The sequence below is a fragment of the Schistocerca americana genome, chromosome 9 (assembly GCF_021461395.2).
Source record: "Schistocerca americana isolate TAMUIC-IGC-003095 chromosome 9, iqSchAmer2.1, whole genome shotgun sequence".
Classification (NCBI taxonomy): domain Eukaryota; kingdom Metazoa; phylum Arthropoda; class Insecta; order Orthoptera; family Acrididae; genus Schistocerca; species Schistocerca americana.
The window spans coordinates 93303146-93447324 of record NC_060127.1 but is presented as its reverse complement, the minus strand read 5'-3'; the positions used below and the strand labels follow the sequence as shown (position 1 = coordinate 93447324).

The following is a 144179-nucleotide window of genomic DNA, read 5'->3' as shown; positions in this document are numbered from 1 at the left end:
CAGTCTGCACGAGAGCAGAATGTGGATCTGACGAATTACTGCTTCGGCATGCTCTTTGGTTCCCCTTTCAAAAACTCAGTAAGTGCCAAGACAATTGCAATGAGATTGTCGGGAACCTGGAACAAACACATTGCAAGTCAAGTTTACTACATGGTCCTTCAGTTGCCTTCTTATACAAGCTTAGATTAAGAGGAAGCTCCAGTAGACTGATGATACAACAATGGCAGCACCGTATAAAACAGTTGGGAGAGCTGAAACTTCCTGGCAAATTAAAACTGTGTGCCCGACCGAAACTCGAACTCGGGATCTTTGCCTTTCGCGGGCAAGTGCTCTACCATCTGAGCTACCGAAGCACGAATCACGCCCGGTACTGACAGCCTTACTTCTGCCAGTATCTCGTTTCCTACCTTCCAAACTTTACAGCAGCTCTCCTGCGAACCTTGCAGAACTAGCACTCCTGAAAGGTTCGCACGAGAGCTTCTGTAAAGTTTGGAAGGTAGGAGACGAGATACTGGCAGAAGCAAGGCTGTGAGTACCGGGCGTTATTCGTGCTTCGGTAGCTCAGATGGTAGAGCACTTGCCCGCGAAAGGCAAAGGTCCCGAGTTCGAGTCTCGGTCGGGCACACAGTTTTAATCTGCCAGGAAGTTTCATATCAGCGCACACTCCGCTGCAGAGTGAAAATCTCATTCTGGAAACATCCCCCAGGCTGTGGCTAAGCCATGTCTCCGCTATATCCTTTCTTTCAGGAGTGCTAGTTCTGCAAGGTTCGCAGGAGAGCTTCTGTAAAGTCTGGAAGGTAGGAGACGAGATACTGGCAGAAGTAAGGCTGTCAGTACTGGGCGTGATTCGTGCATCGATAACTCAGATGGTAGAGCACTTGCCCGCGAAAGGCAAAGGTCCCGAGTTCGAGTCTCGGTCGGGCACACAGTTTTAATCTGCCAGGAAGTTTCATATCAGTGCACATTCCGCTGCAGAGTGAAAATCTCATTTTAGTTGGGAGAGCTGTTCATGTTGCTGCCTTTGAAATTCTTGGAGTAGTTGATAAAGCGTCTGGCACATTTGAAATTGATTGGTGGGTTGGTAATATTGCCGAAAAAGTGAAAGAGGGAAAGGAGGCCTGTAACAGATAGCTTATGAGCAATAAGGCTGGTGAGAGCTGTGGTAAGACTGAGGAAAGAGGCAAATAATGCAGAAATTAGAGCAAAAAGTGCTATGTGGAGCATTACATGTGAAAAATTGGTAACTGCACAGGGAGTTCAGTCTCCAAAGAAGCATGGAAGGCGATGAAACAGCTAAGAGAAAATAACAGGAGTAGTATAAATTTACAGTTGATAAGTCTAGATAGATGAAAGACATAGTATGTATAACTATTTGAAGATCGTTCCGAAATTCAGGACATATGCTCCTTAGTACGCAACGATAATGAGACACAAATCCTGGAGATAACAACAGTGGAAGTACCAATTATAGTTAAGCAATGCAAAAGCGGCAAACATCAGGACCTGGAGCTGTAGATATGCAGTTGTTGAAGGCCAGACCAAACGTGTTATTTGGACGTCTCTCGAAGCTATATACTGTCTTAGCGCAGAGGAAATGCCTGACGAGTTTAAAGAAGGGTTCATCATAAAAATATTTAAAATCAAGAACGACTGCGCAAATAATCTAGGCATTACGGTTCTCATTCCTGTATCACGATTGTATGATATGCTTAAAACTATAATTGAGAGAAAAATCGAGGAAATAGAAGAGCAGAGTGACTTTCGGGCAGGAAGGCCTTTTATCAATAATATCTGCTGCATTAGACAGGTTACTGATAAGAGAATGCACTTAATTTGGAGACACACATGAGAAAAACCAGAATATTCCTACACATCATGCACACACCATTAGAAATTCGTATTGAGATAGTATTTGTCGTGGTAAAGTTGGGAAGTTATTGTCACAGAAACTTAGTTTCCAGAGGACTGAGACAATGATGCCATTTACAGCCTACCTGCTTTAAAATATTTTTAAACGAAGCACTGAAAAATTGGGAAAGAAAGTGCAAAACATCGGAATTACAAAGATTGAATACTTGTTTGTCGGAGGCATGGGAAGGTATCTTGTTCTGGATGGTGGATATGTAGTAAGGTGTAGCCCTTGATGTACATATTTACGGACAATCATTTCCTTTAAAGGTGGAAGCAACGAGGAACTCAAGCACAGAACCGTAAATGGAGAGATGGCAATTAAGCAGTTACACTCTATTATCTGCGTTAAAACGACCTCAAAATATTTGAAAAGAAAGATATAAGAGACTATAGTTGAGAGCATTTCTGTGCATGGTGCTAAACCGTGGGCAGGTCCAGGGTGAATTAGAAGAAATTAAAGGCAATGAAAACGGAGTTTTGGTAACGAAGTTGTGAACTAACAAGGAAAGACAGAATAAAAAATGAAATACTACGAGAACACATGAGAGAAACGTTATTGTAGACACAACTGAAAATAGACGTCTAACATGGCATGGACGTCTTAGAAGAATGCCAGAGGAAAGATAGCCCTCTGAAACAAGGGACTGGAGTTCTCCACGACGCTTCTACGTTGGGACGATGGAGTGAGGCGTGGGATACAGGATATGGCAACGCATAAAGAGGACTGGAAAGACGGAAGACGATGGAGACTTGCAGAAATGAGAAGAAGAGAAAAGGCATGTAAGAACGGAAATGCCCAGCCTTACAATCACTCATTTTCCTTGTAGTGAAAAACATTTCGGACACACTACTGGTCAGAATCGACACGAAATAGATTTAGTTGGTGGCAAAAAGGGTGTCAATAAAACAACCCCTTCCCTTTGGGCAAGCATTTACACTCATTTCGCCTTCGAAAACGGCAGTTTTCAGTGCGGTGTGCAACACATTTGACGCTGTTGACACTCACTGGATGATTCAACCGTACTGTAAGGATATTGTGGCCATAACGTAATTTAATGTGGTCTGACCCATTTACCGTGTAACGCGATTGCAATTGTTGGTCTGGTATACACACTGAAAGCGCTAGGAAATGTTCAATACTATTCGAAGAAATCTGAACGTGCTACAAAGCCCCAAATGCTTTTATGCTTTATCCACCCTCCCGTTTCATTCCCTCCTATGGGGTGATCACGCCAATTAAATAGTAAAGGGCACCTCTAAGAGCTACCTCAGTTCGGTAACACACTCGCTGCCACCCGCTCACCTTTATAGGGAACTTCAAAAATAGGAATAGCCATTGACAAACTCCTCGGCGTCTGTGTGACAGGCAACCATTTCTGTAGGCCTGATCAGCGTGGCGCAATGTTGCTCAGCTAGCGCGTGCTGGCTGCATGAAGAGTAATGGGTGTAGAAAGGGATGCCTGTGATATCGGCGCCTCCGTGCAGGAACATTCTTTAAGTGCCCAGAAAAAAAGTACGTGTGCCACAGTGTGTGTTGCCATACTGGGGTGTCATAGACTTACCCTCTACAGATTCATTTACATACATATCGATGTTCCACTCCACTGTGATCTCACCACAACAGGGCACGAAATAGGAGCTCTCGAAATGCAGCAAGACCCTTTGCTGCGTCTGGTCAGAACGAAGCTTCCATCGCACTTCACTAATTCCCACGACATCTCACTTATACCCACCCAGTCCCCTCTCCAAGTACTCTAACCTCCTTACACAGACGAAGGATCTCATACTCCACACTTCTTCTTGTAGTGTGCCAGTTTTTTTTTCTTGATGTCGATATTTTTCTCCCCACTCGTAGACCCAAATAGGAAACCATTTTACTGCCAGAATATTTCACCCAAGAGGGCAGCATCATCACTGATCCATGCAGGAGAGCTCCATGCCCCCAATCGAAAATAACATTTGCATTTTCCTACTGGTTTCAGATGCTCCCAGTACCAGAGAAGCAAGGCCGTTTTGGTTGATGTTAAGTGGCCAGGCCAGTCATTCATCTAGCCTGTTGTCTCTGCAGCTACTGAAAAGGCTGCTACCCCTCTTCAAGCACCGCAGTTGTGCCCTTTTTCTCCATAACTACTCTTCCGTTATGGTGGCACCCAAGGTACGGCAATCTGTATTGGTAAAGCACACAGGCCACCTCTCCTTTATGAGGTGCATGGCTCAGGGCCAGGGAGGGAGGTGGCAGTGCAGTACATAGTACCTTAGTAACTTCCACATCTTCGAAAGGGAAACAGGAAATATGGAAACATACTTACGTAACAGAATGGTATCCTAATTTACAACAGCACACTGAAGTACCAAAGTCCCCATCAGAATACACAAGTATTATGTTCCTTGCCTGTCAGAGGCATGGCAAACTACTCATGAACCTGAGACAGTTAGGTTACAACGACCAAACGCTTGAAGAGACACAGCGTTTATACCGCAGAAATCTACTTTCTAGAGCTGTTCAGTAAGTATCCGACTGTTATTTACAGACTCAGTATTAATTGAAATACAATTGTTTCACATCCGTCATCTTCAAAGTCTTTCCCTTCAGCTTATACATACCTCTCCCGAAGCTGTGCCGCTGCTGGAAGCATCGCCGGAAATCCTCTTTCGATATTGTGCCGAGTTGCTCCGTTGAACCCTATATAACTTACTCCCTGTTTTGAGGTTTGCTTTCATTCAGAAGTCTTTTCCAATTCAGGGAATAGCCAAAAGTCACTCTGTGCTAGACAAGGGAAACAGGGAGATTGACAAACCATAGCCGTGTTCCGTTTGGCCAAAAACCACTATAATAATTGAGAACGCTGAACGGGTGCTTCGTCGTGGTGAAGGAGCTAACTGCCCGCTGTCCACAAGTCAGGCCGTTTGTTTCTTGTGCTTCACGAAGGCGATGAAGACTATCTTGGTAGTACTTCCTATTGACATTAGTATCTTTTGGGGCGCCACTGGAATCAAAAAAGTCGGTCAGCATGACCTTGACATTGCTGCAGACATTCCTCAGTTTTTATGGGTCTCAGGGATGACAGCTGTTTCCATACTGGTGCCTCGCTCTCATCACCAGTGATCACTGGGCTAAAAAAGCTGGGATTACGATTCGCAGTAAACAGCATGGTCGATCTCCGAACTAAGTTTCTTAATGCTCAGTTGTTAGCAACTTCGCCGGCCGAAGTGGCCGTGCGGCTAAAGGCGCTGCAGTCTGGAACCGCAAGACCGCTACGGTCGCAGGTTCGAATCCTGCCTCGGCCATGGATGTTTCTGCTGTCCTTAGGTTAGTTCGGTTTAACTAGTTCTAAGTTCTAGGGGACTAATGACCTCAGCAGTTGAGTCCCATAGTGCTCAGAGCCATTTTTGTTAGCAACTTCGGCGCAAATATTGATGAGATCTTCCGGGGGTTCAAACGTTCTGTTAAAATGGAATAAGTGGATTCAATACATTTTAACGTCCCTTGCAAGTTCTCTGGTCGTGATTCAACTATGCTGTATCACCAGGGCTCTAGTGTGATCAAATACAACCATTGGCGGATGTTGAGGGTCTACTTGAACATGCTTCACTCTTCACTGGCCGGCCCGAGTGGCCGAGCGGCTCTAGGCGCTACAGTCTGGAGCCGCGCGACCGCTACGGTCGCAGGTTCGAATCCTGCCTCGGGCATGGATGAGTGTAATGTCCTTAGGTTAGTTAGGTTTAAGTAGTTCTAAGTTCTAGGGGACTGATGACCTCAGATGTTAAGTCCCATAGTGCTCACAGCCATTTTGAACTCTTCACTGACGGGAGGTCACCTTTGAAACGATTGTACCACACCTTTATCTTTGTAGTACCAATTTCCTACTCCCCAACCAACTGTCAAATTTTTCGGTTCTTTCAACTTCAGAATATCCAACCCGAAAACAACATTTGATGAAATAATGTTGTTCCACTTTTTCTGTCATTTTGCCCACAACACAAAATCCGACGACTAATACTTAGAAGACCTCACTTGTCAACAGCTAGCCGGCGACTGATTGTTTCTGCAGTCGAGAAAAAAGTCAGGCATGCTTCCTGCGTATGCCTACAAACATATAGAGCGCGTTCGCCCTGATACTATTGTTGTTTTCAATAATAAATAATGAGGTCGAATATATTTTGAACAGCCCTCGTACTAAGCCCAACAAACTGAACCAAGTAAGGTGTGTAGGTATATATTACAGCCCAACCTGTTGCGACCGGAAAGACAATAACGTCCTTATTACAGCATGCATTAAGGCCTTTAAGCATTCCTCCCGAGCTTTACAAGGGAATAGAATGGTAAGAAAAACTTGCAGGTACGTCAGTGGAAGTTACACTCTTCCATGTATTTGAATGTAATTAATCTTTATTTGACGTTGAGGTGTAACTCCAATATAGAACGAAATTTTCACTCTGCAGAACGGGCACTCCTGGAAGAAAGGATGTTTCGCAGGAGAGCTTCTGTGGCGTTTGGAAGGTAGGAGACGGGGTACTGGGGGAAGTAAATCTGTGAGGACAGGTCATCATTGTGAGGTAATGGGCGAGTTGCGGCGCCCTGATAATATTCTATGTTCAGAGTTGGGGCGGGCGCGTAGGACGCTCGTCAAAGCCGCGGCTCATTAGCAACTTCCTGGTGCTGCACGATAGCTGGTCCACGTGGTTTGCTAGCCAACTGCGTGGCTGGGAATTCCTTGGTGACGCTGTGTTCATGACATAAATCTGTACGCCGGGAGTGCGGACTTTGTGAAACCTTAATGGCAGACATTTCACAGTTCATGTAGAAATTAATAGTAGACACAGGAATCATGATACCTCAAAAAGTAATGTACACTACTGGCCATTAAAATTGCTGCACCTCGAAGATGACGTGCTACAGACGAGAAATTTAACCGTCAGGAAGAAGGTGCTGTGATATGCAAATGACTAGCTTTTCAGAGCATTCACACAAGGTTGGTGCCGGTGGCGACACCTACAACGTGGTGACATGTGGAAAGTTTCCAACCGATTTCTCATACAGAAACAGCACTTGACCGGCGTTGCCTGGTGAAACGTTGTTGTGATGCCTCGTGTAAGGAGGAGAAATGCGTACCATCACGTTTCCGACTTTGATAAAGGTCGGATTGTAGCCTATCGCCATTGCGGTTTATCGTATCGCGACATTGCTGCTCGCGTTGGTATAGATCCAATGACTGTTTGCAGAATATGGAATCGGTGGGTTCAGGGGGGAATACGGAACGTCGTGCTGGGTCCCAACGGCCTCGTATCACTAGCAGTCGACATGACAGGCATCTTATCCGCATGGCTGTAACGGATCGTGCAGCCACGTCTCGATCCCCGACTCAACAAATGGGGACGTTTGCAAGACAACAACCATCTGCACGGACAGTTCGACGACGTTTGCAGCAGCATGGACTACCATCTCGGAGACCACGGCTGCGGTTACCCGTGACGCTGCATCACAGACAGGAGCGCCTGCGATGGTGTACTGAACGACGTACCTGGGTGCACGAATGGCAAAACACCTTTTTTTCGGATGAATCCACGTTCTGTTTACAGCATCATGATGTACGCATACGTGTTTGGCGACATCGCGGTGAATTTACATTGGAAGCGTGTATTCGTCATCGCCATACTGGCGTATCACCTGGCGTGATGGTATGGGGTGCCATTGGTTACACGACTCGGTAACCTCTTGTTTGCATTGGCGGCACTTTGAACAGTGGACGTTATATTTCAGATGTGTTACGATACGTGGCTCTACCCTTCATTCGATCCCTTCGAAACCCTACATTTCAGCAGGATAATGCACGACAGCATGTTGCAGGTCCTGTGCGGACCTTTCTGGATACAGAAAATGTTCGACTGCTACTCTGGCCGGCACATTCTCCAGATCTCTCACCAATTGAAAACGTCTGGTCAATGGTGGCCGAGGAACTGGCTCTTCACAATATGCCAATCACTACTCTTCATGAACTGTGGTATCGTGTTGAAGCTGCATGGGCAGCAGTACCTATACACGCTATCCAAGCTCTGTTTGACTCACTGCCCAGGCGTATCAAGGCCGTTATTACGGCCAGAGGTGGTAGTTCTGGGTACTGATTTCTCAGGATCTGTGCACCCAAACTGCTTGAAAATGTAATCGCATGTCAGTTCTAGTGTAATATATTTGTCCAATGAATACCCGCCTATCATCTGCATTTATTCTTGGTGTACCAAAGTTAATGGCCAGTAGTGGATAATATCATTATTTGCACGTCGATTCAGATGGTGTAATCGGATTTTCCATACCTTTATTAGCTTAAAGTTTAATATCGGACTTAAATTGTACGAGTAAAACCCAGTAACGAATTTCCAAAATCTAAACGGTTCATCCGATTTTGTCGATCGACGTGTCTTTAGAAAGCTAATAGTATTAACCTAAATTGGTATGAATTATAGGCATGTAACTTGAATAGTCGAAGTGGCCGAATACTATCGACCGCGACAGTACTCCACGAAATAAACGGTAGCCGCATGCTTTGTTTATATTTTGTTTATATCCAACTTTTTTGTTTACGTCCGATGTTTATATCTTTGTTTATATCCAATATGTCCTAGTCATCAATAAATTGGTTAAATGTTAACTGTGTTTTAGAAGGCACTGAGACATTAGCCTACTGGCCTACCTTTTGTAGCTATTCCTTTGATATGCGTTTATTTATTTTGTTTATGTATTTAATACGAGGTGCATTCAAGTTCTAAGGCCTCCGATTTTTTTCTAATTAACTACTCACCCGAAATCGATGAAACTGGCGTTACGCCTCGACGTAATCGCCCTGCAGACGTACACATTTTTCACAACGCTGACGCCATGTTTCCATGGCAGCGGCGAAGGCTTCTCTGAAGCAACAGCAGCACGGCTGGTGAATGTGCGGCCACGGAGAGTGTCTTTCATTGTTGGAAAAAGCCAAAAGTCACTAGGAGCCAGGTCAGGTGAGTAGGGAGCATGAGGAATCACTTAAAAGTTGTTATCACGAAGAAACTGTTGCGTAACGTTAGCTCGATGTGCGGGTGCGTTGTCTTGGCGAAACAGCACACGTGCAGCCCTTCCCGGGCGTTTTTGTTGCAGTGCAGGAAGGAATTTGTTCTTCAAAACATTTTCGTAGGATGCACCTGTTACCGTACTGCCCTTTGGAACGCAATGGGTAAGGATTACGCCCTCGCTGTCCCAGAACATGGACACCATCATTCTTTCAGCACTGGCGGTTACCCGAAATTTTTTTGGTGGCGGCGAATCTGTGTGCTTCCATTGAGCTGACTGGCGCTTTCTTTCTGCATTGAAAAATGGCATCCACGTCTCATTCGTTGTCACAACCGACGAAAAGAAAGTCCCATTCATGCTGTCGTTGCTCGTCAACATTGCTTGGCAACATGCCACACGGGCAGCCTTGTGGTCGTCCATCAGCATTCGTGGCACCCACCTGGATGACACTTTTCGCAATTTCAGGTCGTCATGCAGGACTGTGTGCACAGAACCCACAGAAATGCCAACTCTGGAGGCGATCTGTTCAACAGTCATTCGGTGATCCCCCAAAACAATTCTCTCCAGTTTCTTTAACATGTCGTCAGACCGGCGTGTGCGAGCCCGAGGTTGTTTCGGTTTGTTGTCACACGATGTTCTGCCTTCATTAAACTGTCACACCGACGAACGCACTTTCGACACATCCATAAGACCATCACCACATGTCTCCTTCAACTGTCGATGAATTTCAATTGGTTTAACACCACACAAATTCAGAAAACGAATAATTGCACGCTGTTCAAGTAAGGAAAACGTCGCCATTTTATTTAAAACAGTTCTCATTCTCGCCGCTGGCGGTAAAATTCCATCTGCCGTACGGTGCTGCCATCTCTGGGTCGTATTGACAATGAACGCGGCCTCATTTTAAAACAATGCGCATGTTTCTATCACTTTCCAGTCCGGAGAAAAAAAATCGGAGGCCTTAGAACTTGAATGTACCTCGTAATGCGTGTTCGTGTTTATGGTCCAGCCACAGGAATATTTATTTAATTTCAAGTTATTTAATCGTATATCCAGTATTTCGAATGTGTTTCATTATGTTTTTGAGTGTGCGTGGCTTGGAGACAGACTAGGAGGGCTCTAGCCAATCACAGCGATCGTTTCTAAAAGGACACGTGCTGGAATACGGGAGGTGCTGGACGAGAGAGTGCTGGACAGGATGGCGCGACAGATGGACAGTCGCGGGAAAGACTTGGGCAGTGGAACAGTTTGCGTGTGGGCACAGGAGGCAGAAATATTTCGTAGTGCTGACTTGGGCACTTGTGAGATATCCGTGGCTTCTGCAGTGAAGACATAGTATGCGTTTAGAAGAGAATATCTTGTTAGCTATGTTGTTGCTAATAACTAACTACGTGAAGTAGATATCTATTGTTTCCCGGTTATGCAACTTGTATTAATTTAATTGCTGGTCCATCGACACCAGTCAGTGTTTTCCAGTAATAAAGGGCATTCTTAAAGGTACTTCCCCTATCGTACTCATCATTTAAAGTAGTTAAAATAGTATAGTCGTTAAAATAGTACCTGAAGAATTTATTTAACTGCAATCTTTGATTTATGAATTTCTATATAACATTCAAAATGAACCTTCGACCATTAGATTCAAGTCTATATTCATATTTTATACTGTAGAGTCAGCAGTGTTTGGCTTGTAATGCGGCAACTACGTATCCCACTCCGTAGACAACGAAACCTGCCAAAACTTTTAATATTTCAGCTCTGAGTCTGAGGGTACGTAGTTGAGGGCCAACACCTCATTTTTCTATTTGAAAGCTTGGGTAGCTTCTAAAAACCCTGCCACAACAATGGTCAAAATTTAATAATGATTGTGGTGTTGCTCACGCTGCTAAATTCTGCATTTTCGGGCAACAACAAAGTTATTATGTGGCAGGTGTCATTAGAGCACAGTTAATAAAGTCATTTCATGTAATAATGAATAAACTAGGCACTCATCTTTTCGTGTTTCCCACGCTGGTCTCGTTGTAAAATCATGGTTCAATCGTCGAAAATGTAGGTGGTGATGATTCCAAGCTCGGATGCAAAGAGTCCTAGGTTTTATTCTGCTATATTCAAAAGTTTTGTAGATGCGCTTCACAAACCATTCTTGAAGATTAAACCTTCCAAAGTTAGCACAATAGTGATGTAAAAAAGATAATCAGCACTCCGAATTTAAGTTACACTTACTTTTAATTGCTTTTGTTGCAATATCACGTGACACACAAACATCACTTCACAATACAAAACATACTTGAAAACATCTTCCTCACAGTCACTGTTAAAGTTCACATTTTATAAGCTTACTACAATATGTGTATTTCCAACATGACATCCAAGACTTGACTTTTCCAAGGTTCGACTATCTAACAACTAATAATCGCTTACGCGCCCAAAAATCAGAGTTACAAGTACGTCAAAGATCATAGTGACAAGAGAAAGAATACACATAAGAATAATATCATTGCAATATAAACATATCGAATTATCACAAATGAAATCAAATCTGAATGTTGTCTCAGAAATATGTTAAGTAGTTAACAGAAACACAGTAGAATATCGCTGGTATCGAGAGGTTGAGTTGAGGTGCCGTAACGGTTACGTAATTCAAGTACCATTAGAAGCCCAGTCGGTACAGCACTTTCCCACGAAAGCAAAGGTCCCGAGTTCGAGACTTGGTCCGACACAGTTTTAATCTACCAGGAAATTTCTTATTCCAGCACCTTTGGAGAGCCTCTGCAATGCTGTTAGACTTTAGGGGAAATACCAAGTGAGCTGATGCGTGAATGGGAATTTGGACTGAGGAGGGAGGCGTGCAAGGGTAGTCCATGCATTTAAGCAAAACCACTGTGCAAGAGCTACGTAGTGGCTAATAATCTGTGTGGTGAGGAAGAGACCTGGGTTCGAATCCCAGGCTCGGAAAATATTTTCAAACGTTTCTTCAGTCTGCATGTGTACATCCCACTCCGTTTGAGATTTAAGAAAGTCTCTGGAATCATATAATTTCATTTGATTAAAGTTTTTGTTTGTTAGCTGGTTCACTCCAGCTACACACTGAAATATTCACGCCACAATACTATAGTCCGCCACTAGATCAGTTAAAAAAATGTCGCAGCCCATCTTAAACTTGTTAATGGACTTGCGCCAGTTTCTATTGGTTCATCCAGCAGCACGCTACGGTACTGTGGCTTTTCTGTAGGCAAACAAAAGATCAATTACTTTGATTAACTGTTTTGAGGTGATAATTCAGAATTTATTGCTCCGGCTTCTCTATGTTGACTACTGTTGAGGGGACCATCAACCAGTACGAGACCCAAAAAAAGAATGTGTCACTCTACCATCACACCTCCCCCCCTCCTCCAGTCTGTTATATTCGTGGAATGTACTTGCGGCGTTACGTCTCTTTATGCGGTGCTACAATGAAATCGGAATGGCATAAAATGCCTCACAGGCGCAGCGGATTCAAACGCTGCTCGCCCCTGTGTCCTCAAAGAACCATAGACGCTTTCGAGCCGTCTGCGCAGTAAGGCGCGTGGAGCCCTTCCGAAATCAAATTAGACGCTCTCATAGCTGTTCCCCGTGGTGGGGGGATTTATTTCCGTCACAGCTCGCGTTTTGGCGTTCCGCTCCCAGCTGTGGCGACTGAAGCACCCTCCCCCACGCTCCGCCGCTTTCCTCTGGCAAGTGAGGCGGAACAGCGGCAGCTCTCAAGCCGATTATTAAAACCCGGCACACACCTCCCCACGCCATCCGCTCCCTCCCACCGTGCTCTAAATACCTTATTAGAATTTCATACGCGTTTCTTCTCCTTCTGCCGCAGTTCCCCGCCCGCTGCGAAAGGAACTGCCGTCGACAGCCAAAGATCGCCCACCACAGACACCTCTGCATCTGCATTCCCATTGCTACCTACTTATTTTCGAGTTCCGTGAATCATAATTCGACCTCTCGCTATACGAGGTTTGTCCGGAAAAGGCCGGCCGGTGTAGCCGTGCGGTTAAAGGCGCTTCAGTCTGGAACCGCGTGACCGCTACGGTCGCATGTTCGAATCCTGCCTCGGGCATGGATGTGTGTGATGTTCTTAGGTTAGTTAGGTTTAAGTAGTTCTAAGTTCTTGGGGACTTATGACCACAGATGTTGAGTCCCATAGTGCTCAGAGCCATTTTTTTGTCCGGAAAATACGTATAAAAGTTGAATAATGTCTTCATGTTACAGGTTGCAGTCACCGCCAGGTGGGACTACTGCTGTAATCAATCCCGTCAACGCTCAGTTCGAGTCAGAGCACTTTGCGTGAAGGTGGGAGTGTGCGGCAGCTTGTTGACAGTGCCCTATTTCACCTGCTCAAAAATGGTTCAAATGGCTCTGAGCACTATTGGACTCAACTGCTGAGGTCATTAGTCCCCTAGAACTTAGAACTAGTTAAACCTAACTAACCTAAGGACATCACAAACATCCATGCCTGAGGCAGGATTCGAACCTGCGACCGTAGCGGTCTTGCGGTTCCAGACTGCAGCGCCTTTAACCGCACGGCCACTTCGGCCGGCTATTTCACCTGCCGTCGGCATGGAGCTCTCTCTGATTGAGGAACAGCGCGTCAACATCAAGTTTCTTGCAAAGCTAGGCAAGAACGGCCGTGAGTTTTTTGAGTGTTTGAAACAGGTTTACGGAGACAATTCTCTGAAGGAACCAACCGTGAACAAGTGATTAAAAAGGTTCCGGGATGGCCGAGAAGAAGTGAACGATGACCCTCGCCCAGGACGCCCGTCGACATCGAGTTCCGATGCAAATTTTGGACGAATTAGGGATTGTGTTCTTAAAGACCGTAGATTGACAGTCAGAATGATTGCTGACGAGGTGTCAATCCCCAAAGTAATCGTTCACGAAATCCTAACACAAAAACTTGAAATGAAGAAATTGTGTGCGAAAATCGTACCGAAACTCTTGACGCCAGAACAGAAAGCAAAGAGCGTTGAATGCTGTGAGGATTGGTTGGAAGCAGAGGAAGGAGGGGACTTTCTCAACCGAGTCTTCACTGGAGACGAGTCCTGGTTTTACGAATTCGATGTGGGGCTCAAATCTCAAAGCAAGGAATGGAAACTGGCAGGAGAACTGAGAACAAAAAAGTCGCGAAAATCAAGGCCCAATGTGAAGACAATGTTGATTGTTTTCTTTGATTCTAGGGGCATTGTTCACAAGGAATTTGTCCCTCCCGGACAGAGAGTGAACGGAAATTTTTACGTTGAAGTTCTGACACGTCTCAGAGCTCGTGTGGCCCGAGTTCGACCGGAGTTGGCAAAAGGGGGCAGGTGGATCCTTCATCACGACAATGCGCCCGCTAACACGTCGCTCGTTGTGCGCGAGTTTTTGGCCCGAAGCTCAATCACCGTGACAGACCACCCACCTTATTCACCCGATTTAGCCCCGTGTGACTTCTTCATGTTCCCGAAATGCAAAGTCGTGCTTCGGGGGCGGCACTTGGGAGATGTGGAAGCCATCAAGGCGGAAACGACACGGCAGCTGAACAACATAACTGAAGACTATCAGCAATGTTATCAACAGTGGAAACAGTGTCGGCAGAAGTGTATCGCGTCTCAGGGCGAGTACTTTGAAGGAGACCATATTGTAATACCTGAATAATTGTAAAATAAAGTTATTATTCAACTTTTATACGTATTTTCCGGACAAACCTCGTATGTTTCGAGCCAGTTCCGAAATTACACATGGTACACAATATAAATTTGGCCCAGGAAATGTTTCACCTACGTTCAGACAGGCAAACCGTCTTAAATTAACGACAAGGATGATGAAGCGATCTGGGTTTCCCGTCTCAAGGTGCGTGACATATTTTGTTCCCTCCCTGGAGGCACCACCTTATCGTAGCACTGCCCGTGCGGGTGGGAGAGTTTGCGTGTTCCTGTGATGCTGAGAGCTATACCGGTGGTAGCGTAGCTACTGGCAGGTTCAACCTAGCCGGTCAGGTCTCAGCAGAGGAGTCAGACGAAGTGTGCCTCACAACGACCTACCGTCCTTTCCTCCCTTTCCCTTCCAGTCCCTTCCCTTTCCTTCTTCCCTTCGGTCAGTATCTTCATCGGTGTAGGAGGCGGGTAATATCGATAGGTAAACACTCACGACTTCTGTACCGACGAAGCAAGGCACCTGTGATGTGCCTTAAGGGCGTATGTCAGGATACATCCAGTGGCATATGGCCATTCACTGCATCCCCTGCCTCTTGCCAGTCGTATCGGCCCTACGATCCACTGCCAACCAGAGGCGGAGGACGAGAGAGTGGATCTGCATCTGCGCAACTGCTTGTCCACTTTAAACACCTTCACGCGCAGATGACTCCGGCAAAGTTTCAATGGAATATGAGCATTGAAAGTCCTGCGGCGATGGAGTACTGATGGTGAGGCAAGGGTTTGGTGTACCTGAACCTTAGTTGGTGCTCTGCACGTTAGGCGGTCAGACGGTGATGGTCGTTCTGATACTCGTGAGAGACGGGAGGACTGGTTCGGCAGATCGTCAGACGACAAAGCAGCCCTATTTAGGATCGCTCTGCTTTCCCTAATCCAGGGAGGGGTCTAGAAAAGGTGGCCTAAACATAGCCCGTCTCAACCCTGCACAAGTGGCAAACTGCGGTCACATGTTCACTAACATATGCGGTCAAAAAAATAATAAAATAAACAGTTACCTTAAATATCTAATGATTGGAGTCTGGAACGTCCGTACTTTACAGGATAACGACCATAATCAGTGCCCAGAGAGAAAGACAGGACTTATCGCAAGGGAATTGGCTAGATATAACATCGACATTACCGCCATAAGTGAAACACATCTTAGTGACTCTGGACAGTTATGTGAACCTCTCGGAGGTTATACCTACTACTGGAGTGGAAAGTCATTCACTGAAAGGGCGGAAAGTGGGGTAGGCTTTGCCATACGCAAGAAATTGGTATCAGTGACAGAATAATAACACTCAGACTTCACCTGGCATCCAAGAAATATCTTCACTTGATCAATGTATACGCACCTACATTGCCATCTCCGGATGAAGAGAAGAACAAGTTGTACCAAGACCTCCGACATGTCCTTAGGGATATTCCTTCCACAGATAAACTTCTGTTACTTGGTGATTTTAATGCTCGTGTTGGGAATGATTTCACTGCTTGGAATGGAGTCCTCGGTCGCCATGGGATTGTAAAATGCAACTCGAATGGTTTGGATCTTCTAACTCTATGTGCCGAGTTTGAACTCTGTCTGACAAATACATATTTTCGTCTGCCTGAAAAATATAAAACGACATGGATGCATCCGCGATCTAAACACTGTCACCTTCTGGATTATGTGACAGTACGGAAAAGAGATCTTGGTGACGTACTGGTCACACGTGCAATGAGAGGCGCTCAGGGATGGACAGACCATCGACTCGTGAGGTCCAAATTAAAGATAACTTTGAAGGCACCACGCCGAGCTTCACACAAAATACCAACAAAATTGTCCTGCAAAATCTTGGCCAATGGTCAGACTATGAGAGCAAAACTGGATGAAAAATTTGGTGTCGATGGCCTTTTGATATCTGAATCTGCCCCTGTAGATGAACAGTGGAGTGCATACGCTAGCAGGCTGCGTGTCTGTGCTTCAGAAGTCTTGGGAAAGCCTCAGAAGAAGCACCAGGACTGGTTTGACGACTCAGATCCAGAGATCAGAAAGCTAATTAATGATTTCAGAACCTCTCTTCGCACCCCTGATGATAACAAGCGTAGAGCAGCGCATTACAATCTGAAAGTGAAGATACGTGTTCTCAAAGACAGTTGGTGGGCAAATAAAGCAAATGAAATACAGTTATATGCCGACACACACCAAACGGGCAGATTCTTTGAGTCCCTGAAAATTATCTTTGGTCCAAGAGTTGGGAAGATAGCACCAGTCTATAACAAAGATAAAAGTTCTCGGCTGACGCAACAGAGTGACATCCTGTCTCGGTGGGCGGAACATTTTAACGACGTTCTTAATCCCGACCATCAGACAACCGATATTCCATACATAGAAGCACTTGAAGACCTGCCAGTTGAGGAACAACTTGCGGATGCCCCTTCCTACGATGAATTCATTTCAGCACTGGCTAAGCTGAAAAATGACAAAACAGCAAGATAACTTGCCATCAGAGCTATATAAATATGGGGGGCCAAACATGAAGAAACCATTGTTTGCTCTGAAGGATTTGGGAGTATGAAATGATTCCTCAAGACTGGAAAGATGCTTGTATTTCCAAGATCTATAAAGGCAAGGGTCACATATCAGACTGCAGCTCCCACAGGGGCATTTCTCTTCTCTCAGCAGCGGGAAAAGTTCTTGCCCACATAATTAACACTTTGCAGAAAAACTACTACCAGAGACCCAGTGTGGCTTTCGCCCAATCAGAGGCACAGTGGATGCCATATTTGTTGTCAAACAAATTCAAGAGAAAAGCTTAGAGCAACATCGGCCTTTGTTCATGTGCTTTGTAGACCAGGAAAAAGCTTTTGATCGTGTCCCACGGGAAGCTCTCTGGATCATACTAAAGAAAACTGCGTGCCCTGACAAAATTGTCAGTTTGATTCGGCAGTTTCATGAAAACATGATGGCAAAAATCCGCCATGAGGACAAGCCCTCAGAACAGTTTCCCGTGACATGTGGTGTAAAACAAGGCTGTGTTCTGGCTCCCACACTCTTCTCACTTTACTTCGCAGCTGTTATGAGAGACGCGACCAAAGCCGTAGTAATCAAATTAGTCTCGACACAAGGACAGACAAAAGTGTCTACAACATCTCTCGCCTCAGAAAAAAAAGTCGCGTAACCAAACTATCCATCTTAGAGATTCTCTACGCGAATGATGTATGCATGATGGCTAATTCTTGCGAAACTCTTCAGACTTACATAAATCTGCTAAATGCCTCCTGCAGAAGATTTGGCTTAGCCATTAGCATCATTAAGACGCAAGTTCTCAAACAGCCACTTAGAGGTCTTAATGCAGATGACTCCAGTATTGAGATAAATAACAAACCCTTGCAAAATGTGTCAAATTTCAAATACCTGGGAAGCCAAATTAGAAGTGACAACAGCCTGACAACGGAAATCGCAGCGCGTATTGCCAGCGCAGCCTCAGGCTTCGGTAAGCTTAATGACCGAGTATGGAAATCACATGATCTCAAACTACAAACAAAAATTGCAGTCTACAAAGCAGTAGTATTATCCACCTTACTCTATGCCTCGGAAACCTGGTGCTGTTACAAAGCTGACATTAAGAAGCTAGATAAATTTCATCTTCGATGTCCGAGATCAATTCTGCGCAGCAAATGGGAAGACCGTGTCCCAAACACGGAGATTTTGCGCCGCGTGAAACTGGCTGGTATTGAAGCTTTAATAATGAAACATCAACTGAGATGGAGTGGTCACATAGTACGCATGGATGACAGTAGGCTACCTAAAGCGGTGTTCTACTCGCAGCTCTCGTGCGGGAAGAGGAGGAAAGGTGGTCAACACCTGCGATATAAAGACACCATTAAACCCCACGTCGCAGCCTGTGGCATTCCAAGCAACCTTTGGGAGGAGCTAGCATTGCGCCGATCGGAGTGGCGATCAACTGTACATAAGAGCATCGAACAATTCGAGCAAAAGCGTCTAAGGAATCTGGATGCTAAAAGAGAGCTCCGAAAATCTCAGCTCAAGCCTGTCTACACGTATACTTACAACTCTGCTGGTCATCTTCACTGTGCTTCATGCAACAGGATATTTAAAGCGAAATTCGGATTCGCGAGCCACATCCGAGCCTACCACAACAAGGACAGAGAAGACTTACGGAGTCGCTGTCGCCGGACACGGCGAGGAGGACATCATCATCAGTACGACACACACACACACACACACACACACACACACACACACACACACACACACACTTACTGGTCATACCGGACTCGAGAGTCCATTACCGCAGCAACGTACGAGGGCTATCCACAAAGTACATTACGTTTTGGAATTAAAAATAAATAAAGTATTGGAAATTTTTTTATTATATACAGATGAAAGCCACACTTAAATACTACTTTTCTACATAGTTGCCATTTAAATTAAGGTACTTATCGTAGCGATGGACGAGCTTGGAAATTCCTTCGTCGTAAAATTCGGCTGCCTGCGCCTTCAACCACGTGGTTACCTCTTCTTTTGGGACAGAAAAGGTGTGATTTTTGTGGATTTCCTGGAAAGAGCACTACAATAAACTCTCAAAGGTATTGCCAAACTCTGCACAACCTCAGAAGAGCAATACAAAACAAGCGCAGGGGAAAGTTGGGCTCAAAGATCTTGCTGATTCACGACAACGCCCGGGCCCACACGGCAAATGCCACTCGTGAAGTTCTCGAATTTTTAAAGTGGGAGTTGTTTCCTCATCCGCCGTACAGTCCCGATCTGGCACGGAGCGACTTCCACTTATTCCCAGCAATGAAGAAGTGGTTGGCTATGCAGCGTTTTGATGACGACGCACAGCTTCAAGAAGAGGTAACCACGTTGTTGAAGGCGCAGGCGGCCGAATTTTACGACGAAGGAATGTCCAAGCTCGTCCATCGCTACGATAAGTGCCTTAATGTGAATGGCAACTATGTAGAAAAATAGTGTTGAAGTGTGGCTTTCATCTGTATATAATAAAAAAATTTCCAATACTTTATTTATATTTAATTCCAAAACGTAATGTACTTTGTGGATAGCCCTCGTATTTTCGCCATTTGTTCCTGTCTTGGGCTATTTCCTTCCATTCACCTTCAATAGCTAGGCTCCTCAAATCAGCCTTCACATTGTCCTCCCATCTACGCCTCGGACTCCCCACAGGAATTTTTCCCTATAAGTGCCCTACCAGTACTCTGCGCGCTGCCCTGCCCTCATCCATTCGAGCTACGTGACCCGCCCAAGTCAGCCTACGTGATTTAATAATACTGATTATGTCAAGGCTTGAATAGAGTTCGTGAACCTCTTCGTTATGCAGTATTTCGCCAGTCTCCGCTAATGTCATCCCGTTTTGCTCCGAAAATTTTCCTTAAAATTTTGTTTTCAAATACTCGGAAGGGCTTTTCATTTTGCGCAGTGGGAGACCAAGTCCCACACCCATACACCATAACTGGTACAATAACAGTTTTGTATATTCTAATCTTTAAATTCCTAGGCAATATACGTGATGAAAGTAATCTATTCAGTGAGAAGTAGCACGCATTTCCCGCCCGTAATCCCTTCTTCAGTTCTGATTCAATCTCATTCCTCGAAGTGATGTCCACGCCTGGTACGACAGGCAATCAAAAAGTAACATAACACATTTCTATCTGAAAATAGGTTGGTTTTACTCAGTATTCAAGACACTGTAGTATTCACCACTCTTTTGGCTAGAAAACTAAATTTTCCAACCCAATCTCCGTTCAGTGCAACCGCCTTACGCCAAATTATGGGGAGTTCCTGTATGCCCGCATGGTACCACTCTATCGGACGACGTCGGAGCGAATGTCTGGCTGTATCAAAAACCTCCCCGTCATATACGACTTCCCTCGGAGTGCATCCTACACTGGGTGATACAAATGGAAGTCTGAAGGATCAAGATCTGGGTTGTAGGGTGGCTGAAGTAAAACAGTCCAATGTAGATCTGTGACCTACTCTCAGGTGCGCAAACCTATATGAGACCCTGCGTTGCTACAGAGGAGGAGAAATTCGTTTGCATTTTTGTGACTACGAACACGCTGGAGCGGTTTCTTCACTTTCCTGAGGGATTTCTTTTGTTTTTTGTCATCAGTCTACTGACTGGTTTGATGCGGCCCGCCACGAATTCCTTTCCTGTGCTAACCTCTTCATTTCAGAGTAGCACTTGCAACCTACGTCCTCAATTATTTGCTTGACGTATTCCAATCTCTGTCTTCCTCTACAGTTTTTGCCCTCTACAGCTCCCTCTAGCACCATGGAAGTCATTCACTCACGTTTTAGCAGATGTCCTATCATCCTGTCCCTTCTCCTTATCAGTGTTTTCCACATATTCCTTTCCTCTCCGATTCTGCGTAGAGCCTCCTCATTCCTTACCTTATCAGACCACCTAATTTTCAACATTCGTCTATAGCACCACATCTCAAATGCTTCGATTCTTTTCTGTTCCGGTTTTCCCACAGTCCATGTTTCACTACCATACAATGCTGCACTCCAGACGTACATCCTCAGAAATTTCTTCCTCAAATTAAGGCCGGTATTTGATATTAGTAGACTTCTCTTGTCCAGAAATGCCTTTTTTGCCATAGCGAGTCTGCTTTTGATGTCCTCTTTGCTCCGTCCGTCATTGGTTATTTTACTGCCTAGGTAGCAGAATTCCTTAACTTCATTGACTTCGTGACCATCAATCCTGATGTTAAGTTTCTCGCTGTTCTCATTTCTACTATTTCTCATTACCTTCGTCTTTCTCCGATTTACTCTCAAACCATACTGTGCACTCATTAGACTGTTCATTCCGTTCAGAAGATCATTTAATTCTTCTTCACTTTCACTCAGGATAGCAATGTCATCAGCGAATCGTATCATCGATATCCTTTCACCTTGTATTTTAATTCCACTCCTGAACCTTTCTTTTATTTCCATCATTGCTTCCTCGATGTACAGATTGAAGAGTAGGGGTGAAAGGCTACAGCCTAGTCTTACACCCTTCTTAATACGAGCACTTCGTTCTTGATCGTCCACTCTTATTATTCCCTCTTGGTTGTTGTACATATTGTATATGACCCGTCTCTCCCTATAGCTTACCCCTACTTGTCTCAGAATCTCGAACAGCTTGCACCATTTTATATTGTCGAACGCTTTTTCCAGGTCGACGAATCCTATGAAAGTGTCTTGATTTTTCTTTAGCCTTGCTTCCATTATTAGCCGTAACGTCAGAATTGCCTCTCTCGTCCCTTTACTTTTCCTAAAGTCAAACTGATCGTCACCTAGCGCATTCTCAATTTTCTTTTCCATTCTTCTGTATATTATTCTTGTAAGCAGCTTCGATGCATGAGCTGTTAAGCTGATTGTGCGATAATTCTCGCACTTGTCAGCTCTTGCCGTCTTCGGAATTGTGTGGATGATGCTTTTCCGAAAGTCAGATGGTATATCGCCAGACTCATATATTCTACACACCAACGTGAATAGTCGTTTTGTTGGCACTTCCCCCAATGATTGTAGAAATTCTGATGGAATGTTATCTATCCCTTATGCCTTATTTGACCGTAAGTCCTCAAAAGCTCTTTTAAATTCCGATTCTAATACTGGATCCCCTATCTCTTCTAAATCGACTCCTGTTTCTTCTTCTATCACATCAGACAAATCTTCACCCTCATAGAGGCTTTCAATGTATTCTTTTCACCTATCTGCTCTCTCCTCTGCATTTAACAGTGGAATTCCTGTTGCACTCTTAATGTTACCACCGTTGCTTTTAATGTCACCAAAGGTTGTTTTGACTTTCCTGTATGCTGAGTCTGTCCTTCCGACAATCATATCTTTTTCGATGTCTTCACATTTTTCCTGCAGCCATTTCGTCTTAGCTTCCCTGCACTTCCTATTTATTTCATTCCTCAGCGACTTGTATTTCTGTATTCCTGATTTACCCGGAACATGTTTGTACTTCCTCCTTTCATCAATCAACTGAAGTATTTCTTCTGTTACCCATGGTTTCTTCGCAGCTACCATCTTTGTACCTATGTTTTCCTTCCCAACTTCTGTGATGGCCCTTTTTAGAGATGTCCACTCCTCTTCGACTGTAGTGCCTACTGCGCAATTCCTTGTTGCTGTATCTATAGCGTTAGAGAACTTCAAACGTATCTCGTCATTCCTTAGTACTTCCGTATCCCACTTTTTTGCGTATTGATTCTTCCTGACTAATGTCTTGAACTTCAGCCTACTCTTCATCACTACTATATTGTGATCTGAGTCTATATCTGCTCCTGGCTACGCCTTACAATCCAGTATCTGAATTCGGAATCTCTGTCTGACCATGATGTAGTCTAATTGAAATCTTCCCGTATCTCCCGTCCTTTTCCTAGTATACCTCCTCCTCTTGTGATTCTCGAACAGGGTATTCGCTATTACTAGCTGAAACTTGTTACAGAACTCAATTAGTCTTTCTCCTCTTTCATTCCTTGTCCCAAGCCCATATTCTCCTGTAACCTTTTCTTCTACTCCTTCCCCTACAACCGTATTCCAGTCGCCCATGACTACTAGATTTTCGTCCCCCTTTACATACTGCATTACCCTTTCAATATCCTCATACACTTTCTCTATCTGTTCATCTTCAGCTTGCGACGTCGGCATGTATACCTGGACTATCGTTGTCGGTGTTGGTCTGCTGTCGATTCTGATTAGAACAACCCGGTCACTGAACTGTTCACAGTAACACACCCTCTGCCCTACCTTCCTATTCATAACGAATCCTACACCTGTTATACCATTTTCTGCTGCTGTTGATATTACCAGATACTCATCTGACCAGAAATCCTTGTCTTCCTTCCACTTCACTTCACTGACCCCTACTATATCTAGATTGAGCCTTTGCATTTCCCTTTTCAGATTCTCTAGTTTCCCTACCACGTTCAAGCTTCTGACATTCCACTCCCCGACTCGTAGAACGTTATCCTTTCGTTGATTATTCAATCTTTTTCTCATGGTAACCTCCCCCTTGGCAGTCCCCTCCCGGAGATCCGAATGGGGGACTCTTCCGGAATGTTTTACCAATGGAGAGATCATCATGACACTTCTTCAATTACAGGCCACGTGTCCTGTGTATACACGTTACGTGTCTTTAATGCAGTGGTTTCCATTGCCTTCTGCATCCTCATGTCGTTGATCATTGCTGATTCTTCCCCCTTTAGGGGCAATTTCCCACCCCTAGGACAAGAGAGTGCCCTGAACCTCTATCCGCTCCTCCGCCCTCTTTGACAAGGCCGTTGGCAGAATGAGGCTGACTTCTTATGCCGGAAGTCTTCGGCCGCCAATGCTGATTATTTATCAAAAATTAGGCAGTGGCGGGGATCGAACCCGGGACTGAAGACGTTTTGATTATAAATCAAAGACGCTACCCGTAGACCACGGGTACTGCGACTTGGGGTATTACATTACAATTCCGAGTTGTGCCATGAGGGAGTGCTTGGTGGGCTCCAGAAGGCCGTTGCCATGACTTTGGCAGCTGAGGCTGCGGCTTAGGGGCGGTGTAGTGCCACTCCATGGATCACCGTTTCGTTTACGATTCGACCTCCTGTGACGATTTTAGACAAGAGATTATGACGATCAGACTGCTAACACGCAAGCAATTCCGCACAGATGCCCCTTCGTTGCTCTTTATAGTTTCTGTTAGGTGGTGAGGAATCCAGCGGGCACACGTCTTAGAGTACCCTAGTGGCGGCCGAGTGTGTCAGCAATGGCAAGAGAGACATCCAATTGTGTAGCGAGGTGCTCGCTCGTGATCCGTGATCACCTCGCAGGAGAGTGTCCGCACATTCCAACCTTGCAGGAGTCGCAGATGTTTGCGCCCCCAGCACGCGGGAGATCGGACGAGTCTGCACCACCTCGTTGCGATGATGATAGATGCCTCGCCCGACGACTCACCGTGCTTTTGTTCACTTCTGAGTCACCATAGCCATTGCACAAGCGGCTGTGGATATGTGTGATGCTCTAGTCTTTCGCCAAATGAAACTCACTGTCAGTTCTCTGCTTGGAATGCACCTCCGCTGGAGATGCCACTTTGAGGCTACATATAGTGCGATAATGATAGATGCCTCACTCAACGATTCACTGTGCTTTTGTTCACTGCTGAGTCTCCGTAGAAAGTTTCGTAAAACTATAAGGGGTACAGTGGGAATATTCCACGACGTCCCACAACAAATACAGCATTTTTTAAATCGAAACCGGTACAGAAAAGGAAATGTATTGGATTACTTACTGAACGCCCTTCGTACACCTTTTATGCTTGAAGACGCAAAACCCTAATTATGTTGTTTATTTTAGTTTCGGGTTATTCACACAGAGATTAATGATAAACTTAATATCCGAAACTGTTAAGCCAAAAAAGTAGTTTCGCTCTCATTATCAAGCAATGGATGGGCAATTTGCGCTCCGTTTTTCACGCATCTCAGTATTAATGACGTCATATTTCCTAATTTTGTGCCCAATAGTAATATACGCTGCACAACACTATTAAAGTATCACGTTTTTTAAGAGGTGTACTTGTATCCCATTGTGAGACTCATGCTTGAAATTAGGCCCGACGGTGCCTGCAGCGTCCGTCTATAATGGCGAAAAAGCGTGGCACCTTCGGAATCGGTCTCAAGAAGGGAAGGTCGTCACACACCCTTTTACCCACATTTCACTCCATCTCCTGACGCCACTGCGACGGAGGTCGGAACCGCCACGCAGTTTTACTTTCGATGTCTGAGGAAAACATCGCCGCTGATACTCAAGAGGAAAAGTCCTGAGGACAGTGAGGACGTAGATGAAATCACCCCTCCCCTTGGGAAGTTGATTCCCACACATTTCACTGCCTAAAACGACACTCCCCAGTGTGGTGAGTAACAGGTCGAAGTTTTTGGCAATGTTCGACACTGCTGACACTCCCTGAACGATTCAAGTGTTCTCTAACATTACTGTGGGGCTGCAAGCCCATAGAAAGTGGCTTTTGCAGATTGAACCACTAGGGTTTCTTCACTAGGGTTTTCTCCAAACGGACTTAATTAGAACGTAGTCCGATGGAGCAGCAAGTTTTTATGCTTTTTCCGGCTACCTATTTAGCAACTGACTGTGGCTTTATTGCGCAGAGCTGCAATGCTGACAAATGCGTGAAGAAAACTTCGGAAAGTCCCACTAAATACCCCTGTTTGGCAACACCCTCGTTACGAACCACACACATTTTTCGACCACCTATGTGATCAAAAGTATCCGGAACCTGGCTGATAATAACTTACAAGATCGTGGCGCCCTCCATCTGCAGTTGTGGAATTCAAAATGGTGTTGGCCCACCCTTAGTCCCGATGACAGCTTCCACTCCCGCAGACATACGTTCAATCACATGCTGGAAGGTTCCCTGGGAAATGGCAGCCCATTCTTCGCGGAGGGCTGCACTGACGAGAGGTATCGATGTCGGTCGGTGAGGCCTGGCACGAAGTCGGCGTTCCAAAACATCCCAAAGGTGTTCTGTAGGATTCAGGTCCGGACTCCGAGCAGGCTAGTCTATTACAGGAATGTTACTGTCGTGTAACCACTAAGCCACAGGCCGTGCATTATGAACAGGTGTTCCATATCGTGTTGAAAGATGCAGTCGCTGCCCTCGAATTGCTCTTGAGCAGTGGGAAGCAGGAAGGGGCTTAAACAAGCAATGTTCGCCTGTGCTGTGACAGTGCCACTCGAAACAACAAGAACTGCAAGATACATTCCATGGAAAACACGACCACACCATAACATCATAGCCTCCGAATTTTACTGTTGGCACTATACACGCTGGCAGATGACGTTCACCAGGCATTCGCCATACCGACAACTTGCCATCGGATCGTCACATTGTGTCCCGTAATTCATCACTCCATACAACGTTTTTCCACTGTTCTATGGTCCAGTGTTTAAACTAAACTAGGCGTAGTGTGGCATTTACCGACGTGATGTGCGGCTTATGAGGTGCCGCTCGACCATCAAATCCAAGTTTTCACACCTCTCGCCTAACTGTCTTAGTACTTGCAGTGGATCCTGATGCAGTTTGGAATTCGTGTGTGCTGGCCAGGATATTACACATTACGATCCTCTTCAACTGTCTAAGGTCTCTGTCAGTCAATAGGCGACGTCGGCCTGTACTCTTTTGTGTTGTACGTGTCCCTTCACATTTCCACTTCACTATCACATCGGAAAAAGTGGACCTAGGGATATTTAGGAGTGTGAAAATCTCGCGTACAGACGTATGACAAGTGATACTCAACCACCCGACCACGTTCGAAGCCCGTGAGTTCCGCAAAGGGCCCCATTCTGCTCTCTCAACATCTCAAATGACTACTGAGGTCGCTGATGCGGAGTACCTGGCAGTAGGTGGCAGCACAATGCACCTAATATCAAAAACGTATGTTTTAGGAGGTGTCGGGATACTTTTGATCACATAGTGTACCTGTAGAGAAACTTCTACGCAAACTCAGGAAAGTGGTGCTCTGTTGCTGCTCTGGCGCCTGCTTGGTGGCAAACGGTGTACACGGGGTGTCAAAAGGGTTACCTGCGCTCAGGTCTAGTTTTTGCATATGTCGACGCCTTGATGTTGGAAGCATCGCCGAGCCCCAGAACACCACGTTTTACCACCACTACAGAAAAAGTCAGTAGCCACATTTGAGCCAACTTAGAATTACACTACTGGCCATTAAAATTCTTACACCACGAAGATGATGTGCAACAGACGCGAAATTCAACCGACAGGAACAAGAAGCTTTTCAGGGCATTCACACAAGGTTGGCGCCGGTGGCGACACCTACAACGTGTTGACATGAGGAAAGTTTCCAACTGATTTCTCATACACAACCAGCAGTTGACCGGCGTTGCTTGGTGAAACGTTATTGTGATGCCTCGTGTAAGGAGGAGAAATGCGTACCATCACATTTCCGACTTTGATAAAGATCGGATTGTAGCCTATCGCGATTGCGGTTTATCGTATCGCGACATTGCTGCTGGCGCTGCTCAAGATCCAATGACGGCTAGCAGAATATGGAATCGGTGGGTTCAGGAGGGTAATACGGAACGCCGTGCTGGATCCCAACGGCCTCGTATGACTAGGAGTCGAGATGACAGGCATCTTATCCGCATGGCTGTAACGGATCGTGCAGCCATGTCTCGATCCCTGAGTCAACAGATGGGGACGTCTGCAAGACAACAACAGTTCGACGACGTTTGCAGCAGCATGGACTATCAGCTCGGAGACCACGGCTGCGGTTAACTTTGACGCTGCATCACAGACAGGAGCGCCTGCAATGGTGTACTCAACGACGAACCTGGGTGCACGAATGGCAAAACGTCATTTTTTCGGATGAATCCAGGTTCTGTTTAGAGCATCGTGATGGTCGCATCGATGTTTGGTGACATCGCGGTGACCGTACACTGGAACGTGTATTCTCATCGCCATACTGGCGTATCACCCAGCGTGATGGTATGGGGTGCCATTGGTCACCTCTTGTTCGCATTTACGGCACTTTAAACAGTGGACGTTAAATTTCAGATGTGTTACGACCCGTCGCTCTACCCAGCATTCGATCCCTGCGAAACCCTACATTTCAGCGGGATAATGCACGACCGCATGTTGCAGGACCTGTACGGGCCTTTCTGGATAAAGAAATTGTTCGGCTGCTGCCCCGGCCAGCACATTCTCCAGATCTCTCACCAATTGAAAATGTCTGGTCAATGTTGGTCGAGCAACTGGCTCGTCACAATACGCCATTCACTACTCTCGATGAACTGTGGTATCGTGTTGAAGCTGCATGGGCAGCCGTACCTGTACACGCCATCCAAGCTCTGTTTGACTCAATGCCCAGGTGTATCAAGGCCGTTATTACGGCCAGAGTTAGTTGTTCTGGGTATTGATTTCTCAGGATCTATGCACCAAAATTGAGTGAAAATGTAATCACATGTCAGTTCTAGTATAATATTTATGTCCAATGAATACCTGTTTATCATCTACATTTCTTCTTGTTGTAGCAATTTTAATGGCCAGTAGTGTATGTTTCTTAAAGTTTTCATCAATATCTACACCCGAAAATCTGGAGAATGGTGCCCTGTTTACTAACTCCAGTTCATTTAATTGTAATTTAACTCCAGTTCCTGTGATACATCAATTCTTGCTATGTGTATATATGTTCTTTTTTTTTTTTTTTTTTTTTTTTGACTTGTCTGTTTTCTGACTGGATGATACGGCCCGCCTCGAACAATGAATTCTTCTTCTGTGCCAACCTTTTCATCTCAAAGTAGCACTTACAACTTACGTCCTCAATTATTTCCTGGACGTATTCCAATCACTCTCTTCCTATACAGTTTTTGCCCTCTACAGCTCACTCTGGAACCAAGCAAGCTATTCCCTGATGTCTTAACAGACGTCCCATCATCCTGTACCTTCTCCTCGTCAGTGTTTTCCATATATTCCTTTCCTCTCCGATTCTGGAAGAATCTCCTCACTCTTTACCTGATCAGTTCACCTAAATTTCAACATGTCTGTATCACCATATCTCAAACGCTTCGATTCTGTTCTCTTGAGGTTTCCCCGCAGTTCGAGTACCATAGAATGCTGTGCTCCGTACGTACATTCTCGGAAATTTCTTCCTGAAATCAAGGCCTATGTTTGATAGTAGTGGCCAGTAATGCCTTTTCTGCCATTGCCAGTCTCCTTTTAATGTCCTCCTTGATCCGTCAATCACTGGCTATTTTACTGCCTAGGTAGCAGAGTTCCTTAACTTCATCTACCTAGTGACCATCAGGCCTGATGTCGAGTTTCTCGCTGTTCTCATTTCTGCTACTTCTCATTACATATATCCTGTACTCATTAGACTGAGCATTCCATTCAGCCGGTCCTGTAATTCTTCTTCACTTTTACTCGGAATAGAAGTGTCAGCGGCGAATCGTATCATTGATATCCTTTCACCTTAATTTTAATTCCTCCCCTGAATCTTTCTTTTATTTTCATCATTGCTTCTTCGATGTACAGATCGAACAGCAGGAGTGAAAGATTAAATCCCTGCCTACACTCTTTTTAATCTGAGCACTTCTTTCTTGGCCGTCCACTCCTATTATTCCCTCTTGCCTCTTGTACATATTGTACACTACCCGTCTCTCCCTATAACTTATCGCTATTTTTCTTTGAATTTCGAACATATTCCACTGTTTACATTGTCGAACGACTTTTCCAGGTCGACAAATCCTACGAATATCACTTAATTTTTCTTTAGTCTTGCTTCCATTATCAACCGCAACGTCAGAATAGCTTCTCTCATGCCGTTACCTTTCCTAAAACCAAACTGTTCGTCATCTAAGACTCTCTCCGGTTTCTTTTCCATTCCTCTGTACATTATTCTTGGAAACAACTTGGATACATGAGCTGTTAAGCTGATCGTGCGATAATTCTCGCACTTGTCAGCTGTTGAATTCTTCGGAATTGTGAGGATAATATTTTTCCGAAAGTCAGATGGTATTTCGCCAGACTGATACATTCTATACATTCTTCCGCCTTTAGTGCACTTTTCCACGCCAAGGACAAGAGAGTGCCCTGAACCTCTATATGCTCTTCCGCCCTCTTTGACAAAGCCGTTGGCAGAATGAGGGTGGTTTCTTATGTCGGAAGTCTTCAGCCGCTAATGATGACTACTAATCAAAGTGTAAGTGGTGGCGAGTTAAAACCTGAAACCGAGTACGTTCTGATTAACAACCACATTTGTTCTACAACACTGAGTGGTCCAAAATTCCAACTCCATAAATTTTGCTCACAGACCAATAGTTTTATCGATCTACAATTTGAAATTTGCACACCAGATGCCAAACGTTTTTTGATAACATAGATAATTACATAACGTATTGAAAGTACAAACTTGTTGACACTTCACGTATTTGAACGGAATGTAAAGAAACGACGATCCCTCTCAAGGTCTTCCAAATAGGTAAGGAATAGGAATGCACCCAAAACTGAACCTTGTGCAACACTCTTCGTGATTTCTCACCCGTCCAAAGTATTTTGAATTATTTAGCACATCTGTCTGCATTCTATTCGTTAAATATGAATGAAAACAATTGTGTCTAAAGCAATCAGTTTCATAAAATTGACATTTTTCTAAGAGGGTAACATGATTTACGCATTCAGATGCCTCAGAAATATCACAGAAAATACCGAATATCGTTGGCTATATGGGGCTGTAATTCTGTTCATCCGACATGTTGCCCTTTTTGTAAACAAGAGTGAGCTAAGGTATTTTCCAAGCTCGTGGGTAATTCACCGCGCTCAGCAGGCAATAAATTCCTCCTCCTTGATGCCCCCTGTGCCGCGTCTAATGTCGTAGTAAGGATCCCCTGCGAAAAGTCGTTTGACGGATATATGCCCAACGATGGCAGATAAGCTTGTCAGAGTGGTGCTTGAAATACCCGTAGCGAGGTTTTTAACTACTACGTCTCTCATACTATCTACGCTTGAAAATGACCCATCCTGAGGTGGCTCTTTCAGAAACTCATCTGCACTGCAACTTTTCTTTTCTCGTGTGCTGAGAGGTTCTTAAACAGTCTGAAACACGTGTTTTTTGTTTTTGGTTTTTTACTTTTAAGTGACTTGTTTGTGAGCTACAGTTGACTCAGACTGAATCTTAACTCTAGAGGGCCCAGAAAATATCAGCTCAGCAAAGAGATAGAAATTAGATGCGTCACTTTGTTTTCGATCCTCTATTGATGTCAACATTAAGAGGCAAGATGACTTTCACTGTGGAATACAGAGGGGAAAGCGGGTAGGTCGAAAGACTATCCTGAAGGCCTCAATGTCGGGGAGGAACTCTGTGATGATGTCATAGAATAAGATACCGCAGTCGATGTGGAGGACAAGACTGAACCATTACTGCAGTTGAGCATAGCATTGGAAGAATTTCTATCAAGTAAGGTGGGAAGCACTTGCGTTATTACTTTGGAATATCTAAAACCATAAGGGGAAGACACAGCCAAAACACCACTGAAGATGGTTTGTACCAACTAAGACTGGAGATATCCGCTATCAGATCAAACGTATCCGAACACCTTTATGTAGAACGGAAATGATCACTAGATGACATTATCAGTGGACGACAAGTATAAAAGGGAGGCGGAAAGTATTATGTTATCAATAGAGATGTAGTAACTTCAGAGTAGAAAGGTCAGGAGAGTGCAGTGAATTAGAACATGGGCTAGTGACTGGATGTCACACGAGTAACAAACGCATCAGGGACATTTCAACTCTTCTAAGGCTCACACTACGTGTTTTCACGGCCGGTATTAACATCAGCTGAAACTTCCGGGCTGACAGGTCATCGCTGATATGTAAAACTTTCCCTTGGCGTTTCGTCTCCGGCTGCAAGCGCCATCGTCAGATGTGATGCGGCGCAGTGCAATCGGAACTCGAGGGAGAGGTAAATCTATAGGCAGCATAGAGGGCACCAGTCCATCACTGTCTCTGACAGCGCCAACATTCTCGATTGAAAGTAATCGATCATCATTCTGTGGGAGCCGTGGATATCCTTATTTCATCTAATTGGGGGCCTTCCACTTTTCTTTTTAAATTGTTGCTGTGTTTTTATAAATCTTAATAAGCTTTCTACACTTGAGCACTAGATAATGTAATATTTTCTACGAGGTGCATTCAATTTCTAAGGCCTCCGATTTTTTTTTCACCGGACTCGAAAGAGATAGAAACATGCACATTGTTTTAAAATGAGGCCGCGTTCATTGTCAATACGTCCCAGTGATGGCAGCACCGTACAGCAGATGGAATTTTACCGCCAGCGGCGAGAATGAGAACTGTTTTAAATACTTAAAATGGCGACGTTTTCCTTACTTGAACAGCGTGCAATCATTCGTTTTCTGAATTTGTGTGATGTGAAACCAACTGAAATTCATCGACAGTTGAAGGAGACATGTGGTGCTGGAGTTATGGATGTGTCGAAAGTGCTTTCGTGGGTGCGACAGTTTAATGAAAGCAGAACATCATGTGACAACAAACCGAAACAACCTCGGGCTCCCACAAGCCGGTCTGACGACATGATCGAGAAAGTGGAGAGAATTGTTTTGGGGGATCGCCGAATGACTGTTGAACAGATCGCCTCCAGAGTTGGCATTTCTGTGGGTTCTGTGCACACAGTCCTGCATGACGACCTGAAAATGCGAAAAGTGTCATCCAGGTGGGTGCCACAAATGCTGACGGACGACCACAAGGCTGCCCGTGTGGCATGTTACCAAGCAATGTTGACGCGCAATGACAGCATGAATGGGACTTTCTTTTCGTCGGTTGTGACAATGGATGAGACGTGGATGCCATTTTTCAATCCAGAAACAAAGCGCCAGTCAGCTCAATGGAAGCACACAGATTCACTGCCACCAAAAAAATTTCGGGTAAAAATGACGGTGTCCATGTTCTGTGACAGCGAGGGCATAATCCTTACCCATTGCGTTCCAAAGAGCACTACGGTAACAGGTGCAGCCTACGAAAATGTTTTGAAGAACAAATTCCTTCCTGCACTGCAGCAAAAACGTCCGGGAAGGTCTGCGCGTGTGTTGTTTCACCAAGACAACGCACCTGCACATCGAGCTAACGTTACGCAACAGTTTCTTCGTGATAACAACTTTGAAGTGATTCCTCATGTTCCCTACTCACCTGACCTGGCTCCTAGTGACTTTTGGCTATTTCCAACAATGAAAGACACTCTCCGTGGCCGCACATTCACCAGCCATGCTGCTATTGCCTCAGCGATTTTCCAGTGGTCAAAACAGACTCCTAAAGGAACCTTCGCCGCTGCCATGGAATCATGGCGTCAGCGTTGTGAACAATGTGTACGTCTGCAGGGAGATTACGTCGAGAAGTAACGCCAGTTTAATCGATTTCGGGTGAGTAGTTAATTAGAAAAAAAATCGGAGGCCTTCGAACTTGAATGCACCTCGTATATGAGTCTCGTCTTACTGAATTTTATTTCATGATTGCTCTCTGGATTTACATGTTTTAGATTTGTCCGTATGTCCCAGACTGCAGTTCCTCTTTGGTTAACATTTCTTTTCGTGGGCCTGGTATATAAAAATTTGCTTCAACTTGTGGGCTAATACCGAGCGTAGCCAAAGGTTGTCGTACACATTGTCCGTTCCATTTTTTTCTCCTTTTCATCTTCCTGTACGTCATTAAAATAGTTTCAACTCTACCATTACCTAACAATTTCTCAATGTGATCTGTAATTCTGCTAATAGACGGAAGAAAATGTTTCTCGTTGGGCGGCCGCCGTTCCCAGTTGATCCTGATTCTCTCAATAGGGCGAATAGCTCGACCTAGCTCCATAATAGAATTTTTAAGCATTTTGAGGCTGTTACCTCAGCAACCGTGTATGCAATTATTTGAAATGTAACAGCTAACCTGTAGCACACAATTACGCAAAAAAGATATTTACAAGGTTTCGATAGTTCTAAGACTATCTTCATCGCAATGGTAAAAGTTACTTGGTATCACATAACAACTTTAAAACTTCAGCAACAGTGCTCTCGTTAAATGACATGTTTGTGCTCCGTGAGCCAAGAATAAAAATCATAATAAAAAAGACAGACAGCTACCACAGAATGATAAAACCATGGTTACAAGTTGCGGCACAAGTTTACTGCTGTAATCGGCTAAAATCGGCACATACATAGAGACTAAACCCCTTGTTAGAACAGCTATTCTTCTTAAATGTCGACCGTAGGTGGCTAACCTCGCCTTGTACATAAAACGGGGCACAAATTTTGTTAGCTCTGTCCCCGAGGATTTTATAACACCTCCATATTGTCTGGGCTCCTTACATATCTTACTGCATCCCGCCACTTCAACTCCGAGGATGTCTCCCGCAGCCGGAGACGAAAAGTTAGTACATATCGACTTGGCCTGTCAGTCTGGAAGGTGTAAGTGAAACTTCTGAAGCTGTACTAGTCCAATGTTAGTAATGTGATTGCGAAGTAGAAACGCTAAGGAAGAACCACAGCGAAACCAGGACCAAGTAGACCTCATGTTCCGAAAGACAGAGTCTGCCCAGTAATCAAGAGGATGTATGTAAAATTGCATGAAATCATTGGAAGGAAACACCCGTCTCTTCAAAAGTGCTACCGTTATACCAGGTAGGTCAATGACGGGGGGTTGGGAGTCAAAAAATGTGGGGTACATTGATCCACCAGCTTCTTGCAAGCCACACTTTTCTTCAGGCAGTGCCAAGTCCTGCTTGAGGTGGTGTAAAGGGCAACGCCACAGGACATAGCATTAGTAGAAACCAGTCATCTACAGTGACGAATGACGCTACGTCCTCTGTCAGTCCCGTTGAAGGACTTGGGTTTAGCGAATGCGTAGAAAACTTTACCAGCCATCATGGTAGTGCCAACAATGAAGTGTAGATAAGTGGTGTTACAGTACGGGGGTGTTTTCCATTGCTAGAGTGTGCTCCCCTTACCGCACTTAAGGAAACACTGAATCCGGAAGCTATGAACATATTTTGTGGCATTGCGTACAATCTAGATTAGAGGAACAGTAGCATAGCAGTGCACTCAGTCATACCCCAACACCTATGAGACAGTGGTCCATGTACAGTAACGTTCCTGAAATGGAGAAGCCCGTCCAGTGTCCCGACATGAAATGCTGTGGAGCGCCCTGCATCTACATCTACATAGATACTCACCAAGCAACGGTACGCTGCGTGGCGGAAGACACCCTGTACCACTACTTGTCATTTACTTTCATGTTCCACTCGCAAATAGAGCGAGGGAAAGACGATTGTCTATAGGTCTCAGTGTGAGCCTTACTTTCTCGTGTGTCATCTTCTTGGCCCACACGCACAATGTACGTTGGCGGCACTAGAACCGTTCGGCAGTCAGCTTCAGTTGCCGGTTCTCTAAAATTTCTCAATACTGTTTCTCGAAAGGAACGTCGCCTTTCCTCCAGGGATTCCCACCTGAGATCCCGAAGCATGTCTATAACACAGATTGCTCGAACGTACCGGTAACAAATCTAGCAGCCCGCCTCTGAATTGCTGTGATGTTCAATCCGATCAGGTACGAATCCCAAACACTCGAACAATGCTGGAGAATAGGTCGTACCAGTGTCCTACACACGGTCTCATTTACAGGTGGACTACTCTTTCCTAAAATTCTCCCAATAAACCGAAGTCGACCATTAGCCTTCCATACTGCAATTATCACATGCTCATTTCATCTCGTATCGCTTTCCGGAGCTATGCTCAGATATTTAAATGTCCTGACTGTGTCAAGTATGACGCTTGTAATACAGTGTCCGGTTATTACAGCTTTGATCTTCCTACTCATCCGCATTAACTTACATATTTCCATTTTGCGGCTAGCTGCAGTTCATCACACCAATTGGAAATTTTGTCTGTCTTGTATCTTTCTACAGTCATCTATCTTCGACACCTTACCGTACACCACGGCATCATCAACAAACAACCACAGACTGCTGTTCGCCCTCCCCGCCAAATTATTTATGTATATAGAGAACAGAAGCGCTTCTGTCACACTTCCCAGGGCACTCCTCACGATACTCTTGTCGCCTACGAACGCGTATCGAGGGCAATATACTGGGTTCTATTATTTAAGAAGTCTTCGAGCCACACACATGTCCGAGAAGAAATTCCGTATACTTCCACCTTCGTTAACAGCCTGGAATATCGGAGCGTATCAAACGCCTTTGGAATGAATCAGAGCGTCGCCAGTGTACAACATCGCCATCTTCTCTGGTTTCGGCGCTAGAGGAAGAATTGGCAGCCAATCCTCTACAGGCTTTCAGACGCCTCGTTCCCCACCAGAGGTCAATCCGTTATAAAGTTGAAGGATGTACACTCCCCATATCAATGTCAACTAATACTTTCGGACAGATAGTGTACTACCAGACATGCGGAATGAAAACCGTCCACACAACGCCGCAGTTACCAAGAGCAGATAAGTGCGAAAACTATCTTAGTATCAGAATGAGACATTCACTCGGCAGCGGAGTGAGCGCTGATACGAAACTTCCTGGTAGATTAAAACTGTGTGCCGGACCGAGACTCGAACTAGGTAACTTCGCCTTTCGCGGGCAAGTGCTCTACCAACTGAGCCACCCAGCACGACTCACGGTCCGTCCTCACAGCTTTACTTCTGCCAGTACCTCGTCTCCTACCTTCCAAACTATACAGAAGCTCTCCTGCGAAACTTGCAGAACTAGCACTCCTGAAAGAAAGGATATTGTGGAGACAGCTCATTCATTCAAGTTGCTTACAATGAAAATATATAGAGGCATAGAAGAAAACTAAGGAACCGTTATGAGACGATGAGTTTGGCTTTAGGAAAGGTAAAGGCATGAGGGAAGCAGTCAAATGGTTCAAATGGCTCTAAGAACTATGGGACTTAACGTCTGAGGTCATCAGTCCCCTAGAACTTAGAACTACTTAAACCTAACTAAGGACATCACACGCATCCATGCCCGAGGCAGGATTCGAACCTGCGACCGCAGCGGTCGCGCGGTTCCAGACTGTAGCGCCTAGAACCGCTCGGCCACCCAGGCCGGCCGCAGTCCTGACGTTTTGCATGATAGTGGATGCAAAACTAAACAAAAAATCAAGACAGGTCATAGAATTTATCGACCTGAAAAAGGCCTTGTACAATATAAAATGGCGTCCCATGTTCGAAATGTGACTAAGGTATAGGGTAAAATGGATAATGTTCAATATGTACAAGAACCAAGAGGAAATAATAAGAGTGGAAGACCAAGAGCGAAGTGATTGGGATGGGGAGGTTGTAAGACAGGTACGTTGTCTTAGGACCCTACTGTTCAATCTGTACATCAAGGAAGTAATGAGGAAAATAACCGGAAGTTTCGGGGAGTGTGATTATAATTTCGGTAGAAATAATATCAATGATAAAATCTGCTGATGACAATGGTATCATAAGTGAGAGTGAATAAGAACTGCAGAATGTGTTGAACAGAATGAATAGCCCAAAGAGGACACACAATGGAATGGGAGTCTACCGAATGATACGAGAGTAATGAGGAATAGGTAAAATTAGATTAGCGGTAAAATTACCATCAAAATTGGGAACCACAAAGAAGGTGAAGAGAAGGATTCCTACTGTCTTGAAAGGAGGACATAGAAAGCAGCCGAGCACAGACATAAAGGGCACAATAAAAGAACTCTATCCCCAATTTACGGAATAAATCTATGAGAATGTACATTTGTGGTAAAGACGGGAAAGAAGAGACTCGGAGGTTTCGAGCCGTGGTGCTACAGAAGGATGTTTAATTTCGGTGGACTGATCAGATGAGGAACGAGGAGATTCTCCACAATTTTTCCTTGAATGATTCCAAACGGCACACTCAGGCAGTTTATCGCTCTGTGACACCAGGAAATGTATATCTCGTCGATAGGTCGTTTGGAAGGAGCGCCGAGTTTTGTAAATAGAAGAATGGGTACTCATCTGAACATCTGACAAATGGACATTCCGTCACCAAAACATCCAACTAAACATTGCCAATTATGCACTTCATGCTGCATCCACCACCACAACTTGAAATTTTTCTAGCTCCCCATGAAAAATTGAGAGAAATTTGATTGAAATTGTTTTGTACACAATTTAGAAAGAAAGTCTTAATTAAAGACTTAGTGCTGTATATTTTGGGAATATAAATAAATAAATTATAGAAATAATACCGTTTCTTACCTTTACCTATTTAAGTAAATATTACTTCCACGTATTATTTGGTAAGTTTCGGAGACAAATATTTCACCCAAAAATGTATATTCCCTAGTAATTTCTATGGCTACAAGATGAGGGGAACACTGACATTCGTTACTTCTTACTAAAGCTAATACTAAGAAAGGAGCTGAAACAGCAGTCACAAAATTCTTCCAATTTTACAATGACGTAAAATGTCTGTAAGATAATTAACCAATGTGAGTGTATCAGACAGAACACTGCTTATAAAATATTCGCATCTTATTCATGATGCGCATTAGTGCACATTTCTTTTTGCATTTACTGTACATCAAGCTTCTATTCGTCATACCAAATAGAAGCTCTGTCCAGTCATACTGTCCTATCACAACTCCTTGGGGCACAGCTTACGTCACTCTTATGTCTGATGAACACTGGTCAACCAAGACAACTTACTGGGTTCTGTTACGTGCAGCGGCTCGGGTACCTGAGAATAAATTCCGCACTCTTGGGCGTTCAGTGGGAATGTCCTGTGGGGCTTCCCGGAAATCTAGGTATACGGCAGCTGTCTGTTTCCCTTGATTCGCTGTTCACAGAATATCGTGCGAGAAAAATGAAAGCTTAGTTCCATACAGTGAAGCTTTCTCAATCTGTATTGATTTGTGGGCAGGAGAATTCATGCTTCGAGAAAATTCGTTATAATCGGTCTTAAAAATTGTTCAATAATTCTCATGCATACCGGTGTTAAGGAAACTGGTATGTAATTCTGCTGGTCCGTTCTTTTACGCTCCTTATACAGAGTCACCTACCACTTCTTCTTGTTGCATGTAACTTTGCGACGTGCGATAAATTCGCTGTAAATGCAAACTGAGTACAGGGTCAATGCCTAGGAGTAGGAGAGACTGGGGAACATTTACATGGATTTCTTTCCAGAGTTTTTTCAGTTTTTTGGTTAGATTTATCATGTTTAAAGTTGTTTGTTCTTATAACGTGAATGATAAGTGTAATTTGGTACATGTGCATCTAACTCGACACCACACTTAAGAGTGGAAAATAATCTTATGTAAGTTCGAGTGCGTAAACGTTACCCGGGTATGGAGAGGATTTACGCACCTAAGGAGTCACTTTCACGCATCACACATCAAACAATAACGAGTAAGCAAAACACGCAACTGAAATTTTCAAAATATCAAGATACGTTTTTCTGGCAGTAAACAAATGCCGGACTTCTAACTGTAACCATAATATCGCCTACGTAGAACTCTGAATACTAATAAATGGTCTTTTAATCATCAGTGTTAGAGTTGCAATCTATGCACAAAAAAAAAAACATGTTTCCTGTGGCACAGTCGTTGTGAACCCACCTTTGACATCTAAAGCACTGGCGTTATTCTTGACTTGTTTTTGATTGGTTATATCGTTTCAATCAGAAATACAAAGGTGTTTTCTTTCTCTTCATCAGACTGTTGCGAGTTGTAAGAGAAAGGGAAAAGAGCTGAATGGAACATTTATTGAGACGGGGTGCTAGCAAACAGACACTTTGGAAGGACTAGTTTGTGAGAGGAGATTGAGAAGAGCAACGAGATACATGATGGTGGACGACATAAATAGGAAGGTAAAATACATGGGTCTGGCAGAGGATGGCAGAAGACAGGAGACCATAGAGGCTTTGGACAGATCACTAATAATGACAACAGAAGGAGGTCGATCGAAATTCTTGCTGTTACCAATATTTTCCCCTTATCGGTCCTTGCCCTTACAGAACTTGATCCTTATGTCTCAGATTTATCAGACTGAAATAAGTTTTTTTAGCAATTTCTTGTTTTTATTCATCTACATCTACCTACATCTACATGGATACCATACAAATCACATTTAAGTGCCTGGCAGAGGGTTCATCGAACCACCTTCACAATTCAGAATTATTCCAATCTCGCACAGCGCGCGGAAAGAACGAACACCTATATCTTTCCGCACGAGATCTGATTTCCCTTATTTTGTTTCTCCATGTGTAGGTCGGTGTCAACAAAATATTTTCGCATTCGAACGAGAAAAAAGGTGATAGATATTTCGTGAGAAGATTCCGTAGCAACGAAAAACGCCTTTCTTCTAATGATGTCCAACTGAAATCCTGTATCATTTCTGTGACAGTCTCTCCCATATTTCGCGATAATACAAAACGTTCTGCCCTTCTTTGAACTTTTTCGATGTACTCCGTCAGTCCTATTTGTTAAGGATCCCACACCGAGCAGAAGTATTCTAAAAGAGGACGGACAAGCGTGGTGTAAGCATTCTCCTTATTAGATCTATTACATTTTCCAAGTGTCCTTCCAAATTAAACGCGGTCTTTGGTTAGCCTTCCCCACAATATTTTCTATGTTTCCTCCCAATTTAAGTTGTTCGTAATTCTAACACCTAGTTATTTAGCATGGCTTTTAGATTAGACCGATTTATCGTGAAACCGAAGTTTCACGAGTTCCTTTTAGCACTCATGTGGATGACCTCACACTTTTCGTCATTTAGGGTCAACTGCCACTTTTCTCACCATTCAGATATTTTCTCTAAATCGTTTTGCAACTCATTTTGATCTTCTGATGACTTTATTAGTGGATAAAGGACAACGTCATCTGCTAACAACCTAAGATTGCTGCACAGATTGTCTCCCAAATCGTTTATATAGATAAGGAACAGTAAAGGGCCCATAACATCACCTTGGGTAACGCCAGAAATCACTTCTGTTTTACTCAATGACTTTCCGTCAGTTACTACCAACTGTGATCTCTCTGACAGGAAATCACAAATCCAGTCACATAACTGAGACGATATTCCATAAGCACACAATTTCACTACGAGCGGCTTGTGTGGTACAGTGTTAAAAGCCTTCCGGAAATCCAGCGATACGGAATCGATCTGAAATCCCTTGTCAATTGAACTATTTTATGTCTTCAGCTTTTTGGACTACGCTACCAACTGGCGATGTTCTAAAGCTTCCCTGACATTTATGAGCGCTAATTCCCTGTTTACACTGTGCAAAATAGTGCATAAGAGTGTGTCAACAAGACTGCTTAAACGTGTCTCGTCGCGAATATTGAATTAGTTACGGTAGTAACTTTTAAGCCGTCACGTTATAAAAATGTAAATTTTAAAGCAGAATCATCTACTGTAAGCGAACATACATTTGTCTGTTCTCAATTCTAAAAGATATGTTCCCAAGGAATTTCGATATATGAGACAGCAAAACTTGCTCACCTAGCACAGAAACACAAAAAGTTCCTGCAATAGCGGACACACAGCTGGCTCCACGATGTACATGTGGGTCCTCAACAGGTGACAGTATTAATCTTCCATCGCTATTTTGACGATGATTGATGTGTTGAGACCGTGGATGCAATAATATAAGGTATATAGCAACCCGCCGTGTCGGTAGCGCCGTAGGAAAAATGGTTCCCGAGAAAAGTGCTTTTCGTAAACGTGTCCATGCGTACAAGTGCCACCGTCTCCCACACTTCCTGTAAAACAGGAGAATCTCATGAAGACTGGGTGACTAACTTGTTTTTTAACACTTTTGAGTTGCTTTTCAGTGCCGTGGATGCCTATTTCTAAGTCCTTCGTATTGGTCAAACGATATTGCATCACTTTACACTGCACAGCTTTTGCCTGTTCAACAAATCATGTGCGTATCCGTTTGTAATAAGGGAACCCACCCGTCTAGTCGGCATCTCCAGATGGCGTGACCTTGTGGCCGTATTAACTCGGCACCGTGCTGTGTCGTCCAATGGCAAAAGTGCCCACCGGCCGTAACTCGTGCTCCCTTGCCGACAGGGAAGTATGTGTGTGTGTGTGTGTGTGTGTGTGTGCGTGTGTGTGTGTGTGAGTAAAGGTGCGCAAAACGTCCGCGGAGCGGCGCTGGTGGGCGGCAGATTTCCGCGACGGACGACCACGTGGTCCCGGGGCCAGGATTCCTGTATAACCCGTCGCCGGGGCGACAAAGAGAAAGAGAAAGGAAGGGGCGGAGTATAAAAGGACCCGCCGCGAGCCGCTCAGCTACATCAGTCCCGCAGGGCAGCAGTGATCCGTACGCCAACCACCCAGCCAGCAACCACAAACCATGAAGGCCGCTCTCGTAAGTACACGATTACTCGCTTCAATTGACGGTTGCTACCGTCTGGTGCACAAATACTGTTTCACGTTCCTATACTTAAGCTTCATCTTCCAGGGGTACATTTGCGCTGTCGTTACATAGGGTACTGCAGACTGTTAACAAAGTTCTAAACATACGAAATAGGTTCTTCGATAAATAGAAGGCCCGAAGACTTAAAGTAGTAGAACCCGGTACTCTGATCTGTACGGCAAATGCTCGTCGTAAACAAGTTTCATCAGGAGAGCCCCATGCAAGTATGACAGGACCGCTCATGTTCCCTCTCTCTCTCTCTCTCTCTCTCTCTCTGTCTCTCTCTCTCTCTCTCTCTCTCTCTCTCTATATATATATATATATATATATATAGCATCACCACGGTTCCGAGAGTTCCGGAACCTGTACACAAAATTGCTCATGAAAACCACACATTGCATGTTGTACCACCATACAGCATACAGCGATACCTTCGGTGGTGGTGTTCTAGACTGCAGTGTACACCGGTACCTCTAATACCCAGTAGCACGTCCTCTTGAATTGATGAATGCCTGTATGTGTCGTGGCATACTATCCACAAGTTCATCAACGACTTGATGGTCCGGATTGTCACACTCCTCAACAGCGATTCGGCGTAGATCCCACAGAGTGACTGGTGTATCACGTCGTCCATAAACAGCCCTTTTCAATCTATCCCAGGCATGTTCGATAGGGCTCATGTCTGGAGAACATGCTGGCACATATAGTCGAGCGATGTCGTTATCGTGAAAGGGGATCGTTCACAAGATCTGCACTATGGAGGCGCGAATTCTCGTCCATGAAGACGAATGCCTCGCCAATATGCTGCCGATATGGTTGCACTATCGGTCGGAGGATGGCATTCACGTATCGTACAGCCGTTACGCCGCTTTCTGGCACCACCAGCGGCGTACGTCGACCCCACATAATGCCGCCCCAAAACAGCAGGGAACCTCCACCTCGCTGCACTCGCTGGACTGTGGGTCTAAGGCTCTTTGCCTGACCGGGTTGCCTCAAAACACGTCTCCGACGATTGTCTGGTTGAAGGCGTATGCGACAGTCATCGGTGAAGAAGACAGCGTGATGTCAATCCTGAGCGGTCTATTTGGCATATTGTTGTGCCCATCTGTACCGCGCTGCGTGGTGTCGTGATGTCGAAGATGGACCTGGCTACGCACGTCGGGAGTGAAGTTGCGCATGACGCAGTTTGTTGCACATAGTTTCAGTCGTAACACGACGTTTTTGAGAGACAACTACTGTTCAGAAATGAGAGTCTCTTATCAAGTAGTATGTGAGATGTTATCTTGGTTGAGGGTCTTTGACTTGTGTTGAAATAACTGTATGCGTGATCCTGTGAAGGATGTTGCCACACAAAAGCGCAGGCACGCAATATTAACAATGATTTCAGACTTTTAACTATGACAGTAAAGTACTGCATGAAAAAAGTGGCAGAAATATAGTCCGATCCTACAATTAAAAGTAAAGCTACGACTGGCAGCTTTTCCATGTGTTCATAAACGTATATTTTAATACCCTAACAAACCAATAATATAGTATGCGATTTTTACAGTACGGATGATTCACATTCAATGAGTCACAGTTACAATCCGTCAATTCATATAAGTACTTCGCCAGCACAATTGGAAGGGATAGGAAATGGGACGATTACATAGGCTGATTGGTACCATACTGATGAAAATACAATAAGTCTATAAATGAGAATTTTTACAAAACACTCATTTGACCTATCTAATTGTTAACGTGTGGAGGCCCCTACTAAACAAGACGAACAGCGAATTTTGAACATACAGGGTATCTCAAACCGTTTGGGTCAAATTGAAACTGACGGTAGAGGATCCACAGCCCATCATATTGAGACAGAAAACCAATGGCCGGAAACGCATTTGCGTTGTGTTAGGCACATACACAGCCTACACTGAATAAGAGCAACGTAGCTCTTAATAACTGTTGAAAGCGACAGTTGCCATTCTCAACGCATGCAATTCTTGAAGACTGTGCCCCTTGCTGTCCACTAAAGGATGTGGTTTCAACACGACGTTGCACCAGCCCACTTCGATGTTAACCTGTACCTGAACAACACGTACCCCCATCATTTGGATTGGACTGTCCCAACGCCACCGAGATCGCTGGATCTCGCACCTATGTCACTGCGTCAAGTCGTTGGTGGATGAAAGCCCCGTAGAACCGGATGAAGACCTCGTTGCTAGGATCCAAGCTGTCTGGCTTCTGCTACAATGGACACAAGGGATATCTGAGAGAGTATGGCAGAACTTCATGTGCCGCCACCATGCATGCATTCAGACTAGCGGTCGTCACTTTGAACATTTACTATGAGCTACTTTGTTCTCAAGCGGTGTATGTCCATATCACAATAAATATGCATTTCCGACCTTTGGTTCTGTACATCAATATCATCGTTTGTGGACCTACTACCACTTAATTCGATTTGACACACAAGCGTTGAGACACTCCAAATACAAAGAAGAGCAGCACGAACGGTCGCAATTTGTTTGACCCAGGGGATGACGTCAAGGAGGTTGCGTAAACCTGGCACTGGCAGACACCTGAAGATGAGCCCCAAGTATCCCGCCCAAGCCTACGAACAATTAAGTACCATAATTCGGTGAGGAATCTATGTTTATACTGCCTCATCCAAAGTGGTGACACTGGCTGAAAACTTGAACGATCCCGTCTTCTTAGGAGAGGTGCCTTGATACCAAAAACGTCATCCTTCTGTTTGATTGGGCCTAGGTGGGACGACAAACCTATAACGAACGAAGGAAAGCTGTTTTTTGTGCTTGCAAAAAGATCTTGGGGCTGAAGATTCACTTCCTCAGCAGCTGACCAGAGACCTACGATTCGACGTCAGAGACTTACAGCAGGCTGAAGAATACATGATTGTACAACTCCGGGGCGCGGTCGTCTCAGCTCCCATTATTCATGTTCGGACATCTATCATTGCTTTTAGACAGCACTCTTTAAAGACGCCAACGGTTATCGCATTCGGCTCCAGCCACCTGGTGTCTCGTTACAGTTTTCCTATCCGTTACCTTGTTAAGAGACTCGGGAAGACACCCTCAATAAAACGACACCTATTTGATGCGGCTCGATGTTACAGACTGCTGGATGTTGCGAGTCATCTTCGACATCACTATGTGGTAAAAAGACCCCGCAACAGGCCGACCATTGTAGCCTTGACCGAAGAGATTGATTTCTCTGATCTTTCACAAAGAAAGTTTTCGGCCTACCGTATCTACAATGTAGATGTATTTATCTATCATGTGACATTATTACAAATCTCACGAATGGCCGTGAGCTACGTATATCATTGCTAAAGAAACGCCTGGGTTACAAAAATACTTGGCTCAACTATCAGTCGTATTCTGGACGTCCTCAAGTTGCCCTCTTAGCAATGAGAAGTAGAAGAAATGAGAACAGTGAGAATCTTCATACCAGTATAACGAAATAGATGAAGTTAAAGAATTCTGCCACCTAGTCAGTAAAGTAACTCATGACAGACGGAGCAAGGAGGTCATCAAAAGCGGTCTAGTACTGGAAAAAAAGGGCATTCCTGGCCAAGAGAAGTCTATTTGTATCAAACATAGCCTTTGTATGGTAGTGAAACATGGACTGTGGAAAAACCGGAACAGAAGAGACTTTGAAGCATTTCAGAGGTGGTGCTATAGAATAATGCTGAAAATTTGGTGGACTGATAAGGTAAGAAATGACGAGAATCTCCGAAGAATCAGTAAAGAAAGGAATATTTTCGAAAAATGGCAAGAAGAAAAGACAGGGTGATGTGGCATACATTAAGACAAAAGGGAACATTTTAATGGTACTAGAGGGAACTATAGAGGATAAAAACCATAGGGGAAGGAAAAGACAGGAATACATCCACCAATAATTGAGGACATACGTTGCAAGCGCTAATCTGGGATGAGGAGGTTGGCACAGGAGAGGAATTCGTGGCAGGCCCCATCAAACCAATAAGAAGACTCATGACCTGTTAGTGGCCATAGGTCATATCTGCGCTACATGTTTGGGTGTCTACTTTTCTGGATGACAATCACCCAGGATTTTCTTGTGTGGTCAAAGCCAGTCAGTTTTTCAGAGATGTATCGGAATTTCTTGAGAGCTGAAATTGCAGTATCTTCCCAGACATCCATCGAATAAAGAACAATATCAAATTTGTTAGATTTTATGCTCGTAGAATCCGCAGATGGTGGTTTTATAGAGCAGAATCGCTTAAAATTTTAGTAGTCTGAGAACGAATGAACAGGAAATCGTTGACTGCTTTGAATTTTTCTGAATTTCCAGTAAGTGCTTGCTGCTTTCGCAGTTTAGTTGAGGTATGCGACTTAGGACATTTTGAAATTTGTGCTAAGGTGTTATGGGACCAACCTGCTGAGGTCATCGGTATGTGACTAGGGAATGGCAGGCAGAAGGTGGGAGTATTCCTAATCTTGCCTATCTATTTTCTTGGTGAGAGGGCTGTTATGGAAGAAGGGGCAGCAGTATTCTGCTGATGAAGAAACCAAAGATATTGTTAATAACGTAGATGCCGTGGAGTCTCATGTAGAGTCACATAGCTTCTGTATGATGTACAGAGCTTTGGTCAGGTGTTCCTTACAGCCAGACGCCCTACCTAAGTAACTTCTAGATAGGTACGAGTTTTTTTCTTTTTTTGGTTAAGGTGACAATGATGAATGGAACCTTATGGAGCCCAACATTCAAATGACGAATGGAAGTAGTCAACCATGCTAAACAAATTATTTGTTAGAACATGTTTTCTTAATTTCCTTTTTCTGTCGGAGGCGTATCAGCGATAAACATGATAAAAAGCAGAGGAGCCAAGATAGAGCCTTGTGGAAGACCAATATTGAGTTCCTTTTGCATGATGTCCTTACCACTAGAGCTCTGAATGAATGTGAATTCTTGTTTAAATTGTTCTGTTGAGGTGTAACAGAACAGAAGAAAGAGTAGAAGTTGAATTTAATGGCATTAACAGGAACTTATCCTAAGCAGGGTCAGCATCCAGTTTGCCGCTGGACTTTGCCACTGTATATGATTGTGTTTGTGCACTGTGCTCACCCTAGCTATAAGTCGATTGTTGATTATTTCACGCACGTAATGACCAGAGGTCGCCATTCTTTTCTGCTGCAGGTGATCCTTTTCGCCGTCGCCGTGTGCGCCCAGGCTGTTGAGAACAAGGAGGCGACGGCAGAAAAGAAGCAAGAGAAGAGGGGACTGCTTGGTCTGGGATACGGTGGCTACGCAGCTGCTCCGGCCTACGCATACGGCGCTCACTCGGTGAGTACAGCAAACACTGACCGAACACCTGGCGTGTCAAAATGTCACGCACCACTTTACTAGTCTCAATAAATACACTAATAATACAGCCAAATTCCAATTATTTTTGTCAGTTTAGAATTGAAATCTTCCTCTCCTACATACAATCGGAGACATATACCATATTTTCGAACCATAGATCCAGTACAGTCACAATACATTGAAGGTATTCCGTCTTTTCTGAAACTGATTCTGGTTTCCTTCCCCAACTCTTTGTCTCATATTCTTATCGTACTCTTTCCCTTCCCTTATTTTCTCATTACACTTTACTTCGCTTTACTTTTAATTCTCTTTTCCTTCTCATTTAGCACATGTGTATACTCTTTTTCACTCCATTTACCTAGGCTTTTGTTCTCGATTGCTTCTATTTTCTTCCATTTTAATTTCAATAAACTTGGGCTTCTCACCATTCTTACAATCGTCTTGTAATTATGAGCTCGATCACGATATTTCACTAACATCCCTGTCAGTAACAAATATGTTTGCAACTTCCAGCTGATAACAATTCATCTAAAAAAAGAAAACTTGTCGATATGCGTCCAGAAAAGCTGTATTCCCATGTTCGAGACCAGTTTATACAAATTTGTATAGTACATTAATAATAGGAATACGGAGGAAGAATATATATCAGCACAGCATATAATATTCTTCCTTACTCAAAATATTCAAAATGTCTTTCTTCTGTATTGATACATGCATCAAATCATCATGTATTTGAGTAACGGATGCACTCATAAAACCGGGAATTTATAAAACGCAATGAATACTTTAGCTGCCATTGTGCACTGACATACATCAATTGGGAAAGTTGAAAAATTGTGCTGAACCGTATACGGCTGCAGGATCAAGAATGTTGTTTGTTCTTTCAGACATGTCCAAAAGAATAGACACCACATATTGTGACTGGTTTTACAGACTTCCATAACCAGGCAATAAACTAACTCTACATCCTGTATCGTAGTTTGATATATGAGAGCGTTCAAGTGCCCCAAACAGTAGAGATGTGTAGGTCTTGAGAACATGAAGAGCTTGGAACACATATACCTCTTACTCTCCGTCTAACATGGAGCCTCTTACATAGAAGTTGACGGTTATTAACATAATTCTATGATTCACTATCGCCAGCTCCAATGGTAGGGGGAACATCTCATCACAGAAAATTATTATATACCAGTATATAATGAAATTTCATGACTAGTAATAGAAAATGAGCTGCTCCAATAGGGAAACAGAGTGAGTACAGACCTATACTCAGATACAGATAATTTCGGACTAACTGAAACTTTTAGCTACACTTTGCCAGCTCACGCCAGTCTGCCACCTCTCAACCTAATCTAGGTAAAGGTGTTTACTAAAGATCAATATGTCAGCACCACTTATTTTTCATATTGACGAACCTTTGCTTTTCTAACTCTCAACAAAAATCTAACCTTTCAATGTAACCTACACGTCTGACCACGGAACAGGCTAGTCCGGCACCACAACCTACATAACAAAAAGATAATATTTATATATACAAATACCATTAACAGTATTTCGCTCTCCTTCGTTTCAGCAGCTTATGACATTATACACTACATCATTATAACATCAAAAAACGAATGTGACTTCTAGTACTGGTAGGTTCAAATGACCCACAATTTTCTTTCTCTCTCTATTACTAGTATGTCCCGAAAGTAACGCAGTACTCTTTGATGCTATTTAAGTGAAGAGTTAACTCTGAATTATAACTTTCTACTTGTTTCTTATAGCACATCACTGTTAGCTACGAACAGCTGGCAGATAAGTAATTCCTCGTCAATATCTCAGCTACTCAATCAAATCTTAGATCCAGTTTCCATACAGAGAATCATTGCGCGCTTACAATTGTTTTGCTTCCTCAGATTGGCTACGCCGCCCCTGCCGTCAGCTACGCCGCCCCCTCAGTGAGCTACGCTGCCCCCTCCGTCAGCTACGCCGCCCCCGCCGTCAGCTACGCAGCCGCCGCACCTGCCTACACCGCCTACACGGCCGCCGCCCCCGCAGTTAGCTATGCCGCACCCGCCGTCAGCTACGCCGCCCCCGCCGTCTCCTATGCGGCTCCAGCCATCGCAAGAGTAGCCGCCGCCCCCGCTGTGTCCTACGCGGCTGCCCCCGCTGTGTCTTACCATGCTGCTGCCCCCGCCATCTCTTATGCGGCACCTTCCTACTCTTACGCTAGGTGAGTAGTTTTCAGTCTGTAAGCTAATGGGAGACGACGTTTGGTCTGAGTAGTCTTCAGGCCGAGTGAAGTATTGTTTTTATGATTTCAAGTCAGTGGTATGTTAACGTAACAGTTCCCAAATTTCTAGCTAACTATGATCACTGATAGCTTGTGTCATTTTGATGGCTACGTACTAAAGGACTTCTTTTGAAATATAGATTATTTGTGTCTCATACTAAGATACTTTTATTTCGAGGAGGGAGTGGGGAAATACAGTTGGGATCGTTAGGACCGTAATTATGCTTAAAAATGGACCATTCTGTAGGTAAAGCATTCTGTTGTTCTTGAAGTTAGCTGTCACAGACACTGATGAGACAAAACGTTATGCCCACACTCCACCGTGAGGTTGAATGCCTCATGGTGATGTTTCAGGCACGTGAGGCAGTAAGGAAAGAATATAAATGGGACAGAAACTAATTGGTAGCCATTATGGCAAAGACAGGGGCCGAAAATGTGGAAATGCACTGATATAAGCGGTTTTGACAAAGGGTACACTGTTGTGGCGCAGCAGTTGGAAACGGGAATGTCTGAAACGGCAAATCTGTTTGTCTGTTGGCTTACTACTGGCGTACGCACCCAGGGACGGTGATTGAAGGACAGTGAAACAACGAGAAGGCTGTATGGTATTGGATGACCACATCTCATCACAAAATTTACAGGTCGGAGTATCCCCCACTGTGTAATCCAGGACTGGCAGCAATCTGTGGCAGATCTGACGACAGAATACTGTGCTGGTCCAGGCACAACCGTTTTGGAGCACATCTTTCAAAAGCCATTCTTGAACACTGAGTTCCACATCAAACGACCCCTACTTGTTGCTGTGTTGACCCAACGACTTCGTCAGTTATGAGTGCAGTGGGCACACCATCACTGAGTTTTCACCGTGTATCGATACAAACGTGTCGCCTGTCAAATGAATCGGATTTCTTGTTGAGTCCTTACACGCCGTCATCCAGCCGAATGGCTGCACGAGACATGCATCGCACCACAGATGCAGGCCGGTGAGGGCAGAATTGCGCTGCAGTGGTTTCAGGGGCATTACAGTCAAACTCACATTGATGTCTTGGCCATCAAATGTGCCTCTTTTATACCCATTATAACATATATCATGCGCTGGCTGCATGATTGAAACCCCCATCCCGTAAGTTGCGGGAATTGCTTGATCTGTGCCTAGACATCTGGTGCCACATACTTCTGGAATCCTGTAAAGGACTTGTAGAATCCATGCCAAGCAGTATCTCTGTTTTACCATTTTTAAAATGTGGAATAATACGTTATTAAACAGGTGGGCAGAATGGTTTGGATCATCGGTGTAGCAGTAAGCCTGGGACGCTTGTGAATAAGCAACCAACGAAATAGAGGGTAAAATGAACAGTTATAATGCCTATGTTTTGTTAGAGGTCGTTGAGTGAGAGTTCTAGGACAACTTACTGTTGAGATTTCTTCTAGCCATAGTTTTGGGTGATTCTCTTCCATCGCCTCCAATGCTTTTCTCGCTGCATGGTTTCCCTATGAGTGGGACTTACGAAAATTCAAATCGGAAGCATGGAGCTATGCGGAGACATGACAGAGTGTCGGAAAAGAGACATCGTGGGTCAGCGTGCTCGTGATGGCACCGTTAATGAAGTATCCAGATTTGATGGTGTATCAACGATGTGTGCCTAGCGTGTCTAGAAGAAATGGTGTGCCACCTGCAGCCATTTAATGCGGCGTAAGAAGAGTGGTCTTAAAAGTGCATTACCCAACAGGAACCACTGAGGAGCAACACGCCTTGTCGATTGCAATTTCAAACCCGAATGCGGCTCAAGGAGTTTCGGAAGAAACGTTTCGAAGGAAAATGAATACCATGGGTATCATGAGTCGGCTATCTCGCGTAAGGCCTTATCTGATAGTGGTATGCAAAAGTACGAACACCTTCAGTGGGCCAAACAACACAAAAACTGGACACAAGCTTATCTGAGGTGTCTAGTGTCGTCCGATGTGTAGTGCTCTTACTTTCTTTCCAGATAATGCACTGGATCGATTGCCCCACGGCCCAATTAAACGTTTAACCCACAATGTGTAGACAGTGTAATTCAGTCCGGAGCACATTCTGTTATGTTTTGGAATCCACTGATTCGGCTCACACACGACATGTACCGGGATTCATTTTCAACAGTTTCGGTGACCAAGTGTTGCCCTTTCATGTACACGTTAATCACGCTCCCGTCTTCCAACATGAGAACAGAATTGTTCGCAGAGATGGTTCAGATGGCTCTAAGCACTATGGGACTTAACATCTGAGGTCATCAGTCCCCTATACTTAGAACTACTTAGACGTAACCAACATAAGGACATCACACACATCCATGCCCGTGGCAGGATTCGAACCTGAGTTCGAATGATGAGTTGCATGTATACGATGTTCTTCCATTGAAGACTCAGGCAACTTGCAGCACCCAATCGCAAAGAACATTTTTGGGACTACACTTCAGCAAAAAAGAAGACGGACGGCGACTGAATTATCATAATGGTACGAAAATCAGTTGAACTACATGTACAGAGAAACTAATTCTAACAATTTCAGAAAAATTGTATGATTTAATGCACAGAAAGAGCTTCACAGAATGAGCAGGTCAGTAATTTGTTCGTCTACCTCTGTCCCTTATGCTTGGCATTGATTCATAGAATTATTGGATTCCACCGGAGGGATATAGTGCCAAATTATATTCGGCTCGTGCGTTAGATTTTCAAAGTCCCGAAATGCTGGGTGGCTTGCCCATGATGCTCCAGACATTCTCAGTTGGGAAGAGAGAACCGTCGACCTTGCTAGCTAAGGTGGTGTTGATCAGCGCGAAGACAAGCAGTAGACTCTCTCGACGTGTGAGGGCGGGTATTACCTTGCTGCTTGCTGAAATGTAAACACAGGAAGTCCTACCAACAAGAGCAACATAACAGGGTGTCGAACATCGTCAACGTTCCGCTGTAAGCATGCCAAAGGGGTCCGGGTAGGATAATAAATGCCACCCCATACCATCCTGTTGTCGCGCCATATGGCGGGTGACAGACTGGTATCCCAACGCTGTCCAGGGGCGTCTCTAGACATGTCTTTAGCCAGGAATCTCAACGACTGGGGTAGAACTATCGTCATTGACTGGTCCAGCTTCGTACTGAGTCACAAAGGCCACGGAAGAGATGTTTGGAAATGTTGCAGACAGCACTGGGGTATCAACCTGACTGTAACATACTATACTGCCGGACAGCCAGGTGTGATGGTCTGGGGTGCCGTTTTCCCAGTAGGATCCCTTCGGTTGTCATCCGCTGCTCCCTTGCAGCATAGCGGTACATCGACAGTACTGTACATCCCGTTTTTTCCCCTTTATGGCAAGACATCCTCGGTTACATGTCAATAAAAAAAAATGCCCACCTCCACACGGCAAGACTTTCTACTGTTTGTGTCCGTGCCTGCAAAACTACCTTGGCCAGCATGGTCGTCGGATCTCCCTGCAACTCAGAACGTTTGGAGTATTACGGTCTGGTCCCTTTTACGAGTTTGGGATTTCGAGCAGCAAACGAGTCAGTTGGACAGAATCTGGCACGATACCCCTCAGGAGGACATTCAGCAAATCTATCAATCATCGTCAAACCGAATAAATGTTTCCCTAAGGGCCGGAGATGGACCAACGCGTTATCTACTTTCCTAATTTGTGAAGCTCTTTCTCGAGAACAAATACCAAAGTTTTCTGACGTTGCAATCATTTTTTGTCAGTGCATGTACAGCACTTACACGTATTCGGGTAATTTCTTCATGGCGCGTCTTTTTATTATTTTTTGTTTTAAGTGTGTTTGGAACAGCAGATGATAAATATGTCAGTCATTACGAAGCCTAGCCATCAGTCAGTTCGTGCATCTGTATATGACAGCCCTTGACTAACTTGAGGACACTCTGCTACGCCGATTTGAAGCCGTTATCAAAGCTGGAGGCACTTTCACACTGTATTAGTCATAGCTCCTGGGGCGTGATGAACTTTACTCTGCTGCGGTTATTGTTTATTTAGCAGTTTTACTTAAATACGTTGTATTATTGAAGCACACCATAGGAACTTGTTGTAGCGTTTATTGTCATTGCTCAAAAAAATAACGCTGATATGAAAATGTGAAGTATTCCTACTTATAAAAATTATTTTTATCTTTCACTGTGCCACGTTCGTACGAGGGGAGATTTACACAGAAGCATACAACAAGAGGACAAGTAGTTGCAGTATGAGTGAATCTTCGTCTTTCTCTTTTTACAGGTACGCTGCCCCCTCTCTCTCCTACGCAGCTCCCGCCATCTCCAAGTACGCCCTCCACTAAGTGACTGCTTAGTTTGAGAGGTATGTAGCAGAAGCCACTACTTTTAATGTGTTAATCTCAAAGTGACACCACAGAGTGAAATTATTACCAGTCCATTGGGTGATTAATTTTTCAAGGGTTCGTTAGATATGAAAGAGCCGCAGGTTGAACGTAACATTAACTAAGTGTAGTCAGCTTAGGGGAGACTAAAATTAATCACTATAGTGTCCTGTTTGCGGATCCGCTGACGTACAATACTCAGTCATTTAGCACAAGTTTGTGACGATACTAAAGAACGCAGTGCTTTCAAGTCCTGTCTTTGCACAGCTTTATCCTTTTCTGGCTCTTTTTAATCAGTTTCCATGTTAATTCATTACTTAGTTCCGCCTAAAAATATAAAACCTATCCTCTAATGAACTATTCCCAATTTTGCAATTTATCATGTTTTCTACAGTTTCCTGTCTCCTTCTGAATCAGTTTCATGCTTATTTAGCCCTTTTAATCGAATTTGCTGTCTAATTTATTGATTAATTGTGCTAAAAACTTACAGCGAAATTTGCCGATGTCACCCTCACCCATTTAATGAATATGAATACGTCTTATTATTGGAATTTTTATGTAATTAATTAAGAACTATATGTATAATTACTGGCGAAATGAAGGAAATTTGTGCACAATTATGACCTGTCAATTTAGATTTGAAGCTTCAGTTTTTATGTGACTTACAGACTAAATAGAATAAAAATGTGGTTTTATTCTGTTCACAGGTTGCGGTCTTGCCACTAATAACACCAAGCATCTTTTCTACATCTTCAAGTCAGTGACCGTCGATTGTTTCCTGTACATTCTATTCATTTTATTTACGTAAATAAAGACCGCTTATATACAAAAACCATAGTTCTGTTTTATCCACCAAAATCATTCCTTCCCTATTATGGTGAGGTTTCCACACACGTGAAGTAATATCCGTCTCACTTGAAAATCCATGTCTTCCTATCAAAACTAATGACTACACAATTCAACAAAAAGATTTTACTCGTATTTCTACTCGCTCACACCAATGTGTGACCGTATACCTCATAGGTATTCTGTGATGTTGCTAAAGACGTAGAAAAGACGATTTTGCACCTGCGCACCAGCGCACCATGGGATAGAGTATGATATACATGAAATACAAAAAACAAAAACTGGTAACACATTTTAAAGATTTAGGATGAGAGCTGGGTGTGGAAGAAGTCAGACCAAGAGAATAATTGTTATAAAAACAAGTTATTTTATTTCGTAAGGGTAGTACTGCTCAAAAGGACACAACTGCACAATGTAATGGACGTGAGACTCAACAAAAGAGAGAAGGAATTAACCATCTTCTAGACTTACACTTAAAAGAATTTCTAACAACGGTCTGAGCGCAGGCAGTTTAAAATCAAAAGGAAGCAATACACGGTAGTTACATCTTTCATAAGGCAATGCCCATGAAACGTAGCAACGAATAACACCTACTAAATAATTAAAATACGTAGAATGATAACTTCAGATTACACACAGAACATGTAAAATAACAAAGTTCGAGAGCTGTCGAAAAATATTTACGACCATCTGTAATTATTCAATAAAAGATGTTGCCTTCAAGAAATACAGAAAGCAGAACATAACTAACATAATGTACTCAAGAGTAGGCTCACATTTGAGTGGAAACAGTTTACTTTGTCAGCATATTGCAGTTGTGATTCCAGAAGGACTGCTCGACTGAAAATTATGTTCACACATTCACCCATTAAATATTAAAAGCCTCAAATAAAAAAGTATGCTCAGTTGTTATTTTTGTGTTTGATTGTTTACATCAAGTTACACACCTAGTTGTATCGAACTAATGCCTCACAGCTAGTCATCATCATCATTTAAAACTGATTATGCATTTCAGCGTTCAGTCTGGAGCATAATACCCCTTATAAAATTCCTCCATGATCCCCTATTCAGTGCTAACACTGGTGCCTCTCCCGATGTTACGCCTATTACTTCAAAATCATTCTTAACCGAATCCAGGTACTTCTCCTTGGTCTGCCCCGACTCCTCCTACCGTCTACCGCTGAACCTATGAGTCTCTTGGGTAACATTCCTTCCTCCATGCGTGTAACATGACCCCACCATCTAAGCCTGTTCGCTCTGACTGCTACATCTATGGAGTTCATTCCCAGTTTGATTTCCTCATTGTGGACACCCTCCTGCCATTGTTCCCATCTAATAGTACCTGCAATCATCCTAGCTACTTTCATATACCTAACCTCAACCTTATTGATAAGGTAACCTGAATCCACCCAGCTTTCGCTTCCATATAACAAAGTTGGTCGAAAGTTTGAACGGTGCACAGATAACTTAGTCTTGGTACTGACTTCCTTCTTGCAGAAGAGAGTAGATCGTAGCTGAGCGCTCACTGCATTAGCTTTGCTACACCTCGCTTCCAGTTCTTTCACTATGTTGCTATCCTGTGGGAATATGCATCCTAAGTGCTTGAAATCGCCCACCTGTTCTTTGTTCCTCCTATTTGGCACTCACTCCTTTTATATCTCTTTCCCACTGACATTACTTTCGTTTTGGAGATGCTAATCATCATACCATAGTCCTTACATTTCTGATCTAGCTCTGAAATATTACTTTGCAAACTTTCAATCGAATCTGCCATCACAGCCGGCCGGGGTGGCCGAGCGGTTCTAGCCGCTACAGTCTGGAACCGCGCGACCGCTACGGTCGAAGGTTCGAATCCTGCCTAGGGCATGGATGTGTGTGATGTCCTTAGGTTAGTTAGGTTTAATTAGTTCTAAGTTCTAGGGGACTGATGACCTTAGAATTTAAGTCCCATAGTGCTCAGAGCCATTTGAACCGTTTTTTTGCCATCACAACTAAGTCATCCGCATATGCGAGACTGCTTATTTTGCGTTCACATATCTTCATCTCACCCAGCCAGTCTATTGTTTTCAACATATGATCCATAAATAATATGAACAACAGTGGAGGCAGGTTGCAGCCTGCCCCCTGAAACTACTCTGAACCATGAACTCAATTTCCCGTCAACTCTATCTGCTGCCTGACTATCTATGCAAAGACCTATAATTGGTTGCATAAGTTTGCCTCCTATTCCTTAATCTCACAGAACAGACAATAACTTCCTTCTAGGAACCCGGTCATATGCCTTTTCTAGGTCTATAAAGCATAGATACAATTCCCTGTTCCACTTGCAACAAACAAAAAAGTATCCCCAGTTTTTATTTTTGTGTTTGGTTGTTTACATCAATTTACACACCTTGATAAACTCAAGTTATATCGAACCAATACCTCACAGCTAATTTTAATGATATTTAAGAAACAGAATGCAGAACTTTGTGATGAATAATTCACACAATGTTGGAAGGATAGAAAATTTTACTGACTGGGGAGAAATCTCAGCGTTCAATTTTTGGTCGACCTCTACTCGTCACAAATGTGAATGACCGTCCACCTAACAATCAACAAAAAAATGGTTCAAATGGCTCTGAGCACTATGGGACTTAACATTCATGGTCATCAGTCCCATAGAACTTAGAACTACTTAAACCTAATTAACCTAACGACAGCACACAACACCCAGTTATCACGAGGCAGAGAAAATCCCTGACCCCGCCGGGAATCGAACCCGGGAACCCGGGCGTGGGAAGCGAGAACGCTACCGCACGACCACGAGCTGTGGACTAACAATCAACAAGATTAACTGCTACGTTTTACAGACCATGCTAGACGTATAACAAATCTGTTTAGAGAAATCCTCGGAAGAGACAGTTAACGACATTAATTATTTTTCAAATAATGGTCTGCCTTAATTTTGAAAGAAACACACTATATCCAAGTCTGTACAACAAGTAAGGTCACACCAACAACTCACATAGGCATAGACATAGAATATATTCCAATTTTTGGGTGTACATATTTATAAAACAGTTGAACTAGAAAAAGCGTGTAAGTGAGCTACTCAGATAATTAAGATCAGCTACTTTTGCTCTTCGTGTAAATGCTAGTCTTGGGATCGAATGATTTAACCTCCTCACATATTTTGCCCATTTCCACTCTTTAAGTTTTATGGAACCAATTCCCGGTGTAAATCTCCAATTAGACAGAAAGTACTGATTGTACAAAAGCGAACAGTAAGAACAATATGTGCTGTTCACAGCTGGTCGTCATGAAGGCGTATCTTCGTCTTGGGCATTTCAACTGCATTGTCGTAAGAGTGATGTCGATACGTGAAAAACTAGAGGGGCAAATGACGTTTCATTACATATTATTAAATCCGTCATCGGCTCAGAAAGGAGTCCAGTATAGAGCAACAAAAATTGCTGATCATTTGCCTAGTTCCTCTCACCAAACTTGTCCATGTAATGTGAGCAAATTGGTGAAGGCATTGCTGTCTGCCATCAAATGTGCACGTAAATGTGCTCTACTGCAAACCCAAACTCTGGGCTCTATGCAGAGGAGAGCTGCTTTCGAAGTTTGTCGATCCGTATTCGACGTCTCAGTCTAATTGCCAGTTCCGAACTTAACTACTAGTGAAGTCCCAAAATTAGGTGTCTCTCTTTAGAAGCTAACAGGAAAGCTGTGTTTCTCGCCAAGAGAATTTCGTCTAGCGGTCCTGAAGATGCTACGTCTGCTCTACGAATGGCGTAGTGGTTTTGTCGTTAAAAATCTCCCACCAGACTCTCGTAAAATTTCAGATCTTGTAAACCACTTTTCCTCAGCACTGTTCTAGAAAAGAAAGTTCTTGAACCCTAAGTCATATCGATGGCACAATACAGCCACCACCCAATGGTCATTTTAGCTGTTTATACAGCTTCCCCACGGCAATGGAAAAATAATTAAGAGAAAAAAAGTAACTTTGTTCCCTGGCGCCAACCTGTTAACCACGTACAAGCTACTATTCATTGGTCCTGTTTCCACGTGTTTTAGAATGGGTAAGAAATGTGTGTCGTGCAGAACGTTATTTTGAAACAGTCCCTACTGCGAACTCCTGCTTCGACACTTTCCATGCAGCAGAAGATTTCAGTGGATCATTTCTTACAGGACACAGGCTGTAAAAAGCATCTTTCCTCTGCTTGATTTCCCATTCTTAAAGTGTTTTAGGTCTTGGTTCATACTGTTCCACAGTCCCTGGCTGTAGCATGTAGACGCCGATGTGCCTGTGTTCGGGCCTCCGCTTCCCTACGGAAAACGCGTATGGCCCCAGCAGCTTTGTTCTGATTTGGCATTTCAGCATTCCCCAGAACACATTATTCCCTATCTGTGGCGTTCCTATTCACTTGCACTTCACCCTTAATGTCCTGTCCCAACACCCCACAGCTTGAAATTTCTTCCAAAAATAACAGGATGCTCGGGTTAGTACAGCAACGAAAATGTAATGTAATGACACTTATCAATCACTGTTATCGCTTTATCCAACCCAAAAAATGCGTTCGCACAGCTGCATACGTTTAATTATTTTAAATTACATCTACACATCTAACCAAATGAAAAGTGACCACCTGAAACAGCTTGAATCCTTCCACCCTCACTAGAGAAATCGTGAGATGTATACAGAATTTGATATAAAGCTTATAGTAAGAGGGCGATGAATTTCTGTGCTTTTAGTCACATGTAAACAAATTAGTGGGATTCATATTCTCGTTAATGAAGCCAATATTCCCGTGCTAGAAATCAAGCTATCAGCATCAGTGCATAGTTAGAGTGAAAATTTTTTGCACAGAAATTTTCACTCATTTTCTCTGATAGTGAAACAGTCCTAGGAGAAATTCACATGAGTACTGAGAACATCCAATAAAATGAAAACAGACGCAGGACGAAGTTTGGATGGTAGAGGATAGATCGTAACACTTATCGGTACAGTTTTTTCTTCCATTTGTCCCTGTCACTAGTACTGCGGAAATAATAGGTATTGTATACTTACATTTTGCCGAAAAGTTAATTACAAAGAATAAAATTCACTATACAGAAAAGTAGAATGAGTCGAACAGGAGGTCGGCCGCTGTGGCAGAACGGTTCTAGGCCCTTCAGTCTGGAACCGCAAGACCGCAACGGTCGCAGGTTCGAATCGTGCCTCGGGCATGGATGTGTATGATGTACTTAGGTTAGTTAGGTTTCAGTAGTTCTAAGTTCTAGCGGACTGGTGACCTCAGATGTTAAGTACCATAGTGCTCAGAGCCATTTGAACCATTCGAACACTAGACATGAAAGAATGGTGAAAATGAGCTATCATGTTTGGTCGCACCCGTGGCCACACATGGGTGAATTTTTCCTATTTATTGGTGCATCGGTGCGGAGTGCCCAGCGTGCCTATGAAGAGTGATGTACCATTCACAGCCAAAACAGCGTGGTGTATGAACAGTGGTCGTAAAAAAGACTCTAACCGACTTGGAGTCTTATGCCTTATGAATGACAACTAGTTTCAGACCGAGTGGGAGTAGCACCCTTGGTGAATGCAGGTCTGTCTCAACCCCTTTTCAAGTTAACACTATGAAGGGAATTGTATTGCGTTGCTTACGCCTTCACATCAAGCCGATATGGTCAATGAACCGAACAACACAAAGACTGGGTAAAAGCTGACTGGAGGTGTGTAGTATGGTCTGATGCACTGTAAATTTACCTCTTTCCAAATGATGCAAGTCGTGGCGTACAATGAGGCCTAATGAGGAGTTTAAGCTGCTGTGTATGCAGAGTATAATTTGGTATGGACGTGACTGTATGTTGCTTAGGAAGTATTTTTAGTACAGTGAACTGGTCCCCTTTATTCAGGTTACCGTCAACACGAACCAGCTGTGTTTAATTCAATTTCAGTTTTCTTGTTGGTCAAGTACTGTAATTTCTTCTGCTTCTTCAAGGTGAGTATGTTGTGGATTCCCCTAAGATAACAACTACCTGGCCCACAAGTTTGCATTCATCTCTGTGGGATGTTATCATCAATGACTGGCTTTAGCTGGATGAGGCATGTCTGAAGAAAGTTGCTGATTGTCTTTCTCGTCAAGTTGGGGCAGTTCTCAAGGCTATAAGCAGTGTTACGCCGTGTTATCATGGCTAGTATTCTTGTGTACTTGCTGTAAAACAGTGCTACAGTAACATCCATACATGTTATAAAAATGTATGTATGTATGTGTGAATTTATGTATGTATGTTTCACATCACCTCTGAATCCACTTGATAGATTTCAACCAAACATAAAACAGTTCTACAGTAACATCCACAGCATTATCAAAATATGTGTATATATGTGTGCGTGTATGTATGTATGTTCCACATCTCCTCCGAAGCCTATTGATCGATTTAAACCAAACTTAAAACAATACTACAGTAAAATCCATATATATTATAAGACTGTGTGCATGTATGTGTGTATATATGTATGTTTGTAGGTTTCACATCTACCACGAAACCTCTTTATTTATTTCAAACAAACTCGCTACACATATCACGTAATGATTGGAAAGATTCGTTGTAGGGGTAAGAGCCATCTAACGATTAAAAGGGTCGTGCTGAAAAAGAAGTGTAGCCCACGACACACGAAACCCAGAAGTTATTCACCCTCTGTTTGAGACTGACAACACTTAGTGACTTGGAACAAATTTTACACATAATATCAAACCTTTACGAAGCTTGTTCTCGCTGACAGCCGCCCATAAAATCATGGAGGGAGGAAACTTAATTACTTACTGCATTTTCACTCTATCTGCAAAAAAACTTCTGTGTTAGCAATGGCGTTTTGATTTATTACTTCTTTATTGACAACTGTACTCGCAACACATTTCGCACACAGTATCAACATATCGGGCTATTCTGTCTTCTTGGAAGAGGCTGATGGTTTAGACATACAGTTATCAATAGTAGCCTGTTCGCATCATCGCCTGCCACACGCATGACTTGTGTTGCGTGGACTACGCTCTTCGACTAGCATCAGCTAATCAGGCAGGTTGCTGCGAATTTTCAGTTGGTATACAGCGCGCCGTAAAGCATAAGAATACTCTCCCGTTGTATTTAGTTCTATTTGTAGGTACAGTGAATGGCTACTGTTTCACCTCATACTCCCTGAACCCTTGTGAGTGAGATCGCGACATGTTCTTGGCTTAAGCAACGCTTTGCTGCGATCCTGTAGCATCTGCTTACTTTTAAAAGTCATGGCTAGGTGGGACAAGGTGATTGCACTAGATACGAGTTTTTTACTTAAAAGAAACTTAGCTCTCTCTCTGACTGGTTCCTAATCGCGTGTCCAAGTGGACAGAAATTTCCTTGTATACTTAATTCATCCCTGAGCCTACCTGGTGCTCAATTCCCCACCTCATGTTCAACATAAAGCGACCGCATTTCTTTGATAACATAATTTTCTGAATGCTGTAAAAATTCTTCCTATGGTAAGCTTTTGTGTAAAGTCTGATGTTGTTTGCGGGTCGCTGCACACGACTGCCTGTTCTACATTTGAAACCATTTCAGTTATGTCGCATTGGTAGCCAGAATCAATATCCGCCTGCTTATTTTCTAGAACCTTCCTTTATTTCCTACTGGAACCACATGGTGTTGTATGATCTTGAAGTGCAGCTGCTCATGCCGCAATTCCTTGTTGTTTTTATTAGCATCGCTAAAACAAACACCGCACTTATTCCTTCATATGGTTCAAATGGCTCTGAGCACTATGGGACTTAACATCTGAGGTCATCAGTCCCCTAGAACTTAGAACTACTTAAACCTAACTAACCTAATGACATCACACACATCCATGCCCGAGGCATGATTCGAACCTGCGACCGTAGCAGCAGCGCGGTTCCGGACTGAAGGGCCTAGAACCGCTCTTCCACAGCGGCCTGCACTCTCTGTTCTTCTCGGCATTAACATTATATCGGCCCATTGTAGTATCACCATTTGACAAAGATGTCCCTGGATTTAGCAACGTCTGGTCTTAGCCTGCTCAGTTATCTGCAAGTTGGTTGCCTGATTCGGGAGAAAGGATCGAACGGTATCTGCAAGTGGACCAAGTTAAAGTAACTTCAGGTGGCAGACATTCGGCAGAATTTATCCACGTTAGAGAAGTCGGTCTCACCAATAGGGACAGAGTTATACTATGGCAGCGCGTGTAAGCGTAGTGTTGAACCTGAACTGAGGAAACTCCTTCTGGATTTAAACCTAGATCTTGATGGTTGACTGTCATGAAGTAGTTGTAAGTAGTTTAGTTCAATCAACTTGCTTTCAGCGTATGCAGATAGTTTATGACGTGTATGAGGTGGTGCAAGAGCTGTCAATCAATAAACCTTCTATGTAGGCGCTAGTTCTAGACTGTAATTTTCAGAGTCCCAGTGATCAGTGATGTAGTTTCACTCAGTGTGGCGTCCACCTGCCTTACAGAGAGCACTGAGCGAAATTGAACCTGACCTACCCTGCATTTACGGCGAATCTGTAGCCCAGCGCTAAGTCTCAAGTAACTGCAAAAAAAAAAAAAAAAAAAAAAAAAAAATGGTAGATGACTGTTGTTAAAAGTACGGTGAAAGAAGAGTCTGGCAAAATTACAGATGTTTACAGTTCGGAAATAATAAATTTCCTCGAAGCGGAAGAGCTTCTGCCCGTAAATCAGCACGGGCTTAAAACGTTTCGTCTGTTCGATACTCGGCTTGCTCTTTTCTCACATAATATCCTGCTAGTCATGGTTGAAGGCCAACAGGAGCTTTCCATATTTCTAGATTTCCGGAAAGCGTGTCATACAATGTCCCACTGCAGACTGTTAACGCACCTACAAGATTGGTAATGGAAACAAGGTTAAGGATAAATCAACATACGTTCATAGGATTTGTCGACCTGGAAAAAGGGTTCGACAGTGTAAAATGGTGCAAGATATTCGAAATTCTGAGAAAAATAGGGGTAAGCTATAGGGAGAGACAGGTAATATACAATACGTACAAGAGTCAAGAGGGAATAATAAGAGTGGACGACGAAGAACGAAGTATTCGGATTATAAAGGTTGTAAGACAGAGTTGTAGTCTTTCTCCCCTACCTTTCGCCCCTACTGTTCAGTCCGTACATCTTTAAGAAGCAATCATGGAAATAAAAGAAAGGTTCAGGAGTGGAAGTAAAATTCAAGGTGAAAGGATGTCAATGACACGATTTCCTAAAGACGCTGTTGTCCTGAGTGAAAGTAAAGAAGAACTACATGGTCTCCTGAATGGAATGAAGAGTCTAGTTAGTATAGAATATGGGCTGAGAGTAAATAGAAAAAGGCCAAAGTAATGAGAAGCAGCAGAAAACAGAACAGCGAGGAAGTTGACATCAGGAATGATGGTCACGAAATAGATAAAGGAATTATACTCCCTAGGCAGTGATATAACCAATAACGGATGAAAGAGGACATAAAAAGCAGACTAACACGGGCAGAAAAGGCATTCTTGGACATGAGAAGTCTACTAGTATCAAACACATGCCCTAACTTGAGGAAGTAATTTCTGAGAATGTACGTCTGTAGTACAGCATTTTGTGGTAGTGAAACATGGACTGTGACGCAACCGGAACAGAAGATAATCGAAGCATTTCATATGTGGTGCTACAGAAGAAAGTAGATAAGGAATGAGGAGGCTCTGTGCAGAGCCGGAGAGGAAAGCAATATGTGAAAAACACTGACAAGGAGCAGGGACAGGATGGTAGGACATCTGATTAGACATCAGGAAATGACAACCAGTCAGAAGACTGATGACACACTCAAAAAAAAAAAAAAAAAAAAAAAAAAGGAACTGGTAGGGCATCAAGTTGGAACATTGTTTTGGGTCTAAATACCTTGGCGCCACTTCAGAAAGGTCCACCCGTGCGGAATGGCTGCGCAGTTTGAGGCGCCATGTCACGGATTCGGCGGCTCCTCCCGCGGAAGGTTCGCGTCCTCCCTCGGGCATGGGTGTGTGCGTTGTCTTCACTATAAGTTAGTTTAAGTTAAAGTAGTGTGTAAGTCTAGGGATCGATGACCTCAACAGTTTGTTTTCTTAGGAATTCACGCCCGTTTAGACATTTTCAGAAAGGTCCTTAACTCACCGTGTACACTGTCTCAAAACCAGCTAAAAGCGTCACCACGAAATAGCATCATCGGAAAACTTACAGAAAGCAACTACGGAGCTCAACCTCAGCTCATCAGAAAATACGCCATGGCATCTGTTTCTTTGCAGGGAATTATGTGTGTCTTGTATGGTATTATTCTACCCATGGAAAACATTTTCAACCACATACATACTCTTCAAGCCATTCGGTGGTGATGGTGCGTAGCGGAGAGTACCTTGAATCACTAAGTCGTACTAGGCATTTCCTTTCCTATTCCACTCCTAGGAGTAGCGCCATGAGTACCGGGTTCAAAACTTCGAAACTGCTTAAATTCTGAATAAAAATCATCGGCAGTGGCCGCTGAAACCTTCTGACATGTAAATGGCCATGTCAAAGAGGCCGGAGGAGCGGACAGAGGTTCAGGTAACTGTCTGGACCTTGGGGTGGTAAACTGCCCATAAAAGGAGAGAGAAACAGCAGCAACAATGGCATGAGGAAGCAGAAGGCAATGGAAACCACTGCATTAAAGAAACATAGTGTGAATCTACAGGACATGCGGCCTGTAGTTGAAAAAGTGTCATGAGGATCTCTCCATTGACAAAAGATTACTGATTAGTTGGTCTTTGGGATCTCCGGGAGGTGACTGTCAAGGGGATGGTGACTGCGAGAAAAAGATTGATTAACCAACGGGAGGATAACGTTCTACGAATCGGAACTGGTGATGTCAGAAGTGTGAGCATGGTAGGGAAACAGGAAATCTGAAAAGGGGAATGTTAAGACTCAATTTAGATATAGAGGGGATAAGTGAAGCAAAATGGAAGAAAGACAATGATTTCTGGTGAGATGAGCTTAGGGTAATGTCAAAAGCAGCAGAATAGGATATAAAGGGAGTGGACTTCTTTATGAATAGGAAGACAGAACAGAGAGTGTGTTACCGTGAGCAGGTTAGCGAAAGGAATGTTCTCGTAAGAATCAACAGCAAACCAGCACCGACGTCGCATGCGATGGAGGAAGAAATAAAGTGGATGGGAATATGGAATGGGTAATTAATTATGTAAAGGCAGATGAAAATCTAATCATCTTGGGGGATTGGCATGCGGTTGTAGGGAAAGGAGTGAGAAAAAGAGTTATGTGAGGATGTGGGCTGGTTATTAGGAACGAGAGAGAACGCAGGCTAATCGAGTTCTACAATAAATTCTAGCAGGTAACAGAGAATACTCTGTTCAAGAATCACAATGTTAGGAGGTACACTACGAAAATCCAGCAAGGTAAAAGAAAATTTCAATTACATTACATTATGCTGAGACAAAGATTCCGAAATCAGATATTTTGTAAGGTGTAGCCTGAAGCAGATATAGACAGGTCAGGATTCAGTAATGATGAATGATAGTCTGAAATTTAAGGAACAATCTAGGAAGAATCAATGGTCAAAGAAGTGGGATACGGAGATATGAAGGAGTGTAGAGAGACGCTTGAAGTTTTCTGAGCATATAGGTATTGCGATGATAAATAATGCAGCCTTGGATAACAAAAGAAATACTTCAGCTGATCGACGAAATTGCCGGAAGGATTGACTCAGCATATATAGAAAAGTCAAAACAACCTTCGTTGAAACTACACTGGTGTCCAAAGTTAAAGCAACAAACGGAAATTTGGCAGGGTTTCCTTTATTTTACCACAAAGCAGAATTAGTAGGTGATAGTATAATAGAAGCAGTATGAAGAATACAAAACGTAAACAAATGCAACATGCATAACGGTAGGAGAAATGTTCTTAGTCTTTCCAACTTTGTTGAGGTGTGTATATTTCCCCAAGAGTTTACGATTCACACAGTCAGCCCGTAAAAAATGCCCAGAGCAGTAGGCCAACAGCTACGTTTCGCCTGATTTCATGCAACCCCACATACGGCACCTGTCATGCAGGTCCCTATTATGAAAATTATCGGCCACACACTGGAGGGGAAATGAGGATGCCATGCAGCGTTTTCGATAGGAAGTGTTGGCTGCCTCTAATGTTTATCTCTGCTCACATGAACGGCTGGCTATGGAGACAACTTCTTGGCACACACAACGAATTGCAGACCAGTGAAGAGAAGTGACAGAAAACACAGGTGGCGGCCTCATATGAGGAGGGTGTTGGAAAGCTGGTACAATGCCACGACAAATGCGTAAGTCGGAGCGGCGACTAGGTAGAGATGTAAATGGATGGTGAGGCAAACAATTGCAAATAAAAAAAATTAATTTTCATTGTTGTTTCCATTTCGTGACTGATCGGACCCTACTTTCCGAACAGCACTAGTATTTCTTCCCTCCGTCCCTCCCATTCACTTTGGCAATTTCAACTGCAGCAGGCCAATAACAGACATGCACCCCGATTCGCCGGAGAGTTCTGTTGCCACAGACCTAAACGGCGCGGCGGTGAGGTACCGGTTTCCGTAAGACCGCTGCCCCTCGCGTTAGGCAACGGGGCGTGGCGTCCGCGTGGGTACGCGACCGCAAGGCCCCGTGCTGGGCCCACTCTAATCCGCTCGCAGTCTGCCTGCTTGTTCTTGCGGTCAGCTGCAGCCGATCTCTGCCGTCACGCGATAGCTCCCGACGTCTGTACCACCAACCGGCTGCCGCTCTACTGGTAGCAATTGCCTACAGTTTTGGGGTCACCGAATTGTGCTTTGCGACATCTGTGTCGAATGTAGACCAACATTTCGGTAACAACTGAAACTAATCACGGTTGTGCTGTATGTTTCGAAATGAGCTCAACATCCGCAAATAACTTCGAAAAAGGTAAATTTAGTGACTAGGGACAAATCATAAACCCAGTCCCACATGGTTCAACTTTTGGTCCACTCCTATTCCTTATATATATGAATGTGTACTTAACATTCATCAAACAGTGTTTTTTGCAGACGATACTCTCCTCTTTTCTCAACTTTTAACATGTCTCTATTGGACTCTTACGTTATTTCGGTTTTATCAATTTTAGTGGTAGTGGGTGGCTGGAAGACCTTTCTCAAACCAACACTTTCCTCTGCAACGGAATCTGTGTACCTGTGTGTCTAGTGTTATGTCGTGTTTAGCGGCCGCTGTGCACAGTGAATCCATTGTCACAACCAGAGCAGCAATCAGGACTTACTACAGGTTATATTTGTTATTTGTGGCTCACCTAAGCTTTGGTAAAGTTATAAGATTGTGAGGGATATTTAATCCTACGATGGATGAGTGACGTTAATGCATGATCAGAGCTTCAAAACCCCACTGAAATTTCTATAAATATTGTTATTTTTCAGCGTTGTTACGTGTATTATAGAAATTTACTTTTATAACGAGTCAATACAGTCTTATGAAACATAACTATTTTTATTTTAAATTGGAAAAACGTTAAATGAACAGTCTGGAAGTTAATTTTTGTGAAATAGGTTTCAATTTACGAATTTATGTTGAGAACCCCAAAATGCCCCACAGAAATTTCTATAAATCATTATTTTTCAGCCTTGTTACGTTTATTTTGGAAACTTACTTTTATAAACGAGTGAATACAGTCTTATGAAACAGAACTGTAGTGAGTTTAAATTGGAAAAACGTAAAATGAAAGTTCTGGAACATAATTTTGTTGAAATAAGTTTCACAGTATCCTCATTAATTTTATTATTTTGGTATATAATAGCTTATATTAGCATTTATATGAACTAGGAATTGCACATTGGTGACGTACAATGCAAGTCGGTGTGAATAAAGCGTCCAAATGCAAAACAGAAAGAAGGAAAATTGGTAAGTTGCACTTTACGTAGGCAGAACAAAAATTAAGTACGCAACCTTTTATCTAAACAAAGATTGGACTGCCAGTCACAAAGATCTACACATTACTGGAAACAACATTCACAAACAAGCACACTATGTTCATTGCATGCATGGTTAGAACATTTTGAAAAACACTGAACAATTTGCTTTTCTAGTTCAAGAGCATACAAAAAATATCTTTTTCTCGGCATTTTTTTGAATGGTATCCATTTCCTGGTCAGTTTCCAGATCATATCTAGCCAATGCTTATAGGACTTTTTTTGGAAATTCGAAGTTTTGGCTCTGGACTCCATATGCCGACGAATAAGTTCCAGGGCCAAGTCTTTCAATAAAATTCTCCTTCTACGTTATCTTCCACTGTGTTATTCTGGATGTTGATTTGTGAATAACCAAAAAGCATTTATGGCTGCGACATCCATTACATTAGCCTATAAAACAAACGGCCATCCCTTGTCCGTCCTTTGCAAGTGTAATTAAGTACCTTTTGGTCAAGAGAATCCACACCTGATTTTATTCTGCAACAAAAAAAGTCATTTCTGGTTTATGCTGCCGGTGAATCTCATCGACTGTGGAGTGGTGTTACATGGGACTTAGTAGCACCATCCTATTATTCTTCTTTGCTATATGACTCATAAATGTCAAATCATCTCTGAATGCAAGTGTTGAAGACAGAACCTCTCGTGTCTTACATGGTTTGATTTCAGGTGGAATTTGTGGTTTGTTTTGGCGAAGAGTACCGAATCCTGTAATTTCATATTCCAATAATTTTTGAAACAGGAGAATACTTATAAAATAATTGTAAAACGCAATATTGGTTGAACTTTCTCTAATCGTCTTTGCCAGGACCTTTACCACATTAGCTCTATGAGGGTGATCTGGATTTTTCTAAGAGTACGCTAGCCGATCTATAGCATGCGATGTCAAAGAGTCGCAGAGCCAGAAAAGCTCCCAAATTTTTCTGGCTTGATGGAATAAATTGCAGAAATCTGCAGCACTCTCTGAAAGAAACTCGCTGCTCATCTCTCGCGTATTATCATCTTGGCTCCAGGGTTGTCAGGGGCGTCTATCGTTAAATCTTATGGCTCTCTTTATTTCTTCAAATCTCTTTGTGGAGAAAGATCCCATATGGACAGGGTTGCCACTGAAATAATTCTCTCATAGAATCATCCCAGTTTCTGTAACTGCCTGCTAACAGCAGAATTCCAAAAAAAATATTTTGATTTCCTCGGTTGTGATATTACTCCATGTTTGAGCTTTCACATTTTCTGAGCGTCTTCCTTCTGGATTTGTTTAATCAGCTATTTGATCCGCAATAGTATTTATGATGAAGTAACTCCAAACATATTTTGGCGTCTGTGTATTTGTTTCCCTTATAGTGACTTGGAGAAACTTTCATCATATTATATGTAATCGTTCTGCTACAAGAAGATGGTGTTTTGCTCCACTGAGTCTCGTGGTGTCTGGTAAAAAGTTTGCAGGCTGGGCTGAACCTGCTACGTTATTTGCGTTTTCAGACTGGGTTATGCTTGGTATGTTATTTGTATTTGCAGGTTAGGGTGCACTTCCTACATTATTTGAATTTGCTTGCTGCGCTGTATTAACTGCCAGGCTATCCTAGTAAGCCTACGTCATTTACGTCCCAAGGTTCTGAGCTGTCCAACATAGATCGATACAAAAGATTAGTTCTATTTTCGGAACCAATACTAGATTTACATTCGTCCAACCATTCAGAAATAATCGTTGAAGCAGTTGGAGATATATAGCTATAGTATAAGTAGTTTGTTATTTTCGATAAGTACAGAGTGATTATAAACGTTAAGAGAAACAAACGAGCCTTGGTTATAAATAAAGTTTAAATAGAGGCTGTGTCAAAGAAAGAAATCAGAAAGAAAAACAGAGGGAATAACGAACATAATTACTTACATCAGCTATGAGAGCAACATATTTCTATTATGAGGTCAAATTCAGCAGTGTGAAGGACGTTCGTTATTGTTGTTGTTAGAGTCTAGCAGGATTAATAACTACCATTACGGAACTATTACTGGTACCATCATTTATAAACTGGCATAAAATCGCTTGCTAAAGCATTAGATTACAACAGGCTAGAAAAGCCCCGTTCATCCAATGTGAGCGTAGCATTAAGAAAACACGGTTTCCATTCAACCTTTGCTGTATTAAATACAACTTTATCATGTTTCTTAATTCTAGTCGTATTTTTAATGATTACATAGAGTAGGTTCCACTTACACGTAATTTTAGTATGATTAAAGGGATGATTACCATAATCTCAGATCTGAAAGGACATCACATGCACCCAAGAGTTAAGTCTACGTCAAGACTAGGATGAGCAGCTATTTTTTGCTCTTTTTGTTGGCGTAACTCACAGTTAATTTAACACAGAGCAAAGATGGCTAAAAGTGAAACCAGATTACAGAAAGACTCTAACGCTGTGGGGAGGTACCGAGAAGAGTGAATGATTGCGTGGAGAAAGCGCACCTGATATGCTCGTCTTGTCGCAAAATCAAAGTTATTGATACCACACTATGTCGCAAATTACCATCAGACTAAGCAGCACAAGTTGCGTGGCAAAGTAAAGCAGTGACGAGCTGAGCAGCATGTAAATCGCGTTACCTCAAATTTCGACACATTCCTTCAGATCAGCTAGCATGGGGCAACCACCACCAGGCAGCGTCTGGAGAAGAATTCGTCTCAATGACGGCGTGGAGACAAACGACCAGCGTCTACGTTCACAGACATTCACTCTCTGCTTTCAAATATCTCTACAAGGAGGGGATGACACTGCTTTCGTCATTGTGTCGGCCTAAAATACCACTTGTTTAATGAAGAAACTTGGCCAGGTGTGAGCAGGACTCGCTCAATAAGACTTCCTTACAAACTTAATTATGTTCCTCCATTTTGGGAGTCGGAAATTTCGATCATTGTTTTCTGTTATCCTGACTGATACTGGCAAGATATCTGTCCCAGGGGTTCGAAGAATCTGGATGATATTTTAATTTAAATATTATATATGCGACATAAGGTCATGCAAGAGGTAGGCGACCACTATTATAATACTCAGTAGTTCGCCATTCGGGCTAACTGGGTCGCAATGGTAAAAGTCAAACATTAGGCAGGTGATTGCTCATGTGATACGTTTAGGAATTTATCCATCATCAGATATCCAGGAGCGATTACTGCAAGTAGATGTAACGATTCAAGTTATATTTGAAACAAACATACACATTCAAACTTAATATGGCATACCTCCTATGTATCTGATGACGGATAAATTCCGAAAAGCGTCATATGAACAATAAAGGCGCTCCTTGCCTAATGTTTGACTTTTACCGTTACGATCCAGTTAGTCTGAATCCAGGAATACTGATTGCTTTAAGTGCAAATTGCCGTCGGATAACAAATAACAAAAGAAATATTTTTAGTGTCTTGAGCACATAAGGGCCAAAGGAACTTGTACACCTGCCAATATCGTGTAGGGCCCCGCGAGCACGCGGAAGTGCCGCAACATGACGTGGCGTGGACTCGACTAATGTTCAAAAATGGTTCAAATGGCTCTGAGCACTATGGGACTCAACATCTGAGGTCATCAGTACCCTAGAACTGAGAACTACTTAAACCTAACTAACCTAAGGACATCACACACATCCATGCCCGAGGCAAGATTCGAACCTGCGACCGTAGCGGTCGCGCGGTTCCAGACTGAAGCGCCTAGAACCGCTCGGCCACACTGGCCGGCTCGACTAATATCTGGTGTAGTGCTGGAGGAACTGACACAATAACTCCTGCGTTGCTGTCCACAAATCCGTAAGAGTACGAGGGAGAGGAGATCTCATCTGAACAGCATGTTGCAAGGCATCCCTGTTATGCTCAATAACTTTCATGTCATGCTAGTTCAGTGGCCAGCGAAGCTGTTTAAACTCATAAGGGTGTTTCTGGACGCACTCTGTAGGAGTTCTGGACGTGTGGGGTGTCGCGTTGCCTGTTGGAATTGCCCAAGTCCGTCGGGAAGTACAATGGACATGAATAGATGCAAGTGATCACACAGGATGCTTACGCAAGTGTAGTATCTAGAAGTATCAGATGTTCCATGTCAATAAAACTGCAAACGCCCACACTATTACAGAGCTTCCATCAGCTTGAAGAGTCCCCTGCTGACATGCAGAGTTCGAGTGTTCATGAGGTAATCTCCATACCCATACACGTCCAGGAACACGATACAATTTGAAACGAGACTCGTCCGACCAGGCAACATGTTTCAAGTCACCAACACTCCAATGTCGGTGCTGAATGACTCAGGCGAGGCGTAAAGTTTCGTGTCGTGCAATCATCAAGGGTACACGAGTGGGACTTCGATTCAGAAAGCCCATATCTAAGACGTTTCGTTGAATAGTTCGCACGTTGACACTTGTTGTGGCCCAGTATTGAAATCTGCAGTAATTTGCAGAAGGATTGCCCTTCTGTCGCGTTGAACGATTCTCTTCAGTCGTCGTTGGTCCAGTTCTTGCTGCGTCTTTTTCCAATTGCAGCTACGTCGGAGATTCGATGTTTTACCAGATTCCTGATAATCACGATACATTCGTGAAATGATCGTACTGGAAAATCGCCACTTGATCCCTACCTCGGAGTTGCTGTGTCCCATCGCACCTTCAAACTCACTTAAATCTTGATAACCTGTCATTGTAGCAGGAGTAACCGATGTGATAACTCCGCCCGACACTTGTTTTCTTATACAGGCATTGCCGACCGGAACACCGTGTGCTGCCTGTTTACATACCTCTGCATTTGAATACACACGCCTATAGCTTTTTCTTTGGCATTTCATTGTAGTTACACATTAACAATTTTCTGATTTTTTCCTTCATTTGCAGTGTGAAAATTTACTTCGTGCCAAATTTATAGATCAACCGGAAGCATCAAAATGTGTTACATAAATTGCCGTATGTTTTCACTCCATTGACGTAGAAGTTTCAATTTTTTACATCGCCAAGGGCTGGTGCCGCAGCATTTCAGTATTCGTCGTTCGTGGGCAAGAGGCAAAAATGTCAGACTCTGTTATTGTCCAGAGACGGTGCATCCTGCCGACATATGGAGGCCATGGTGCCTGCTCTGCCCACAGAACTAAACAATGCAAGCAGCCTTAGTTTTGTGGAAATACCCGTCTCCCTTGGGAGGCGCTACTGTGCTAATAAGATAAACTGAGATTCACTGATATTCCAACCAAATAATACAAAAGGAAAGTAGACATTTTCAATAACCTGCTCAGTGTTTGTGCACGTATAATGTCACATGCTACGACATCAATACAAACAGGTCATATCCGACTTCCAGTAACTGTAGGTCGGCCGGCCGAAGTGGCCGTGCGGTTAAAGGCGCTGCAGTCTGGAACCGCAAGGCCGCTATGGTCGCAGGTTCGAATCCTGCCTCGGGCATGGATGTTTGTGATGTCCTTAGGTTAGTTAGGTTTAACTAGTTCTAAGTTCTAGGGGACTAATGACCTCAGCAGTTGAGTCCCATAGTGCTCAGAGCCATTTGAACCATTTGAACTGCAGGTCAAGAGCATAACTTCTCCTGTCCGATGATCATTTGCATTACAATGACGCAAAGAGGAAGACCAAGTGCAGTTTCTTGTCTGGTGTCTCGAACCGAAGAATAGCACGAGACATAGCTGACATGCTACCACGCCACTGCTAATTTCTTCTTATTGGCAGCAGACCTATCATGATAGGAAGGGTTTCAGTAGCGATTCTTCTCGCTGGGGCGGCCGAGCGTTTCTAGGCACTTCAGTCCGGAACCACGCGGCTGCTACGGTCGCAGGTTCGAATCCTGCCTCGGGCATAGATGTGTGTGATGTCCTTAGGTTAGTTAGGTTTACATAGTTCTAAGTCTATTGGACTGATGACCTCAGATGTTAGGTCCAATAGAGCTTAGAGCCATTTGAACCATTTGAATCTTCTCGCAGACGTTTGCTGCACATTCCTTCGGCATATACTTAGTTCGAATGTAATATACTTTCTTGAGTCTGAGAAGGTTACGTCCATGAATCAGCATGGTTTACAAAGCATCACTCGTGCGAAACTCAGCTTGCACTTTCCTCACATGACATACTGCGAACTGTAGCTCAAGGGCAACAGGCAGATTCCATATTTACAGATTTCCGGAAAGTGTTTGACACAGGGCCGCACTGCAGGGTGTTAACGAAGGTACGAGCATGTGGAATGTTCGGCTACAGTATTACTAGTGTCCTGCTCGAAACAGTGAAGTCTTTTAAATAACTGCGCGTAACGTTGCAAAGGGATATGATACGGAATGAACATTGGACTGCTACGGTCCCAGGTTCGAATCCTGCCTCGGGCATGGATGTGTGTGATGTCCTTAGGTTGGTTAGGTTTAATTAGTTCTAAGTTCTAGGGAACTGATGACCACAGTAGGTAAGTCCCATAGTGCTCAGAGCCATTTGAACCATTTTTGAACATTGGAGAACTGGGAAAGAGAAGGTCAATGGTCGACTTCGGTTTATTGGGAGAATTTTAAGAAAGAGTGGTTCACCTGTAAAGGAGACAGCATGTAGGACGTTAGTGTGACCTATTTTTGAGTACTCCACTAGTGTTTGGGATCCGTATGACGTCGGATTGAAGGAAGACATCGAAGCAATTCAGAGGTTGGCAGCTAGACTTGTTACCGGTAGGTTCGAACTACACCTAAGTGTTACAGAGATGCTCCGGGAGCTCAATTGGAAATCCCTGGAGGTAAGGCGACCTTCTTTTCGAGAAACACTATCGAGTACATTTAGAGAACCGGCATTTGAAGCTGACTGCCGAACGATTCTGCTGGCGCCAACATACGTTGCACGTAAGAACCACGAAGATAAGATGCGAGAAATTTGGGATCATATGGAATTTGTACAGACTGTCGTCCTCCCCTCGCTCGATTTGCGAGTGGTACAGGCAAAGTTCAAATGTTTCAAATGGCTCTGAGCACTATGGCACTTAACATCTGTGGTCATCAGTCCCCTAGAACTTAGAACTACTTAAACCTGACTAACCTAAGGACACCACACACATCCATGCCCGAGGCAGGATTCGAACCTGCGACCGTAGCAGTCGCGCGGTTCCGGACTGAGCGCCTAGAACCGCTAGACCACCGCGGCCGGCTACAGGCAAGGAAAAGGCTAGTACTGTTATGGGGTGCGCTCCACCACGCACGATACTGTGGCTTTCTGAGTAGATTCTGTCATGCAGTATTCGGATGGTGACCTAGTATAATATTAAAGTTCACATCAGGAGGAGACTTACTGGCTATTTTTAGTGTTGTGGTAAGAAGAATAACACATTTTCATTATTTCTATCAATTACATACTCGGCTATCGGATGCGTTGGGGACTGTAGTCATGAAATCAGGGCTCGGTTCTAATGGGTGGCGTGTGAGGGGAGCTCGTTTTCTCACTTTTTCTCGCTCCCCCTGCTCCATAGAAATATAATTCGGTGTCACCCAAACACCTAACGTGCCACAGATGCTTGAGATTTAAATTGTAAATGAATATAACATAACATCATAACAACTTGTTTACATGGGTGGTCACTATAGTGGTCGACTCAAATCGAACACCTTAATCGTAAAACACCTGAGGGAAACGGAGAACAAAACTGTTACGGAATCATAGTTGAGTCGTGCGCGGCTCGTGTTCATCCCGTTTATTGTCTGTCATCTTCTCTCACGGTACTGCCGCCTCGTTTTCTTATTCCATTTACTGGTGTCACTAACTTCCTGCCTTACTTGCCCGTGAGTGACAGCAGCAGCGCGTATCGATAGTGCACTGTCATACCATCTCTGGAGCGACCGATAGTATTCCCGGGTCGTCATGTGTCTGGAAGTGACTTGGAGATGGACCAGTAGTGCAGTCGGGGACGGAGCAGCGGTCGGCGACGAAGGAGCGTCAGGGATGGAGCACCAGTGCGGTGCGGAGAGCCAGCACTTGCCGACCGCTGGCGACACACATGCACTGTCCGACTGAAGAAGACTGCAGCGGGGACGACCGTCGTTGAAGATTTGAATTCTCACGTATATAGCAACTTCAAAGTCTGATTGCTTTACAAATCATTTAACGTGTTAAATACTTAATCGCAAGAATGTCAGCGAGAAAATCTATAGAAAATGTTTGAAACTGTGCTTGAAGTTTGTTGGAAGTCACGTTACGAAAAATTGTGTATTTTCTGGGTAACTTCGGCTCTGTCTTGAGCAAAAGCAAGTGTTCCAAGCTTCTCAATGATTATGACATCACATCTTCTGAAATATTTCTCGTACAATGATATAATTTTGCAAGTACGTTCAGTGCTATATTCAGACTGTTCATGTTAGCTGAAGACATTGATATACCTCGGAAACTACACATCAGGTAAAAAAAAATTATAATTCTTATTTGTTTGTCTCGGAGGGGGATATCAAACGATATCACCCTCGACCTACCACACCACCTCATGCACATGGATGGCGCGGTGGGGTGAGAGGGGGGGAGGTCAGAGGTCAACTTTTAAATCTTCAGTGGAAAGCCCCGTTTTTTTATTGCAGATAATTTACAACATGCTACTCAATGGCCCTTGAATATCCATTGCCACTTGGGCTACACCTCCATGTTTCAAGGGTAGGACAGGCCATTATTTCATAGCTTCTAATTGGAAATCCCATTCGCGAAGTAGTATTCCCCCGACATAACCAACAGGTTACTATTGGACGCGCCACCGGGGCGCGTAGCGAACTGCGACGTATTATAACAGGCAGTAAACGTGACCACAGCTGAAGTATCGTGCAGACGTAGAACAGATAACATCTCTAAATATTACAATACTTGCACAGTGTTTATTGCCTTCAAAGAATTGGGGTTTACTGTTAATATGCTATAAAAACATATAAAAGTGCAGAGGAGCTTAAGAAATATTAAAAATTACTTTTGGAGCATTTACTATAGTTAAAATAAGAGTTTGCAAGTGATATCAATGTTTCCCGAAAGGCGATGATGACACTGAAAGATTGCGTGCCCACTGGATGTTACAGCTGGTCATCAACTCATGAAATCGTGGAAAAAGTAAAAAAGAAAATATTATGAGTGAACGCCGAATCAGAATAAGAAGTCGTCGAACATGCTGTCATTTCAATTGGTTCATGCCATGAAAATTTTTCGGATGTTTCCGGTGTAAAATGTGCCAGCAGAATTTGTTGCAAAACTTTTAAATCTCAAAGAAAAACTATTCTTCACGCTGACCGTAACATCATAGAGTACACGCTGTCGGGTACGTTGTGGAGGATAAATGTGGACGAAGAGTAAACTGATATCTTTAAACACATGCCACTTCTCACGCCTCACAGCAGGCTCGAAATAATGTTCACCCATTGCTGGAAGTCACCTTGAGTGTAACATGAGAAATAGAGATGTCTAGAAATGGTGTTAACGGCATAATGTTCGGCTCACCAACGGTAGTAAAAAATAAGTATCTAACGTGAAAACCGATGCATCGGGATAGCGACTACGCCTGATCTTTCGTTACTGAGGCTCCGCTACGTTATGTGGGTTGCATACCTGCCAGGTAAGCGAGCCACTTGAAGGCCTGTTGCAGCACAAGGGTGAACCGTTTCCGAGTCTGAGAACATGGGAGCCAAGAAATAAAACAGATTGACAAATTATTTCTCAGTGTCTCTATAGTCTAATTGAATTGCCAACCTTCATATCATGCCACAGCAGAGTAGAATGTCGAGGATAACTACGTCTCTTGTCATCGGTATTCTTTCGCCTTGAATTTTAACGCCACTTTTTAACCTTTTGTTTTATTATTACAGTCATATCTTCTTCGATGTACAGTTTGAACAATAAGGATGAGAAAGAATATCCCTGTGTTAAGCCCTTTTTAATCCGAGCATCTCGTTTTTAGTCTTCCACTCTTACTATTCCTTGTTGGTTCTTGTACATATTGTATATCACTCGTCTTTCTGTACAGCTTAACCCTATTTTTCTCAGATTTTCGAACATCTTGCACCATTTTATATTGTCGAACGCTCTTCCCAGCTCGACAAGTCCTATGAACATAACTTGATATGCCAGAAGTGCCTTTACCTTTCATAAAGGCAAACTGACTGTCATCGAACAGAACCCCAAATTTCATTTTCGTTCTTCTGTAAATTATTCCTGTCAGCAACTTGGATGTAGGAGCTGTTAAGTTTATTGTACGATAATTCTCACATCTGTCGGCTCTTGAATCCTCTGAAATGTGTCGATTATGTTCTTCCGAAAGTCTGATGGTATATATCCAGTCTCATACATTCTACAGACGAACGTGCGTAGTCGGTTTGCAGCGACTTTCCCAATGATTTTATAAATTTTGATGGAATGTTATCTAGCTTTTCTGCGTTATCTGAACCGAAGCCTTTCATAGTAATTTTACTGGGTGCCATATCTTTACAGTGTTTGACTCCTGTCTGGTCTTATATCACGTCATCAGTCAAGTTTAGCCCCTAAATACTGAATAATAAAGTTAAATATGAAACATCATTCATAAAATTTCAAAAATTTTTGGAACACATTGATTACACATTACATAATTAGTAGACAACGAAAAAGGAATATAAATCGTTGTTAGATCATTAAGTCCCCTTTTGCTTTTTTTACTAGCTTTGTTTCAAGATAAAGAACCTTGATTAATACATCTCAAACATGCGTTTTGTACTTGACAATAGCACAAATAAAATGCTTTTACTAGTTGCAACGCATGCTGCATGAACCAATTACTTAGGTGTGATCACATGTATCGCATAAATTGCACATATATGTTAGTATCGAAAGCTTTTATAGGCATTGGTATCGACTACTACAGTTACAGAAACTTTCGTTCCCCTCCCCTCTGCATCGCCACCACATATATCTTAACCTACAAACGAACAAACAAATTATTACACAAATTTATTTTTGCGAAGTGATAATTAAAAAATGAAAGAATTAAAGCATAGCCCCTCATACAACGAAACCTGTAGTGATCTTCACTGATATGCTCACTTTTATTGGCCAGCGGTGCTGTTTTTCTTTTCTGTACAGCCATTGATTTCGGCGCACATTCTGAGCATAATGGTGGACCCCAATTCCTTTCTCTTTGCATTATTTTTTAGGTTTATATTAAGGATCCAAGCTGCGGCAAATTATTGTATTATATTCTGATCATTGATTTCCAACTTAATTTGTTGTTGTTGTTGTCTTCAGTCCAGCGACTAGTTTGATGCAGCTCTCCATGCTACTCTATGCTGCGCAAGCTTCTTTATCTCCCAGTACTTACTGCAACATACATCCATCTGAATCTGTTTAGTGTTTCGTTTCTTGGTCTCCCTCTTTGATTGTTACCCTCCACGCTGCCCTCCAATACCAAATTGGCGATCCCTTGATGCCTCAGAATATGTCCTACCAAGCGATCTCTCCTTCTAGTCGTGCCAAAAATTTCTCTTCTCCACAATTCTATTCAATACCTCCTCATTAGTTATGTGATCTACCTATCTAATCTTCAGCATTCTTCTGTAGCACCACATTTCGAAAGCTTCTATTCTCTTCTTGTCTAAACTATTTATCGTTCATGTTTCACTTCCATACGTGGCTACACTCTATACAAATACTTTCAGAAATGACTTCCTGACACTTAGGTCTATACTCCAACTTTTCTTCGATATGTGGACGACACAGAATTGTAATTGGCACTGAGGTGTGTTCATTTTACCCGTCACTCTGATTATTGATTATCCTATTGAATTTTTTGTAAAGTAGTTTCAGTTTAGATAAGGCGTAACATTGGCTCTGAGGTGTGTACACGTTACCTGTTGCTCCCATTGTTGAATATCGAATTTCTCTTGCAATGTAGCTTCAGTTTAAATGAGATAGATCATAACGTAGTCGTAGTGTGGTCATATATCGAAGAAAACGTGCAGCAATTTTTTGACCACCTTAACAGCATACACGAGAGTATGAATTTCACCATCGAGGTAGAAGAAACGGATGCTTGCATTTCCTCAATTGCTGATACGAAAGAAAACTGATAGCATTCCGAGAAGTTCTGCCTATAGCAAAAGAGATAGCCATTACACTCTGTGTTATATCCAGACCAAATTATTTTCAGCTAACTTAATGTATCTGAAAATGATGTGATGTCTGGATATAAAGCAGAGCATAATGGCTATCCGAGCACTTGAGTTACAACCTACAGTTCTTGACGAAATTGCAAATGACTGTTACTTTTCTACACTTTCAGGTCGATTGTATGCAGAAGACAGATAACTGATGATCTCATTACGACTGGAATATTTTTGACATAAAATTTACTTTCAGCTAATGTTTTAGGTAAATTTCGAAACACATAATAAGACTAAATCTTACTTTTGCTAGTACTTTTCCGATTTGTTAGAATTCAGAAACAAAAAATGCAAATTATTTGTGTCGGTGTCTGTGACTAGATCCAGTGTATACATCCAGTTCTCGGTTTTGTGTGGGTTCGAAATTCTCTTAACTTTTCTTGGTACACGTAAACATACTTAGTTTGCAGTGAATTATTAGACCTTTCTGGGAGCTGCTTCATTAAACTGATCCCACAAACATGCTATGTAGTAATTTCCGCAGGGCGTATTGCTCGTTCCTGGTCGCATATTGTAATGACTGTGGTATTAAAATTAAGCCTGAGAATTAGAGAACATCGCTGTAGGTAAACGTAAAACCGTGAAAGAGCTAAATACGTGGCGGAGTTACTAAGGCCTCTCGTGTGTCACTGCACACATCATCTTAAAAATTCAACTGAATTTGTGAAGATGCTTCAGAGTATACAACTGGACCAGAGTCACCTCTTGGTCAGTTTCGGCGTAAAACCTTTCTTCGCACGGGATAGGACAGGAACCCTTGACGTTACCAGGGAGCCACTTTCAGACACTGTGGAACTATTCCGCCACGTGCTCACTGCCACCTACTTCCAATGCGGTGGAAAGTTCTACCAATATGTCGACGGAGTTGCTATGGGATGCCCACTTATGCCAGACATGAAAAACCTATACATGGAACACTTCGAGGAAGCAGCTCTCAAAACCACGAATCTGAAATCTTCGATACATGGGCAACACATTAATTGAAATTGGTGTGTATATTTTGCCCCTCACTCTAATTATTGATTATTCTGTCGAATTTTTTGTAAGGTAGCTTCAGTTTTGATAAGGCGTAACATTGGCTCTGAGGTGTGTACACGTTACCCGTTGCTCTCAGTATCGATTACTCTGTCGAATTTCTTTTGTAATGCAGCTTCAGTTTAAATGAGGTAAGTCATAGCTTAGTCGTAGTGTGGCCACATATCGAAGAAAACGTGCAGGAATTTCTTGACCAACTTAACAGCATACACGACAGTTTGAATTTCACCATGTAGGTAGAAGAAACGGATGCTCGCATTTCCTCGATATGCTGATACGGAAAAAAAACTGATAGCACTCTGAGAAGTTCTGTCTATAGCAAAAAAAAACACTCACGGACTTCTGCCTAAACGCTAATAGCAATCATATTAGATATTAGATTAGAAATTAGATTAGATTAGTACTTTTCCATAGATCATGAATACGACACTGCGTAATGATGTGGAACGTGTCAGGTTAATAAAAGGTGTCTATACAAGACATTACATTACACAAAATATTACATGACAATTAATATTTTTAATTTTTTTGTGGGGTTGGGGAAATTACCTACTTACTATATTCAAAAATTCGTCTAATGAGTAGAAGGAGTTGCCATTAAGAAATTCTTTTAATTTCCTTTTCAATGCTATATGGCTATCTGCTATTAGGTAGGTGACCAAAGACTTTTGTGGCAACATAATTTACCCCCTTCTAAGCCAAAGTTAGATTTAACCTTGAGTAGTGAAGATCATCCTTTCTTCTAGTTTTGTAGCCACGTACACTGCTACTACTTTTGAATTCTTTCGGATTCTTAATTACAAATTTCATAAGTTAATATATATATTGTGAGGCTACAGTGAAGATCTGTAGCTCTTTAAGAGAGTGTCCAGCACAACACAAATATGTGCTCACTACCCGGTGGCACAGAGCACAAGACAAATGCGACAGGGAGAGTCTACTTCCCGATTTTCAGCATCTGAGGGAAACCTTTCGCAAAAACAGTTACGGAGACATAGATCAGACGCTCGCTCCAGCCGAGCAAGAGTAAGAAACAAGACGGTCCGGAAGAGGACATACAGCCTTTGGCGTTCCTTCCGTATGCTGGGTCGGCCACGGACAAAATTTCCAGGATGCTGGAGAAAAATACCATTAAAACCATGTTCCGCTCATTGGCTGAAATCTGAAATATACTTGGCTCAATGAAAGACGAACTAGGACTACAGACACCTGAACTCAACACTAAGTCGTATTAAATTAAATTCGACGCGGTACCACGGTACTATAGGTTTTAATTTTAATGTTGACTATGCCTTACTCTGGCATGTTATAATACTCGTAATTTTATGCTTCTGAAGAAGGCTACATTAATTTAGCCGAAACCTGGTAAAGATCAGAAAATTTTCATGTTATAGTAATTTTTCAAGATTCCCTACCCTTGAGTGACAGCCTGTGTTGGACAAACGACTCGTACGGTCCAGGATCGTTGCGTAGCGAATCATTGCCACACGCGTTAATTTCAGCCAGAAAAATCTGCGTTGGAGGAACATTGTCTTGCTGAAGGACATAAAATGTTGTACGATGAGACACAAGTGGTTGCCCCTGCATGACGGTATTGGGACTGTGTAGTGAAAGAAGCCATTGAAATCTGGGTGTCTGAAAATGGAAATGAGCGTATGGCATCAATGGCCGGGAGGCCCCATCCGGGGAAGTTCGGTCGTCCAGTGTAAGTCCTATTTACGTTTACGACACATTGGGCGACTTGAGCGCCGGTGCTAAGGATGAAATGATGATGAGGACAGCACCCAACCCCCTGGGTGGAGAAAATCTCGAATCTGGCCGGGAATCGAACCCGGACCCGCTTGAATGGGAGGCGAGCATGTTACCATCAAGCTAAGCAGGCGGACCCTTCTATCTGATAATATTATAAACAGAGATAAGGGGTATACTTTAAGTAAGAGTTGGAACCCTGTTCTGTTTGACATCAAGAAACAACGGTCCTTGTTCCGGTCATCAAAAACTGTCACTAGTGTTCGATATCAATGTATCGTTTCCGGTGTGCCGTTGTACCTGTCGCTAGAGAGCAGTTATGTCCGCGCACGCGCGGTGGTCCCACGGTCGGTGACTAAGGGAGTCGCAGCGGCGTGTTTGAGTTCCGTTCCAGCGAGATAACGGCTTTCTCACCTGAAGATGGCGGCCAGGTGGACCGCAGAGATATTATGTCCAGAAGAAGACATGTTCCGGCTGGAGACCCGACATGAACACAAACTCTTATACAGCTTACTATTGTTCGTACTCGCAACTGTAGATACCTTTCATGTAAATCTGAGTGATCGGCTGGACCTTTGAACGGTCGTGTGCTGGGCACTGCAATAGCCATCTCGTTTAGCACAGGTGTTGTGTCCTTCCCCATCTGAGTTTAACATGGGCAGTCGGAGTGTACTTCGGAATAGTTTTGACGGTAATGGTGAAAGATACTGCATGTACCTGAAAAATACAACCACGTTCACGTGATTAAACAGTTAACTTATGAACAGTAGTCGAAACTAAAGCAACAGAGCCATCTAGCCAGACCGGTTTTTAGAAGTGACCTCGTTTGACATCTGGTGCGTCAGCTGCTCTTCGTATTCATGAGAGGCAAGCAAGTGTCTCGCAATTACAGGCTTGTATACGACCTCATTTCTCAGGTCACTGGCATATTACGGTCAGCAGTGAAAGCTTTTATTTTTAAAAGTGGAACTAGTTACAGAGCCCCTTTACTCTGTTACGATAAACAGCGATTAGACAAAATAATACAAACACCTGCCAAATTAAAGGAAATCTGTCGCATACTCCACCCGTCTGGTGCTGAAGGGCGCTACATGAGTAATTTACTTTAGTGACGGTCATATCAAAAAATGATGTTTCACAATTCATATTAAGGGCTGTAGAGGTTCTAAGGGGGTTGGGGGGTAGCTTAGTAGGTATAGTTTCGGTAAGGAGCCATGTTCGGAAATATACCGCTCGGATATAAAATAATTTTGATGATAGAAGCACGTTCAAATCTCCAGCTTCACGGTACGCACACGGCGGTACAAAGATCTCTGACCTGTGTGTTCCATACGACCCCGTGGCATGGTCAGTGTTTCGGAGTATTCGTGGTCGGGATCGTTTGCATGTGACGGAGTACGTCCTTGTCAAAGTCAAGAGTGAGGCACATCCGTGAAGCACCACAGTCAACCCTCCTAGCAGCGAAAGAACCAGTTTCTTGAAGCATTGTGATAGTCTGACAAAAATTGTGTACTGCCGTCGTAATTACAGCACGGGCAGACGATCATAACTGCAAGAAGGATAAGCGGCGCTGAACCCTTCTCGATTTGTATACGCGCTATGAAGCTGGAGTTTTGAAAATGATCCGAGTGTCAAACTTGTTTTACGGGTATGTACAAAACGAGAATTTCCAGACATACATTCTTATAAAAACTTTCCATACTACTCAGGTCTCTCTGCAGTCACTAGAATCTCGTAATAGTAATTATGAAACACTGCACGTATTTATGAACAGCGTTGTACATACGAGGTTTGGAACTGTAATAGTGGCAACTAATTATTTACAGCTCGTAAAAAACAGATACATTTTTCAATTACTGACCCTCAGAGTAGTCACCAGCATTATGTATAACCCGTTGCCAGCGATGTGGAAGTCGTAACACACTCTTAGCAGTACCAGTTGTGTCGACAGTTCGACCGGCACGGTCTATTGCCGGACGAATTTGTAGCAGTTCTGAAGTGAATGTCGTGAAGTGTTTCCTTCGGTTTTGAAATCGAGTTGAACTCACGAGGGCTTCAGTCAAGGGAGTGCAGTGGGCGGTATAGCCCCATCAGTCAAACAAATCAGTAACAGCTTGCGCTGTACACAACCTACGACCAGCTGAGAGACTGAAGTGATGACACTTTCTGCAGGACCTGACCATCATTTTGCAGGACAATGCTCAAGCACGTACAGTGCAAGCTGTTTCTGATTAGTTTGGCCGATGCGCTAAGTGCCATACCACCTACTACACTCTCCTGACTTAAGCCCTCATAAGTTCAACTCTACTTCTAAATTGAAGGCTACACTTCACGGCATTCGCCTCAGAACTGCTACAAATTCGTCGGGAAATAGACCGCGCCGCTCAAACTGTCAACACAACTGGCACTGTTAAGAGTGTGTTACGACTTCCACATCGCTGGCTACGGGCTATACACAATGCTGGTGACTACTTTGGAGGTCAGTAAAACTTTGAAACACGTATCTATTTTGTACGATCTGTAAATAAATAATAGCCAGTATTAAAATTCCAACCGTCGTATGTACGTTCCATGTCTCCTCCTAAATGACTGGATCGATTTCAACTGACCTTCAGACACTATCCTGAAAGAGGTACCAATGATTAGAAATCGGGTATCTCCTATGGCAATAGGGGACGGGTTACGGGGAGAATGGGTGTAACTCAGGAACATACAGAACAACTTGGACCAAATTCTTTTACACACACTAATTAGCCAGCCAGATTATTATGAACCCCCAAATTTAAAAGCCAGTATGTCCACCTCTAACACGGGTAACAGCGGTGACACATCGTGGCATGGAAACAGTGAGGCCTTGGAATGTCGCTTGGTATGGTGGGTGGTGCGGAAGTGTGGTGGGGGGTGGGTGGGTGTAGGGGGGCTGGAGAGTGGGCACCACATCTGCACACACAAGTCACCCAATTCCCATAATACCTGGGGAGGAGGTCGGAGAGCTTTGACGCCACGTTCTGCCCAGTTGAGGGGCCAGAACATCAATTTGAGCTCGCCACTGTGTTACTCTAACAATTTTATCACACTCCTGGCCTTATGACATGGCGCATTATCTTCCTGAAGAACACTGCAGTTGGAAAACAATATGGCCATGACGTCAATCAGGACGTCATGGATCCTTACACGAGCTCCACTGGATCCATGGATGCCCACGTGAATATTCCCCAGAGCATAATGGAGCTTCCATCACCTTGTCTCCGTCCTACAGTAGAGGTGTGAATGAGCTATTCTCTGGGAGACGAAGGATACGCGACAGCCCATCGGCATGATGAATAAGGTATCAGGATTCATCAGACCGTGCAATGGTCTTCCACTGCGCCTACGTCCAGTGCCGTTGGTCATGTGCCCTTTTCAGTCGTAGTTGCCGATGCCGTGGGGTTAACATTGGCACATGAATGGGCCGAGCGGAGGCCCATAGGAGTGTTGGGTGCACTATGTGATCACACACACTTGCACTCTGCCTAGCATTGAAGTCTGGTGTTAGCTCCGCTACAGTTCACCGCCCGTCCTATTTCACCTGTTTCCCAGCTTACGACGTCCGACACCTGTAATGAAGGCTGGTGTGCGAACCCCACGAGTTCTGGACGTGATTTTAGATCGGTTTCGTCACTTGTTACAGACACTTAGCATTGCACTTTGGAATATTCAGGAACGCCGATTTCGCGCCAGGCCTCACCGACCGACATCGATACCTCTGCTCAGTGCAGCACTCCGTTAAGAATGGGCTGCCACTCCTCAAGAAACCTTCCAGCTTAAGGGTTGGCCAGTACTATATGGAATCCCAGCATTACCGATGGAGGCCGCCATGAATTTTTAAGTCAGTCCGGATACTTTTGATCACATTGCGTATGTCAACAAAGACAAGAACATGTCATGTATACACGGACAGGGGCCGTCCGGCATTACGAAGGGAGACTGTAAAATCCTCGCATGGTTCAAATCACCTTAAGCAGTACGGGACATATAATCTGAGGTCATCAGTAGCCTAGTCTTAGAACTACTTAAACCTAACTAACCTAAGGACATCACACACAACCATGCCCGAGGCAGGATTCGAACCTGCGTCCGTAGGAGCAGCGCGGTTCTGCACTGAAGCCCCTAGAACCGCTCTTCCACAGCGGCCGGTAACTTCGCATGAAAACAGCTGAAGGAATGGATGTCCATCCTACTACATCGACGAAGGACTTCAGCTGATGATATGTTTGAGAAAACGTTCGACAGCAGCTGTTTACTGAGCATGTTTCAAGATATAAGTGTGGAGGTAATTTTTTCTCTTATAATCACTCTTGACTTTCAAAAAGCTACCAGTTGTCCGGATAGCACAATATCTGTTCATACAGACTTGGAAGAATGAGGTATCATGTTCAGATGTGTGTGAAATCTTATGGGACTTAACTCTTAAGGTCATCAGTTCCTAAGCTTACACACTACTTAACCTAAATTGTCCTAAGGACAAACACACACACCCATGCCCGAGGGAGGACTCGAACTTCCGCCGGGACCAGCCGAACAGTCCATGACTGTAGCGCCTTAGACCGCTCGGCTAATTCCGCGCGGCGAGGTATCATGGTCGAGCAGCTCAAATTTCAGCAGTCAGTGCTAAACGACGCCTGAGGTGGTGCAAATAGCGACGTCGGTGGAGAGTGGATAACTGAGAACGGGTGCTTTGGTGTACGTGACGGCGTTGGCGCCAGGCGCTTCTCTGTATTATTTTCGACCTCTGTGATCCACTCTGTATCACGTGGCCGCGGGTTTCCTCTTTCGTCGCTCTTCTGCAGTTTAAGAACACGACGCTGTGGGGAGATGGCTGGGTTTAGGTCGGTTGGCTGGGGCACCGGTGTGCGGTCTGCTTATCGGCAGTCGCTCTTTGCGCATGCTCTACATCATTCTGTCACGTGGGCGGTTGGGCTGCGGGTGGAGACGTGCGTGTGGTCGGCGAGTGTGTACTGCGTCTAGTGAGAGAGCGATGGTCTCGTCTGTGCTGCTAAACGATGTGAGCATGTGCAAGCGGCTTTGGAATGTATCAGCCTGAATTCGTTCTGTTTGCAGTTAACGGCCCTCGCAGTGTTTGGCCGCCCATGTTGTCCTTTTCGTATTGTCCGCTGGTGCACAACTTATTGAACTATGGTTGCCCATGTGAATGAAGTTTGCCTGTCCAAGGAGTGTATATCTAAGCACGTGTCTGTGCACTCCGAAATAACCATAGGTTCGATTTTCCGGCTGTCTGCTGGTATTTAGGTAATGAGTTCAGAGGTAAACAAGAAGGGGCTTAATGATGAGATATTTATTGTGTGCTAGAGTCCTGCCGTATTGTGATTATTGAGTGTCGGTTTATGGAATACACATAAAATAATTAATCGGCTCTGGGGTTATGTTATGAGCTAAGTTACAAGGGAATGGTTTAGCACCATGTCCAGCTTCTTATACACTTGAGTATATTATTAATTCTTGCTCTGGCAATAATAAGCCTATCTGCACTTGTCATTAATGCCAAAGTAGTGCAGATATTTAAAACGGTTAATTCTGAATGTGACTTGATTGTGGGTTCCTTGTGGCTATATTTCTGTTTTGAAATCTTTCTAGTGTTTTAAGTGTTGTGTTACTCTAGATACTGCCCAGTTGCTGTGTGGTTTTGTGCTGCTCTTTCAGTGGCTTAATGAACGGTGCGCTCCGTCCGTTGTAGCTGGACGTTTAACTGTGTTTCAATTGTAGCCGATAGCGCGGTCGCTGTGTTTATCAGAAGACTGCAGTTCTTCGGCGAATTTAAGTTGAGTATTTATTATTTGTTCCTGGTGGCGCCGAGGCGTCCGACTTTCCTTCTTCACCGTTCCTTTCAGCTTTCATTCAGCCTCGACCTCAGTTGTGGTTTCCGGGCACCTCTGATGTGTCGATACTTGTCACTGAAATAGTGTACTACTTGAAAGATGCCTATCATTGTAGCGAGTTTTTAATGTCTTATTCAAAAAGAGAAATTGTGAGTCCTTTCGTCTGCTTCTGTGGGAGTTTCTCTTAGTAAACCGTTTATTATTCGTATGGTTCCTCAGATCTTTGTAAAGCAGGATTCTAAAATTATTCATTGTTTGGGGTGGGCTTCGACGACCGTAGACATTTTGTTTGTTTAGTAATGTTTCAAGTTCTAGAGAAATCATATGTATCATTCTGGGGTAACAGCAGTTTGCTGCTGTCGTGCAGTTGTTAAGTAAAGTGTTGGAAATTACAAACCAGAGTTTGCGTTTGGTTGGTAATTATTGCCTTGTCTTTATTGAGTTGAAGTATCCTTTCGTGTGTGTTCCACGTACCACTTTGGAGTGGCGAATCACTATACATCCAGTGGGAATCCGATGGGAGTGTCTGGCTTTGGCGAATACGTGGAGAGCGTTATCTGCCATCAAACTTGTATTAAGTGCCAGCGGTGAAGTACGGAAGAGGTGGTGTTACGGTATGCGAGTGCGTCTCGTTGGTGAGGTGTGACCTCCTCATCGCGCTACGGAACAGTCTAAATACGGAAGAATATGAAGACTTCTGATGGCATCGTTTACTGTGTGCAGTAGAGGAAATGTTCGGAGACGATATGTTTGAATTTATGAGCATTACAATGCACCCAGTCGTAAAGCACCATCGGTGGTACTATGGTCTGTTGATAATAACATTCCTGAACAAACAGGCCAGCGCAGAATCCTTACTGAATCGGACGGAACAGCTTTGGGATGGTTTTGAACGTTGACTTAGCTTCAAAGCCAAGCGTCTATCACTACCTTCTCTGGGCTGCCATTCCTCCACAGACATTTAAACCCTTATTGAAAGTAAGAAGATGGCATATGTGCATTCGGACAGATCCCATCTTCATATCGTTAAGGCTAACCGGCTGATGACCTTCTTCAGTGCGGGTACACACGAATTGTTTGAACTCTTGCGGGACTCGGTCGATTGTCTGCCGCGAGTAATAAGTATAGTGGCAAGGGCACTACGAATGTAGTGTGTGGACATTAAGTTGAGAATGTGGGCCTCACGGGGAGCATGCCAGAGATAAGTCCCTGCAGTCGCACTATCGTCTGCGCCCTTGGTCGCTCAGATGGATAGGGTGTCTGCAATGTATGCAGGAGATACCGGGTTCGAGCCACAGTCGGCACACACTTTTTCAACTATCCCGGTTGATGTATATCAACGCCTGTCAGCAGATAATGGTACTGATTTAATTGTAACTTACTGCATGTGTTCCCAGGAGAGTTCAAGGCATCATGAAAGCCAATGGTGGATAATACACTATACAGGATGAGTCACCTAACGTTACCACTGGATATATTTCGTAAACCACATCAAATACTGACGAACCGATTCCGCAGACCGAACTTGAGGTGAGGGGCTAGTGTAATTGTTTAACACAAACCATACAAAAATGCACCGAAGTATGTTTTTTAACACAAACCTACGTTCTTTTAAATGGAACCCCATTAGTTTTGTTAGCACATCTGAACATATAAACAAATACGTAATCAGTGTCGTTTGTTGCATTGTAAAATGTTAATTACCTCCGGAGATATTGTAACCTAAAGTTGACGCTTGAGTACCACACCTCCGCTGTTTGATCGTGTGTATCGGAGAGCACTGCAACATACATCGCGTTTCTACAGAATGATCTGCCACGTTGCTCGAAAATGTCCCACTGGGAACGCGTAGACGTATGTGGTATCAGCATGATGGTGCACCTGCACATTTCGCAATTAACACTAGGCTGACCCTTGACAGGATGTTCGACGGGCGTTTCATAGGACGTGGAGGGCCCACAAATTGGCCAGCCTTTTCTCCTGATCTTACACCTCTGGACTTCTTTCTGTGGGGTACGTTAAAGAAGAATGTGTACCGTAATGCGCCTACAACCCCAGAGGATATGAAACAACGTATTGGGGCAGCCTGCGGCGGCATTACACCAGATGTACTGCGGCGTGTACGACATTCATTACGCCAGAGATTGCAATTGTGTACAGCAAATGATGGCCACCACACTGAACATCTATTGGCCTGACATGTCGGGACACACTGTATTCCACTCCGTAATTGAAAACGGAAACCACGTGTGTACGTGTACCTCACCCCTCATGGTAATGTACATGTGCGTCAGTGAAAAAGACCAATAAAAAGGTGTTAGCATGTGGACGTAATGTGCTGTTCCAGTCTCTTCTGTACCTAAGGTCCATCACCATTCCCTTTGGATCCCTACGTAATTCGGTGCTCTCCGATACACACGATCGAACAGCGGAGGAGTGGTACTCAAGCGTCAACTTTAGGTTACAATATCTCCGGATGTAATTAACGTTTTACAATGCAACAAACGGCACTGATTACGTATTTGTTAATATGTTCAGATGTGCTAGCAAAACTAACGGGGTTCCATTTAAAAAAACGTAGGTTTGTGTTAAAAAACATACTTCCGTGCATTTTTGTATGGTTTGTATCAAACAATTACACTAGCCCCTCTCCTCACGTTCGGTCTGTGGAATCGGTTCGTCAGTATTTGATGTGGTTTACGAAATATATCCAGCGGTAACGTTAGGTGACTCACTCTGTATATTCATCTTCACAAAAATGTGTTCGGATGATTCTCATCACATAGGGTATTTTGAAGTAATTTTGTCAGAACACAGTTTCATATCTAACATTTTACGTACAAAACATTGGTACTTTGATGTTTTCGTCCTTCGTTATTAGGACAATCTAACTTGTGGTTCACGTGATTTTCATGTTACAGGATGTTACACACTTTTCACCGATGGTTTATGAATATCATGGAATGAATGTATATATGTTCCACGGCTGCTCGTAAAACGGTTTCCATAAATTTAAGGACAACGTACCTCTTATAGAGGTGGAGGTTGAAAAGAAATTGGGGTTACAAAAGAATGACAAAAACGTATAACGCAACTTCAGCGAAATGATTCAGTATTCCTGTAAAACTACTGTGATAGTGAGATGGGGAGCGGGATGGCTGGGGGGGGGGGGGGGGGGGGTCAGGGGAATGGGTAGGGCGCCGTGTAAAACTGATCGAAAACGACCAGTTGGTATTCGACGAACACAACGGGCACATCCCTTTCTAGAGTACTGTTTATGGGTTGCAGTAAACATTGCTTTCAATGCGCCGACTTCTCATTTACACCCAGGCTCCTCCAACAGAGAAAATAAAAAAAAAAAAAGCAGTGTGAGTGAACGTCAAGACATGAGATGTTATACTAACCGTTTTACAAATAAATGTCTTTTCTTTTTACATTTCCACCCCTTAAAGTTTACCACCACTTTTAGCATGTATGTGTGTGTGTGTGTGTGTGTGTGTGTGTGTGTGTGTGTGTGTGTGTCTGTGTATCTGTGTGTGGGTATGAGAGACAGAAATGTGTATCAGAGATGCATAAACGGGGGAATTCACGAATGGAAGTACTATTTGTAAAGACCGGCTTCTTTATTTATTTAGATACCTAATAAACATCAGCCGTAAACACAATTCTGTGGGAGGCACCCAACAACAGGCGTAGTGCCGTTTAAGAGTTTCGAGAACTGTCTTGAGAACATATATTAATATAATTACCATTAAAAACAGTCTTGATCACGATTTATTTAACAAGGTGACCGGTTTCGACCACTACTGTGGTCATCTTCAGACTATTGAGTAGGAACCTCTTTCTGTTGGAGAATCACTATATTCATATCGTTTTTCTCCGTCAATCACGAGTTACGAATAAAAGACGAAATGTTGCTACTGCATGAGTAAAGGTCCATAGTGTCGCCTTTCTCCTCCCGCCTAGCAACATCATTTTCTATGGTGGCAATGTTGCTATGTGCCAACGGCCTTGCCGCAATGGTAACACCCGTTCCCACCACATCAGCAAAGTGAAGTGGTGTCGGGCTGGGTTAGCAGTTGGGTATGTGACCATCCGATCTGCCGAGCACTGTTGGCAAGCGGGGTGCATTCAACCCTTTTGAGGCAAACGGAGGAGCTACTTGATTGAAAAGTAGCGGCTCCGCTTTAGTAAACTGACATACGGCCGGGAGAGCGGTATGCTGACCACATGCCCCTCCACATCCGCGTCGAATGACGTCTGTGGGCTCAGGATGAGACGGCGGCCGGTCGGTACCGTTGGGCCTTCCAAGACCTGTTCGAACTGACTTTAGTTTTAATGTTTTTATGTCAGCGAGACTTCCTGCATGTATAGGCCACCAGCGGGAATATGAATTAGAGTTGCAATTCTCTGTGACGCGTGGATCGGGCACCAGACATTGTTAGCGTTGTGTATGATATTGTTACCACGTAGTGAACTCACTGTAATGTTCTGTGTCATCTGGTACCACTACTCCGGACACCATAAGACAAACACAGGGAAGCATGGCTTGCTGATTGATGGTGTCATATTGTGTTCAGCGACGAATCGTGGTCCTGCATTACCCCGAATTACGGTCGTCAGCGAGTGTGGTGGCAACCTTGGTATTGATTCTATTCTTGCAAGGTTCTACAGTGGCAAAGTGATTTTACTCCTCACATTATGGTGTGGAGACCCATCGAGTATGACGTCATGAGTTATATAACACTGGCAGTACAACGATACGTCACGAACACAGGGAAGCATGGCTTGCTGATTAATGGTGTCATATTGTGTTCAGCGACAAATCGTGGTCCTGCATTACCCCGAATTACGGTCGTCAGCGAGTGTGGTGGCAACCTTGGTATTGATTCTATTCTTGCAAGGTTCTACAGTGGCAAAGTGATTTTACTCCTCACATTATGGTGTGGAGACCCATCGAGTATGACGTCATGAGTTATATAACTCTGACAGTACAACGATATGTCACGAACACCCCTCTATGACCGTTACATATACATATGGTATAATTTATCAACAGTACACTGCTCGTCCACACATTTCAAGTGCCTCTTTTAATTGGTTATGTGATGCTGAATTACTGCTGTGGCCAGTAAAATCCCCAGCTCTGTCCTCGACAGAAGACGTGCGCGACCAATCAGGACGTCAACTCCCTCCTGGTGAAACAAGTATCCCGGATATCAAGGACCAGATGCTAAAGTTGTGGGCCGCCTTACCTCAGGAGAGAATTCATTGGCTTTGTTACACCCATCTCAACCGAACTAGCGTGTGTGTCCAGAGCAAAAGGGATGTAACATCTTATTGATAACTAGGCTCATGAACGATCCTTGAAAATTTGACTTTATTTTGTTATCATTCGAATAACTTCATATGCCCTCTCAACCCATAATGTTTAATTTTGTTTGCTATGTGCTATTGACAAGCGATTTCAGATCGATTCCGTATTTCTGGATTTCCGGAAGGCTTTTGACACTGTACCACACAAGCGGCTCGTATTGAAATTGAGTGCTTATGGAATACCGTCTGAGTTATGTGACTGGATTTGTGATTTCCTGTCAGAGATGTCACAGTTCGTAGTAATTGATGGAAAGTCCTCGAGTAAAACACAAGTGATACCTGGCGTAGTGTTATAAGCCCTTTGCTGCTCCTTATCTGTATTAACGATTTGGGAGACAATCTGAGCAGCCGTCTTCGGTTGTTTGCAGATGACGTTGTCGTTTATGGAGAAATAAAGTCATCAGAAGATAAAAAAAAACTGCGAAACGATTTAGAAAAAATATCTGAATGGTTCCAAAAGTGGCAGTTGATCCTAAATAACGAGAAGTGTTAGGTCATCCACATGAGTGCTAAAAGGAACTCGTTAAACTTCGGTTGCATGATAAATCAGTCTAATCTAAAGACTTAAATTCAACTAAGTACCTAGGTATTACAATTACGACCAATTAAATTGGAAGGAACAGATAGGAAACGTTGTGGGAAGGCTAAGCAAAGACTGCGTTTTATTGGCAGGACACTTAGAAAATATATGAGATCTACTAAGGAGACTGCCTACAGTACGCTTGTCCGTCCTCTTTTAAAATACTGCTGCGCGGTGTGGGATCTTTGCCAGATAGGGCTGCCAGAGTACATCGAAAAAGTTCAAAGCAAGGCAGCACCTTTTTAGTATCCTGAAATATGGCAGAGAGTGTCACAGAAATGATACAAGATTTTGGCTAGACGTCATTAAAAGAAAAGCGTTTTTCGTTGCGACGGAATCTTCTCAATGGCTCAAATGGCTCTGAGCACTATGGGACTTAACATTTGAGGTCATCAGCCCCTAGACTTAGAACTAATTAAACCTAACTAACCTAAGGACATCACACACATCCATGCCCGAGGCAGGATTCGAACCTGCGATCGTAGCAGCAGCGTGGTTCCTGACTGAAGCGCCTAGAACCGCTCGGCCACAACGGCCGGCACGGAATCTTCTCACGAAATTCCAATCACCAACTTTCTCCACCGAATGCGAAAATATTTTGTTGACACCGACCTACATAGGGAGGAACTGTCACCACGATAAAATAAGGGAAATCAGATCTCGTACGGAATGATATAGGTGTTTATTGTTTCCGCGCGCTATACGAGATTGGAATAATAGAGAATTGTGAGGGTGGTTCGATGAACCCTCTGCCCGGCACTTAAATTTGATTTGCAGAGTATTCCGATACACGTAGATGTAGATGTAGATGAAGTACCTTTTCACATAAGTGTGACGTCAGTTGTGTCAGACATGTTGACGTAACGGACACCACTGTTTTTTGATACAGCACCATAAATATCAGCATATTTAGGGACGTACCGGCGTCAGACGCAATTGGGCATTGAAATAAATCTGTGGTGGAAGTAAAAAATATGTAATTTGTGCCAAGCCGGGATGTGTCCGAAGGAATAGAAACCACACATACACTCGAAGGAATTATCACAGTGTGAGAAAGGGTTGTAGATGTGATGTACGTGTACAGCCAAACAATTGATTATAGGTTACAGTTTGAGAAAAGTCATCCAATTTATTCCAGTGAAAGTGCTTCACAACTGTGCAAGTCAATACGCGACTGATCTTGCTCTGGTCCCTATGTAAGCGGGTATTCGGCGTGGCACAGAATTATCAGATGTCTTCTTGACGGGTATAGTGCCAAATTCTGTCCAACTGGCGCCCTAGATAGCATGCAGAGATGTTTGCAGGGCTCTGCCCATTAAACTACAGACGTTCTCTGTTCCGGAGAGCGCAACGACCTTGCTAGCCAAGGCAGGGTTCGGCAATCACGAAGACGTGCAGTACAAACTATGGTCGTGTACGGACGGGCATTATCTTCCTTAAATATAAGCTCAAGATAACTTGCCATGAGGGACAACAATGCGAGGCTTAGAAAATCATCCACGTAGCACTGTGCCGGAAGGATGCCGTGGCTGAAAAGAGAAGGCATCCCAGACCATCTCTCTTGTTTGCTAGGCCATATGGCGTCTCCCGTCCCACCATCGACATAAAATCTCAATGGCTGAAATAGAATAGGCTTCAGTGTGGGTCCCGCTGCTAACTGAGCTCCAATGAGCGAAGACGTGTCTGGAGATGCCGTGGGCAACCTGTCGCCACCATGTGGCTTAACAACCAGGAGTTCGCACCAGGAGCCCTTTGCTTATCATCAGAACGTCAGAAGCACGTCATAGTACGGCCCGTTTTGTCTCAAGGCAAGCCGTCCTGGACTTACCTTTCAGCAAGATGACGCCCACCAGCTCACGAGAACTTATACTACTTACCTTCGTGTTTGCCAAACCCCTCCTTATCTAGCAAGATCGCCGGGTCTCTTCCCAGTTGAGAACGTTTTGAGCATTATGGTGGGGGGTTCCTACATCCGTATCGGGAATTTCACGCGGCAACTGGACAAAATTTCACATTCACTCTCTATCCGTCCATCATGGCCAGGGGACATCGGCTGGTAATTAGTTTTCAATGTCTATAAAATTCAACAACAGCCGTATATTTTAAGACATCCTACTTTATGCCGAAAGCAACCAGTTTCAGCATTTCAATTTGCCACCTTCAGGCCCCATACGATTCTTCCCAAACTAACTAACTTGCCGCAGTTCACGGTATCCATTGATTTATGGTGCTGGGTAACAAGTTCGTCTATTTAGATAGAAGCGTATGGGGCCTGAAGATGGCAAAACGAAATGCCGAAACTGGGAGATTTCAGAATAAAATAAAATACTTACAGTGTACGGCTGTTGGTGAATTTTTTTCACTCTGAAAATTTGGCAGTATACCCCTCAAGAGGGGTCAATGCCTAGCCGAATAACTATTTACATAGGGACCAGAGGGATACCAGCCCGTTATTAACTTGCTCAACTGGTAAAGTTCTTTCACTTCAACAAATCATCCAGTTTTTCTGTAATTGTAATCTTTTGTTTGTCTGCACACGTACTCACACCTACAGATTTTCTCCCCATTCGGATAATTCCCTCGCTGCGCATCTCTCGCCCTCCCTTTTCTTTTTTCTTGGACTGTTTGTTGTATATCTGTAAGCTTGCTATCACATCCTTGGTGCGGATGCAGTGTAGGGAGTAAGATAAATGGCCAAGGACGTGACAAGTATAGAATTTGGATCGGACGGAAAGCGTGTTCGGTTAGGTGAAGCGATGAAGGCAATCGCTAGCGTAAAGCAGGAGATCCCGATTCGAGTTTCGGTTTTGCTCAAATTTTCAATTTCTGCCACCGAATTGCTTCAGTACAAAATAGCGACTGACGTCGGTACCTCCCTCAAAATATCAATAGGGAGCTTTGTAGTCGGGATCTGGAATCTGTGCATCTGTGACAGATTAGCTCTGTGTTCTGGAAGAAGTATTGTAGAAGTGAGAGGTAAATCTTGCCCGATGGTAATGTCAGTGGTATGTGATGAACCACACTCTCGCATGACGACCAGGCACAAGAGCCTTTAGTATCCAGAAACCAAACACAGAGCAATGCTGCAGCCCTCCGACACGTCAAACTCCTCTTTCCCTTTCATTAAAATTATTTGTTGTGTAGATCGAGCGGTGCCCGTTTTCGACCGAAACCAGTTGTCCCGTTAGAAATAACATGATTGCGCCGAATTGAGTTATTCTAAAAATAATATTGCTACTGTTTATCACTGTTAACGTACTTCTATCACCGCCGGAAATAGAACAGAGTACTACTGAACGCCATCATCAGGGTGTAGAGTAAAGTCGGCTTACTGTTGTCAACAGGAAGTACCATGAGCGAATGGAACAAGTTTGTTTCCAAACAGCGCTCACAAACCATACCGTCGTAATAGCGGTACAGAGATATATTAGGATAAGAAATCGGAGTCATAATTAATGACCCACTGGAGAACGGGGGTCCCTTAGGCATAAAAGTGGAGGAAATATCTGTGAACATACTCTCATCTACATCTACATACATACTCCGCAGTCCACCATACGGTGCGTGGCGGAGGGGTACCTCGTACCACGACTAGCATCATCTATCCCTGTTCCACTCCCAAACAGAACGAGGGAAAAATGACTGCCTATATGCCTCTGTACCCCTAATCTCTCTTATCTTTGTGGTCTTTCCGCGAAATGTAAGTTGGCGGCAGTAAAATTGTACTGCAGTCAGCCTCAAATGCTGGTTCTCTAAATTTCATCAGTAGCGATTCACGAAAAGAACGCATCCTTTCCTCTAGAGACTCCTACCCGAGTTCCTGAAGCATTTCCGTAACGCGTGATGGTCAAACCTACCAGTAACAAATCTAGCACCCCGCCTCAATCTGACCTGATAGGAATCCCAAACGCTTGAGCAGTACTCAAGAATCGGTCGTATTAGTGTTTCATAAGCGGTCTCCCTTACAGATGAACCACATCTTCCCAAAATTCTACCAATGAACCGAAGACGACTATCCGTCTTCCCCACAACTGCCATTACATGCTTGTCCCACTTCATATCGCTCTGCAATGTTACGTCCAAATATTAAATCGACGTGACTGTATCAAGCGCTACACTACTAATGGAGTATTCTAACATTACAGGATTCTTTTTCCTATTCATCTGCATTAATTTACATTTATCTATATTTAGAGTGAGCAGCCATTCTTTACACCAATCACAAATCCTGTCCAAGTCATCTTGTGTCCTTCTACAGTCACTCAACGACGACACTTTCCCGTACACCACAGAATCATCAACAAACTGCCGCACATTGCTTCCACCCTATCCAAAAGATCATTTATGTAGATAGAAAACAACAGCGGACCTACCACACTTCCCTGGGGCACTCGAGATGATACCCTCACCTCCGATAAACACACACCATCGAAGACAACGTACTGGGCTCTATTACTTAAGAAGCCTTCGAGCCACTCACATATTTGAGAACCAATCCCATATGCTCGTACCTTAGTTAGGAGTATGCAGTGGGGCGCCGAGTCAAACGCTTTCCGGAAGTCAAGGAATATGGCATCCGTCTGATACCCTTCATCCATGGTTCGCAAGATATCATGCGAAAAGAGGGCGAGTTACGTTTCACAGGAGCGATGCTTTCTAAAGCAGTGCTGATGCATGGACAGCAACTTATCTGTCTCAAGGAACTTCATTATATTCGAACTGAGAATATGTTCGAGAGTTCTGCAACAAACCGATGTTAAGGATATTGGTCTGTAATTTTGAGGATCCGTCCTTCTACTCTTCTTATATACAGGCGTCACCTGCGCTTTTTTCCAGTCGCACGGGACATTACGTTGGGCAAGAGGTTCGCGATAAATGCAAACTAAGTAAGGAGCCAATGCAGTAGAGCACTCTCTGAGTACTCTCTCTCAAATGTTTTATGTGCTATTCGGGATCACCCTATAAATGCGGAACAGACTGCGTTGTAACGATGGTGAATTTATAGGATCTAAAGTAAATGGATATGAAACGCAACAGAAAATATAGAAACCAGAATTGTGATGGAAGTTTAGGAGGAAGTAATACGACAACAGGGCGGCAAGCGATCATAGGGTGTCACCAGTAAATACAACGGTTATTTGGCAAGTAAGTTACGATCGGCCACGAAATTGAAACCATTGAGAAACTTAACTCAAAATAAATAAATAAATGTTTTATTTTCACCAGTCAGCTACACCTTCCAGCTACTTCTCTAGGTAGTCGTCGCCCCGACTGCCACACATGTCGTAGCGTTTTACCAACTTTTCAAAACTCTCGTCATAGAAGGCAGCAGCTTGTGCTTTCTGCCAATACTCCACGCTCGTGTCGACTGTGCTAAAAGCGAGCGGTCCGTGTGAGAAGAGATAAAACTCAGGTGCAGCCAGTTACGGACTGCTTTGTGGGTGATCAAAAACTTCCCGTCGAAAACGCTGCAGGAGCATCTCCATTGCCCGTACAGAGTGCGGCCGAGAATCGTCATGCAGAAGAAACCGCATTACAGTTACGTTGTGTGGGCTGCATGGTATCAGGCAAAATCTCTCTCAAGGCCCTCATACTTGGCGGGAAACGCTATTTCCTGGGCATCTTCATATCCTCACTGTGCACTCAGAACCGAAAATAGCGACGTGAAGCGATCGACGGGCGTACTGGAGACATCGCCCACCAGACCTGTGCAAAGCTACTTCAGAATTTTCACAGTGGTTTCCATTTCGCGACCGATCGTAATTTACTTTCCGAATAGCCCCCGTACAAATAAAAGCCACCGGAAAGTAGTAAATCTATACTCGTGACTGAATAATGCAGAGGGACGATTTCAAAGCAGTGTAATGATACGATGTAGTGGCTGTCTGCCCGAATGCTTTGCATAGAGCGAGCGATGACTCTTGACTTACGGAGGCGTGCTGGAAACTAATCGAATTTTTTATTACGTCATGCATATTACTCGCTCGACTTACACGCTTCGTTGGTGAAAGTTGGACCCTTCTGCCGAAAAAGTGTTTCGAATTAAAGCGTGTGACGTAGTGGTGTGTAAGTACAGAAAGAAAACAGATTTGGTTGCACAAGATAGACTTATTTAAGGTTCACGTGTGGTTTCTAGCCTTTATGGGGGTTTATTTTGCACTAGTAAGTTTTTTACGTTCAATGAATATGCCCACTTGCCCGAATTAGATACTCCTTTCACGCTTTACCACCTTTCTTTTCGGTGTTGTCATTTTCTTTTTCTGTGTTGCTGTAGGTTGACAGTTGCTATCTGGCTGTTACCTCCCAGCCCTATGAGACTTTTCATTAGAATCCACCCTTGGTCACGATTAGCAAGAGTTTTCATTTGGTAAGCTCTGTCATAGTGTTATATTTTATGAGTTGAAATTTAATCCTCTCACCATCCCCTGGAAAGCAAATATGGCCCTGAGCTCCCTAGTCTTATCGGTGTATGTCTTCCTCTTGTTATTTTTAATTCATTTATTTATTATTGCCTTTAACAGCAAGTTTTACTTACACCAGTCTGTGTTTTCCGCAGATTATCTGATGATACCTTGAACAGGCGAAACGCGTCACAGCGCTTGACATGGAGTTCAGTGATTTTTGTGGTGTGTGTCGTAGCTACTGTATGTCGGTGCGTGAGAAATAGAGAGCTGTAATCTACTATGACGAATTAGAAGTGTTCCTTTAACATGATAATGCCACACTATAGACGAGAGCAGCGGCATTTACAACTATCTTAGGCCCTTTTGTCGATCATCACATAATCCCAACTTGGCTCCAAGGAATTCACTCTGACTGTGATGAAACGATGCTAGAAGAGTTGACGTTGTGGCTCCTTCAAAATGCCAAACATTCTACAGTGAGTTTATCGACAAATTTGTCTCTCGTTTGGAGAAATGTGATCATTGCCGGGGTGATTATGTCGAGAAATAAACTGGAAGAACGAAAAATAAAGCTGTTGAATGTTAATAATGTATGATTTACTTAAACAACTTCAAGAAATTCCACACACCAAAATATCAGAAGCGTCACTTTTCAGCACGCCCAAGTACTGTGGAATCGTTTGGGTCATGACACTGAAAAACTATCTGAACAACATTTGTGATTAAATGTATTATGTTGAATGCAGCCTGATGATGCCGACACAAGTTATTTAACGAAAAGTTTCAGACCTATAAGCCGGACAGAAAATAAAGAGCAACTCAGTACTGAACTTCTGTAAGAATTATAATAAACCGTGACGAACTACATTAAAGAAAGAATTATAACCATATATGCTAGCACGTTTCAAAAATCGTCTGATGCCACGGAAGGAAATTATTAGCCAAAAACTATCATAAATGAGCTGACTGGGTCTTAACACAAAAAATGTACGCTACTCTAACTCACTTCTTGATAGAAGTACGTGCAGTCTGCAAAATGCTGGGGAGTAAGTCGCTGACTGGATGCATGCTGACTTTATTATTGCAATATTATGCATTTCGGACATTGCCATAATCCGATATCTTGGAACATAACGTTCTACACAGATAAAAAAGTTAATACAGTAGCAGTGACGACCGTAAGCGTGAGCCTATGATCGTTACTACTACAACACGTAACTTTTGTATCTATGTAGAATGTTATATTCTAGGATATCTAATGACAGCAATGTTCGAATCGCGTAATATTACAATATAATGGCCGGCCGCGGTGGTCTAGCGGTTCTAGGCGCTCAGTCCGGAACCGCGCGACTGCTACGGTCGCAGGTTCGAATCCTGCCTCGGGCGTGGATGTGTGTGATGTCCTTAGGTTAGTTAGGTTTAAGCAGTTCTAAGTTCTAGGGGACTGATGACCGCAGATGTTAAGTCCCATAGTGCTCAGAGCCATTCGAACCATTTTTACAATATAATGTCAGTTATTTTGCAGTCAATGACTTGTCCCGCAGCGACCTATTCAGCATTTTGCAGACTTCACAGATTTTTCAGCATGGTCGTATACCTCCTTCGTGACTTTATTTCGCAGCTATCATATTTGGCAGATTGAAACTGTGTGCCGAACCGAGACTCGAACTCAGGACTTTTACCTTTCGCGGGCAGGATTGATAATATAAATCATATGCTTCCATTGAGTTCTGTCCTTCTGCGGCGAAAGTGTATTTCTTCAACAGAAGCGTATAAGATGACTATAATGCAGCACTTATATGATTTGCACATCACCATATTGTGCAAATCACATAAGTGCTGCACAAATTTTGGAATATTTGAAAAATACAGTCCTGCAATTTCGCAACAAAATCGGGCGGAATTTTCGATGTCACCAACACACCAAGAATATTTCACCCCAGTGGAAGAATAAAAATCAAAAACGGACGATTATGCAAAGCCTATCTTGCAAATCTTGTGAACAGCCGTCTGATGATGAACTTGTCAGTTCGAAACCGGTTACGGCGCTATTTAATTAAATAAACAGCAGTATTAATAGTGGCTGATTGTTGTCTTCTTCTTTGTAAGAAGCAACCTACATTAATTGTACACAGCCACGATCTCACCATGTCAGTTTTAGGCAGAACAGCAAACTACATCTGACCAAAAATAGCAAATGAGGCAATAACTGGCACCGCATTCTCCATTTTAAGTATTATAATCCAGATTCCACTCACTTATGCAACTGGGTAGCGCTGCTACAATGTCTTAGAAGTACATAATTGCTGCACACGTTGTTACAACCTTACCGATTTCCCACTCTATGATGTTCATTTTTTGCAAAAGCACTCACACGGTGAATTTTTGTTACGGACAATAATTTACATTGCTTGTGTGCATGGAGCTGAGCTGTAAGATGAGAGCACGTTCATTATTCTTCGCCTTGTATAGATGTAGATAGGAATTTCGTAGACACTTTATACCGAGAAACACTTAGATGAAGGCCTTAACGCGACAAAGCAGAATAAAATTATCAATCTACGCATTCTGGAAACATATCGTGGAAGACATTCATACAAGGATCCGTACACAACAGAATGGAGCGATTCCAGTTGATAATAGCAGGAAACAGCATATGGCATTAACTGCTTAGTGAAAGTGTAAAAATGATGGTGTGGAACCAAAATATCAGCAGAAACTTTGTACAAACACGACAAGTAGGTGCTGTAGAAGTCTCAATATAAGAACGTACGCTGCTACTCAAAGTTTCAGCCACACTGAGGGTATCCGCCGCTGTTATTCACGAAGCGTTAGCGTCATTAAGTAGTCCTCACACAATTATAGTGTCACTATGAACGTTCAAGGAACGTGCCGTTCAAAAATTTACATAAGACTCGCTGTACACCGCTGTAGAGAGATCACTGTCGACGATTGTACGAATTGTCACTTGGCACTAGACGCTTACGGATGTCTTCAAGTCTACAGGAACACGGCGACCTTTTAGTTAAGTACCTAAAGGAAATTTCTGCGAATGTGACGAACAAGCACTAACACGTCTCGGAATAGAGGCACTTACACGTCTGAACCATAATGTGTCCACTGGTAACTGTCGTTGTTGGGAATTTCTCGGATTCCAACGATTGTTTTAATCCAACGACGCAAAATCTATCAGTCTAAACGCTGTAGAAACGTGTCGTCCAAGAAATACGCGTGAGGTTTCCTATCCAAACATGCAGAATCTTAAGTGACGACAGCAGTATAAGATGACACGTGTGACTAAAATCGTAGTAACACTTCGAAGATGATAGTAATCTAATCAGCAGCAACGATGTACAAACATGCCGGGAAAACACGATATCAGGTCTCGGTACAGAGCCGCCTGGCAAGCAAGAAAGTTTGGTCCTCAAAAATGGTTCGAATGGCTCTGAGCACTATGGGACTTAACTTCTGACGTCATCAGTCCCCCAGAACTTTGAACTACTTAAACCTAACTAACCTAAGGACATCACACACATCCATGCCCGAGGCAGGATTCGAACCTGCGACCGTAGCGGTCGCGCGGTTCCAGACTGTAGCGCCTAGAACCGCTCGGCCACCCCGGCCAGCGTTTGGTCCTCGCGTGGGTATTCCTGCTGTGGCACTAGCGGATGACGGCTCTCACAATAGTGAATGATACTATCATTCAAAACAATGTAGTAACGCGTCGCTCAATAAAGCTGCGAAATGATTTCCACGCAATAATGATGAGTGTTTACTGTTGGAAATATCAGGAAAGGCGAGATTAGGTTGGTGATGCTTTGAAAATGATAGGAGCCCGACGGCGCAGACTCAGAATAGCGACAGAAACATTCTAAACCGTTGAAGAGCAGGAGCTAACATAGGTCTCAGTACAGAACTGTGTGGAACGTCCGAGAGTTTGCGCCAGGCTGATGAACCTCGTGTACAAATGCTTGCTGCACACTTTGTGGATCACGACGACAATTTCAGTCTGTCGACACATCAAACGGTCCAGAAACATATTATAAGACATTTACGTAAGGCAATGGACAGTTCACCGTCGAAAACAATAGGAAGTAACATATTGAACTAACTACATTCTGACGTTTTAAGGCCCACAGTCAAGTTGATGTGCAGAAGCAGGTTATCGGCAGACTATACAAATGCGACGAACAGGCAGTATCCAAGGTCCCAGTACAGAACCCTGTGGTACACCAGAAATGTGGCACCAAACTGAGACTCTCCCCCAGCGAATGCTGCTCGGCTATTTCTGAGTCACAAAGACGGCTTGAATCTGACGACGCAGAATCAGTCACTCTTAACATTGTACAAACGTGTCGCTAAAGAAATTTACGTAAGTGTCCCTACGCGACGCTACGCGTCATTCACCGCCGACTACAGTACGAAGAGACACGTGATATTAAATATTTTGAAGGTGACAGTATGTGATGGTGCAGAACTCGAATATCGGCAAAACTTTCTAAGAATTCGATGAGCAAGTGTCGGATCAGAGCTGTGTGCATCGCCCGAATGTTGGAACCAGACTGAGGGTCAGCTCGTGGAGGCGGTAGTGGGTAGCTAACTCGGCTGCTCTCGCAGTGTTTAGTGGGGGCGTGAGTGAGGCGGCTGGCTCACCATTCCGGTGGAACCAGTCGCTGCGGCCGCCAGCGTCTGGTATAAAAGGACCCAGCTCGGCTCCAGACGGCACCAATAGCTTTCAGCTGCAGATACAGTCGCCGCAGTCCCACAACCACCAACCACCAAACACCATGAAGGCCGCTCTGGTGAGTAGCACCCTCTCTCTCTGTAAAATTCTCTGACAATATGCTACATCTATACTTCTCGAGCCACCTTATTATCTATATGGCTGAGGGTACTTCTCACTCCCCAGTAATTTTCTCTCCGTCTTTCTCTCTGTCTCTCTGTCCCTCTGTCTCTCTCTCTCTCTCTCTCTCTCTACATCTACATCCACATCCATATTCCGCAAGCCACCTGACGGCGTGTGGCGGAGGGTACCTTGAGTACCTCTATCGGTTCTCCCTTCTATTCCAGTCTCGTATTGTTCGTGGAAAGAAGGATTGTCGGTATGCCTCTGTGTGGGCTCTAATCTCTCTGATTTTATCCTCGTGGTCTCTTCGCGAGATATACGTAGGAGGGAGCAGTATACTGCTTGACTCGTCGGTGAAGGTATGTTCTCGAAACTTCAACGAAAGCCCGTACCGAGCTACTGAGCGTCTCTCCTGCAGAATCTTCCACTGGAGTTTATCTATCATCTCCGTGACGCTTTCGCGATTACTAAATGATCCTGTAACGAAGCGCGCTGCTCTCCGTTGGATCTTCTCTATCTCTTCTATCAGCCCTATCTGGTACGGATCCCACGCTGCTGAGCAGTATTCAAGCAGTGGGCGAACAAGCGTACTGTATCCTACTTCCTTTGTTTTGGGATTGTATTTCCTTAGGATTCGTCCAATGAATCTCAGTCTGGCATCTGCTTTACCGGCGATCAACATTATATGATCATTCCATTTTAAATCACTCCCAATGCGTACTCCCAGATAATTTATGAAATTAACTGCTTCCAGTTGCTGACCTGCTATATTGTAGCTAAATGATAGGGAATCTTTCTTTCTATGTATTAGCAGCACATGACACTTGTCTACATTGAGATTCAATTGCCATTCTCTGCCCCATGCGTCAAGTCGCTGCAGATCCTCCTGCATTTCAGTACAATTTTCCATCGTTACAACCTCTCGATATACCACAGCATCATCTGCAAAAAGCCTCAGTGAACTTCCGATGTCATCCACAAGGTCATTTATGTATATTGTGTGTGTGTGTGTGTGTGTGTGTGTGTCCTGTAACACTCATAAATATTACATAGGAATAACCGCTGCATGTAAACTGAATGAGCTCGTATTTTTCTAAATAAGGGAATTTTGTCAGCTGCATGTATATCTTCAACCCGTCTTACTGGTGCACGGCAGAGGGTACCTCTCACACAGCATTTCATTGACCTGGGTCCTACTCTCTTCTTGTCACTGTCCAGGACTCCTATGTGTACTCGTATGTATACATGGCTGTAAAATACGGATTCTATAGTCCTTCCCAAGTCTAAGTACCTCACATACTGGTAAAATTGATTGCTCTGTTGAACCTTCCTGCTAACTTCTGCCTCCATTCTTGCATTTTCTAATTTCACACTTTCTAGATATTTAAAGTAATCCATAATTTCAATATCCTGTCCAATTTTTATTCGTCCCTTCCTTTCTCCGTCTCCTCTGCCTTCTGCAAACTAAAAATGTGAGATGTGGTATATATTATCAAATCGCAATGTTTTCGTATGTGCTTTAGTGGCCGTAAGTTAATTCAGAAGCAAACACTTTGGTGAAACTTCCTGGGAGATTAGAACTGTGTGCCGGACCAAGTTCGAGTCTCGATACGGCACACAGTTTTAATCTGCCAGGAAGTATCATATCAGTGCACACTCCGCTGCAGAGTGAAAATCTCATTCTGGAAACACTTTGGTCATTATTATTTCATACGTTGAGTACGTAGTTAACTGTTTGTCCCTCAGACTTAGGGACTATACTATACGACCTACACGAAGTCGATAGCACGCTTTATCTGCTCGTAATGTCTGCTGTTTCACTTGCCCATCTCTGATGAACAGTTTATCCGGAACGCATGACATAAAAAATTAAGCATATCATCCGAAAAACAGTTCACTCTGTTCCCCTAGATGAGCGCCGCAGACAGAGGCACCGACGTCAATACCGTGTTGCTGGGCTAACAAAAAGCATTCGACACAGTTCCACACTGTCTTTTAGAGCGAAAATTTCTAGCTTACCGAGTATATGAGCAGATTTGTGACCGGGTTCAAGACTTCCTTGCTGACAGAAATTAACGCGTCGTTCCTTTCTTTTAACTGCGATTTGTTACAACATTATAGTTGTTTCTCACACCCTAGCTTTGAAAGTCTCTTGCCTATTCCAATCTTCTGCCTGCAAATTACTCTCTGACATAGCTCCTCGACTCCCACTTCCCATGTTGTTTCCGTCACCTTTTTTAGCCCTTCATCCAAACACTACATGTGTCCATAATATCTCAGCCTTTTTGCTTCGATTGTATCCGTTACAGTGGTACCGAGGTTCATTCTCTTGTGTATGTCTTCAGTTTTGGTTTCATCCCATGATGTCCACCAGCAGCAACATCTCGAAAATCCCGTCTCTGTTAACAGTGGTTGTATTCACTTAATTCCCCTGTTTCAGCTCCATACTTTGCTATACACTCTCCAAAAGTTTTACCCATTCTTACCTTCGCTATTGATCTTTGCTCCATAAAAATCCATTTAAATATTCTTAACGATACGAAATCAACAGATATAATGCTAATTTCAGTGGTATACAATAGGTGTGTTATAGGACCGCCACTGTTAACAATGTACAACAATTATGTAGCGGACGTCGTCAGAAAGCTCCATGTTGCACTTTGTAAACGATGGTATTGACTGTAGGGAATCTGTAATACCAAAAGGCTGTAGCGAAATGTAGGGAAATCTGTGGATGATCTGTGATTACTGCAGGAACTAGCAGTTGACCCTGAACGTAAGTAAAAGTAACGTATTGCACATAAATAGATGAAGAAACTCACTGCTGTTCCATTATATTACTGGCGATAAACCAAAAGATAATCGTAAGATACTTAGCTCTAATGATATAAACAGCATTAAAGTGGAATGACCACATAAAGAAGAAAAAAGATGCCGCAGTCAGATTAACTGGACGAATCTTCAGAAAATGTAGATCATCCAAGAATTAGTTGGATAAGAAAAACACTTGTAAAAAAGATTGTACATAATTACTCATTAGTCTGACACCGTTACCCCGCTAGAGTAACATAAGAGATAGTGTAAGTCTGGCGAAGAATAGCAAGTGTAGACATGAGATCGCTTCATGAGAGATGAAAGAAGGTGCTCGGAAAACTCCAGTGAGTAAAGCTGCAGGAGAAGCATTGGGCATAATGAAGAGGTTTATCGTTGATATTCCAAGATAATATGCTCCAAGAAAAATTTGACATCAATTACTACGATAATTGACCAGGGTGAAAAAGAAAATCAAAGAAATTGGAGTTCACATGGAGGTAGACGAAGAGTCGAGAATAAATTAACAAATGATAGAGATACCCTCCACCACACACCGTATAATTGCTTGCCAAGTATAGATTTAGATTTTTAGAGGACTATGAATCGATTGTTTCGAAGAATGCGATCGACTGAATGTAATGATTATTTCAAGCAATAACAGACCTTGCGTTATTTAGTTTCATGTTCCATGAACCATTTACACGATAAATCTTAATGATGTGGATGGAGTCACTATATTTCACAACAGGAATTATTTTCTAAATATGGCTGCATTCTGATCATTTACAAGTGTATTGTTTCATTCTTTATTTTTTGAAAGACATGCAGATGTCATTTAATAGTTTCTATCCACCATCTTGTACACATTACAATAACACAGACACTTATATGGAATAGAAGGAGTTGTTGAGGAGAAAATTTTTTCAGCTTCATTTCAATATTTACCTCGCAGTCTGCCAAACATTTATATCACTGGATAAGTGTCCGCCCCCGGTAGCTGAGCGGTCAGCGCGACAGAATGTCAATCCTCAGGGCCCCGTTTCGATTCTCAGCTAAGTCGGAGAATTTCTCCGCTCATAGATTGGGTGTTGTGTTGTCCACATCATCATCATTTCATCCCCATCGTTGAGCAAGTCGCCGAACTGGAGTCAAATCGAAAGACTTGCACCCGGCCAAAGGTCTACCCGACGGGAGGCCCTAGCCACACGACATTTACATTTACCATTGGATAAGTGGTCAAAATATTAGCTGGAGCATCATGCACCCCTCTTGCGTTAAATACTACATTGATGTGTAGTAATGAATGCCATTTTTTAAATTCCAGTACTGTATTTATGTACATCATCGTCCCTTTTGAACTGCAGTGCATAACTTACAGCAAACTTCATCAGGAAGTAAATGTAATGTGAAGCGCAATTCAAAACACCTAACTCCTGCGATAGATGTCTACAAGTTGGTAGTAGGCGAGCACCACATATTATCTTTACAGCACGTTTTTGAGCACTGAATACATTGTTTTTGAAAGATGCGTTACCCTGGTACATTATTCCATGAGAAATTATTGACTGAAAAGGTGCAGATGCTTACTGATTTGTGTCTGCCCAAGATTTGCAGTGACTATCAGTGCAAATGCGGCAGAACCAAGTTGTTTTAGGGGTCCTAAAATAAGTTTTTCTTGCTTGTATTCCCATCAGTATGGACATATAAGAGTTTGCAGTTTACACCCTAATTATTGTTTACTCACCTTGTGTTGCACTTGTTGGTGTGGTACCTCTTGAATTGCAGAAGTGAATAGATTGTGCCTTTTTAAAACTGAAGACGAGACCATTCCCAGGCAACTAGTCAATTATACTTCTAAGGAAGTTGTTTATCATTTCTTCTGTTGCTTCAATTGATTACAGAATTAGTGTCATCTGCGAAATGAACTAGTTCTGATTGTTGTACATTAGATGGAAGAAAGTTTACGTGCATGTGGAGAAATAACGGTCCTTAGACTGAGCCTTGTGGCACACCATGCATCGTTCCTCCTCAGTTAGAATAATGGTAATGGAAATGAGCGTTTGGCGTCATTGGCTGTGAGGCCCCTTGCAAGGCAGGTCCGGCTGCCTAGGTGCAGGTCTTAGTACATTCAACGTCACACTGAGTGACCTGCGCGCCGGATGGGGAAGAAATGATTATAAAGACAACACAACATCCAATCCCTGAGGGGAGAAAATCCACGACCCAGCCGGGAATCGAACCCGGGCCCGTAGGACAGCAGTTGAATTAATAGATACTCCTTTGTGCATTCTTTTGGTTAGATATGGCGTTATCCATTGGTTGGCAATACCATCAGTGACACAAAACAGTTTATCTAGGACAATATTTGACTTACATTCAGATGCCGCAAATAGATCGCAGACAATACCAACTGGCGCTGTTTTGTTGTTTAATTCTTGTAAGACTTAGCGAGTGAGTAATATGGGTGGAGCACGTGTATGGTGAGTGCAAGTGCTGTCTGCTGCCGCAGGTTCTGCTGTTCGTCGCCGCTGCCTGCGCCCAGGCTGTGGACAACAAGGAGGCCGCTCCTGAGAAGAAGCAGGAGAAGAGAGGCCTGCTGGGTCTGGGATACGGCGCTGCTGTCGCCGCACCCGCTGCCGTAAGTACCACTAACGTCGTATAAACTCAGTAGCCTGTCAATGGTATTATCCAGCAGTCGTTGACGGATACTTCGTGGTATTACACAGTATCTCTGAGCACTGACTCCTCATGCGATCTTGATCTGATTCTGGTTGTCACTACCTAAACTAATTATTATTTTTTTTATTAAAAATTAAACTCCTCCAGCTGTGCTTAAGATTTCATAATCATTTGGCCACTAGTTTCGACGTTGCGTCAATGCCATCTTCAGGACTGTACACTATGATGATATCAGTTGTGTGTGGCTGAGTACTAGAAGTCCGCGGTGAGGCCAATACCTGCTCCACATGGATGGCGGGCACTTTAAACAAAAATTATAAAAGCTGATGTCCCACCATCATCTAATTTAAATATGGATGTACGAAGATTAAACTATTTATCTGTAAAGTTAACTAAAGTTAAGATCTTCTGGGGCGTTAGGCCTCGTCATATTTCCACTGAAATAATCTACGTTTCGACCACTCTGCTGTGGATATTCCGGTGTCCACAATTGCTAGAGGATCCTGATGGAGAACCCGGCAGAGGGGTCGAAACGTCGATTATTTTAGTGGAAATATGACGCAGCCTAACATCCCAGAGGAATTAAACTTTAGTCACAACGGCCACGAAAGCCTGCAGACTTAGATAAGATTACCTCTACTTGTTCGCTCATACCTATTGTCTGTAAGAAGTCATGTGTGTGAATTTAGCAAGCTGTGTTTCACCCAGGTGGCTTGCATCACTAATTCTAAAACTGTGTCATGGGTTTGTGGCTGTGTCCACTAAAACATATAGTGTGTACTGTTGCCTTGCAGGTGAGCTACGCTGCTCCTGCCATCGCTGCTGCCCCCGCCATCAGCTACGCCGCCCCCGCTATCGCCGCCGCCCCTGCTATCAGCTACGCCGCTCCCGCGATCGCCGCCGCCCCCGCCGTCAGCTACGCCGCCCCTGCGATCGCTGCTGCCCCCGCCATCAGCTACGCCGCCCCCGCCGTGAGCTACGCCGCCCCTGCTCTGAGCTACGCTAGGTGAGTAGCACCCAGTCTTAATGATCGGGTGACGCTACAGCAGATGTACTACTAGGGTGACTGTCCATTTCACGGACTCAAGACACGACCTGAATTACATCTACATCTACATTTATACTCCGCAAGCCACCCAACGGTGTGTGGCGGAGCGCACTTTGAGTGCCACTGACATTACCCCCGTTTTCTGTTCCAGTCGCGGATGGTTCGCGGGGAGAACGACTGCCGGAAAGCCTCCGCGCGCGCTCGAATCTCTCTAACACATTCTCTGACATATTCGTAATCTCCTCGGGAGGTATAAGTAGACGGAAGCAATATATTCGATATCTCATCCAGGAACGCACCCTCTCGAAACCTGGACAGCAAGCTACTCCGCGATGCAGAGCGCCTCTCTTGCAGAGTCTGCCACTTGAGTTTGCTAAACATCTCCGTAACGCTGTCACGCTTACCAAATAACCCTGTGACGAAACGTGCCGCTCTTCTTTGAATATTTATCTCCTCTGTCAACCCGACCTGGTACAGATCTCACACTGATGAGCAACACTCAAGTACAGGGCGAACGTGTGTTTTGTAAGCCACCTCCTTTGTTGATGGACTACATTTTCTAAGGACTCTCCCAATGAATCTCAACCTGGTACTCGCCTTACCAACAACTAATTTTATATGATCATTCCACTTCAAATCGTTCCGCACGCATTCTCCCAGATATTTTACAGAACTAACTGCTACCAGTGTTTGTTCCGCTATCATATAATCATACAATAAAGGATCCTTCTTTCTGTCTAATTAATTCTAATTCTATCTAATTAATGTCCTAGAAATGTGGAAAAAGCCAACGGCTTTGCCGCAGTGATAATACGAGTTTCCGTCAGATCACCAAAGTTAAGCACTTTCAGGCTGGGTAGCATTTGGATGGGTGATCGTCCGGCTCTGCCGAGCGTTAATGGAAACAGATGCTCTCACCCCCATTGTAGCCATTGTAGAAGTGTGTTGACCACATACCACTCTACATCTGCTTTCAACGACGCTGACTGGGTGAGAACGACGTGGCGATCGGTCGGTACTGTTGGGCCTTACTAGGTCTGTTCGGACGGAATTTGTGTGGAGAAGGCTTAGAAAAGAGACTTAAACAAGTGTGCATGCTGTATTTCTCTATGAAGCCAGGTTAATCCTTCTGGAATCCTAGAATGGCCCTTAAAATTTGCGGAGGTTTCTGTGTGCTATTATGAAACTTCCTGGCCAAATACAGCTGTTTTGTGTGCGTCTTTCGGTGAGACTATTCATACTGACTGAGCCACCGATTTTGATTTTGTTTTTCCCGTTGAACCTGGGATTCTACTCCTCGTTGGCATTTTTCCTACCGTCGAAGTGTTTTTTTTTTTTTAAAGAAATAACATTCTGCTTTCGACTTTCACTACTGATTGCCACACGCTATAATTGTCTCTTTCGGCGCTAGTCTAACATAAAGGAATTTTCCTCCAGTTGATTCGTAAAACGGATGAAATTACCATGTCTTAAAGGTTTCTTGACGACAAAAATTTCCAAAACAAAACTGTTCTATTGAGACAAGAATACATCAGAAAAAATAGTCTTCACTACGGCAGTGAAAGAAATGTAAGTACGAAATGCTCTAGAGGGGACTGAAATAACCGAGTGAATAATATATAGCCGGCCGCGGTGGTCTCGCGGTTCTAGGCGCGCAGTCCGGAACCGCGCGACTGCTACGGTCGCAGGTTCGAATCCTGCCTCGGTCATGGATGTGTGTGATGTCCTTAGGTTAGTTAGGTTTAAGTAGTTCTAAGTTCTAGGGGACTGATGACCACAGCTGTTAAGTCCCATAGTGCTCAGAGCCATTTGAACCATTTTTTTTAATAATATAAAAAATTCAACAGAACAACTGTTCTGGTTTGTTCGTCGCTAAAATAAACAAATAAAGGAAATTAACATCTTTCCTTTGTTGATTTGTTTACTGTCATATTTCGATAAGTTTCGTGAATGCCTCTTACTATTACGGCGATGGGAGCTAATCCCCATCCAGTTTCAGTAATTTTTAGAGTTCCTAATTGCCTGTGATACCAGGGACTTGTGAAATCCCTATTATTTTCTGTAACACGATGTACGCTATGCAGACATAGCTCAACTACTGTCCTTCACAGAAGTTTTGCTACATACAATGACTACTCAAGGCATTATGATCTGTGCCCCCAGCAAGGTTGAATGCCTCCTGGCAGTGTTGCGGGCACATGATGCAACAGGGAAAGAGTGTAAGTGGAAGAGAGCCGAATTTACAGTCATTACAATAAATGCATAAGTCCAATGATACAATCTGTTTTGACAAAAGGCACATTGCTCTGGCCCTGCGGCTGGAAACGAGAGTTTCTGAAACGGCGAAACTGGTCGCCTGTTGGTGTAGTTTTACTGGGAGCACCTATCGAAAGTGACTGAAGATCGGTGAAATAACCAGTAGGCTGTATGTTATTGGACGACCATGCCTCATTACAAAATTTAGAGATTGGATGCTGCCCCGCTGTGTAATTCACATAGGCAGCTATCTGTGGCAGAACTGACTATAGAGTACAATGCTAGTGTAGACACAAGTGTTTCAGAGGACACTGTTCAAAGGCCATTTTTGAACAAAGAGTTCCACGACCCCTATGTGTTCCTGCGTCGTCACTTATACGTGGGGTGGACACAGAATCACTGAGTTTTCCACGGAGAGTAAATAGAAAAAGTGTCGGACAACGCCGTTTACCTATCCAGTGTAAATACATTAAATAAGCGGCCGTGCGGAACCCTCCGCAATTCTGAAAATTTTTCAGTTAATATTTATTCTTCCCTTTATCTTTTAACCCATGGTATGGTATGGTATTCCACTGGATGCCTAGAAACGACGGAGAGGCTCCGTCCCCGCCGTAGTCCACAGTGGTACACAACCCCACAACAGGCTACAGCAGTCCACTCACCCCACCGCCGCCCCACACCGAACCCTAGGTAATTGTGCGATTCGGCCCCCCAGTAGAGTCGCACGGACACGTCTCACACCAGACTTGTTACACCTTGTCGATGGTTGGGTCCCAACACGCCGTCATCGAGGCGAATGGCTGCACGAGACATGCACAGCACCTTAGATCCATGCGGGTGAGGTCGGAATTACGCAATTGGGCACATTGGGCTGGGGTTCCATGGGATCTGTGTTGGTAATCGATCATGGCAGCAGAGCACTAGGTGAACATTATTGTGGACCACCTGCATCGTTTCACGCTTGAAGAGAGCCCTACGGGGATGAGATCTTCCAGCGGGATAACTGTCCGTGTTGCAAGATCAGAATCATTCAACGGTGGTTTAAGGGGCATTATAGTGAACTCAGACTGATGTCTTGGCCAGCAAATTTTCCAGATCTGTATCCACTGGGAGCCAGCTGCGTGCCCGTAAAAACTACCCCTAATTTGTGGGAATTTGCTTGACCTGTGCGTTGACATTTGCTGCCACGTACTTCTGGAATCCTGTCAAAGACTTGAAGAACCCTATTCAAACAGAGTCTTTGCTGTCCTGTGTTTGAAAAGTGGAACCAGACGCTATGTAACAGGTCATGATGTTTTGGTTCATCTGTGTATCTTGTGGGATCAGTACTGGTATGTTGCTGAGATGTGGCTTTGTCATGCCTATGGAATGATTACCAGAACGAGTCTTCCACTATGCCGCGAAGTGTACTGAGTTACAATACTTTCTGCCGTTGTGAAACACTGTGCCAGACTGGGATTGGAGGGCAGGGAGGTGCCTCCATGAGAGTGATGTTTGGTTCACCTCAGGTGTCACGTGACGTACACAAGTCTGGCCCCATATGAAAATAGGGTGCAGGGGTGGAAAACTCGCTGCGTCTGCTTTACATGCTTGAGGAATAAACTCATTTTGTCCCCTGCGTTATTACGCAATGTGTGACTATGAAGCTCAGCCACCACCGAAGTACATAAAATCGAACGCTGTACTTCCCTCGTCTGAGAGATGTTACAGTGGCCAGAAAGAAGCCCTGTGTGACGTACATAATGACTGATACACTGACAATGGCGAGTTTCCTTTCGTGTAGGGCCTTCCTCACACGGATGTGCTCGACTCAGCCATTCGACATGGCACACTTCGTCGTATGAATTACGCGTGCTAGTCATGTCTAACCTTCACCTGTCTCGCACATCTGTCCTACGTTTCTAAAATTTCTGATACCGCAACAATGCACTCACTCTGTAAACGTCAGCTACAGTCACGTGCATGTAAAAATGCAGGTTGTGGGGTGATGCGTATTAGCCAATAGCCAGTAGTGCAATCGTTTGTAAGTCTTGTGCGCGTCTGGTTGCGTGTAGAACAGCTCTGGTTCTCATGAATGTCTAAGGACAATGAAGGTATTTAACTAAAGTTGTGTTCGTTATGGTGGGCATAAAGGAGAACATGCTACGTATTACGTTCAGAATCGACAATGATAGTTTCCGGGTTAGGTGAATTTTTCCGTAGGGAATCAGAAGCGGGAAGCGTGGCCTAATGTGGTGGATACTGCAGAGTTGGCAGTTAAAAGATGGGTGGAGAGTGTGACGACAGACAGAGACAGAGAAGAGAGGCAGAGAGAGAGAAAGAGAAAGAGAGAGAGAGAGAGTGAGAGAGAGAGAGAGAGAGAGAGAGCACTCGGCCATTCCTCAATGCATTCTCCATGTCTTTCAGCACAGAATGCATCGCCCAGTCACTTTCTCATTTGCATGTCACTATAGTAGGCAACGAATTTCGAGTTGGTCGTTTTCTTTAAAAACAAAATATTCTCACGCTTTGTACTTCAGTTGACGAATAGATACCCATCTTTGCCCCCAAATAGAAAACGTATTTCGAAGCACAATGGCACAGTTACCTTCATCAACTTTGTTCGTGTGTTGTATACAGATATGGAATTCAGTTTTCACCACAATTTTTAATTACTTCTAGATCTGCATACTGATTCTGAAACCATACCTATATAACGGAACACGATGTATAGCATGTAATGATCTCTGATCTGGTAACGCGGAATTTCGTCTAAGGGGCGATTTGAATGTCACTGTGCTGTAGAGAAATAACCATGCTCAAACTGTTACGACCGTTATCCCCACATTCGATAGCATGAAGTTACTGTGGAGTAGGATGGATGAACGGAACACTGTGGTTGCATTTCAGGTACGCCCCCGCTCTGAGCTACGCCGCTGCCCCCGCCATCTCGTACGCCGCCCCCGCCATCGCCAAATACGCTCTCCACTAAGCGGCGACTGAAGATGACCACCACTTCACTGGCAGGTGAGTAAGCGGAAATCATACACACAATAGCTACAACCAGTCACTGGAAATGGAGAGATTTACATCATGACGAACCAGCCCCAGCTCCTTCAAACTCTGCACACATTTATTCGTCGCAGAGTGTGTACTGAATTACTAAAACTTTGATCCCATTCGGAACTGCTGTCGTCCACATCTGTAAGATGCGGACTGTGGATAAGTGGCGACCGATGGCAGTACCGAGACGGTGCAATTACGGTAACGCTGTGTCACGGATGGCGCAGTGGTTAAAACACCTCCCTAGTAAGCGGGAGACCGCGGACTCGAATCCTGGTCGGGTGAAAATTTTCGCTCGTCGCGGCCTATTCTGTAAAATGTCGCACTGCAACTAGCAGCAATGATCCCCCTTCAATTTACATACACGGTTTTTGTTTAACCGTCGCGTTAGTGGTGGCTAGGACAAGTGGCGGTCCAATCAATGGAGTCACCACACCTGTGCTGGCCAGCCTATCAACTAGTTCATTGCCAATGATTTGCTGGCTGACAAGTGACCCACAGCAGCTTTGCCATGTTGCTATTGTCTCACCGTGCAGGGGATTCATGGCATACTGAAATGATCTTCGATCTTGCTGTGCGGATCGATAGAGATTCCAGAGCTGCCTGGCTCTCTGCATCCATGTTGATGTCACGATCGTTGTAGCAGGCAGTCAGATTCTCCTCCGCGTCCATTCTGGTAGAGAATATTTCCACCCCTATTACCGTGGACAATTTCCTCAGACAGTTCGCTCTATCTAGTGCACACTGCCGCCTGTACGCCGCGACACCGGTGCCTACAACAGTTTTCGGTCCGCCAATCAACCAGACTGTATCTCGTGAAAGGTATCGTGTTTCATTCTCTCACTGCTCCCCACTTCCAGTTTGGATAAGCTTGCATACTGTTGACACTATAGCCAGCATATCCCTCTACAAATACTGCTATCAAACTGGTGACACTGCGTCACTATGTCCATGCTGTAACTCCTTCCCTTTCCAGGAGTGGTTAAGTCCCCACAGTGCTTAGAGCCATTTGAACCATTTGGACTGGGAGTGTATCACTGGCATTTAGAACTTATGGCACCGTTGAGTTACAAAGGCTGTAGACACTTTAGTTCGTCAGAATAAGTTAACGTGGTGTGTTGCGATACCATGCTGCCATGAACAGGTGCTCTGTAATGCTTCAGTAGTATGCCAGTTTTAAGAACAGTGTTGCGTAATTAGGAACATAATTTTGACTTAGGGCCTCTGAAACGATAGCATTTTCGTTTGACTTACGTCTTACACTTGACCGCCATGAGCTCGTTTCGGACAGTTTTGATGGTCTCTCCTCACGCGTATCAACTACCTCTGAAAAATGACACCATAGCCTAAGACAGCCAGTACTGGAGGGAAAAAGAATAATTTGAGTTGATGGCAGCAATATCGCTCTTTAAGAAGTTCTGCCCAACTGTGGTAACTGCTCGAAGAAAAGTCACTGAATTGCGACGTGCAAATTCTGTTCAGTTTCAGAGCTGTCATAATCCTTGAAAATATACAGTCCTAATTACGGATAAAATAAATTCAACTTCCCGCCCAATCTACATCTACATCTACGTAATTACTCTGGCACAGGGATCAATGAACCACCTTCATGCTGTCTCTCTACCGTTCCACTCTCGAATGCACGAGCACTTAAATTTTTCCGTGTTAGCCCTGATTTCTCTTATTTTATCGTGATGATCATTTCTACCTATGTACGTGGTTGACAACAGAATGTTTTCGCAATCGGAGGAGAAAACTGGTGATTGAAATTTCATGAGAAGATCCCGTCGCATCGAAAAACGACTTTCTTTCAATGACTGCCACTCCAATTCAAGTATCATGTTTGTGGCACTATCTCCTCTATTTCGCAATAATACAAAGCGAGTTGCCCTTCTTTGTACTTTTTCGACGTCATTCGTCAGTCCCACCTGATGCGGATCCCACACTGCACAGCAATACTCCAGAATAGGGCGGACAAGCGTAGTGTAAGCAGTCTCTTTGGTAGACCTGTCGCACCTTCTAAGAGTTCTGCCAATGAATCGCAGTCTTTGGTTAGCTCTACCCACAATATTATCTATGATCGTTCCAATTTAGGTTATTTATAATTGTGTTCCCTAAGTATTTAGTTGAATTTACAGCCCTCAGATTTGTGTGACTTATCGCGTAATCGAAATTTGGCTGATTTCTTTTAGTACTCATGTGAATAACTTCCCACTTTTCTTTATTCAGCGTCAATTACCACTCTTCGCACCATACAGACATCTTATTTAAATCATTTTGTAAGTTGTTTTGATCACCTTACAAGATGACAGCATCATCTGCAAACAATATAAGACGGCTACTCAGATTGTCTCCTATGTCGTTAATATATATCAGGAACAATAGAGGGCCTATAACGCTTCCTTGGGGACACCCGATATTACTTGTGTTTTAATCGATGACTTTCCGTCTATTACTACAAACTAATGAATTAATTATCCAAACAAACAAAACGGTCGATCCAAAAACCCGCTGTGTGTGAAATCTTATGGGACTTAACTGCTATGGTAATCAGTCCCTAAGCTTACACACTACTTAACCTAAATTATCCTAAAGACAAACACGCACACCCATGCCCGAGGGAGGACTCGAACCTCCGCCAGGACCAGCCACACAGTCCATGACTGCAGCGCATTAGACCGCTCGGTTATTCCTGCGAAAAACCCGCTGTCACTTGATTGTAAATCACTCTCTCGGCCATTGACGTCCACTTCGTGTGGTAGAGTCACTACTTGCACCTCAAGTTCTCTCCCTCTTGTCCTAACATGAACGTTTAAGTGCTGGAGCTACTGCGCTACCTGGGTGAACACTATACATTCTGACTGCCCAACAGATGGAGCACATAAATATGTTCCTTCACCTACAGTTTAAAAAGGCACCTAAGTAGTTTCTAAATTATTTTGCTTACGATAAGATATTCATCTTAGAACAGTATTTCAACAACGTGACACACGTGTTCTAACAACATCACATAGATGTACCACACAATGATTAATACTAATTTCTTGTTCAGAACGAAATACAGCGGTAGCTGTTTCACGTGTTCTTAGGTCTGCAGTGGTACATCACTCTTCCTCTCTGTTCGAATTACTCAAGGACTTCTACAAGTAATCCCAAGTGCTGTGACGAATACGTCCACGAGATTACGCAAGCTACTTTCCATTCATATTTTTTAAAATGTCTTCGGAAGTTTATGTAATATCGGCCCGCCCTGCACCCATCCCGTGATATTATCTGTTTTCCAATTTATTCATTACCGTTCTTCCTCGTCAGTTTTTATTATTATTAAAGCTGCGTGGTAGATATGTTATCTTGTTGGCCTTCCGCTTTATTTTTCTAATTTTATCTCTGCATGGAAACAGCGTGGTTGATTTTGTAGTTATTTCTTCTTTAATTAATGCAGCCAAGCATCATATTAATTTTACACGTTTGTCCTTTATTAGCAATTCAAATTTTACTGCACTACATTTAATTTCGTCATGGCTATAATGTAGCAGTCCCCTACATTGCAAAAAATATACAGATAAGCAGTATTCTTTTGTAGTGTCACAGGCACTAACGAACTGTACGAACACTTGATTTATCTGGAAGTTAACTGTTACATATCTCGTACGTTCCTTTCATGTTCGACTACAGTACACTCTACCTGCTCAGTTTCACCTTCATTTCTATTACCCTCCTTTCCAACTACACTAGTCATATTCATATCAAATTACGACATGGTTCATCCGCATTAAACGTCTTCTGCAATTGAAACCATTTAATTGCATTCCTGTAGAAGCACCTTTAATATGGTGAAGAAATTTCTAAGGGTGCCTTCGCGCTGACAGCCTACTAATCTTTTACTTGGTTTTTTTACAGAAAGCTACTACGTCCACGTGCACCACCACGACCAGAGGAAGCGCATTACGTCAGTTTTCGCAGCAACTTCATCAACACACTGTAGCGGCAGTGCAGCGAACACTCTAACCGTTCAGAATGAATAAATAAATAACTTAAACAAATTCATTACACATGTGTCTTCATTTATCACCCATCAAGCCTATCACGTGACTCGTTGAATATTATTTAGCTACACTGAATTAAGAGATAAAACTAAGGATTTCATACATGACGATAAGTGTGGCGTAAGGAAAGGTAAAGGTACCCCTAAAGCAATTCTGCTATTGCTCTTGATAATAGGAACAAGATTAGAGAAAAATCAAACACCTTCATAGAGTTTTTCGTCGTAGAGAAAACGTTCTAAGACGCAAAGATGTTCTAAATTCTCTACAAAAAATGTGTAGTCTAAAGGGAAGGATGGATAATGTGCAGTATATAAAAACTAAACTCATCCCGAACAGGCCATGAACGCCCACCGGCACCGACCGGTCGCCGTATCATCCTCAGCCCACAGGTGTCAGTGGACGCGGACCTGGAGGGCCATGAGGCCAGCACACCGCTCTCCCGGCCGTATGCAAGTTTACGAGACCGGAGCCGCTACTCCTCAATCAAGTAGCTCCTCAGTTTGCCTCACAAGGGCTGAGTGCACCCCGCTTACCAAGAGGGCTTAGGAAACCGGATGGTCACCCAGCCAAATGCTAGCCCAGCGCAACAGCGCTACGCTTTGGTGACTTGACGGGAGCCGGTGTTAACACTGCGGCACGGCCAATGTTGCCGAATGTGGAGTATATACAAAAACCTAAAAGAAAACATAATAATGGAATACTAATAAATTGCTATCCTTTGTGAAAGTAAAGAAGAATTACATGAAGTATTGAATGGAATCAACAGTCTAAAGAGTGCAGAATGTGTACTGAGAGTGAACAGAAGCAAGACAGAAGTGTGAGAAGCTGGAGAAATAAGATTAGCGAAAACGTAGCATCAAATTTGTGGAATACGAAGTAGAATTGAATAAATTATGCTGCCTCGGAAGGAAGATAACGCATAATGGACAAAGGAAATAGTTATAAAAACAGACTATCACAGGAATTTCTGGTTGTACAAATCTCGTAGTATTATAATAGACTTTAATTTGAGGAAGAAATTTCTGAAAAACATACGTTTGAGGAAAGAATTGTATGCTAGTGAATCATAAACTGTGGGAAAAGTGGTAAAGAAGCGAATCTAAGAGTATGAAATGAGGTGCTATAGAAAGCTCTTGAAAGTTATTCGGAATGATGAAATGAGAAAAGGAGGTTTCTCCGTAGAATCGACAAGGAGAGGATCATGTGAAAAACACTGACGAGAAGAAGGGACGGGATGATAAGACATGTTTTGAGACATCAGAGAGTAGCCTCCTTGGTGCAAGAGGGAGCCGTAGAGCATAAAATTAACAAGAGGGAGTTGTAGAGGTAAAATCTGTAAGGGAAGACAGAGGTTGAAATAGATCCAACAAATCGCTGAGGACATGTGGTGCAAGCGCTACACTGAAATTAAGAATTTCCGAAAGGTCTCATAAAACCAGTCAGAAGACTGATAACTGATATTGAAGGAGGAATTTTAAAAGCCTCAAAAAACAGCAAGGTGGACAATCTGGTATCGAACCTTCACATAGACGGCCATCCAACTTTTAGAGCTTATGGAGTACAAACGAGTCACAATTACATTGTGTAAGAATTATACCACATACATGAAGAAGAAATTATCTACAACAGTTCAAGTTAAATTTTGAAAAAATCACTGCAGGTTCACCACATTTCGAGAACTCATACGAAAATGTATTCTAATATTATAATTGTGTTCATAATGAAGACACCACTGTGTCCCAATTCAGAATTACGTCCAGAACGGAGAATTTCAATACGGCGCCCCGTCTGTCTAGTAGAAATAAAACTAATCAGTAATATACGCAGTAAACAAAATTAATCTCGTTTGTTTATTGACTTGTCATCAGAAAATGTAATATCATGAGTTAATTACTGAAGGGATTACTTGCAGTTTTGTACAGTGAGCTGGCTAATTAGGTGAAGTGGATTATAAACATTAATTATTAATCAACAGATAAATATTTGTACTAGAGGCAGCTCGTTAAAACTGATCAGCAACTTCGAGGTGTGATTCGTGTGTACAATTTATCGAAGTAGGTCACTTGGAGTTCTAGTTAAACTGTTTTCTCTCGTGAAAAGTATATTGTTTTCGGCGCTGTTTGAGAGCCGAATATGACTAAGATTTCCATGCTGTATGAGCCCACTCGCTGTCTCGCTCACTCAGTGGAAAAGTTATCTGTGCTACAACTTTGTCTTAAGCTCTGAAGAATCAAATCATTAAGACTTCCCGTAAATTAGGTCCCGCTGCTTTGTGGGAGCGGAGCTTGTGCTCTGCAGCGTCCCAGGCATGTTCCATATTAGGATTTAGATCAGGTAATTTTGGAGCTAAGACTTGAACGGAAGGTCAGCCATTGTGACAGAATTCTGGACTTGTGGCACGGACAGTTATCGTGCAAGAAGATCTCATTGCCGTTGGGGATGATATCAGGCATGAAGGGATGCAGTTGTTTTGCAGTAATTTTCATGCAGTCGACTTCAGTTATGGAGCAGTGGCTTACTACCACAGGTTCCATAGAATCTGAGGTGGATGGCCCCCATAATAAAGGGTGTCTAGGCTAGAAGTATACAAATACATTTGTTCACACAGGGTGGAGGAAATAAAAGGCCCTGAGAACAGAGTTCCGGGGTACAAAGAAAGATAGCAGAGGAAAGGAAATACGGTGCGACCCTGACTGTAGCGTGTTGAAAGCGGTCAACATTCATCTCTTGACACTTCTGGGGCCTGGTCAGAAAGTTGCTGAGGGCGGTTCGAAGCTGCACTGCTGGAAATGCTGCAGTCTATTCTGCTGCAGTTCTTGAGAATTGTGAGGGTTGTTGAGATACACCTTAGACCTGAGGTCGTCCTACACAAAGTAATCGCACAGTAACAGATCAGGTGAGCAGAGTGGCCAACTAGGGCTGTGACTACACTGACCTCTGCTAACAGGGCTGCCAGGCGTGATGACTGTGTAAATGTGTTCCAAGGTTCGTCCGGCTGTATGGGAAGTTTCTCCACACTATCGTGGTCTTTCCCTCCTCCCGTTAATGCTGCCAAAAAAGGTTTCAAAATGTTGGCAATGTAACGCACTGAATCCTGGGTCATTTTGATTTGTCCCATTCTGTACTTAAGAACCTATGAAGGTTTATAACTTAATTCTTCCACAATTGTGCGCACGAACTCAAACACTTTTATGCATGTTGGTACAGTTCAATGTGGACACAGTTTGTAGCTCGACAGATGTCGAAGCGGTACTCCACACCACATGTTCATAAGCCAGGGCAGGTGTTTTGGGCTCTACTGCGGCGTAGATCCATTGTCTCAAATCTACCAGATCTCGAACCCCTATTCTGTAATAAATGTCTTTGATAAACACTCATACACTCAAATCCAATGGAGTCAGATTGGGAGACAAAGGGGGCCAGGCAGTGAGACCTCCCCAAAAATGGTTCAAATGGCTCTGAGCACTATGCGACTTAACTTCTGAGGTCATCAGTCGCCTAGAACTAATTGAACCTAACTAACCTACGGTCATCACACACATCCATTCCCGAGGCAGGATTGGAACCTGCGACCGTAGCGGTCGCCCGGCTCCAGACTAGCGCTAGAACCGCACGGCCACTCCGGCCGGCGAAACCTCCCCTTCCAATCTAACACTTTGCAAACATCTCATGGAGACATGTGGCAATATTCCCATGTTAGTGGGGACGGGAGAGACCAACCTCCCGGGAAATCACGTCGAGGGGCGCCCGTGGAGCTGCATAGTTCGCCTACTTGTCCAGGTATGTGTGCCTTATCACTAACGCACGTGCACTGATTGATAGGACTTCATGTTAAGGTCACGAGTGGCCTACCGGGACCATCCGACCGCCGTGCGGATAGGAGGGGCGTGGGGTCAGCACACCGCTCTCCCGGTCGTTATGATGGTATTCTTGACCGAAGCCGCTACTACTCGGTCGAGTAGCTCCTCAATTGGCATCACGAGGCTGAGTGCACCCCGAAAAGTGGCAACAGTGTATGGCGGCTGGATGGTCACCCATCCAAGTGCCGGCCACGCCAAACAGCGCTTAACTTCGGTGATCTCACGGGAACCGGCGTATCCACTGCGGCAAGGCCGTTGTGACTGAATAATGTCCACGTAATTGTGAAGGCCATATCTTGGAGAGCGTCTCATCGATTTCACACTTACCCAAAAACATAAAATGACGAGTTCTTTCGTATCCCTCTAGCCTGGCCACCCTGCATAATGCTGCCACCATCAGCTGTCGCCGACGGTGAAGTTGTTCATTTCATGTTCAGAGCAGCTGTTCACTTACATGACGGCATGGCCTAACACGACCTTCGACGTGGAGAAATGAGGTGATTCATATGATCAAGCGACACGTTTAGACTGAGATATGTTCGAATCTCGACAATCTCATGCTCGCTTAAGTGTTGACTGACGATGTGATCACGTATTGATCGTCTGCCACAGAGCCGCATGTTCAGATCTGCTCGCTGCCACAATATCTGGCACAGATTGCTATCTATCCTACTTTGCAAAGCAGACACGTGACCTGCCTCCACATTCTGTGACGAGGTGTGGGCATCGAGCACTTTGTCTCTTTCTCGTGGATTCACACTGTTATCCAACCACTTTCCATAGGCGCTCACCGCAGTAGCACGCGAACAACCGACCAGCTTTGAAGCTTTGGAGATGCTCTTCTCAAGTGCTTGGTCATAAAATCTGCCCTTTGTGGAGGTCGCTTATGTCTACGGATATCCCCATTCGTGGCCGTACCAACGAGGAGTTAATACTCCACTAGACAGAGTGTGGAATGTCAGAAATTTAAACGAAGCAGAGAAATAAGAGATCTGAAAAGTACATTGGGCACCTGATGGTCTTTGATTATTAGCAACAATATATGTTTATTTTAAACAAGTAGAATGAGATAACTAAAGAACAGCAACTTGCTAGGTAATAAACATTACACATACGGGTGTAATTAGGGATTTCCTGTTGTCAAATAAGTGGTGAGAAAAATGTTTTCGATCCAAAAATCACAAATTGTACTAATTATGTAACAATTTATTTGTACTACAGGACCTCAGATTTACTGCGAGGGTCACTCCAAAAGAAATGTACACTGTTTTTATAAAAAAACAGTTTTCATTCTGCATGTGTGAAAGATTTACAGTGTGTAGATACATCCTTCCCGCTTGTTTTCAAACTTAGTTCAACCTGTCCCCGTGAGTGGCGCCGTCACAGCACGTCTTCAAGGTGGCTGCTACACTTGACGTTCGTCAGAGGCAACTTGCTGTCATAGAATTCCTGTGCTGTGTAAACGAGGCGGTGGGAAACATCCACAAGAGGTTGAAAAAGGTGTATGGAGATTCAGCTGTCGAGCGCAGTACAGTTAGTCGGTGGGCAAGCAGGTTACATGACGGAAGCGGGCACGGCAATATTGAGGATTGTCCTCGCAGCGGCAGACCTCGTACTGTACACACTCCAGACAATGTGCAGAGAGTTAACGAATTGACAGCCGCATCACAGTGAAAGTATTGTCACGCTACGTTGGGACAAGGGAAGGAAGTGTTTGCAGAATACTGAAAGTGTTTGCGTTAAAAAAGCTTTTTGCCATATGAGTTCCCAGGATGTTGACAGTGGCTCACAAAGAAACAAGAAATACGGTATGCAGCGAACTTTCGGAACAGTACGAGAATGGTGGAGATGAATTTCTTGGAAGAATTGTGACAGTTTGTGAAACATGGCTCCATCATTTTTCACCAGAGACGAAGATGCAATCAAAGGAGAGGCATCATGCAAATTCACCCAAGAAAAAAAAAATTCAAAACCACATCTCCTGCTGGAAAAGATTCCGCAGGACTCTTTCTTGTGGACATCGTGCCAAGTGGAACCACCATGATTTCTGATGCTTATGTAACGAAACTGAAGATACTTGAAGATCGACTGAGTCGTGTTCAACCACATCGGCAAAAGCTGGATGTTTTGCTGTTGCACGACAATGCACGGCCACATGTCGGCCAAAAAACCATGGAAGCGATCACAAAACTCGGATCCACACGAAATTCTTTTTCGTCCATTTTTTGACAATAACTGGACTTTCTTGATTCACACGGATGCCAAACACAAAGAAATAGACCAATATGGCTGAAACACTCGCCTTACAGTCCTGACCTCGCTCCATGTGACTATCATCTCTTTGGGAAACTGAAAGACTCTCTTCGTGGAACAAGGTTTGAAGATGATGACTCCCTTGCGCACGCTGCCAAACAGTGTCTCCAACAGGTTGGTCCTGAATTTTACCGTAAAGGTATACAGGGGCTGGTTCCAAGATGGCATAAGGCAGGGGAGAGCGATAGAAATTACTTTCAAATATGTAGAATAAAAGATGGATTAAAAAAAATAATGTGCATTTCTTTTGAAGCGACCCTCGTATTATTACAGCACGTTTTTGGGAAACTACATAAGCATCTTTCCTTTTTTTTTTTTTTTGTAAATCGTGCGGGTCTCACATAAATGTAGCATTCTACTGGTCTAGAACACCTGCTTCGAATTTGGGTCTTTTTTTTTTCAGGTTAACATAGAGCGAGTTTTAATGTTGCCTAACAATAGGACACTTTTGTGATGATGAACTTTTACTTCGTTTTCGTGCAGAACGCAGCTGCTCCACACAGTGCTTCGACTGCTGCTTCATTTCAGCCATGACGCGCTGGGCTCATCGAAACAAAGGATTTGGCTTAACCACAAGTTAGTCAAAAAGTCGTTGTGAATCGTGTGTACGGTATAGGCAGCATCTTCGTCGGTTGCGTTCCGCGTGCTGCGCGCAGCTGACAGCAACGCGAGAGATGACAGTTTTAAATATACCACCAGCTCGGTCTTCCATCGTTCGCGGTCTCCGATAAGAAATGAAATCAAATGTGTGTATGGCATTTTTGGCCAGGATAGCTTATCTAGACTATTTCGACACTTGGTGTAAGTCATTTCTTTAATTTGACACCGCTTCGGCGACTTTCACGTCCATGGTGATGAAATGATGATAAGGAGGGATCGTCGTGCTATAAGAGTCTACGAGAATTAGCATGTCCTGGAAAGAAAACTGTGAAAGCGGTCAGCTAATGCAGCCCGCACGACTCTTTTGCAGGTCCAGAGTTCTGGGATGTTGGAATAGCGTCATTACTGAACCAGCTTCAGAGTAGAACAAACACTAGAGGCTCCAGTGCCTACGCAGATGACCTGACAATTATAGTATCCGTGAACACAAGGGACAGTGTACCGTGATTTATTTTCAAAGAATATTCTTCAGAATTTATTTTATTTACTAGCGATTCGTCAAGAACATTAACACATTTAATCACACTATGTAAGCATGGAAGTGGTTACCAGGGAGTAACCGATGAAATCATAACCAAATTCCTTTTAACAAATGGAAATTTTATCCACTTAAATAGAGCCTAAAAGCATTTTTTAAAAGAAACAGATTTAAAATTATAGTCAGAAAGCACCCTCTAAATATAGAAGTGAAACGTCCCCTTAGAACAATTTATACAAGACTGTGCTTAAACTGACACACAATGTTTTTAGCGCAACGCAATCTGACTATCAAAGATCCCTGCAAAAGAATGGCCCTGAGTAACATTAAACTATACCTTTCAGAAATCACTTACCTCACAAAAACCTTCATTACTCGAACTACTGCAATACAGCGAGCGCCACTACTGCCAGCTAAATAAAAGATTCAAACTACGGAAGGCACTAACTACTGATAGGGATAGTTAGCAAATGAAAGATATTAATAGAGAACAAACAATGTATTTACCTTAATAGTCATAATATATATAGCAGTTCATGACAAATTACAAAACTCCGCCATCTCTCTCCCCACATCCACCACTGCTGGCGGCTCACCTCCAACTGCGCAACGCTACGCGCTGTTCACAGCCAGCTGCCGCTGCCCAACACTACAATGGCAGACAACAATGCAAACTAGCCACAGACTGCACACAGCACAGCCAGTGATTTTCGTATTGAGCGCTACGCAACGTTGCCAATAAGAAAACATAAACAGCCTACTTACATAGAGAAAACATAAACAGCCTAAGTTCACAAATAGACAAGACTCTTCGAATTCTCTTTTCCATATTGTTAAAAAAACAAGTCGTTCGAAGAATATGATAACATTTTCGTGGGCCAAAATGTGCGTAGCTGAAATGAATGTACCAAATGAGCTTATTAATAAAATCGACAGGAACGCAAAGTACCCATAGCTTGTCATCAACAGTGCAGCGTTTGAACAGTATGTTGTTTCTAACCAGATAATAATGCCGAATCTGTGTGTGTGTCTTTTCATGCCATTTGCTCCTGATGTCTTTCCAAATCGGATCTTTATCTTGTTCATGAGCAATGTCCTTTAAAGATGTGGTGATGAAGTTTTCAAAGGCGACTTTCTGAATGTAAAGAATACTGAAATTTTTCTCGAGGTTGCCTTCTGTGCTACTTTTCTCAAGCCCAGCCGGTGCGCGTGACAGCGCATCCGCAACAATGTTCTCCTTGCCGGGAATGTAGACTATTGTGAAGCGGAATTCTTGCAGAAACAGTGCCCAACGTTTTAACCTCTCATGATTTAATTTTGAAGATATAAGAAATTGTAATGCACGATGATCACTGTATACTTTTACGTGCTTACCAGAAAGAAAGAAACGGAATTTGTTAAATGCCCAAACGATAGCTAAAGCTTCAAATTCAGTAACGGAATAATTTTTTTCAGATTTTGTTAGCACTCGGCTAGCGAAACCAATGGTTTTCTGAATGGTAGTGTCATTTTCTATGGCTTCTTGAAATAAATGGGCACCAAGACCGACTTTAGAAGAATCCGTGCTAAGGCAGAAATCTTGTGACAGATCTGGATGAGCTAGTATTGGCGCGTGAAGTAACGCTTCTTTCAAAGAATTGAATTCCAACTGTGCTTGTTCGTCCCAGTCCCAAATAGTATTTTTTCCAGTGAGAGAACAAAGTGTTGGTGTAACTAGAATTTGCATATTCAGAAAACGACGGTAAAAATTTACGAGACCTAGAAAACTGCGGACTTGTTTTTTTGTGGATGGAACTGGAATGGCTCTGATTGCTTCTAACTTTTCAGGATCCGGCTGAATGCCTTCAGAAGAAATAATATGTCCCAAAAACTTCACCTTTGTCCTACCGAATTCAGACTTTTCCAAGTTAACTGTAATTCCAGATTCTGCAAAAATACGCAACAAACTGTTGAGGATGCGATTGTGTTGTTCCCATGAAGCTTCTGCTATCAGAATATCGTCCACATATAAGGTGATGTGACGTTTTAAGAACTCAGGTAATATGGAATTTAGCCCGCGAATGAATGCTGCTGAAGAAATGTTCAAACCAAAAGGAAGTTTCCGAAACTGATAACAAACGCCGAAACAAAGGAAAGCTGTGTATTTTCTACATTCTGGATGAAGTTCGATCTGATAAAAGCTGGATCTGAGATCAATGGAAGACAACACTTTTACACCATTAAAATTTTGAAGAAGTTCTTCCATCGTCTGCGGCCTGTCTGTTTCAGGAATAATGATAGTATTGATTTGTCTCGAATCTAAGACAAGCCTGATCGATCCATTTTTCTTCTCAACAACATGTAACGGATTGTTGTATGAGCTTACTGCAGGCTCAATAATGCCCTCGTCAAGCATAGATTGTATTTCTGTTCTAACACGGTCCCTATAATGTGCTGGAATTACGTATGGTCTAACACAAAATTTAGTATGCTCACGAACACGAAATTGGTATTGAAATCCCTTGATTGTTCCTGTTTTGTGAGTAAAAACTGTGGAATGTGCTTGCAAAATCTCAAAAAGGTCCTGCCTATCAGTGTCATTACAATTCTCAATTGTTTGAATTTTATTCTGAATTAACTCATTAATTTCAAATACGCCGTCGATATCATCCCTGTCAGTACTTGCAGAGTGATTGTTAGTGTATAGTTCCGTAGAAAATTCCGAACTGTTGTCTAACAGAAGGTAAAGCCGATTAATTTCCTCGTCATGGTTTGAGAGCCAATCTTCAAATTTCAAAGCTATTGACTTACCTTCTTTCTCTAAACTTATTTCAGCATCGTGAAAGCTTAAGATTGCTTTGTATTCATTCAAAAAGTCTACTCCCAGTATAATTTCCGTCGACAATAATGGAACAATAAGAAAGTTCATAAAGAAGCTGTGGCTTTGACAAAAGAATTCTAAGTTGGTTTGCTGGCGTACATCTACACTTTTTCCAAAGATTGCACCTTGTAATTTAATCTTACGTAACGGAAGTGTGGGGCAGTCGTTCGATTTGTTGCACTTGCTAAAAGCTGTTTCACTGATTACTGAAATGGGACTGCCAGAGTCAAGCACTGCCGTAAATTTTACGTCATTTACAGTAATGTGAATCACAGGATATGCAATGTTGTTACGTGTTACGTCGTGTTCCTGGAGTAAGATGTCCCTAATATCTTCCATTTTTACGTAATTACTAGCTACGGCAGCTGCGTCGTCAGTTTCATAAGTACATTTTGTGGCTGCCAGCGGTGTGAGTCATTGCCTATTGTCTCTTTGTTGGCGCGCGTCGTCATTGGGATTTGGAGACCTAACTTCTACAAATTCACCTTGCCGATAGGGCTCTGCTCTGTTTAAATCCCGCCAGTTCTGATGCAGTTCAGGTCTGTCGTTACGATCATATCGTCTGTCGTCATGTCGGTAGTTCCTGTAGCTTCTTTCTTGTCGGTTAAGTGGTGGAGAAAATCTCCCTGAATCGTAACTGCGCGCTGGACTGTTGCGTCTGAAGTTATTCTGTCTTCCGTGATAATAATTGTTCTGGTTGCCAAATTGTCTGTTTCTATGATTGTCTCTGTCATATTCATTACTACGGAAATGCGATCTTTCTCTGTATCTATTACTCTGCCAGTGGTTGTCATACGGGTGGTGCCTGTTTTGGTCACGATTTACGTTGTAAGAGTAGCCTTGTCGTGGCCATTTATTGTTTCTGTCGTCACGGAATTGTGACGGATGTGACCTGTAGTGATTGTTTTCCTGTTTTCGCATCCCGCGACTGTCTGTGTCAATTTCTAATTCTTGTAAGAGTCCCTCAAAAGCTTCAACGTCGTCTTTGCAACGTCCTGCCAAAATAATATGCCGTAAATGTTCAGGTAATTTGATTAAGCAAATGCGGATGAGTTCTGAGGGGCTGTATGGGTTTGACAGGTACTGATTCTTGTGCAACATGTCTTCAAAATATTTGACAAGACTGGAAAATTCAGATTGTTCAAAGTGTTTCATCATCATGATGCTATGTTTTACTCGGTCTTGTGTAGCTTGTGACCAGTATGCTGAGAGGAACGCATGGTAAAATTCTCCTTCACTGTGACAATCGTGAATGACCGATCGCATTCTTACAGCTGATTCATTCTCCAAGTAGCCACACATAAATTCTAACCTGTGCTCCAGTGACCAGTTGGGAGGAAACCAATGAGAGAATTGATGGAGCCACGCTTGTGGATGAATGTCGTTGGCAGAATTCTTAAACGTTTTGAATTTGCGTGTAGTAATGAACAGCTTATAGTCAAAATCGTCATGTCGGCGAGTCGCATGTCGGTCATTGTTACGTAGCTTCGGCTGTTCCAACTCAAAATTCGGTGCACATTGCCAAATTCTTTCATAACTTCCGAAATGCCCTATGTTATTATTTTGTGGCTGTTCCGTATTTCTATGTCCCTCTTTCCTTATTGGGGCGCGAGTGTCCTCTGAAATACGTAATTCTTGTATTACCTGTGTTAGCTGATCTTGTACTTCCCAGATTTTTCTTTGGTGTTGCGTATCAATTTGATTAAGATTTTATTTCAGTTTCCTAATTTGTTCGCTCACTTCTGTGTTATTAAAGACTACCGGTTTTGTGTCATTCAGATTATCATCTACCTTCGTAGATAAATTATTTAGCTGATCCGAAAGTTCAAATTCTTTCTCTGATAATGAACTAATTTCCTCCATGTGTCTTTCTACTGTGTCCTTTAAGTTTTCCTGAGTTTTTGCAAGTTGCGTAACCGAATCGGTAGACGCAACTGAGTCAATTTTAGCTTGCAAGGTCTCATGATTTTCATGAACAATAGTTTGCAGTTCTTTTATGGCTGCTTCGTGATTCTGTAACGCATTTTCATGACGCGAAAAAATAGGTTGGAAATGCTCACAAATTTGTGTTTTTACGTCATTACAGGCTTTTTGACATTTCGATTCTATTTTATGTAACTCAGTAGTTAAATCTTCACGTGTTTGTTCAAGCGTGGTGTGAAGATTTTGTTCCATTGCGTCTAACTGTTGCTGTGTTTGTCTCTGATGTTGTTCCATTGTGTCTAACTTCTGAAGATTTTGTTCCATTGTGTCTAACTTTTGAAGCTTTTGCTGTGTTTGTCTCTGATTTTGTTCCATTTGTTGCATTAGTTGTAATAACAATGCATTAGTGTCTGGAATCTGTTCCTCTACGCTTTTCGGCAGTGCATTTGCACCGGCAACATTCACATTTTGACAAGCTGAAAATGTGTCTTGACTTATTTGAGAAAACGGTGAGGACGCAAAACCTGAATCTACAGTATTTGTAAAATTGTGTCCTGTTATTTCGGATTCCTGAGGCGAGCTGTTGCCGACCGATCGATCGATAATGCTTCCCTGTTCACAACCTGTTTCGCTGTCTGCACCATTATTTGCCGCCCGCTCCATTTCCCTATGCACAATCACCAAATTACTACTTGGAATGTCTGTTAATTCACTACACAGTGGTGCTGATAAGCTACGCTCGTCGTCACTATTATTTCTCAGTTTACTTTGGAGCCTAGCGTTCCGTTTTTCACACGCCATTATTGTGACAATATTTCACACGATATTTCAGAAAAACACAATTTGAAGAGCAAAAATAAGTGAACACATTAACATAGCACTGAAAACAATATCTAGTTAATTGCAGCTGCGAAATACTTGGTGCAAATCAACATGCATGCCACAACTGTTTTACTGTGCAACAATGAAAAACCACAACTACCAAGGAAATTCTCTCTATAATTACGCGCTAGCAATAAACAAAAGCTACACTAATTCCACAAACTACAAGAAAAAATCTGAAGATTCCAGTGAGGTATCCTCGGCTAAGGGTCGACATATGAAACGTCCCCTTAGAACAATTTATACAAGACTGTGCTTAAACTGACACACAATGTTTTTAGCGCAACGCAATCTGACTATCAAAGATCCCTGCAAAAGAATGGCCCTGAGTAACATTAAACTATACCTTTCAGAAATCACTTACCTCACAAAAACCTTCATTACTCGAACTACTGCAATACAGCGATCGCCACTACTGCCAGATAAATAAAAGATTCAAACTACGGAAGGCACTAACTACTGATAGGGATGGTTAGCAAATGAAAGATATTAATAGAGAACAAACAATGTATTTACCTTAATAGTCATAATATATATAGCAGTTCATGACAAATTACAAAACTCCGGCGTCTCTCTCCCCACATCCACCACTGCTGGCGGCTCACCTCCAACTGCGCAACGCTACGCTCTGTTCACATCCACTACAATGGCGAGTATTAAAACAATGCAAACTAGCCACAGACTGCACACAGCACAGCCAGTGATTTTCATATTGAGCGCTATGTAACGTTGCCAATAAGAAAACATAAACAGCCTACTTACATAGAGAAAACATAAACAGCCTACTTACAAAAGTTACCATTTATCTAGAGGCAGAAAGAAACAAGTTTTGACTGTATGAGCTTTCGGGCAGGGATCCTTGCCGCTCCCTTTTGAGACGGCCGTAGTTACGACCGCTCACAACAGCCTCTGAAAGATTACACTGTTGCAAATATCCAACACACCAGATAACTTTAAACTATGAGTTTTAACAATTTACACAAGCACACAAACTATGCACCCCCTTTAGGAGGGATGGAAATGGTACAAAGCACTAACAACTAAAATATTAACCTAGCCACAGAAGGCGCGACTTGATTTTAACTTCTAAGGAAACTATTTCGGTGAAAGGGTGGCAACTTTATATACTAAAATGATCATTTAAATAAAAGCGCATCAAATGCAATCTTATTTAAAATTCTGCAAGTTTGGCCAACCAATAGTTAAGATTCTCTATAGTACACAGATACCGCCTCTTAAGATCATAGGCAATAATATCAAAGTTTCCAAAGATCAAAACATATTTCAGGTATTAGGCCGTTACACTCCAAGCAATAAATTCGTTAACACATCAAATCCGACAAACATGACAGAGGCAGCTACTGACATACGGTAGATTGATAGGGAGATTACCGAACGACCCAAACTGCAACACCTCACAGCTCCAGAACTGCTACAGAGTGGCTGTAGGAACACTCTTCTCTCTGCAGAGTGAAAATCGCATTCTGGAAACATCCCCCAGGCTGTGGCTAAGCCATGTCTCCGCAATATCCTTTCTTTCAGGGGTGCTAGTTCTGCAAGTTTCCCAGGAGAGCTTCTGTAAAGTTTGGAAGGTAGGAGACGAGGTACTGGCAGAAGTAAATCTGTGAGGACGGAGCGTGTGTCGTGCTTGGGTAGCTCAGTTGGTAGAGCGCTTGCCCGCAAAAGGCAAAGATCCCGAGTTCGAGTCTCGGTCCGGCACACAGTTTCAATCCGCCAGGAGCTTTCAAATCAGCGCACACTCTGCCGCAGAGTGAAAATCTCATTCTGGACACTCTTCTGAGTTTAACTTCCGCTGGCCACCAAACTCTCCAGAAATGAACATTCTTGAGCATATCTGGGATGACTTGCAATGTACTATTCAGAAGAGATCTCCACCCCTCTTACTCTTACTGATTTATGGACATCCCAGCAGGATTCGTGGTGTCAGTTTCCTCCAGCACTACTTCAGACGTTAGTCCATGCCACGTCGTGTTGCGGCATTTATGTATCATCGCGGACCCCACACGATATTATTCAGGTGAAGCAGTTCCTTTGGCTCTTCAGTGTAGTTCAGGAGATATGACATCATAAACATTGAGCTGCATGGAAATGAAACTACAGGGTGAAATTCGCTAATGGTCAGATATGTGTATAAATATGTGTGGAACAGATTGAATGTATGTGAAACATATTTGAGACGTGTGTGAACGAGGAAACCCACCGTTAAAAAACAAATCGTAAACATCTGGAAAGATTTAGGTAGAGTTTGGTAGACATAATATTTACGATCAGGGAAGGAATGTTGTAGGAGGGTGAGAATCACAATCCTCCTATTGGAATGGGGGTGATAATGTGAAGAAAGAAGGGGAGATGAAGAAATTAGACAAATAAAGAGGGGAAAGGAGGGGATGGACACAGACTGGAGAAAGAGGACATAAACTGTCAGGGAGAGGAGGGAGGAGGACATCGACAGAGAAAGGGAAGAGGAGGAAATGGACAGGAAGAGAGAGAAGGAGACAGACAGAGAATGTGCAGTGTAGGAAAAACAGTGGTGAGAGGAGGTGATGAACAGTAAGAGGGGGGGAAGAGATGAGTAGGAATAGGGTCTGGAGCAGGCAGACAGGGATGAGGAAGAGATGGAGGGGCAGGAGGAGACGGGTAGAGTGTGGGATTGGGATGGGGGGGGGGTGGACAGAGTGTGGTGGTGGAGATGGTGGACGAAGAGGGGGGGTTGGAGGATATAAAGAGAGGGGAAGGAGGAGCTGTAGTTATAGAAGACTCAAATAAATACGTACCTGGATAACAAAGGATACTCAGGTAGCTGCAAATACTTATTAATGTGTTGTCTGTTTGTATATGTCTGATTGTCTTTATTAGCCACCGAAACTACCAACACCTCATACTTACCAGTGTACGGTATCTTACGGTTTCTTCCTTTTCTAATCTAGTATGGAACAAATTACTGGTTAGATGCATAAGTACGCAGTGTATTTAGTATATTGCCGTCTTCACGGTCGTCTACAGACACACTGGAATCTGTCTGCCACAAAGAGAAACGAAACAGTCGCTGAAGACCACATAATGAGACTCAATGTACCAGTTGACTACTGCTGTGCACCATGCAAGGCTGCTTTTCTGCTGTGGTGTCAGCTGTTAACGACGCATGGCAACTTGATAATTCAGATCTACAAGTAATGAGTACTCAACTGGTTGTGCTGATACTCTGCCTGTAGCCACTCTCTTCGTAAGATATAGTTAAATCATGTCGTGCTATCGTTCTTCTGGAAGGACCTGTACCTATTCTTGGTGCCAGTGTATTCCTGAATAAATCTCGTCATGAACTGCCGTTAGAGGGGAGGCATGCGTGCCTCAGTGATATAGATAGTCATACCGTAGGTGCAACCACAAAGAGGCCAGACAAACGTGTGGTTCCTGAAGAGGGGCAGCAGCCTTTTCAGTAGTTGCAGGGGCAACAGTCTGGATGATTGACTGACCTGGCCTTGTAACATCAACCAAAATGGCCTTGTTGTGCTGGTACTGCAAAAAGCTGAAAGCAAGGGGAAACTATAGCCGTAATTTTTCCTTACTGCATGCCGCTTTCCTGCATGGTTACAAGATGGTCGTGTCCTCTTGGGTAAAATATTCCGGAGGTAAAGTGGTACCCCATTCGGATCTCCGGCCAGAAGGACGTCGTTATCAGGAGAAACAAAACTGCCGTTCTGCGGATCAGAGCGTCGAATGTGAGATACCTCAAACGGGCAGGTAGGTTAGAATATTTAAGAAGGGGAATGGATAGGTTGATGTGAGATATAATGATATAGTGGGAATTCGTGAAGTTCGGTGGCAGGAGGTGCAAGACTACTGGTCAGGGGAATAAAGAGCTGTAAATACAAAATCAAATAGGGGTAATGCATCTGTAGGTTTCAAAATGAAAAAAAAAAAAAAAATAGGAGCGCAGGTAAGCTACTACGATCAGCATAGTGATCGCATTATTGCAGCCAAGATAGACAAAAGCCCACTCCTACCAAAGTAGTAAAAGTCTACATGCGAACTAGCTCCTCAGATGACGAAGATATTGAAGAAATGTATGGTGACATAAGAGAAATCATTCAGGTAGTGAAGGGAGATGAAAATATAATGGTCATGGGGAAATGTACCCGTGGTCTAGGGGTACCGTCTTTGATTCATAATCAAAACGTCTTCGGTCCAGGGTTCGATCCCCGCCACTGCCTAAAGTTTGATAAGTAATCAGCATTGGCGGCCGAAGACTTCCGGCATAAGAAGTCAGTATCATTCTGCCAACGGCCTTGTCAAAGAGGGCGGAGGAGCGAATAGAAGTTCAGGGCACTCTCTTGTCCTGGGGTGGGAAATTGCCCCTAAAGGCGGAAGAATCAGCAATGATCAACAACATGAGGATGCAGAAGGCAATGGAAACCACTGCATTAAATACACGTAACGTGTATCCACAGGACATGTGGCCTGTAATTGAAGAAGTGTCATGATGATCTCTCCATTGGCAAAAGATTCCGGAATAGTCCCCCATTCGGATCTCCGGGAGGGGACTGCCAAAGGGGAGGTTACCATAAGAAAAAGATTGAATAATCTACGAAAGGATAACGTTCTACGAGTCGGGGCGTGGAATGTCAGAAGATTGAACGTGGTAGGGAAACTAGAAAATCTGAAAAGGGAAATGTAAAGGCTCAATCTTGATATGGTAGGGGTCAGTGAAGTGAAGTGGAAGGAAGACAAGGATTTCTGGTCAGATGAGTATCGGGTAATATCAACAGCAGCAGAAAATAGTATAACAGGTGTAGGATTCGTTATGAATAGGAAGGTAGGGAAGAGGGTGTGTTACTGTGAACAGTTCAGTGACCGGGTTGTTCTAATCAGAATCGACAGCAGACCAACACCGACAACGATAGTCCAGGTATACATGCCGACGTCGCAAGCTGAAGATGAACAGATAGAGAAAGTGTATGAGGATATTGAAAGGGTACTGCAGTATGTAAAGGGGGACGAAAATCTAGTAGTCATGGGCGACTGGAATACAATTGTAGGGGAAGGAGTAGAAGAAAAGGTTACAGGAGACTATGGGCTTGGGACAAGGAATGAAAGAGGAGAAAGACTAATTGAGTTCTGTAACAAGTTTGAGCTAGTAATAGCGAATACCCTTTTCAAGAATCACAAGAGGAGGAGGTATACTGGGAAAAGGCCGGGAGAAACCGGAAGATTTCAATTAGATTACATCATGGTCAGACAGAGATTCCGAAATCAGATACTGGATTGTAAGGCGTAGCCAGGAGCAGATATAGCCTCAGATCACAATATAGTAGTGAAGAAGAGTAGGCTGAAGTCCAAGACATTAGTCAGGAAGAATCAATACGCAAAGAAGTGGGTACGGAAGTACTAAGGAATGACGAGATACGTTTGAAGTTCTCTAACGCTATAGATACAGCAATAAGGGATAGCGCAGTAGGCAGTACAGTTGAAGAGGAATGGACATCTCTAAAAAGGGCCATCACAGAAGTTGGGAAGGAAAACATAGGCACAAAGAAGGTAGCTGCGAAGAAACCATGGGTAACAGAAGAAATACTTCAGTTGATTGATGAAAGGAGGAAGATTAAGAGTGGACGATCAAGAACGAAGTGCTCGTATTAAGAAGGGTGTAAGACAAGGCTGTAGTCTTTCGCCCCTACTCTTCAATCTGTACATCGAGGAAGCAATGATAGAACTAAAAGAAAGGTTCAGGAGTGGAATTAAAATACAAGGTAAAAGGATATCAATGATATGATTCGCTGATGACATTGCTAACCTGAGTGAAAGTGAAGAAGAATTAAATGATCTGCTGAACGGAATGAACAGTCTAATGAGTACACAGTATGGTTTGAGAGTAAATCGGAGAAAGACGAAGGTAATGAGAAGTAATAGAAATGAGAACAGCGAGAAACTTAACATCAGGATTGATGGTCACGAAATCAATGAAGTTAAGGAATTCTGCTACCTAGGCAGTAAAATAACCAATGACGGACGGAGCAAGGAGGACATCAAAAGCAGACTCGCTATGGCAAAAAAGGCATTTCTGGCCAAGAGAAGTCTACTAATATCTACTACCGGCCTTAATTTGAGGAAGAAATTTCTGAGGATGTATGTCTGGAATACAGCATTGTATGGTAGTGAAACATGGACTGTGGGAAAACCGGAACAGAAGAGAATCGAAGCATTTGAGATGTGGTGCTATAGACGAATGTTGAAAATTAGGTGGACTGATAAGGTAACGAATGAGGAGGTTCTACGCAGAATCGGAGAGGAAAGGAATATGTGGAAAACACTGATAAGGAGATGGGACAGGATAATAGGACATCTGCTAAGACATGAGGGAATGACTTCCATGGTACTAGAGGGAACTGTAGAGGGCAAAAACTCTAGAGGAAGACAGAGATTGGAATACGTCAAGCAAATAATAGAGGACGTATGTTGCAAGTGATTCTCTGAGATGAAGAGGTTAGCACAGGGCGGGCCGCATCAAACCAGTCAGTAGACTGATGACCAAAAAAAAGGGGGGGGGATGCAGTTCGATAGTAGGAAAATATTCAATGGGGGTAAGTAATGAAAGAGGAAGCCACCTGGTACAATTTTGCACAGAGCATAACTTAGTCATAGCTAACACCTGGTTCAAGAATCATGAAAGAAAGTTGTATACGTGGAAGAGGCCTGGAGACACTGGAAGGTTTCTGGTAGATTATGCAATGATAAGACAGAGATTAGGGAACCAGGTTTTAAATTGTAAGACATTTCCCGGGTCGGATGCGGACTCTGACCACAATCTATTGGTTATGTAATGCAGATTAAAACTGAAGAAACTGGAGAAAGGTGGGAATTTAAGGAGATGGGACCTGGATAAAGAACCAGAGGATGTAGAGAGGTTCATAGAGAGCATTAGGGAACGCCTGACAATAACGGGCAAGGAAATACAGCACAAGAAGAATGGATAGCTTTGAGAGATGAAATAGTGAATGCAGCAGACGATCAAGTAGGAAAAAAGACGAGAGCTAGTAGACATCCTTGGGTAAGTGAAGAGATACTGAATTTAATTGGTGAAAGGAGAAAATATAAAAATGCAGTAAATGAAGCAGACAAAAAGGAATACAAACGTCTCAAAAATAAGATCGACAGGAAGCGCAAAATGGCTAAGCAGGGATGGCGAGAGGACTAAGGATGTGGAGGCATATATGTGGAGGCAGATACTGCCTACAGGGAAATTAAAGAGATCTTTGGAGGAAAGAGGTCCAATTGTATGACTATCAAGAGCTCAGACGGACAACCAGTTCGTAGCAAAGAAAGGAAAGCAGAAAAGTGGAAGGAGCATATAGAGGGTCTATACAAGGGCTATGTACTAGAGGGCAATGCTATGGAAATGGAAGAGGTCGTAGATGAAGATGACATGGGAGATATAATACTGTGTGAATTCGACAGAGCGCTGAAAGGCCTAACTCGAAACAAGACCCTGGGGGTAGACAATATTCCATTATAACAGCGGACTGCCTTGGGAGAGCCAGCCCTGAAAAAACTCTACCATCTGGTGAGCAAGCTGAATGAGACAGGCAAAACAGCCTCTGACTTCAAGAAGAATATAATAATTTCAATCCCAAAGAAACCAGGTGTTGACAAGAGTGAAAACTACTGAACTATCAGTTTAACAAGACACAGCTGCAAAATAGTAACACTAATTCTTTACAGACGAATGGAAAAACTGGTAGATGCCGATCTCGGGGACGAACAGTTTGGATCCCGTAGAACTGTTGGAGCCCGTGGGCAATACTGACCCTACGACTTATCTAAGAAGATAGATTGAGGAAAGGGAAACCTATGTTTGCAGCATTTGTAGACTTAGAGAAAGCTTTTGATAATAT

The 144179-nt window shown here is 43.4% G+C and overlaps 1 protein-coding gene and 1 non-coding gene across 2 annotated transcripts; one reads left to right on the top strand and one right to left on the bottom strand.

Moving 5' to 3' along the window:
- Nucleotides 1–37202: 37202 nt before the first annotated feature.
- Nucleotides 37203–37286, bottom strand: Trnas-gga. Its single transcript is given in 2 exon segments — nt 37203–37237; nt 37247–37286. It is a non-coding gene; the product is annotated as a tRNA-Ser (tRNA).
- A 5126-nt stretch (nt 37287–42412) lies between these two features.
- Nucleotides 42413–123290, top strand: LOC124550692 (cuticle protein-like). Its single transcript, XM_047125416.1, has 8 exons — nt 42413–42557; nt 47769–47915; nt 49838–50154; nt 107187–107364; nt 112732–112860; nt 113696–113907; nt 119095–119211; nt 123148–123290. Exons 1-7 carry the CDS (start codon nt 42543–42545, stop codon nt 119174–119176), a joined length of 1080 nt encoding a protein of 359 aa, XP_046981372.1. The 5' UTR covers nt 42413–42542; the 3' UTR covers nt 119177–119211; nt 123148–123290.
- The last annotated feature ends 20889 nt before the right edge of the window (nt 123291–144179 follow it).

Excerpts from the sequence above, each read along its gene's own strand:
- LOC124550692 (XM_047125416.1), top strand. Across the intron at positions 50,155-107,186 it reads CCTTCCTACTCTTACGCTAG|TGGGGGCGTGAGTGAGGCGG; the intron begins GTGAGTAGTTTT and ends CGCAGTGTTTAG. Across the intron at positions 112,861-113,695 it reads CTGTCGCCGCACCCGCTGCC|GTGAGCTACGCTGCTCCTGC; the intron begins GTAAGTACCACT and ends GTTGCCTTGCAG.